This window comes from Antechinus flavipes, chromosome 1 (genome assembly GCF_016432865.1).
Source record: "Antechinus flavipes isolate AdamAnt ecotype Samford, QLD, Australia chromosome 1, AdamAnt_v2, whole genome shotgun sequence".
NCBI classification, from domain to species: Eukaryota; Metazoa; Chordata; class Mammalia; order Dasyuromorphia; family Dasyuridae; genus Antechinus; species Antechinus flavipes.
The window spans coordinates 677,465,983-677,608,265 of record NC_067398.1 but is presented as its reverse complement, the minus strand read 5'-3'; the positions used below and the strand labels follow the sequence as shown (position 1 = coordinate 677,608,265).

The 142,283-nt window shown below is 45.3% G+C and overlaps 4 protein-coding genes across 4 annotated transcripts in view; 2 read left to right on the top strand and 2 right to left on the bottom strand.

Moving 5' to 3' along the window:
• The window catches only part of RNF126 (ring finger protein 126), a 23,364-nt gene extending 3,628 nt beyond the window's left edge, over positions 1–19,736 (top strand). The window contains exons 2-9 of the mRNA XM_051972436.1: positions 12,482–12,540; positions 14,191–14,254; positions 15,829–16,073; positions 16,448–16,516; positions 16,609–16,678; positions 17,565–17,658; positions 18,586–18,701; positions 18,819–19,736. Of these exons, the coding sequence (XP_051828396.1) occupies positions 12,482–12,540; positions 14,191–14,254; positions 15,829–16,073; positions 16,448–16,516; positions 16,609–16,678; positions 17,565–17,658; positions 18,586–18,701; positions 18,819–18,971 (870 nt within the window). The 3' untranslated portion in view covers positions 18,972–19,736. The remainder of the gene's footprint in view (positions 1–12,481; positions 12,541–14,190; positions 14,255–15,828; positions 16,074–16,447; positions 16,517–16,608; positions 16,679–17,564; positions 17,659–18,585; positions 18,702–18,818) is intronic.
• Positions 19,737–33,674: 13,938 nt separating this feature from the next.
• Positions 33,675–42,398, bottom strand: FGF22 (fibroblast growth factor 22). The gene is made up of 3 exons (XM_051969686.1): positions 41,748–42,398; positions 34,618–34,721; positions 33,675–34,325 (listed from the first exon to the last, which is right to left on the bottom strand). The coding sequence occupies exons 1-3, from the start codon at positions 41,995–41,997 to the stop codon at positions 34,131–34,133; spliced, it is 549 nt and encodes a 182-aa protein (XP_051825646.1). The 5' UTR covers positions 41,998–42,398; the 3' UTR covers positions 33,675–34,130.
• Positions 42,399–46,262: 3,864 nt separating this feature from the next.
• Positions 46,263–86,714, top strand: POLRMT (RNA polymerase mitochondrial). Its single transcript, XM_051972435.1, has 21 exons — positions 46,263–46,426; positions 47,408–47,497; positions 54,283–54,941; positions 55,143–55,273; positions 58,287–58,473; positions 58,931–59,074; positions 70,892–71,050; positions 75,478–75,648; positions 76,326–76,565; positions 77,076–77,864; positions 78,024–78,146; positions 79,960–80,082; positions 80,174–80,353; positions 82,571–82,657; positions 83,559–83,672; positions 83,768–83,820; positions 84,150–84,248; positions 84,470–84,542; positions 84,988–85,079; positions 85,656–85,723; positions 86,183–86,714. The coding sequence occupies exons 1-21, from the start codon at positions 46,324–46,326 to the stop codon at positions 86,230–86,232; spliced, it is 3,735 nt and encodes a 1,244-aa protein (XP_051828395.1). The 5' UTR covers positions 46,263–46,323; the 3' UTR covers positions 86,233–86,714.
• Positions 86,715–88,786: 2,072 nt separating this feature from the next.
• Positions 88,787–112,402, bottom strand: HCN2 (hyperpolarization activated cyclic nucleotide gated potassium and sodium channel 2). Its single transcript, XM_051972434.1, has 8 exons — positions 111,636–112,402; positions 102,739–103,162; positions 100,052–100,213; positions 98,581–98,799; positions 96,769–96,915; positions 94,474–94,714; positions 92,270–92,434; positions 88,787–91,538 (listed from the first exon to the last, which is right to left on the bottom strand). The coding sequence occupies exons 1-8, from the start codon at positions 112,400–112,402 to the stop codon at positions 90,724–90,726; spliced, it is 2,940 nt and encodes a 979-aa protein (XP_051828394.1). The 3' UTR covers positions 88,787–90,723.
• Between the last annotated feature and the right edge of the window lie 29,881 nt (positions 112,403–142,283).

The following is a 142,283-nucleotide window of genomic DNA, read 5'->3' as shown; positions in this document are numbered from 1 at the left end:
GATTCTACCCCTGTCCTCTTTCCACTAAACAAAACCGGATGTGTCTGTTATCAGATTGTAAAGATAATTCTTTTTCTAAAGCAAATAGCAGTCCATTGCAGGAGCGGCTAGGTGGCGCCATAGTCACGGAGGGCCTGCCGGCCTGGAGTCCCAGAGACTCCTCTGGAGTTTAGATGTGGCCTCATGCTTCCTAGTTGTCCAACCCTGGGCAAGCCCTGTTTGCTTCAGTTTCCTCATCTGTAAAATGAGCTGGAGAAGGAAGGGGCAAATTATTCCAATATCTTTGCCAAGAAAAATCCAGTTGGGATCATGGAGAGTCAGATAGGACAGAACAATTTCATTAGAATCTAATAATCCCTCTCTTTCTCCTAGGCTTGGAATTGTCTCCCTCTTCATCTGTCTCCTGGTTTCCTTCAGTTCAAGCTAAAATCCCACCTGGTTTTTATAATGCCAATCCCTCTATGGTTATCTCCGGCTTATTTGTTTACATCTTGTTTGTACATAGTTTTTTGCCCATTGCCCGTCCTTTTAGACTAGTGCTTGGCACATGTTAGGCACTTAATAAATATTGAATTGACTGAGTATGCCAAAAAATGTCAAGACCTGGGGAATTTAGAGCTCTTTGTGATAGAATTTGGCTTAGAGCAGTCTTTTTTTCTCTCTTCCTCAATGTCTTCATACCTGGAGCTGTGAAAGTTTGTAAAGGTACATTAAATGGAAATCACGTGAGGAAGTGACTTTCTCAGATGGAAGGTGCAGAATACCTTCATTCCATGAATTAAGGAATACCCAAAAGAGAGCCTCTTTGAATGCAAGTATTTAATCTTAAACACTTCTTTCATGGTCAGTAGAGAAAGGGGTTTAACTCAACTGACATTTTTATGGCTTATGCATTTAGAGATTTCTTGTTCATCAGATGTTACTTGTCCTTCACTTTTCTGACCAATCTCTTGTATTTATATAGCACTTTAAGGTGGTTTTTTGGGAGCCTTCTTCCTCATCCTTTATTCTTCTTCCCTTTATGAACAGAAGAACTCCACCTGTTGTAGAAAGAGCCCTATACATTATCTTCTCAGGGAAGAAGGAGACAGAGACTAACTATCCTCTCCCAGGCTGGGAGTGCCTCAGTTACTCTTTTTTTTTTTTTTTTTTTTTTAAACTGAAGCAGTTGGAATTAAGTGACTTGCCCAGGGTCACAGAGCCAGGACGTGTTAAGTATCTGAGGCTAGATTTATATTTAGGTCCTCCTGACTTTAGGGCTTGTATTCTATCCACTGCACCACCTAGCTGCCTCTCAGTCCCATTCTTTATCAGAACAGGGGAGCTTCCATTGACTCCATTTCTTTCTTTCTTTTTTTTTTTTTTATAACTTTTTATTGACAGATAATTTTTTACAGCATTATCCCTTGCACTCACTTCTGTTCCGATTTTTCCCCTCCCTCCCTCCACCCCTTCCCCCAGATGGCAAGCAGTCCTTTATATGTTGGATATGTTGCAGTATATCCTAGATACAATATATGTGTGCAGAACTGAACAGTTCTCTTGTTGCACAGGGAGAATTGGATTCAGAAGGTATAAATAACCCGGGAAGAAAAACAAAAATGCAAGCAGTTTTATATTCATCTCCCAGGGTTCTTTCTTTGGGTGTAGCTGCTTCTGTCCATCCTTGATCAGTTGAAACTGAGTTAAATCTTCTCTTTGTCAAAGAGATCCACTTCCATCAGAATACATCCTCATACAGTATCGTTGTTGAGGTATATAATGATCTCCTGGTTCTGCTCATTTCACTTAGCATCAGTTCAGGTCCATTTCTTATGAGGACCATTTTTTTTTTTTTTTTAGGCAGTTTGGGTTTGTCGTGAGTCATCAGAGGAGAAATTAGTGAAGTTCTCCTTCTGGAGATCAGGAATGGGTGAACATTGTAATGCTGATAAGGGGACAGGATAGAAAAGAGCAAGCCTGTGATTGAATACCCGGGCTGCTAGTTATTAACTGCCTGACCTGGAACAGTGTCTTCTGACCTCTCTGGTGTTTAGGTCCTCAAATGTAAAATGAGGGGTGGAGACTGTGGTCTATAGGAGTCTTCCCAACTCTGAACTTAGAATGATTACAAGGTATATGTTATGACCATGGCAAATTACTGAAACTTTTTGGGTCTCCATTCTGTCTTCTGTCCAATAGGGATGATAGTGACTTCCAGACTGGATTGGGGGCTATGAGACTCTGGTGAGAGAATGGATTGGAAAGTGCTTTGAGCAAGATTAAAGCTCTGTGTGTAATTTCAGAAAGGTCAGTTTTGGTTCTGTATAAAGAAAAACTCATTTAACTGTTAGAACTGTCCAAATGGACAACTAAAGGTTGCCTTAGGAGAAAATGTTCCCCATTACTAGACATCTTTCATATTGAATCCTGTAATGTCAGTTGCTAAGGGAGACATTATGGTATATCAGAGTACTGAATTTGTGATCAGAGCACCTAAGTTTTAATCATGGCTCTGCTAATCACTGTTACTAATAGGGAGACAAGTCACTTCTCTCTCTTGAGTTTTAGTGTCTTCAACAAAAATGGCTTTGGACTAGATAATCCTGAAGGTCCCTTTCTGCTGTAAGTTATCCACAGGAGCCACCTTCCTTGTTGGTGTATGACACACAATGGCTGTCTCTGAATTTAATGGCAGCTGGATCCCCAAAGTTTGTCATTTAGTAGTGAGGCTCTATGCAAACTTTCCTAAAGAGGGAACTTTTCCCACTTTTCCCTCCTCCCAAAAGCCACTGATAGAAATGTATAGATTTTCTGTGGGATTTGTCAATAGACCAAAGAGAATGCAGTTGGGAGAATAGGCAATGATTTGCACTTCTCTCTTCCTCGTCTAGAGAATTGGGCCTTCTGATGTAATAAAATGAGCCTGAGCCTGGGCCTTGGGTTCCTGGGTCTTAGTTCTAGTCTAGCATTTGTCCTTTCTACTTCCGTGGCTCTAAGCAAATTAGCACCTACTCTGTGTTAAGCACTGGGAATACAAAGTAAGGCAAATCAGTCTCTACTCTCTAGGACCTCGCCCTCGAAATGATTTCACATGTGGACTGTACATAAACAAGAAGTATACAAGATAAATTGGATATAATCAACAAAGGGAAAGTAGTAGTTTTAAGGAGTTTCTGCAGAGGCTTCTTCTAGAACAGGACTTCTCAAACTTTGGCCACTTGCAAACCTTTTTTGCCCAAGAAATTTTTACATGAGCCTGCGTATATAGATATATAAAATAGGCATACAAATCAAAAATTTACTGATGATAAATCATATATTTATTTTAAAACAATTATTTTGTGTGTGTATATGTATAATTTCATCATTAAAAATGAAAGCAAATTTGCAAAACAGTGAAATGGATGTGCTTGTTTATTTTTGCATAAGAATTAAATTTTGGTGGAATATTTGCTTCTCTTTACTGCTGCCAAATTTTTGGGACCTCCACATTCAATTATATGACCCTACATGAGCCCCAAAACCACAGTTTAAGAGGCTTTCTTATTAAAGATGAGATTTGAGCTGGGAATTGAAAGTAGAGAAACCAGGAGACAGATGAGAAAGGAGAGAATTTACAAGCATGGAGGACAGCTGAAAATGCCTAAAATCACGAGATGGAGATTCTTGTATGAGGAACAGTGATAAGGCCAGTGTCCCTGGATCGCAGAATATGGGGCAGTGAGTCTAGTCTAAGAAAACTGGACCAGTAGGAGCAGACCAGGTTAGGAAGGGCTTTAAGGGCTGATGAGGGGTTCTGTAGGGGACAGAACCCACCCAAATTTATTGAATAGAGGGTCATATAGTCAGGTTTGCACTCTAGGAAGATCTGTTTGGCAGCTGAGTGGAGGGTGGGGAGAGGATTGAGGCAGGGAGGCCTCATTGACCAGCAGGAGGTGAAGAAACCCCAGAGCAAGCTGCTGGGCTGGAAGAAGGGGCAAATGGGAGAGTGAAAGGAAAGGAGGAGTTGGGGGGGGGGGTGTCCTCTGAAGACTGTGGGAAGTTTGTTGGCTTTCCTGTCTGTGTAACATGTGGGCTCTGGGCTACCTCTACCTCAGGGTGGATTTGAGGATTAAGTTTCAGAGAATAGTTCCTTTGGATTGTATTTTATCTCCTTTTTCTCCTTTGAGAGAAAAGGCCTTAGAACTAAGTTTCGGAGTACAATAAGGGACTTTTTCAAGGTCATACATAAAATAATTCATGTTTAATAAGTTTTGAGGTATTGGAATTTGGACCCAGGTTTTTTGATTAGGTTGTGTAAGCGGGTGAGAGATAGTTGGCAGAGCATATGAGAATTGTTACCATCTTTGTGTCAAAAGACTATGGAGAAAAGCTTCCAGCAAGCTGGATGGACTCCTTATGGACAAGAGTCTCACAAGATGGGCTACCTCATCACTATCACCTGCATTATGTGTTCAAATGTCCAAATTGATAAGCTCACAGATACTTTTTTTTATCATAACATAAATTTTGGATTTGGTAGAATTGAAAATCTTAACCTCTTCAGATGGTCTTAAGTTCTATGACTTGTTCCTTTTCCTTTCTATTTAATATTTATTAAACACATTCTTCTTGCAGTAGGACACTGTTAGGATCTGAGAATTTAGAGATAGAAACAGTTCAGTCCCCACTCTCCTTTATCCTTCCATAAAGAATGTCTGATTTACTACACAAATCACTTATAACAAGCTTGAGGCTGCCATAAGACTTGGGATGCCCTCCATGTTGTAGGGTAAGGAGTAATGGCAGCAAAGGAAAGGTATAGAACAGCCAGAGGAAAATTTGTTAAATGAGAGGAAATCGTTCATCTAGGAGGGTCGGAGAAAGGGAGTGAATTCTGAGAATGAACATCAGCTTAGGGCCATGAGATGCAGTGTTCAGTGTGGGGAGCCCCAAGTAATTCAGTTTATTTTAGGAGTAACCTAAAATAAAGTGGGAAAAGTGAGTTAGAGCTTTGAAGCCAAACTTAGCTGTTTGTGTTTTATTCTAAAGAAATTAGGGAGTCAGCAAGGTTAAAAAGCACACGCTCTTTGAGGTAGGAAATTAGCACAGTACCTGGCACAGAATAGGTACTTATTGAATGTTTATTGACCGATTGAGCAGGGCAGTGACCTGGTCATTCCTACCTGCCTTAAGAACGTTAGGTGGACAGTGGTGTGAAGAATGGGTTGGAGAAAGATCATCTAGTTCTCGTGAATCATGTGGCCGGCAAGGACCAGCACCTTTTAAGAACTCTGGTGAAAATTGGGTTACCTTGTGTGCTGTGCTCCCTTGTCATTGGCACAGGCTCAGGAGTGTTCCCTGTGGAGACAGACTGGCAAATCTTGTTCTCCCAGACTTTCCATAAAGGATCTTGTCTGAAGCCAAAGGAAAGTACTTCCATACAATGATAGGATTCATATTTTTATGGAATAATAGAAATTAGGACTGAATGCAGGTATTTAGAACTCATTTAGCCCAATCTCTTCATTTTAGGGAGAAAAATACCAAGGGAAAGGGGTTTGCCCAAGGTCTTGCATACGTATAGAACCCAGGTCTTCCGACACCAATGGGTCTATCTGTCATTGCACTGTGACACTGGTTGGTATGGGCACCAGATCCATGGGGTCACTGATGTAGGAAACTTGTGGAGACTATCACTGCAGGTCAGCACCATTGCTGCAATCAGTCTGAAAGGTCACGTGCCTTGTCCAGAGTCCCACAGACTGTTTATGTTAGAGGTGAAACGTTCTCAAGGTGGACTCTTGGGATTTAGGAAGGTCTGCTTTCAGCTAGAAAGATCTGAGCATTGCTGTCAAGTCCACAAGCATGAAGTGCCTCCCCTGTTCCAGGCACTGTATTAAGTGCTGGGAATATAAAGAAAGAAGCAGAACAGTCCTGCTCTCAAAGGAGCGCGTGGTCTTAATGGGAAAGACCTTAATGCCAGCTACATAAACAAGCTACGTACCAGATAAATCATAATCGACAGAAAAGGCACTGACATTAAGGCCCATTGGAAAGGCTTCTTATAGAAAGTAGATTTTTAGCTGGAAGCGAGCCAGGAAAGAAATGAGGAGGGAGGAAAGCTAGTGCAAATGTCCAGAGTACCAAGATGAAGATCTCACGCAAGAAATAAAAAGAAGGGCGCTGTCACTGGATTGTGTAGGATGGAAGGAGCCTGCAAAGGGGGAAGGAACTAGGTTGTGAAGGATGCCAGACATCTTACAGTGGAGGCCAGCCTTGGCCGTGAGTTTATTGAGTATGTTGAATAGAGGAAAAGGTAACATGTTCTGATCTACTCTAGGAAGGTGACTTTATTAGTTGAGTGGAGGGTGGATTGTAGAGGGGAGAGACTGGAGGTCATAATAGTCCAGACTGAGGCCCTGTACCAGAGTCATTGCAGTGTCAGATGAGAGAAGGGGCCATCCACAACAGCTATCGAGGGAGGGGTCTCTTCCACAGGACTTGGTTGGATATGGGTGGGAGTAGGAGGGGAGTGAGGAATGAAAAATAGTCCCAAGATCTGAGAGAATCTTCACCTGATCTCACCCCACCCTGCTTCTTTTTCTCCCTTTCTTAGGCTGAATGAACCCAAACCTGGTTTCTTTTCTTATATCTTGACTATGTTAGGAATTTATCATCCAAGGTCAAAGGAAATGACATTTGTTATCCACTCTTCCAGAGATTCAGCAGGATCTTATCTCTAAAAAGAAACTATTGGGCAGTTATGGGACCTGTACTCGAAAATTGGAACACTCTAATAATAATTTAATTTATTCTGAATTTAAACACCAAAAAGTGTTTCCATAATGTACAGTAGAATACCAAGATTCCATATAAAATGCGAATCTACATTTTTTTCTGCTTGCTTTTTAAAAGGTCATAATAAATATCACATATTACTTTCAAAACTGTCCTGTTTCTGCTTTCTTCTCAGCTTCTTTCTTTTCTCTTTGCATTAAAAAACATTTCAATGGCCCTTTCTTTGGCTGGGGGGGGGGGGGGAGTGGGATAAGGGAGGAGAGTCCACATCCCAATTAAATTGAGAGGAGAGGAAAAAATCCTTGTTACAGAAAAGTATACTCCATCAACAAAACAGACATTAGCCTAGTCAAGAACTGTATGTCTCTGTGCCTTAAGGCCATCACCCTTTTGTCAGAAGGTGAATAATGTGCTTCATCTTATGTTTCCTGAAACATTGGTTCATCATTGCATTCGAAAGTTATTTTCACTCGTTCAGTTTTTCTTTATGGCATTTTTGTCCTTGTACAAGTTGTTCTTTTGGTTCATCTCACTTTACTCTGTTGAGTTTGATGCATTTCTGTACAAAATTTACAGTTCTATGTATTTAACCTTTCATGGTTTGTTTCAGCTTAAGAATGAAGTTCCTCTGAAACCTACTCCTCCCACTTCTTCCTCCATGTTTGTCTCCTCTTTTGGGAACTTGGGCAAGTCCCACCAGCTTCCTTCTTTTCACACAACAGAGAACTCTTTCTTAGTGTGAATAATGAATTCCAGGGAGTGGTCACATGTGTGTCATATATTCCTTTTACCTTCCTTCTCTTTAGCCTATTAAAATGATCAGAACAGAACCAACCCACCCGCTATTTCTCTTATTTAACTCCCTCAATTCCCCTTAAAAATATTAAGATACAAAAGGTACCTCTTACTGATTCTCTCCTTACTAGGATGTTAACAATGTACCATATAGTTCATATTGCACGTTCCTTTCCAGTTGCTCACGTAAATTTACCTTTCTGGGTTTCTCTTGATTTGTGTTTTGTATTACGAAGTTCCCACATAGCTCTGCTTTTTTCACCAGAAATACTTTCTTCTATTAAAGGTCATTAGAACTATTTAGCTTTACATGGTAAGTTATTCTTGTTTGTAAACCTTTCTCTTGCCTTTTGGGTATTTTATTACAAGAGTTCCTCTTCTTTGACAGTAGAGGCTGCTAAGTCTTATTTGATCGTGGCTGGTTCCTTTGGTATGGTTCTTGAACTGGCTTCTTTCTGAGTGTTTGCAGTATCTTTATTTATTTTGGGATATGGGGATTCTGAATTTTGGCTTTAAACATTCCTTAGGACTTGATCTTCACTTTGTTCTCTTAAGTCTCATAATTCTGGGCATTTTTTTCATTTATAATTTTTTTTCCCTGAGACAATTGGGTTTAAGTGACTTGACCAGAGTCACACAGCTAGTAAGTCTTAAATAAGTCAGAGAATGGATTTGAATTCAGGTCTCCAGGATTTTTTTTCATCATGATTTTTTAGGGAATACGATACAGTATAAGGTTTACCTTCTAGGTTTTCATGTTGCTTTTGTAGAAAATGTATTTTTTCCTCATAGTTACTTGCTCCTTTTTGAGGGGGAATGTCCCAATGACAGTAATTTTTTTATGCTTCTTTAATTTACTATCTCTAACTTTAGTTGCAGAATTAGGCTTTGGGCCAGTATTAGGCCTCATTCCATCCCCTGTTGTATTTTTGATGTGATCCTGCTTGGTCCTGATTTCAGTCTCCCAGGGTTCAGGCCTTCTAGGGCTCTCTCTTCAGGATCTAGTTAAGAAAGGGTGTTAAAGACCTCAGAGCCCCTGAGTCTGGGCTGTTTTAGCCTGATCCCTGCTGTTCCTTGTGGGATCTTACACTGGGACTTTTTTGACCTTCCTGGGGATTTTGGGGGGGGGGGGAGTTCTCGACTTTTACTATAGCCAACAGAAGCCAGTGGGCTACATGTGCTACTTTGGTCTTAGTGGCTTATTTGCCTTTGCTGATAACCTCCTTTCCTGTTGGTTCTTTTTCATTTTTTTTATTCATTCTGGGATGCAAGACATCATTTCTTGAAGTTTTTAGTTTTTTTAAATTTTCAATAATACTTTGTTTTTCCAAATACATGTAAAGACAGTTTTCAACATTCATTTTTGTAAGACTGTGTTCTAAATTTTTTTCCTCCCTTGTTTCATCTTCCCAAGACAGCAAATAATCTGATATAGGTTAAATATGTGCAATTCTTTTAAACATAATTTGTCATGCTGTGAAAGAAAAGTCTAAAAAAGGGAAAAAACCATGAGAAAGGAAAAAACAAACAAAAAGGTGAAAATACTATGCTTTGATCTACATTTAGTCTCCATGGTTCTCTCTCTGGATGTGGATGCATTTTCCATCATAAGTCTGTTGGAATTGCCTTGAATCACCATATTGTTGTGAAGAGCCAAGTCCATCACAGTTGATCATCACACAATTTTTTTTACCATATACAATGTTCTGGTTCTCTGCTCACTTCATGTAGGTCTTTCCAAGCTTTTTTGAAATCAGCCTGCTCATTATTATAGAACAATATTTCATTGCCTTCATAAGCAATAACTTATCTAACCATTCCCCAGTTGATGGGTATCCACTTGATTTCCAGTTCCTCACCACTGCTACAAACATTTTTGCATGAGTGGGTCCTTTGCCCTCTTTGGTCTCTTTGGGATACAGACTCAGTAGTGAGGCTGCTGAATCAAAAGTATGCAATTTGATAGCCCTTTGGACATAGTTCCAAATTGCTTTCCAGACAGCTCTATCAACAATGCATTTAGTGTTCCAGTTTTCCCACATTCCCTACAACATCTGTCATTATCTTTTTTTGTCATCTTAGTTTAATAGGTGTGAAGTGGTACATCAGAGTTGTCTTAATTTGTATTCCTCTAAACAATAGTGATTTAGAACATTATTTCATATGACTAGAAATGGCTTTAATTTCTTAATCTGAAAATTGTTTATATCCTTTGACCATTTATCAATTGGGGAATGATTTGTATTCTAAAAAATTTGAGTCAGTTCTCTGTATTTTAGAAATGATGCTTTTGTCAGAAACATTGGGTGCAAAAATTTTTCAGCTTTTTGCTTCCCTTCTAATTTTGGCTTTTGTTTTTGGTTTTGTTTATATAATCTTGTAATTTCTATTGGTTTTCTCAATCAGTATTCAGTCTGGTGCATATGCGCACACACACACACACACACAAGCAAAAACTATAAAAATATATATATATACATACATACACATACACATGTCTTAAAAGTAATTCCAAGGAAGGTATAGGGTAGACTGACTGACTCAAAATTGAAAGCCTCATCTGGTCTGTCTACCATCAGATTTCTATTGTGCAAACCCCTTGACTTTGAAGACTAAGCATTAGAATTGCCAAAATAGCATCTTAAGGGAACCAACTTGTACATGTGTATTTTGGAAGCATTTCAAGCCTATATAATTGGTCCTATATATGTTCATTCAAGTCTGTCCTCAATCTGAATTTGAAGAACTAGATCTGAAGAACATTTCTGTTGTTATAATGAACCTATATGGACTATAAGGGCCATTGCATAGGAGTCCCATAGGAATTGACATTGAATGCTTGAGATCCAAGCCTAAAACTTGTTTGAAATTGTATGATTTTTTTGTATCAATTTTTTCTCAGGCTCCTAAGAATAATGGCTTATGTTAATAGAGTTCTTTGTGGTCACAAAATGCTCTGCATCCATTTTTTTCACTTGTTCCTTTGGACAATCTTCTGGGCAGGCCCAATTTTTATAGTTGAGGAAGGTAAATGATTTACCCAAGGTCACACAGCTAGTAAACAGGGGAGCTTGTTTTTCTGGTTTCAGGTCCATTGTTCTCTCCATTGAGAAACTCCCCTTGGTACTTGATACATTGGAAGGAAGAAGTAGCATTAAGGTCTGTCTAATAGCATTTTTCCTGGGCTACACCTGACCCCTGGGTTTATAAGACTCCTTATAGAGACAGTTCCTGTGTCTAGTTATTTTGTTTGACTTGCTTTTCTTGTCAAAAAACTGAGCTTCCTTAAGGGATGGCAGTTGGTGAATATGTCAAAACCTGATGTCATTGGCGTGGAAATTTATTGCTGTAGGTTGGCATTTTATCTGTAGTGTTATAGTCTTCTTGGAGACACTGGTTTTAAGGTCATACTCCTCTGGTATCTCAGATACAATCCCTAAACCTGGGGGAGATGGGGGGGGGTGGATTTGATTAGGTTCTTAATGGTTATATTTTACAGTTTTTAAGAAAGTGTTTACTTAGTACTTTATTTAGTAACCATTTAGCGACTCTTATACACCTTTAGAGTTTACAACACACTTCATATAATTTGACAATCAGGAACCCTGATTTGGCCTGCAACTTTCTTAGCTGCTGGAATTTTTAAGAGGTTCCTTTATCCTTCCTAAGCCTGAGTTTGCTTTTTTTAATGTTATCTTTTGTTTGTACATGATCTTTGCTACTGTATCTCTCCCCTTCTCCCTCCCAGGGCCATCCCATAAAACAAAAACACAGATTTTTTTTTTTTTTTAATAAAAAGAATAGGGGCAGCTAGGTGACGCAGTGGATAGCCCTGATGTCAGGAGGACCTGAGTTCAAATATGGCCTCAGACACTTAATATTTCCTAGCTGTGTGACCCTGGGCAAGTCACTTAACCCCAATTGCCTCAGCCCTGTACGCCTCCCCCTCCCCCCCAAAACAAACAACAACCAAAAAAAACAAAGATGGGGAGGGGGGCAAGACATTGTACTCTGTGTTCTCTATCTGGCTTCTCACTTACTAAACTCATGAGGTTTTGATTTGAGTGAGATTTTATAGGCTCTCCAAGAAAAGAAAAAAAGGAAAATACCTTACATTTCTATAATGTTTTCACAACTATCATTTTATTTAATCTTTTCAACACACACATGGAACCAGGAGGATAGCAGTTTGTTTTCACTGCTTTGGGGATAGGGAAACTGAGGCACAGAGAAGTTTAAATTACTTGTCCAAGGTCACACAGTAACCAGAAGTTGAACCCAAATGTTTTGACTCATAGTCCAAGAAGGGGAAGGTTAGTAATTTCACGTACCTTCCTGGAAGAAGTCGCTTCAGTAAATTGTCACCCAAGGGTCCAAAAGGACCTTAATAAGGTGCAGGGAGCATGTCCGGAGGAGGCCAGTCATATGAGAATCAGCTGAAGAGGCTGGGCACATTAGCCTGGACAGGATGCTCATTGAGAGTGTTTGAAGGACTGTTGTATGGGGGAAAGATCAGATTAGTTTTTTTTGGCCCCTGAGAAAGAACTGGGAATAAGATGAGGCATTTGGGGAAAACTTGGTAGCAGAACTGTCCAAAAATGACACGGGCTGCTGTGCTATCTCCCATCTTGAGGATCTTCAGGAAGAGGATAGGTGACAATTTGCTGGACACATTCTATGGGAATTCCCTTCACACATGGGTGGTTCTGAATGGATGCTCAGGTCGATGACTTTGATCTCTAGCTTTGCTGAGTGCCAGTCATACTGGGCATCTCCATCTGTTTGCCATAACTGATTGCCATGGCCTCCATCAACACTGAGCAGAGGAAGAAAATGGGCAGCTCGGGTTGACTGAAACAATTGATTCCATTGAAAGTCCACTAATTATCTTTGCCATTCACTTTTTTGTGTCTCTCTTCTCCAGGATTATATCTGCCCAAGGTGTGAGTCTGGTTTTATTGAAGAGCTTCCGGAAGAGACCAGGTCATTATCTCCCCTTTGTCAAAATTCCCAACTTTGTGGTTCTCATCCCTGATGATGTTTAATAGACTCTTTTCTCTGTCACTAGACGCCAAAACTGACCATTTAGTCTCATCACAATCTGAAGAGGGCCCAAAACCCACAACTTCTTTAATTCCAGAGGACCTTTATGTAATGAGCCCTGTAAACCTTGTTAAACCGCATGGTGTATGGGAAGCAGAATTTCCTTTCCCTGACTGAGAAAAGAAGTGGATTAAGATACAGGAAGGCAGATTTTTACAATAAGTTATAGCTATCCAACAAGGAAAAGGGATCCTGGGGGCCAAAATGGACTTGGCTGTTTTCAGACAGAGACTAAACCACTTTTTAGGTGCTATTGGATTAGATAATTGTTCAGCTCTTTTTTAGCCTTTGAGACCAATGTGTAGGATTCCAAGATAATAAGGATTTACCATCAGTGTCCATGACAGGAACACTAAGGGGACAGTGGTTTAAAACTGATTGCTTCTCTTCCCTACCACCCCACTTCCCCAGAAAATCTTGTACAAGATGAATAGATTGAGATAAACTTGGTCAGCTTTCCCTTTTGAGTTTTCTCTTAATGAAGCAACTTCTGCTAATGCACCAAAAACTAACACGAGTTACCCCTAAAGTGTCCATTTGAGACCAAGTGTAGCTGTCACCTAAAGAGATGGTTGCCCTCTGTGCTGTGTGTGGGAAAGTGTATAAAAAGCTGACTTCGGCTCCCTTTCCCTTGGAAGTGGTGCTATGGTCTGGCCTCAGGGCCCTCTGCCCCTGTTGGGTGCCCAGGGGAGTGTTGTTGATGGGGCAGCGGGGTCCTGCAGCCAGGCTGCGCTCCCTACCGATGGGTGGCCAGTGGGGAGAGTTGGGCCTGGACCGAAGTCAGCTCTGCTGTCACCCTGGATTTCCTCACTTGGCCCACAGGAGGGGAGAGTTAAGGGTGATAAGGCGCCCTGCAGAAGTCAGCCAGGAAGAGTTAGCAGACAGAAGGGAGGTAGGCACAGACATTGCTGCAGATCGATCTCAACTTGGTCTGGTTTTTTGTTCCCTTTGAGAAGAGCAGCAAGGATTGTCACACTTCTGAGGGACAGGCGGGAAAGAACCCAAGAGAACCAGGGTCATTGAGGGAAATACTTAGGAGGCAACTTCAGTCCTGTATAATAACTCCATCAATCAGAGCTGACTTTTCAACTAGACTTTTTTTGTGAGGGAGTGATTTCTCCATCACTGGATAGATTCAGGCAGTCTGGACCTCTTTTTTTTTCAGGGACATTAGAGATTTGTGCTGAAGGATGAAGCTGAGATCGATTGCTATTCTAATTCTCTAAAATTTAGTTAAGTAAATACAGGCAACAAAGAATTGAACAAAAATAAGAGAAAAGAGCATGGAAAAATAATACATTGCACTCTTATTGGATAAGATTCCCAAAAAAGACCAGAATAGTTGTGCAGACCAAAGAAGGGAAAATAGCTGTAGTGTTCAAAGTGGTAGGAGATGCATACGATTCCTTCCCATTATCCTATTAGCTTCTGCTACAAATGCAGGAAGGGCAGGAAAGGAAGAAGGAGAGTTTGTCTGCCCTGACTTGTATTTTCATAATCCCCTCTAACATGTGATATCATTCTCCTCAGAAATACTGAAAATAGTTCCAACTCTGCTACAGCTCCCACGGATCAGAACAGACAACCATTTGAGGTAAAGAGGCACCTGGCACCACTCCTCCTCTCCCCTACCTCCCAGCTTCCTTCTGGCAAGTTGGCCAGCAAGTTCACGCATGGACAAATGCATGTACCTGTACATGATTCACGCGCAGCCCTTCCTCCTCTGAGGGAAGGGAAGTGTCCAGTCATGCAGAATCACCTACTCAGAGCCAGGACCTATATTTGCTCTAGGTATCATCCTCTGAGAATAGCTCTATATGTCATATATTGTAGTTTGGCTAAGTGACATTTAAATTTAGGCATGTTTCAAAATATATTTACTGGGTGGGAAGGACCAGGCTTCTCCCACAAGAAGAATCTCTTGCTATATTTAACCTTTTAAGCCATTATCAAGACGTTCCAGACCAGGTGATTCTTGAAGTTCACTGGTCTGAATAACTTGGCCTTCAGACCTCAGGCTGATTTTCCTGTGCCCTTGTATCCACTCCTCTCTGCCTTGGGAAGAGATAGAGCAGTGTAGTGGAAAGAACCAGGAGACCTGGTGCTTAGTCCCAGCCAAGTGCGAGACCTTGAGCAAGATACTTCCTTTCTCTGACCATCACTGGATTATAAAGTGCTTTATAACCATGAAGTGTTGTAGAAATGTGAGCTGCTATTGTCATCTCGTTGATATGATGAGTCAAGGCCATCGAACCTTTTCAGTGTGGCCATCTCCATATTACCACCACCAAGAGATGAGCTGCGTACATGCTGGGGAAAAAAAAGGATAATTCAGTCTCTTTTCTCTTTATGCTTTACTTACGGGACTAGAACTCAGTCACAAAGGCAAATAATATATATAATATAGGCATAAGGCCCAAGGAGCCACAGAGATGAAGGAGGCGATGATGGTCAAACTGGGCCCGAGAGAAAGAGATGGGCTTTGATAAGCAGAGTGAAGTAGAAGACCATAGGGGAGAGAGCTGGGTGAGGAAAGCATTCATGGGAGCAGAGAGGCCCTGTGGGCCTAGAGTGAGGGGCTCAGCCCAAGATCAGGGAGAGAGGGTGGCAGACAGATGGGAATGGAGCAGACGCCTCAGAGCTTCCATCAGGCCTTTGTGTTCCTGCCACAGAATTGCCTTAGGGTAGCCTGGTGGTCTATTCCTACCTATGGATGGGTCATCCTCTCTGTCAGGCATTCAGAGAGCTCTTTGGACTGGCCCTAGGTTAGGGTTAATTGAAGATTTAGGGGGGCCTGATTACTGTCTGCAAAAGTCTAAAAGGAGGACCCTGAAGAGGAAGAGGAATTAGGTTTGTTCTGCGCAGTTCCAGGTGAGTCCCAGATGTAGAGCTTGGCAGAATCAGCAGGAGTTCCAAAGCTGAGCACTCTCTGTCAGGGGGCGGCCTGGGTGGGGCCTTTCCAGGCACCGGTGGTGATCACGCACCTCCAAGATCGTTCTAGGGGAGCTTCCAAGTCTTTTCTACCTGTGAAGATTCCCTTATCTTCCCTTGTCAAACACAGTGCTGTGTATGTTACAGGCATCTAAAGCCTGTGTGTTGGGTCTAATTGATTGTTACAATGATGCCCCACCAGGCTCCTCTCACCTTACCTTCTCTCCCCCTCTGTAGAATGTGGACCAGCATTTATTCACCTTGCCACAGGGCTATGGCCAGTTTGCCTTTGGGATTTTTGATGACAGCTTTGAATTTCCCACATTCGGCTCTGGGGTGCAGTCTGAGGACGCCAGGGACTCGGAAAACAGGCGGGAGCGAGAACACCAGTCCCGCCACCGCTATGGCGCACGGCAGCCACGGGCCCGCCTCACTGCACGGCGCGCTGCAGGCAGGCACGAAGGCGTCCCAACGTTAGAAGGGTGAGAATCGGGGTCAGGCAGAGGTCTGCAGCCAGGGTCCCGCCTCTGGGTACACAGGAATGATCGTTGATACTTCTATAGCACTTTGCAGTTTGTGATCACCTTGGACATTATTAGGGCAAGTGTGAGTGTTCCCATTTCGCCAGGGAAGGAGCTGAGGCCCAGAGAGAGGAAGTGATCTGGCCAGGATCATATGGCTGGGAGAGTTCAGACTCAGAACGTGACTCCAGGTGGTGATTCCTAAACCATCATTCTTTCCATCAGGCCACATTGCCTTTCCTTCTGGTTTTGCATTGGCCTTTCAGAAAGGCTCTTTTAGCTGCCTTCTCTTTTTAATCTGACTTATCCTTTCTTGTTTTTTTGGGGTTTTTTAGGATTATTCAACAATTGGTCAATGGAATTATTGCACCTGCAACAATACCAAACTTGGGATTGGGCCCTTGGTGAGTCAGAAAGCATCGGGTGGTAGTGACACTTCTCTTTTGTCCCTCAATTCCATTTTAACCTTTAGTCTTTTCTTCTCTCTCTTCTCAAGGGGTGTTTTGCATTCAAATCCAATGGACTACGCATGGGGTGCTAATGGCCTGGATGCGATCATTACACAGGTAAAAAAGCAGAGTCATACCCTGGGGCTTGCCTGCTCTCCCTCCCAGAGGTGATGGGGGCATATTGGATTGTCCAGGCTTCTCAGTGGGGGTACTACACACTGCTGGCTTAAGGCTCTAGGCCTTCTGTGAGGCATGGAGTCTGAATGCCCAGGATCCTTCTGCAGCTGTGGGATCCTAGGACAGGAAGGGATCCCTGCACTGGACTTCTTCCCCTTCCCCCAAAATGAAATCCTTGTTCTTCCTATGGAGAGAAAGGGACTGCTCAGATACATGCTGTTTGCTCATGGTTCTTGAATAACTTTTTCTTTAGGAAAAGTTCTATTGTTTGAAAGCAAATGGCCTGAACTCTTTGTAATTCTCCCCACAAAACTATTCTGGTTCCTGAGAAATAGCCCCAGGATCTCTTACAACTTTATTTCATTAGGAAAGGCAGATGGTGGCCCTCCTCTTCTTTATGACACCTTGGGTAACTAGAGGCTGAGCAGGGCCAATTTCAGTGGGTGAGATTAGCAGCAGATGCATCCAAATTGGAAAAGTCAGCCCAGCCCAGGCCAGCTGATCCCAGACACTTATTCCCCTGATCACGAACAGAATAGTGTTTTGTTTTGCTAGGCAGGCTTTCCTAAAGACTTGGGCAAAGAATATGTAGCAGATTGTAGGGCTTTGGCAGGCAATCTGTCCTTGCTTTTCAGAGCCTAAACTGACTCCAGAAGGGCCCAGGAAGAGGCCTTCCCTGGGATTCAGGTGGCAGGATTGCCTCAGTTACTACCCATGGCCAAAAGCAAGACCCCAGACACATTGAGCTCAGTGAACTGATTTCTTCTGGCAAAAGAAGCTATGCCCCAGACCAGGGATCTCGGCACTCTCGCCTCTTGTCTTTCAGCTCCTTAATCAGTTTGAAAACACCGGTCCCCCACCAGCAGACAAAGAGAAAATACAAGCCCTTCCCACCATACAAGTCACAGAGGAACACGTAGGTAGGTACCCCAGCCCCAGCCTGGAGGGGCACTTTGGAGACAGAAAGCTGGGCCTGAGACTGTTGCCAAATGAGCCCTGGCCTGGGAGTAGGGAGAACCAGGCTCCAGTCCTGACTCGAGCTCACAGGTGTGTGGCTCTGAGCAAGGTCTGCTCCCCTTTGTGCACCTGTGTTTTCTGACCTGTAAAATTCAGTTGGACAGATGATCTCTGGAGTCTCCAGTAATGTGTGGTTCTTTGGCCTGGAGCCCACTTTTTCATAGTGACTGTTGGGGTAGTTTAGTGGGACCAGAAGCCTGAGGATGCTATTCTTAATCAGTTGTATTGATTTTCTATCTTCCTTGACTTGGAGTGTGTTGCCTTCTTCCCTTTACTCTCTGGTAAAGCAAAATTAACACCTCATTGATTGAAATGCCCTATCCAGTTGTATTTTGAGACCTTCCAGTTTAATAGCAGACCTTTCTACCAAGACATTCCCATAAAATCCCTTTTATTTGTTCCCAAGATTTTCTGAGGTAGATCAAGACAGATGTCTGTGGGAGAAGCAGCCTACTGTATTGGAAGAACATTGGGCTAAGAATTGGGAAACTTGTCTTAGTCCTCCACTGCATTTCTCCTTCTGAGCCTGCTTCTCCTGAAAAGGTTGGACCTTTTTCAAAAAGGTTGGCTCTCTCAGGTTACTTCTGTCATTGGCAAGTTCCTGGGGCTCCTCACATGTTGAAGGAGCTTTTATTTCAAAATCAGTAGCTGTGCTGATTCTCTGGGAGTTTAAAATGGCGCTTCTGAATCACGCAGGAGGACAGAAGAGAACTGGGAGGCCAGGGGGGAGTGAGCCTTTTAGTCTTGTTTGGTTTTTCACCATAGGAACCCGAGGTGGAGATCTGGGGTTGGGAGGTCTCCGTGCTATGTTTTCTCCTTCCCGCTTTCAGGTTCAGGGTTAGAATGTCCTGTATGCAAAGATGACTATACGCTGGGTGAGAATGTCCGGCAGTTACCTTGCAATCACTTATTCCACGATGGCTGCATAGTCCCCTGGCTGGAACAGGTGAGTTGGCTTCTGGGAACCCACACCCAGCCCCCCAAGGTGAAGAACCATCAGCTTCTTTCTCATAGGAGCTCTAATCTTTCTCTCTCTCTCTTTTTCACTCTTTGTTTCTCAAAGCATGATACCTGCCCAGTGTGTCGGAAAAGCTTAAGTGGACAGAACACTGCCACAAATCCCCCGGGACTGACAGGAATGAATTTTTCTTCTTCCTCCTCCTCCTCCTCCTCCTCCAGTTCGCCATGTAACGAAAACTCAACAAACAACTCGTGAATCTTACCACCAGCCAGTCCAACCAACCACCCCCGACCTTCTTCCCTTTTTCCCTTTTGCCCCCAGCCCTATCCTGCCCATTGCCCATCTGCTTCCTGGCCAGAGGGAGCAGCTAATCTTCCCCCACCCCACACTGAACCCAGGAGACAGAGTGGGAGGAATGGGGGAGGTTGCGGGAGAGACCCCCAAGACCCCAGCACCTTTTTTTTTCCTTTCTGTCCTTTTTTTTTTTTTTTAAACCAACTTTGGAAGCACCAAAGGCCTTTAGACCTCTTCCCCCTCTCTACCCGCCAGTCCCCAACTCATCTGACGGTTCCAGGGAAGTTCTGTCTCTCCTGCCAATTGATGGTGACCAGTGCGCTGGCTTAGCAAGCCCCGGGTCACATTGACTGCGTTTCATCAGGCTGGATCCTAGCAGGTACCAGGCTGTGTGAAATAAAGGATGGATGTGGCCAGGCCATCTCTATGGTTGTGGATTTGAGATACTTTTCATTTTCCCCTTTCTCCCCAACAGCCCTCCCTCCCCCCAACCTTTATAATCCTCTCAGAGGGAACATAGACAATGCTCCCAGGTGGGAAGGCCGGTGGAGTGTGGCTGTTTGATTGCCATCCAACATGCGAACTGTCCACTCCCCTTCAGCTGTCCTCTCCCCCATCATCCTGTCTGTCTTTATAACCTCGCCCTCTAATGCTCAACAACGGAAAGGGTTTTTATAATTTTAAATTATTACTGCTATTAAATAAATGGACGTTTTAGCTCAACAAGAGGTGATGCATGATTTGTGGAAAACAGGGTAAGACTCTCCTAGGGCAGGTGCAGCCCCGTTGTCCGGCTGCCAGCCCGAGAGGCTGTCACTCCCCAGCCTCCACCATGCCCGGCTCCCAGAAACAACCTCCTCACACCCTCTTCTCCCTGGCATCTCTCCCGTTTCCCAGTCACCCCCTCCCCTTTGCCCCTAATTCTCCTGCCTCACTGCTCGGATGAGCTCAGAATTACGTCGAGCACTGGGACTGGGACCACAACAAGGACCAGCAAAAAGAAACTGCCCTAGTGGTCAGTTGCTCTTACAGATTTTTTTGTTTTGTTTTTTTAAAGAAAGAAAGAAATGTGTATCTTGAAAGCTATTTAAAAATACAGCTACTTCAAAACGAGAAGCAGATGCTTTGGAGTTTTCCTTAGACGCCAGCTCCTTGTCAAGCCAGGTCGTGTTGTGTGTGTTTGTCTGGGCCCCTCAGGCCCCTTCGCTCCGATGGGTCCCTCTGCCTTTCCTGAGCATCACCCATCCCCACCCCCTCCCCAGGAGCTCAAGGAGCCTGTTTGCATGCAGACAGCCCCTCCCCGGTCCAGTTCCACTTAAACTCTTAAGCTGAACAAGGTGGACTTGGTAGACTAATTGTCCCTGTCTTCAAACTACACCATAGACCTGTCTCTCCTGCAGCACAATGTGTCCGCTCATCTTGTCAAGTGTGTGGATGGCAGAAACCTTGGAGCCGAGTTGCCATCCAAAGCCCCCGATTGGCGGAGGGTGGAGAGCCACAGGCCGTTGAGAAGACAGAAGAGAAGCTGCGGGGTTGGGGTTCCTTAGAAGATCTGCTGGAGAGTTGTTGTTGGGGAGGCAATTAGTGGGGAAAGGGATAAAGCTTAGATAGGTGGCCTTTCCTGAACCTCTGAAGACCCACCACTCACCTGCCCTTTCCTCTTTTCGGAAACTGAGGGAGGAGTGGCAACTCACATCAGAGGAGGTGCTCTACTGTAGTGGAAGTCACTACAGTGACTGTACAATGGGGAGGCTTGAGGTTCCACTCTCATCTCTGCCCTAGCTTTAGGCAAGTTAATTCTCTCAGCCTCGGTAAAATGAGAGTTGAACTTGGACAAATCACTGAGGTTGGACCTTCCAGTACCAGTGTTCTTAGATGCTAACCTGTTAGACATTTGTCCCTCCTTCCCTCTTTTAGGAAGTAGTCGGGCTACTTGGTTCTATGCCCTCCTCCTCCAGGGACAACCAGGCAGGTTTCATGATGTTTTTTTTACAGAACAGCAAGATTTGACTCATGCTTCCCACTGAAGCCTGCACCCCTCTTGTCCTGAAAGAGATGTAGCTGCTTTCAGCATGTCTAGTGTTTAGGAGGAAGGAAGTGATCCTCCTATGCTGTGGATGGTCAGACCTCTTCTGAAATACTCTGTTCAGGTTGGGGCCCTGGTTTTAGAAGGGATGTTGGACAAACTGGAGCATGTCTGGGGCGGCTGACCAGAGCGATGAGACCAAAGATCATGCCTTAGTTCAGACAGTACAAGGAATTGGTCATCTTTTCCCTAGAGAAGGAAACATAAGGGGGACATCTTCAAATATTTCATGAAAAAAGGAGGTTGTGTCTTAATCTAAAGGTAGAACTTTAAAATTCAGTAGCCATATTTCAGGTCATAGATGAAATACTGAACTTCTAAAACATTAGTGTGTGCTAAGCTCTCTATAAATATGACCTCTGTTTTTTTTCCAGTCCAAGAAATATTTATTTACTCAAATATTTTAGCTTAAAAAGTAAAGAACAAACACTAGATGATTTACAACTAGAGGATCACAGTAATGAGCAGTAATGAATTTGTCCCAAGCCCACTATTCTGTCTTGTTATTTCAGGAGATATTAACTCAAACATCTGTACATGTATCCTTCCCATTTAGGGAGAGCCATGCTAACTCATTTCAGATTCAGAAATTTGACTAGGAGGAAAAAAGAAGACATGTAAAATCAGAGTTCATACCACAAGATATGCTTAAATCCCAACTAGGGAGATCCAAGCAAAAAAGCATGGCTCAGATCAGAATGGCAGCTTAGTATTCGGGGTCTCTTAGTCCATGCTACACTCTTTTAACGTTTCCAATCGCCAGTCTGAGAATTATCTTTCTTGGCCTTCTGTCATCCAGTTAAATTGTTGATTCTGCCCCTGAGCTGAATTACTCTGTAGTAATTGATAGCCTGAGATGATTCAGCTATCTAGCTGCTCAAACTGTACAAACTTAGATGATTCCAACTTTGTTTCTGAAGATATTTTAGTTGAGAGAACATTAAGAAGACTGGTCCTAGGAAAACTTAGGAGAACGTTCTTATAGGTTTTTATTTTAACTGAAGGAATGAACCCATACTCCCTCTCCCCTTGTCAAAATACTTGTAATAGTTTATTTGTTAAAGGCTGGCTGTGAGATCATCACTTCACTGGTGGTTAAGGGCTGCCTGTTTTTCTAGGAGATGAGGTCTTTTCTCCTTTCATCTTCATCTTCACTTTCAATGCCTATAACTCCATCTGCTTTGTAGCTGTCTAGATAAAAAGCTTCAGTTCATCTTTCAGACTTTCAAGAACAACACATTCTCTGACACAGTTTCTTGCAGTATTGGTTCCTGTAACTGGGTCAGAATTGTCCCTCTAAAATTGCCAAATAACTATCCTGTAATTTTTCCAGCAGCTCCACCTTCAGCTCTCCCTGGCTTTCAGTCAGCTTCAAGTTCAGCTGCCTGTTAACTTCCCCTAACAAATGGGTTTTTTTCTTTGAGCTTTTCTCAGCTTTCTATCAATTTAATTGTCTGTAACTCTTTTTAATGTTCTTAACAGCGGGATTCATAGCCTTCATCTGCCTTAGCTTGGTGCTTTGTACAATTCGTTCTCTGGGTCTGTTGAGTTGAGATTATTGTGGAGTGTTCCTTGTGCCTCTGGAGTACCTGATTCTTAGTAGCAGCCCAAGAATGTGCTTTAAGGTGCTCAGTGACTAAGATGGAACACTTCATCACCACTCAGACTCTGTCACCAAAATCCAATGTGATCTCATTTGATCCTCACAATTACTCTGAGAGGTAGGGTAATTTACAGTTGAGGAAATAGAGGTAAATAAATAACTTAACCAGGGTCACACAGCTGGTGAGTTATCTGAGGCCAGATTTGTACAGTACTCACCATGTTGTAGGCACTGTGCTAATAAGTGCTTTACAATTATTTTATCCTTACAACAACTCTGGGAGGTAGGCATTGTTACCCTCCTTCTACAGATGAAGAAACTGAGGTTGTTGCCTTGGCCAGAATCATCCAGTTAGAACATGTCTGAAGCCAAATTTGAACTCAGGTTCTTTTAAAGATCTTTTAGAATTTTTAGCATATTTTTTACAATTACAGATAAAGATGATTTTCAGTATTCATTTTTGTAAGATTTACTTCAAGAATTTTACTCCAAAATTTTTTTTCTCTCTCCCTTAATTCCTCCTCCTCCCCATCCTAGCAAGCAATCTCATATAGATTATACGTATACATTCATTTTTAGTATTTCCATATGAGTCCTGTTGGGAAAGAAAAATCAGAACACCGGGGAAAAGCCATGAGGGGAAAAAAAGATGAAAATAGTATGTTTCAATCTGCATTCAGTCTTAATAGTTCTTTTTCTGAATGGCATTTTCTATCCAAAATATGTTGGAATTGCTTTGGAACATTGAAATACCGAGAAAAGCTAAGTCTATCCTAGTTGATTATTATACAATCTTTTCCTGTGTACAATATTTTCCAAACTCAGATCTTGACCTTAGGCCTTGTGCTTTATCCTTTGGGCCATGAGCTGCTGCATATCACAACTGCCCAAGAGATGGTACATGCTCTTTTATTGCAAGCATTCAAGCAAAAGCCTGGAAACATTGTCAGGGATATTAGAGAAAATTACTATGTCAAACAAGAAACAACAGGACTAAACTCAAGTACCTCTGAAATTCTGTGTTGGAGGGAGAATTCTGGCATTGGGAATGATACTGGACTAAATGTCTTTAAGTCCCTTTCTAGCTTAGAGAAGCAGTTTTCTGATTGTTACCCATTGAGTACCTCACAAGGGTGATTCATGGTTGGCTCTGATCCTGGACCAGCTGCAGCATTGACTGACTCCCAGATCTGAACACTCATCACAAGCCTGCCTTGGCTCACCAACATGAGTCCTGAAAGTCTAGAAGAATTCACTGGCCACTGCTGCTTAGGCCTTGGCATTCTAGTAATATCCAGAAATCAGAAGCAGCACAAAGAAGTATTCTTTTCTTCCAAGATCTTACTAAAAGCCAGAAATTTGGGGAACGGAGGTGGTCTCTGATGAGCTGCCTCATGATCCTTGGGGGAATTACTTTCCCAAATAGAGCTTTAGGAATACAAGATTTTGGTCCTTGCCCAATGGTACAGTAGCCCAGGAGAGCCCAGTCTAAGGACTATGGCTCTGTCACTTCAAGTATAAGGTGTGATGCTTTTCAAAATCTTTTCACAACATTTTTTACAACACTAGTCTGGGTAGGTTGTTAAAGCCCATTTTTTAGATGTGGAACCAGACCGATAAAAGAAAAGTAACTTACTTATTGGTACACAGGGAGATAGTGACAGAATCTAGGAATAGACCCTGGATTTTCTCAATTCTAAGTGTGTAATGATCTTGAGCTCTTGAAATAGTCATACAGTTCAGCACCTCAACCTACATATTACTTTAATAAGTAATAAGTTTTTACTGGTCCCTTCTAGCTTTTCCAACACTGGGGGTTGGCCGGAGGGGGACTCCAGATGTTAGCAATTTAAGAAGTTGCAGGTAGAATTTATCCTGGAGGTATACAACTTCCACTTAGTAACCAGGCCCTTGAGGGCCCATGGCCATGTCTCTGAATACTTGGGAAGAAATCCCTACCACTCCCCACCCTCCTTGATGTCCAGGGTCTGGTTCTGCTTTCTCCCTCTGCTGCCCAGGCCTGCCACTCTGCTACATACTGGCAGCTCTGTGGGAGGGGGTGGTGCATGTGCATGCAGTGTTAGCAAGTTTCTGTGCTCTTTAGCACTTTTTGGTGGTAAAGGGAGTTGATATGTTTTTCTCTTGAGCCTCTCAACAGTGTAAATTATGCAACCCTGTTCTACACATAACTTGTTTGAGATTCATTTTAAGTGATCTAAATTTGCAGAACCAAGATAGAAACTGTCCTCTCCCCAAGCCCATTTTTTCTCATATTCTATCCCTATCATTTCAGAATTGGAAAGGCCCTAATTCATCCCCATCCTACCACTGCTGACATGTGGCAAGGATCCACCCCAAGATTCCTAAGCTAGGGGAACCTACCCTCTCTGGCAGCCCTGTCCATTATGGGTCAGCTCTGGTACTTAGGAAGGCTTTCTGACATCCATCTATCCCTAGCTGATCTCTTTGTAGCTTCTACCCATTATTCTGGACTTGGCCTTCTGGAGCTAAATAGATTTAACATGGGTTCTGGTAAGGCCCTCAGAGAAGGGTCCTTAGGATTCCATGATCTATTCCAGAGTGCTAGGATTATTGACAGAAAGGTTCTGGCTCCAAGCAAATATTGGCTAGCAAAGGGGGCCCAACCGGTCAGAGATGCTTGAATATTAGGAAAATCCCCATCAAGAGTTTCTTGCTGAAGACCAGGTTACACATCTGGTAAATGGTAGGCTTTCAGAGCCCCAAGTCTTATCTGACGGTCTTCATGGAGCTCTGTCTAGATGTCAGCTGGGGCTGGAGGCAGGGAAGCCCAGCAGTCGGCTCCACGCCAGCCCTCCTGAGCCAGCTGTGCCAGGCGGCAGCCACTTTGACATGAGTGCTGTTTGAGATGACAGATGTTGAGCCTAGAGAAGATTGGGAATTGCAGGAATAGGGAAATCTGTTAACTTAGGCTCAGTGTCGCAAAGGCCAGCAAGGAGCACTGGGCAGAACAGTTTGGCGGTTAATTGGGGATTGGTTAGGATTAGGCAATCAGCAGAATGAGATAAGTTTTGGGGGTTTAATTAAATTTTTTAATTTTGCAGAGCAGATTTAAGACTAAAGGAATGGGGTAGAGAAGCAGATTAAGTCCCTTTGTCCCACATTAAATTAAACACTGGGATACTGAAAAGAAAAAAAAACTCAGTTCCTGCTTTCAAAGAGCTATGTTACGATGGAGACAACAGGGCAATGTCTTGTAATACAAGATTGTATACAGTGTGATGGGACATAATCCAGAAGGGAAAGGCGTTCTGCCGAAGACAGCCGTACACGAGGAGAGCTAGATCACACGCAGAGGGGACGGACAATGGCAAAGCGGGAAAGATGGAACTTTTAAGTACCAAACAAAAGTCCTATAAATTAGTGTGTTTACTTATGGGCAATATGAGTTGTACATAGTTTACACAATTCTATGCTGAGAATGGAGAGGTAGAAGATGATCAGACTCGGGCTTAGAAACCCGGCTAGTTGTGGCTGTGCTCCCGACCTGAGATACCTGCTACTACCCAAGAGGCTGGAGCTAGGGGCTCGCTGCGGCTTGGGAATTCCGGGCCGCCCGGGGCGAAGCCTCTTAATTGGCTGCTGACACTAAGTCCAGCACTGACTTAATGAGCCCCCCGGGAGCGGGGCAGCCGGCTGCTCAGAGACCAGAACCGCTCCGGCTCTGAGCGGGCTCAGCCGGAGCTCCCGGGGCCGGCGGCGGTGGGATCGCGCCCGCAGAGAGCCAGTTTACTTCCAGACTCGGGGAGGGAGGGAGGGAGGGAGGGAGAGAGGGAGGGAGACCCGGTCTCAGAGAAGAAAGTCACCGGGACAGCTGAGCGGGGAGCAGTGGAGTCAGGGAGAAGGCTACCGCCGGAGTCCGGCCGAGGGGCCAAAGTGGGCTTACAGAGGACCTTCCACCGGGGGCGGATTGCTTCAGCCGCGAGCCTTTCCCGGGAGAATCTTTCCGTGGCAGTGCCTCTAGGTGGCACCCGGCGGCCGATGGTGGTGCTGGGCCCTGGGAGGAGAGCCGCGCGGGGCGAGGGACCTACTCACCCTACCTGGCTCGGAATTTCCCTACGCCACATCCAGCGGGCTTCCCGCCTGCTTTTGAATACTTCGTTTTTGTTTTTTTTTTTTTGTTTTTACTAGTAAGTTTTTTTTTTTTCCCCAAATACGTGCAAAGATAATTTTCAACATTGAATAATAGTTTTAGTGAAGAGAAACGGAGGCATTTCTGGAGGCATCCCATTCCGCTTGCAAAAACAGAATTGGGAAGTTTTTCCTTTTTAAAAACAGAAGCCCGCCTCTGCAATCGCCACCTGCAGCTCCTACTTGTTCCCAGAGCCAAGCCGGACAAGTAGAATCTCTTGCAAAGTTAGTCTTTTAGATAATTGAAGATGGTTATCACGTGTCTCTTCCCCTCTCCTCACCGCCCCACCCCAGGTCTGCCCTTCAGACCCAAACTTCCCAGATCTTTCTGTCAATGCTTAACTGATGTAATTTTAAAGTTCCTCGCCGTCCTTGACAATAATAAAGTGTGCCATCCATCCATTGCGCTCTCTCGCTCGCTCTCTCTCTCTCTCTCTCTCTCTCTCTCTCTCTCTACATATATATATACATATATAATGTTATGTATATAATTTTTTTTTCCTAAGGCAATTGGGGTTAAGTGACTTGCCCAGGGTCACACAGCTAGGAAGTATTGTCTGAGGTTAGATTTGAACTCTGGTCCTTCTGACTCCAGGGTCAGTACTCTATCCCCTATCCACATGTATTCTGATTGGGGCAAGACTACTGTGCTCTCTCCCACTTTCTGATGCTAGGTTTTTCTCACTTGAGATTGTCACTTTTTGGGATGCTATGTGTCACTCTTAATTCCTGTTGTACTTTCAGCCCTCTGAAGCCCCCAGATCCTTTTTAACCCAAACTCATTTAATCAAACCTATTCCTCCCCCCTTATACTTGTGATTTTGATTCACCTAAAGTCCATATTAAATTTGGTTCATATTTTTAGCCCTTTGAGATCTTTGTAATCCACTATATTAACTGAGTCATCTGCAGTACTGACTTCTGCCCTCTGCTTTCATCCAAGTGGTTGATAAAAGTGTTAAAATGCTAAAAATGTTAAAAAATCACAAAGACAGCCTGGAAAAGTCCACTGAAGAGTCTCCCAGGTAACTCCTTAAATGACTACCAGAGATGTTCATTGGTTTTGAATCGACCTAATCATACCACCTGGTCCCCATATCTCTTCATCTCATCCACAAGTTTGTGTGGGATGCTTTGCTGAAATCTAGATAACAATATCTACAATATTTCATGATCTATAGCCTAAGGGTCCCAATTGAAAGAAGAAGGGACTTGGGAAGGAGGTTTAAAGAACGATGGCTTATAGAGATCACTGCTTCTCTTTCTAGAAGGCTGATTAGTCTTCCTGATACATTCAGAAGCCAAAATCATAACCATTGTTCTATAAACTACAATAGCCTCTCTTTTTTTAGAAAATGTTGACGTTCATTTTCTGTCCCTCCTGTTTCTTATCCATCATGTGGCCAGAATCATGGGCAGTGGGTGGCTCAGCATAGCCCATCTAGGCTAAGTAATCTGAATACATTGCAGTCAGCTGGGTACCTTCCTGGGCTCTAAGAAGGATGAGGATGAATTAATTTATTTTGGGGCTGTTCTTGAAAGGTTATTTTTGCCAGAGGAAAAGAGAAACAAAAGTGTCCATCACCCAGTGGTACTATCCAGTCCACCCTGAGGAGCTGTTCTTTGATTTATGACCACTAAAAAGGCATTTTTCCCTTAGCATTACTTATCTGCTTTAGCTAATTCCAAGCTTTCGCATTCCTGCTGCTATTCTTTTGAAAATTGTACCACAACCTGTCCTTGTTTCCTCCTTTTACATAGGTCTTTAAACAGTCTATTTTAGTCATTAGTGACCTATTTCCTCATTGGATTCCTCTGTTGGCATCTTCCTTAAGCAACCTTATAGCCACCCTCCTCCCTCTTACCATATAAACGCCAAACTTATTTCGGATACTTCAGAAGTCCTCAGTTCTAGGGATTTGCCAGCCTTAGCATCTTTATCTTAGTGGTAGCTCGGATCACGCCTGATTTATTGGAATTTTGTTCTCTGAGAGCTCATATCTCCCGGTCTCCACTAGAATTTCATACTTGGGATCCTCTCTCGACTTTCTCCAAGTCTTTTAAAATCTAAAAATTAGGGTACGTGTCAGATAATACCCAGCATACCTATCCTTGATCATGAATTCTTAGATAGGACCATCATTCCCTGCCCTTCTAAGATTCCCAGTCTCAAACTTTTGTTAGCTCAAAGGATATGGATGGAGAATTTACTACTTTGGGGTGAGGATCCAGGTTCCCTTTTCTGGAAAACTTGGAAATCCAGAAGGTGCTGATCTGGTCACACACAATGGATAAAGTACTGGACATAGAGTCAGGACAACTGGGTCTCAGACACTTGTTTAAAAAAAAAAAGCAAGTCAATTATTGCAGCTTCAGCTTCCTCATCTATAAAATGGGGATAATAATAGCACCTAAATAAGATGATATATGTAAACCTTTTAAAGGACTATGTGTATTAGATGCTATTATCCCAAACGCTAATGGATTGAAGGAAGGCAGGGGACAAGCAATCCTGGGAGGATTTTTTTCCTCTCTTTTTCTGAAGAGACTAAATTTGTTAGATTTTAATTAAATTTGTTAAGTTTTAAATTAAATTTGTTCTGTTTGATCTCAAAGGGCAGAGGGTGACAATTGCAAAGACAATTAGGAAAGTGACTCTGAAGTTGTTTTTAGGTGAATGCTATTCCCTTAACAAGATAGTTCTTCCTTACTTAGGATAGATGACCAACATTTTTTAATGACCTGATTTAGTACTTTGATCTAGAAGGAGTTTCATGATCTATAATCTATCATCTATGTTATATATCCAGGCTAGTGAAAGTTCCAGTCCAGGAAAAAAGAGCAAGAAATGAGAATCCAAAGTCTGATTTTATGGCTCTTTCTCTCTGAATCTTAGTTTCCCTCTATCTACAAGGAGGGAGTTGTATTTAATAGTCTTTGAGATCCTTCCCAGTTCTGCCATTGTCCTCATATCCAGTTCTATATCCTCTTGTTTAAAAAAGCAATTTGTAGTGCATTTATATAGCATCTATATAGCCCAGACCTGGGCTAACCTTTTCATTAGCTCTAGATATATAATACAGTTGCTCCCAGCAAACCTTTAAGTTTTCCAAGGTAGGAACTTTTTCCCCTCAATTTTTCTGGGCTGACTGAATGATCTCATTTATTTTTTTTCATATCAGGACCTGTTTTACCCACTCAAGATAATTTTGGTTAGTTCCCTACATTTTTTTATTTTTCACAGATCTTTCATTTTGTACTGTGAAAGGTAAAGCCATCTATTTTAAAAGGCTAGGACAGATTGATATAGCAGAATACTAGGACTTTATATAGCACTTTATATAAGCCTCACATACCTTATGTCATTGAGTCTTATGACAACTCTGTTGACTGACAATGCTGTTATTATTTCCCATTATACAGATGAGGAAACTGAGGCAGGGAGATGAGGAGGGACTTGTTCAAAGTGATGCAGCTCATTCATGACAGCTCTGATAGGAACCCTGTACCTCTGACAGATACCTTGCCACTGTCTCCCCCTTGCCTCACATAATAATAGTCCAGGACTATATTTTTATTATTTGAAGTAGAAATAATAAAAGCAGCAAAGGGATGTTCTATAATGGGGATGAGCCTCATGAAAGATTGACTTGAGGATGTCAGCCTTCTTCTGTGTCCAAGGGATCCTTCCACCTGAGATCAATTTCCTCCCCTCTGCCTCAATTCACAATGGAACCTTTGGGCCTAGAGAATTGAGGTCCATCAAGTCAAGTTGCCCCCATGCTTGGTATTTTTTTAACTAACTTAATGAGACCTTTTATGTCTTCATTCTCTACAGCAAAGTGTAAGCGCCCCTAGGAGTTCAGCCTTTAAAAGGCCTATGACTGAGGGAGGATGAGAACCTTTCAGTAGTCAGTATCAGAGGAAGTTTTCTGATTTTTGAGATCACTTGTACATGATTCTGGGTGCTCAGATTCATTCCATTTCCCAATCTGGTCTCCATAGCTAATACCCCATCTGCATCGGGCTGCCTAGAATTAGAAATTAATCAATTAATCAATAAACATTTATTAAGCATCTACTATGTGCTAGCCACCTTGCTGAGTGCTGAAGATGCCAAAAAAAAAAGGCAAAAGACAGTTCCTGCTCTCAAGGAGCTTACAGTCGAATAGAAATGAGTTTTTGTGCGCTTGAGTAGCAAATGCCAGATCTGCTGCTTCAGAATGGTTCTTCCTGGGCTCTTGCCACATTCTGCCATTCTCTCACTGGGAAGGGCCTTGGCTTCTTGGTGATTCAGGCCCCAGGTACCCAAGTATGTGCCCTAGTCTTAATATAGGGTGTTTCCTTTTGGACATAGGAGAAAAAAAATTCCCTTGGCCTCTCCCTTGAACAGAGGAGGACAGAGTTTGAATTCAGAATTGAGGTAATATGTGATCCTCCCTTCCTACTAGGAGACTGATATAATAGGATTGTGAGTCTGGGTAGAGGTAGCTGAAAGGAGGTAAAAGGAGGGAGAGATGATGGAGTGGGGACGCCCCTCAAATCATATTATCATTCCTGTTAAAAAAAAAACTGAAAAACATAGGGTTAAATGGACCTTTCCTTAATATAAGTTATCTATCTGAAAGCAAGAGGCAATATTTCATGTAAAGGGGATAAACTGGAAGCCTTTCCAATAAGTTTAGGGATAAAGCAAGGATGTCCATTATCTTTTACGTTTTGATATAGTGCTAGAAATGCTTACTATAATAATAAATTAAGGGACTAAAAAAGAAATTAAAGAGGAAGGAAGGTAAAGAAGAAACAAAATTATCTCTTCGGTCTTCTGCTCTCCAGCTCCCTTCATTTTGGACAAGCAAGAACTTGCAAAGGAGTGTAAGTTCTTTGAGAAAAGGTTGTATTTTGGCTTTTGCTTTGTATCCCCTGTACTGAACCTCTGTTTCATATTATCAGTGCTTAATGAATATTTGTTGAAATTTAATTGAATAAAACTCCTGTTCTGACATTCTTTTTCCTATCTGTCCCTTCCAAGTTTCAGTAGCAACATGGTGTAGAATATTAGAAAAAAATATGAATTTATAGTAACCACTTATGTTTCTTTCATGAACACTTTAGAATGTGTTCTCACTCTCAATGTGAGGCTCATTCTGCCAGCATTATTTTACATACTCAGAGAAATTCAGGCATGGAAAAGAGAAATTGACATGCTGAAGGTAATTAAAAGTGATGGGACCTAATTCTATCTCTTGAATTGTCTTAAGTAATAAGACTCTTTAGTTACTATCTTGTCATATAATTCCTTGGATAAGTCCCTTTCCTGCTCTGAGTCCTCAGCTTACTTATCTGTAAAACAACAGTAATAATTCATGTCTGGTGTTCTGCATCAGGGTGATGCAAGCATATGAGAATGGAAGAGAAGCCACTTTGTTAAGCTCACAAATAGAAGGTCATTCTTACTCATCCAAGGACCTGACAGTGACAAACTCCCTTTGAGAAGATGCTTTTCAGGGAGGAGTACTTCTTGTGTTTGGAAGGTACCAGCCTACAAGGTGAAGAAGAACCTTTCTTGCTCTGACATTCTTTTTCCTATCTGTCCCTTCCAAGTTTCAGTAACATCATGATAGGGAAATGGAGGAAATTCAGAGGAAAAATCCATAAGCATTTACCCTAGGGATAGATATACAGTCATTATGTTTCTAGCCTTAAGATCAACCTAACTCTTCATCTGGACCCAGCCTTCTCTTGCAGTCTTTCATGGTGGAGAGGAAGCCAGGAGACATCCAGTTCTCAAAGGCACTTTGAGTCATGTCCAGCCAGAGATATGTTAAAGCTAATTCTAATCAGCTCTCAAGACCTAATTGTTAAATTTTTATTGTATTTACACCATAGAAATTGACAACTGCTACTGATAGGCACTTGACTTATTGTTTTGTTGAGTGTCCAGACTTAAGAAAATGATGGAAACCATGTTAATAATGAAGACTAAACTTAAAAGTATGTCTTGCATACTTTTTTCCCCCTCCAGAAATCTGGTTGTTAAACATTTATCAGTATACCATTGCCCTATTCCAGGTCTAACCTGGGCCCTAGCCATCTAAGAAAGAGCTTGGGTTTATTTTTTGGCAAATCCCTAGTAAAGCAGAGAGAAAAATGAAATTCTGTAAATTAAGTAGTATTTGAAAGTCCCTAAGGGACTGTCCTCTTCCAAAAATCTTTTTTATAAAGCTTTATACTCTGATTTTCTTATGAATCTGGATTTTCATGTAATGGGTTTGCCCTTATTGCCTTATTTTCCTTAGAACATATGAAGCATCAGAGCTGGAGCAGGCTTAGAACCTGGGTCAGAGATAGAGCTTACACATACCTGAGACATTCATAGAAGGCCCGAATCAGAAGGGGTCAGAGAATAAAAGATACAGAATATCTGAAGTAGAAGGCTAGTAGATATAAAAGGTCAGAGTTGGAAGATCTTTTAGAACAGAGAATATAGAGTTTTAAGCACTAGAATGGCCCATCAAACAAAGAATGCTAAAAACTGAGTCCAACATCTTTCGCCATACAGATGGGAAGACGGGCCAACAATGGGGAAGGTCACGGTTCTATTTGTGAGTTAAAGAGCTGGGCCCCCTGCCCAGAGATGCCTACCACTCTGCCTACTTTGAAGCCCAGAGCCTCAAAGAATAGCAGATAGGATTCTTATCCCCACTTCTCCTAAGGAAAATGGAGACCCAATGCCACTGGGTTACAACATAGTGCATAGAGGAAAACTATCAGTTTGAAGTCAAGAGATTGGGGTTTGCTTAAGTACTGATTCAGCCCATTTATTACCTGTGTGAACCTAGGCAATTCACTTCCTTTTTCTGGCCTCAGTTTTATCCTCTGTAAAATAGGAACAATTTTATTTGCGCTCTCTCTTTCATAGGTCTGTTGTGAGGAAAACATTTTGTAATCCTTAAGGCACTCAGAAATGCCAGTTAATACAGCTGCACTGATCCTTGATTTTTGTGTTCCAAGTATTTGTATAATAAATACACAGTCTAGCAGAGGCTACCCCTTCTCTGGGGGGCCAAGAATCCCAGAATCTTCAGGGCCTCTATATTCTTCAGTTATTGGCTTGGGAATTTCCCAGGCTTTTTTTTTTTTTTTTTTTTTTTTAATGAGGTCTTCAAAAAGAGATATCTTCCTTTCCCCTGTTTGTCTTTTTAAAAATAATAAATAGAGAAAAAATATATATCTATACACAAGGACCTTTTCTTCAGGCTTAGGAGACCAAGATAGGCAGGAAATGAGTGGAGAGGTGCTGCCGGCGGGTCCGGCCACCTTGGCGAGGGGCACCCCGTCCATCCAGGGCCAGAAACATCTGTCGGCCTTCGTGTCTCCAGCGAAGGGAAGCATAGGTATTATAGCCATTCTCCTCAATTCGTTCCATGAACTTGCAGTTGGGGCTGTATTCCCTCTGCAGAAGAGAAGGACAGGATGGGGGCAAAAAGCCAAAAAAGGGCTCCTTGGAATTCCAGAGGGAGGGACCCCATGAGAATAAAGAGCTCAGAGAGGGCCATGATGGGGTCCCACAGGAATCGGGGATGGCACTAGGACTTGTGACAAGTCTCCATCTTCCCAAAGTCCTCCAAGTGGGGGAGGTTTCACAGCCAGGAATGAGGAGAGTGCCCAGTCCAGCAAAATTCCTTCCAGATTTGTTCTGAACCGGGCAGCCCCCCACTCCCTGCTGCCCCCAGGGGAATACTCACCGTTCCATAAAGCTTCCCCCTCCGGTTCATGGCCAAGTAGAAGCCTGTGTAGACTGCTTTTATGGCCACAACGCCTACTCGGACGGAGCGGATCTCCACGATGCCTGAGGAGAAAAGACACTGGGGTGGACAAGGGCAGCCAAGGCAGCAACTGAGAGACGGGGGCTGAGCCTAGGATTCTGCTCTGCCAGTGGTACCTGTCTCGGGTATCCCTGGAAAAGCTTTCCCTCTCTCTGAAAGTGGGTATAATTAATACACGGCCTCCACTCTTCCCAGGGCTGTTGTATAAACTGTGAAGTACCCACCATACAAATGCGCGCTGCTGGTCCTTGTAAACATTAAAATGTTCCATCAGTGTAGCTTAAGAGCCTCAGAGCTGAAGCAAGGAAACTGAATCCCCAGCTCAGTCATCTCTGAAATGGAGATAATTCTCTGCCTCCCTTATGGAGCTATTAGGAGAAAAGCTCTTTGTAAATCTTTAAAAAGTGATTGAAATAGAAATGGCTTTTATTTAGTTATAGAAAAGGGGAATGAGCCATTTCCTGGATGGGATGCACCGGCCAGGAAGCTGTCTCCTCAGTCTAACCGGGAGGCCCTTCACAGTGGGGGGGGGGGGGGGGGGAAGGTGGAGAAGGGTCGTGGGTACCACAGGCTCCTGGCCATCTTCTCTCAGTGACTTTTTCATCTTTCTTGTCCCATAGCCAGGCTCCTAAAGGGAGGAGGCCGGGGCTAGCAGCCCATTGGGCAGGTTCTGGGAGAGCCCAGCTCCCACAGGAATGTGGGCAGGCGAGCAGGGCCGGACAGCCGGACCCAGGGCGTGGGAGCAAGCTGGAATGTGGAGGGAGCACCACAGCCAGCTTGGAGGTGGGGGAACTGGCAGAGTCTCTGACATGGGGAAGGGGCGGCTGGGAAGAAGGAGGGATGGAAGGGGCGAGGGGAGTGACCTCCTACCTGACCTCACTTCCTACTGCTCAGCTCCTCTACTTGGCAGCCTTCCAATCAGATGTGTAGGAACTTGATTGAACCATCCTGAGGTTTTTTATCCTGATAGGAAAGTCATTTAAATTGGGCAGGAACAGCCTGGGCCTGGGGTTTGAGAGACCTAATCCTAATCTGTGATCTGGAGAAAGTTCCTCTCCCTCTATCTATCAGGTAAAGGGATTCTGTTAAATTCCACAGAAGCAGCCTGTGGATTGAGTGCTCTGAGTTCAAATTCAGCCTCAGGCACTTGTATCATCTTGGACAAATCACTCAAAGTCTCTTTGCCTTAGTTTCCCAAACCAAGATGGGGATCATCATAGTAGCCACCTCCCAGGGCTGTGATGAGATCAAAGGAAACAGTTGTAAAACACTTAGTGTAGTGCCTGGTACATGGTAAGTGATACAGAAATGACATTATATGTATTACTTTTACTGCTACTATTATAATTATTATACAATCTCTAAAATCCCTTCTAGATCTAATAGTTCATATTTTAAGATCCTTCCCAGTTCCGCCATTTAGTATCTTAAGAGCCCTCCCAATCCTGACCTCCTGGGTTCTAAGGGCCCTCCCAGCTCTCACCTCCTGGGTTCTAAGGGCCCTCCCAGCTCTCACCTCCTGGGTTCTAAGGCCCTCCCAGCCCTGACATCCTGTGTTCTAAGGGCCCTCCCAGCTCTGACCTCCTGGGTTCTAAGGGCCCTCCCAGCTCTGACCTCCTGGGTTCTAAGGGCCCTCCCAGCTCTGACCTCCTGGGTTCTAAGGGCCCTCTCAGCTCTGACCTCCTGGGTTCTAAGGGCCCTCCCAGCTCTGACCTCCTGGGTTCTAAGGGCCCTCCCAGCTCTGACCTCCTGGGTTCTAAGGGCCCTCCCAGTTCTGACCTCCTGGGTTCGAAGGGCCCTCCCAGTTCTAACATCCTGGGTTCTAAGGGCCCTCCCAGCTCTGACATCCTGGGTTCTAAGGGCCCTCCCAGCTCTGACCTCCTGGGTTCTAAGGGCCCTCCCAGCTCTGACCTCCTGGGTTCTAAGGGCCCTCCCAGCTCTGACCTCCTGTGTTCTAAGGGCCCTCCCAGCTCTGACCTCCTGGGTTCTAAGGGCCCTCTCAGCTCTGACCTCCTGGGTTCTAAGGGCCCTCCCAGCTCTGACCTCCTGGGTTCTAAGGGCCCTCCCAGCTCTGACCTCCTGGGTTCTAAGGGCCCTCCCAGTTCTGACCTCCTGGGTTCTAAGGGCCCTCCCAGTTCTAACATCCTGGGTTCTAAGGGCCCTCCCAGCTCTGACATCCTGGGTTCTAAGGGCCCTCCCAGCTCTGACCTCCTGGGTTTTAAGGGCCCTCTCAGCTCTGACCTCCTGGGCTCTAAGGGCCCTCCTAGTTCTGACCTCCTGGGTTTTAAGGGCCCTCTCAGCTCTGACCTCCTGGGTTCAAAGGGCCCTCCCAGCTCTAACATCCTGGGTTCTAAGGGCCCTCCTAGCCTGACTGCTTGGGTTCTAAGGGCCCTCCCAGCTCTGACATCCTGAGTTCTAGGGGCTCTCCCAGCCCTGACTTCCTGGGTTCTAAGGGCCCTCCCAGCTCTGATATCCTGGGTTCTAAGGGCCCATCTCTATGTTCTAAGGATTCTTCAAGTGATGACATTTTCTAGTCTATCTTTTAAAGTCCTTCTTAGATAATATTTATTGTTTTGTGATTTCCTAGCTCTTTTCCATTCAAACACTGGTTCCTTGTTCCCAGCTTGTCTGACAGGCAGTCAAGGTCTCCCTACTTCTCTAACCTTATCTCCCACCTCCCTGTCTTTCTCCAAGGCTCAACAGTGTAGTCAGGCTGGTAGAATGTGGTCAATCCTAAATTTCCACAAACTGGTGTCTCCCCACCAACAGCTTTAAGGCTGGCTTTTGACCTCCAAAGCCACCAGTGAAGGCCCCTCATTAAGCCAGGCAAAATCTAACAGCATCATCGATTTAGAGCTAAAAGGGATGTGTAAGTACATGTGTGTATGTGTATGTGTGTAGGGGCCTTGAGTCCCACCCCCTCATTTTATGGATGAGGAAACTGATCTCCAAAACTTAAGTAACTTGCCAGGTTCTCCCAGCTATAGTAGGAGTCTTCCCAGGTCTTCCTGACTCCAAATCCTGTTCTCTATTGGCTATATCCCATTACCTCTTCAGCTGCCTATCTCAGGTCCAGAGAATCTGTCTTCCATCTCAGCAGAGAGAGATGGCCCTAAGGGACAAAGGGAGAATGGAGTAGGTACCCTGGGTGGGTAGAGTCAAGGGGGGTTTGGTAGCCCATCCATTCTTACTCAAGAAAGCAGCTGATCTGTAAGGAGTCTTAGAGACTATTATGTCCAACCTCTTCATGTCAGAGATGGGGAAATTGAGGCAGGTAGAACAAGAGCCTTGCATCTTCCAACTCTTTTAGCATGACCCAAATCTGCCCTTTTCCCCTCTGAACCAGAAAATAGTGGCCAAGACCAGCAGTAGGAATGGGCCACTTGGAGCCATCCACACTCAATTATCTGGTTGCCCACAAGGGCAATGGTAGACATTTAGATGAAGAGACAAATCTCTAATTGAAAAGATTTTTTAAAAATCCCTTGAATCCTATTTCAGACCCACATCCCCTTTTGCTTAGATCTTTAGTTTCTCTAACTCCATTCTCTTGTCATTAAATCTTTTTGGTACCATAACCAGAATTATCTTTCTAAAGCTCTTTTTAGATTTTTTTTTTTTTTTGGCAAAGCAGTTGGGGTTAAGTGACTTGCCAAGATCATACAGCTAATAAGAGGCTAGATTTCAACTCGGTCCTCCCGACTCCAGGGTCACTTTCCTCTGAGCCAGCTAGGTGTCCCCTTCTTGGGCATCTTTCAAGAGTCTCCACATCCCACTGGAAAAAATTCAAACTTGGCGTGATGGATCCCTAATCCATCTCTCCCACCTCCTGCTCTGTTCTCCTCCCCTGCAGATTTTTATACAGAGACCCTTTGCTTCAGGCACCTGGATCTCACTTCATGGTCTCCTGAAATACCCTGCATTTTTTTGTGAAGTTAATTTGTCCAAAGTCACCCAATAAGTGGTGGAGTCAGGATTCTGAGTCTGTGAGATGAGAGGCAGGGACTGGGTTCTATGGAAGGACCCTTCCCACTCTGATGTTGGAAGGGAGCATTGTCATGGAAAAAGGCCCTGGTTTTCATGTTAGGAGCCGTGGTTCATCCACTCAGTGGCTAGATGAGTTTGGGAAGGAAATCACTTCCCTTCTTTAGGACTCGGTTTTCCCCATCTGTAAAATGAGATTAGACTAGATCATGTTGCTAAGCTCCTTTCTAGCTTTAAAACCATGATTAGAACATTCCTATTACTTTAAAATCCTGAGTCTTGTGGGGGAAGAGGGCATTCCTGTAGGGACCCTCCCTCTACTCCTGGCCTGTGTCTCTCCATCTCTTGTTTCATAAGAGGAAGAGGGCTTTCCTGTAGGGACCCTCCCTCTACTCCTGGCCTGTGTCTCGCCATCTCTGCCTCATAAGAGGGAAGAGGAATTTCCTGTGAGCATCCTCCCTCCATTGCTGACCAGTGTCTCCATTTCTACCTTATAAGGGGGAAGAGGGCTTTCTCTAGGGACCCTCCCTCCACTCCTGACCTGTGACCTCTCTCCAGCTATGCCTTATAAGGGGAAGAAGGCTTTCCTGTGGGGACCCTCCCTTCACTCCTGGCCAGTGTCTCCATCTCTGCCTCTTAAGGGGGAAGAGGACTTTCCTATAAGGACCTTCCCTCCACTCCTGGCCTGTGATCTCTCTCCATGTTTGCCTCATACACACCCAACCCCACCCTGCCGTATCTCCTCTCAAACACCTTGAGACTCCGTTCTGCTGGAACCAAAGCACCTCCTTGCCCTCTCTCCCTTCCCAAGATGAAGAGATAGAGCCTATTATCAGGAGAAGTTTATAGAACTTCACAGATTATCAGAAATGACAAGGCCCATAGAGAATAGCAGGACTATCTGCTCACCTTAAGCAGGTGAAGTGAAGGGACAAGAGGAAAGGAACGGCACAGTTCTGCCCAGGACAGAACTAGAACAAGATTCGCCAGCCTCTGGCTTGTCCTGCTACCCCGGGCTGGCTTTCCTTACTGGTCTCTTGTGGCCACAGTCCCAGGGCTACCTCGAGACTTGGAGGCAGGACAGAGCTTCGGTTCCTGGGCCTCGATGGAGGGCCCCTGCTGAGGAAGCAGAAGGCACAATCCAGCACCAGCAGCCTGTGGCCACCTTCTCCTGTTTCCCAAAAGGTCCCGAGTACTCTCAAGCCTGAACTACCTCTTCCACCAGAACTTCTCACCCCTCTATACTCATGTTCACAGGCATTTTTGCTGTGTCTTGGGAGAAAGGGAGGGGGGTTAGTAGCTGGGGCTGGACAGAGCAGCCTCTGAGGCTTGAGCTGGGGCTGGAGCTTCCTGACTAGCTTCCACCCCTTTCCACAGCCCAGTCAGGAAGAGTCATAGAACCTCAGGGCCAAGAGGAAGCTCAGAGAGCATCATGTCCATCTGACACCTGCATAGAAATTCCCTCCCTGACCAGTGGCCATTGAGCCTCCAGCTGAAGACCTACTTTATTAGAGAATTCCCCTTTGGGACTACTCTAATTATTAGAGACTTAAACTGAAGTTGGCCCATCAGTGAGTCCCTCCCTAACATCCAATGGCCTCTAGGGGCCAAGCCGGACAAGGCTTAACCCTTTCCTCATGACCTGTGATCCCCAGCTTGAAGAGACCCACCAATGATGACTTCCCCTGTCCCCCCATCTTTTCTTTGGATAGAAATTCTCAGTTCTTTCTATCCTCCTACAGCCCCTTCTGTGGTGCTTTCCTCTGGGTCCCAGAACCAGACAGAGTGCCCTATGAGCAGTGTCCATCCTTGTCTCTCCCTGTGGACCTTTTGCTTCTGTTGATGCTATGTGGGCAGAGATGATTAAAGGGGCAAAGAGCCTGAGGCAAAGGGGTAGACTTTGTGGTCCAGTGAGCTTCCCCTCCAGTCAGGGCTGATCAGTAACTGTGCCAGAGGCTAGTTATGGGGAAATCTAACTACTGTCCAAGTAGAAGTGTCCTGGGGTGCATGGAGCCAGAGGTGGGCCGCCTCGGGTCAGGTTTGAGTTTAAAAGCTTCCCTGCCCAGATGTTCAAGGCACTGATGCTAGATGTATCCCAGGGAAACCCAACAGTGCATGGAAGGGCCCAGGACTCCTGGATCTCTTTGTCTCCATCCAGAATACTGACTGGGAAAGGAACTTTTCTCTCTTCCATCCGAGGGAAGCCAGATGCTTGGGTGCTAGCTACTGAGCCCACCACTGAGTCATCTGCTGAGCAAATTGCCCCTGTCCTCTGTCCTCACCCAGGTAGGCACATGGGCTAATGAGTGCTTTGAGATCCCCAGATGAAAGGGGCCCCGGGAAGGGCAGAGGGTTATTATCCTCCTTAATTACGGTGATTACTCACTGGGTTCTCATTAAACACAGCAGCAGGTGATTAGCCTGGAGTCCAGTGTTGGGGGTACTCAAACCCCCCAATCCAGGACTGCTGGCTCTGGGTGTCACCCCAACCCTCCAGCCATCCCAAAGACAGTTGGGACCCTAAGGGCCTCCTTTCTCTCTCCAGTTCACACTTTAGGCACTGGTCCTTCTGCCGCCTGAGGTCTACATAGAAGTCCAATATGACAGCAAGGTTACCATCCCTGAGAGAACAAGGACCCTTGTCCCCCCGGCCCCTCGGGAGCAGGGAAAGCCTGGGATCCAGGAGAGCTGAGTTCTAGCCCACCGTTGTCGGTTTAACCTTGGACAAAGTCTTTCTCCTCTCAGTTTCAGTTTCCTCCTCCATAAAAAAGGTCTTTTTCTAGATTGGGCAGTCTAAAAATATATGATGGTGGAAGGGTACCTGCTCACTCATGACAGAAAAAAAGTGTCTTGGTCCTTGAACTTGGGCTGCCTCTGTGGTCCATTTCTGCTCCTGGGGGACCCCCACCCTCCCCTCAGGCCAAACACTGATATTTCCTTGGGCTCCCCCTGGGTCCCTATTATTCATCCTGTTCTGTCCGCCGCCCCCTGGAAACCTGGGGCCCCCCTGTAATTTGGGGCTCCCCCATCCGGGTCAGGCGTCCTCCTCAGGCCGCCCTACTCACTGTTGGGGCAGTGGGGCTGCCGCGTGCCTTCGACCCTGCCACTGGGCCCAATGTGCAAGAAGAAGTGGGTGGAGGAGTAGAGCCTTCTCCAGCGGATGTCACCTTCCAGGTGATGGTAGCTGCGAGCGTGGCGCGCACTGCCGGGGTCGCTGGGCCGCCGGGGCTGGGCCCTGCTGGGCCAGGGGTTCCAGGAGCTCTGGGCCCGGGCTGCGAGGAGCAAGGCCAAGCAAAGCCAGGGCCCCGGGGGCATGGTAGAGGGCTGGCTGGCTCACTCCTGCTCGCTGACCAGGCCACGGGACCTGGCTGGCCTTCGCCGATGCTCCATGTTCCAGGCGGCGGAGAGAGCAGGTTGGAGGGGCGGTTCTGGGGACCCTAGTTCAGCCTCTCAGCTTCCTCCCAGATCCCTAAGCTTGTGTTCTACCCACGACTCCCTCCGTGACCAGCTCTGGGTCTCAGTTTTCTCCTCTGTAAAATGGGCGGGTTGGACACTCTGGGAGGGACCTGCTGGCTTAGAAGTCTAGCTTGATGTTTCCTGGAAGGTCCCACCAGAGTTCCCTATCCCGGCAGCCGCAAGGAAAGGAAAGCGAGAGGGGTGTGTCTGGTTCCCCGGCTTTTGCTGTCAGCTCGGACGGGTGGCTCTTGCTTCGGGCTCCCCAGCTTCTACCCGAACCTCGTAATCTCGGAGACTTGATTCAAACTAGTCCCTCCCTCTAGGGCGGGGCTTGGCTCACTAAACCAATGGAGGGCAAGGGGGCGGGCCGTGCCCGGCGGGAGTCGGGGGGTGGGGGCTCATTCACAAAATTCTTTGGGCTTTACTGGCCCGTGTTTCTGCCCTGAGGGTCCTAGTGAAGGTGGGGGGGGGGAGGAGGAGGGAGTGTAGAGGAAGGAAAAGGGGAGCGTGGATGGGAGTGCGTGAGAGTAAGAGAGCCAAAGACAGAGAAAGAAAAAGAAATAGGAGAGGCAGAGAATGAGAGAAAAAGAGAGGAGACAGAATGAGAGAGAGAGAAGGAGAGAAAAAGAGGAGAGACAGAGAATGAGAGAAAAAGAGAGGAGACAGAATGAGAGAGAGAGAGGAGAGAGAGAGACAGAGATGAGAGAAACAGAGATAGAAAGTGAGAAACACAGGAGAGAGAGAAGGAGAGAAAAAGAGAGAGTGAGAGAGAGAGAAGGAGAGAAAAAGAGAGAGTGAGAGAGAGAGAGGAGAGAAAGAGTAAGAAAAAGAGAAAGAGAAAGAGGAGAGAAAAACAGAGACAGACACAGAGAGGAGAGAAAAAGGGGGTGAGTGAGAGAGACAGAGATAGTGGAGAAAAAGAGTGAGAAAGAGAAGGACAGACAGACAGAAAGAAGAGAAAGACAGACAGAGACAGACAGACAGAAAGAAAAGAGAAAGACAGAGCCAGAAAGGAGACAGAGAAAAAGACAGGGGCAGAAAGAGCCACGTATGGGGGTGGGGAGTCAGGAAGCAGGAGGGATGCAGGAGAGTCGGCTTCTATTAGCGTGGGTGTCTCTGACTGGGCTGTTTGTGTGTTTTTGTGTGGGGGTGTGTGTTTGTGTGCGTGTGCCCAGCAGCAGATGTGGCAGCTCAGCGGTTATGGAGGTGTGATGTGATCCTGTGTCGGGGGTGGGGGTGTGTTTGTCTGTCTGTGTCTGCTGGCCCTGTGCGTCAGGACCAAAAGTCAGGAAGTAAGTCACACTGTATCAGGGGAGTGTGTGTGGTACACCGGTGAAGAGGAGGGATTCCCATCTACTTGTCCGCTTGGGCTGGAGTCAGGAAGGTCCTCACACAACCTGAGTGCTGAGACTTCTTTCCTCAGTTTGCAGAGGAGGGAAACTGAGGCCTGAAAGAGGAGGGGTCTTGGCCAGGGTCACCTAAGTGAGGCAATGACAAAAGGAGAGCCAGAGCCAGAGCCCAGCTCTCCAGGGCTTTTCCACTAGAACCCACCGACCTTGTTATCTCGCCAATGAGGCAATGGACTCCTAGCTCAGTGGCTTTCTCTTCTCAGGGCTTCTGTTTCCTCATCTATAAAATTGACCTGATGCTATCTAGAGTGTAGTCTTAGGTCTAGATCCTCTGAAGCCTGGGAGAGTGGCGGTGGGAATCACTCAAGATCACCCAAATGGGGGCTACTTGGGAGTCCATCAGCTGGGGCTATGCTACTTTGGCCCAATTCCTTCTCTCTTTGTCTCATTCTTAAAAATTCTTTAACAAGAATTTTTACATTTTTTAGGTTAAAAGATAAAATTATGGAAAAAGTCCCAGATTTGGAGCAGGCATCAGGTCCAAATACCAATTCTGCATCTTCTTGTATGGCCAGGGACTCTCAGTCTATTTCCCCCTTGTAAAATCTGAGCCTCAGGTCTACTACACACCTCTCAGACTGGTTAAGATGACAAGAAAAGATAATGACAAATGTTTGAGGGGATGTGGGAAAAGTGAGACACTAATATATTGTTGGTGGAATTGGGAACTGTTCCATCCATTCTGGAGAACAGTTTGGAACTATGCCCCAAATTCTATCAAACTGTGCATATCCTTTGACACAGCAGGGTTACTACTGGGCTTATATCCCAAAGAGATCTTAAAGGGGGAAAAGGGACCCATGTGTGCAAAAATGTTTGTGGCAGCCCTTTTTGTAGTGGCAAGAAACTGGAAACTGAATGGATGCCCATCAGTTGGAGAGTGACTGAATAAACTGTGATATATCAATGTTATGGAATATTATTGTTCTATAAGAAATGACCAGCAGGATGATTTCAGAGAGGCCTGGAGAGACTTACATGGACTGATGCTGAGTGAAATGAGCAGGACCAGGAGAATATTGTACATAACAATCACAAAATTATGTGATGATCAACTGTGATGGACTTGCTCTTTTCAGCAATAAGATGATTGATGCCAGTTCCAATGATGTTGTGATAAAGAGAGCCATCTACATCCAGAAAGAGATCTCTGGGAACTGAGAGTGGACCACAACATAGCATTTTCACTTTTTTTGTTGTTTGCTTGCATTTTGTTTTCTTTCTAATTTCCCCCTTTTTGATCTTTTTTTTTTTCTTGTGCAGCATGATAATTGTATAAATATGTGGGCATATATTGGATTTAACATATATATATTAACATGTTTAACAGTTATTGGATTACTTGCCATCTAGGGGAGGAAAGGTGGGGGGGAAGGGAGAAAAAAATTTGGAACAATCCAAACTGACCCAAAGGATCATTGTTGAAAAATTAAACATGCATATGTTTTGAAACTAAAAAGCTCTTATTAAAAAAAAAAAAATCTGAGCCTCAGACTGGACCGTCTCTAAAGCCCCTGATTGCAGGCATCAATTACCCATAAGTAGGTGATTCACGAAGAGACGTGGGGTGGGGCGAGTGACCAGGGAAGGGTGAAAGGTCTTGAGCCGCCCCTCCCCCCTCCGTGGGGGAGGCTCCTTAAATAGCAAAGAGGTGAAGGCATGGGTGACACCCTGGCAGGAGCTTTGGTGACACCCATGAGTGGCCCAACCGGCAGAGTGGGATGGCAGGAGAGCGTCTCAGCGGCTCCCCGAACCTCAGGAAGGCTCCTCTGCTCGGGGGCCCAAGGCTCAGACCCGCAGACGGACTCGGGACGAGAGCAAAGCCCAGGACCAAAAGCCCGCAGGCTTGTGGGCTGCTCCCCACCCTGCCCTGGCGCACTCTGGCGCCTCTCTGGGTCTGTTTCCCTATCTGTAAAGCTGGCTGAGCAGCCTCCGGACTTTCCACGTTCTCCAGGGGCAGGAAAGAAGGGGGAGGGGCATTGACCTAAGTCTACCTGGGACAGACCTCAGGCTACGGCGTAAATTATCTGGATTTCGGAGTCCGGGCCCGAGTGGGAGCCAACTCTCCTACTGTTCCCTCGGGGAGCTCCCCGTCCCCCTTCCTACCAGGGGTTAGCGTGATGGAATCCCTCTTTTCCTCGGGGATACGGCGGCTCGCTCACTCACTAATCCTGCCTAGTAAGCCCCTACTGTGCACCAGGAACTGTGCTCAAGTCTCCCATCAGTTTAAGGAAATTTCAGTCTAAGAAACGCGAACGTCAGCTAGGTGAAAAACAAGATTCGCGTGGGGGGGAGGGGTTAGGACCCTCTTCGCTCGCATTTATGTAAACTTCAAGCCCTTTATTCTGCGGTCTGCAGAACAACTCTGGGAGACCTGAGGAGCGTATCTGACCACTGGGGAGACTGGAACACACCGGGAAGCAGAGCTAGCACAAAAGCCACACGTCCGAAAGCCGGCCTTCCCTAAAAAGACTTCTTCCTCATTCCGTCGTTCTCCTAGAGCGCGACGGGTAAGTGGCAAAGCCAATCAGAAGTCGCATTGTCGGCAAACTCCGCCTCATCCCGCCCTCCGCATGGCTCCATGGGATTTGAAGTATGAGCGATCCACCCTGGCGCGCCCAGGCGCACTTCTCCGAGGGAGCCGAGACCACGACTCCCAGCAGTCAGCGCGGAGGGCGGCGCCTGCGCGTTAGAGGACAGTCCGGTCCGGGGCTCGCTGAAGGGAGGGCGGTCTGGGTGAGCCTCGTGCTGCACCGGGGCCCCCAGGGCCGCCGGTATGTCGGTGCTTCGGCTGAGGGCTTCGCTGCTGAGCCGGGGGGCGTCGGGGCTCGGCCGAGCCCTGCGGCCCGAGGGCTGCTCCTGCCCTGGTCCGGAGAAAGGTAAATGGGAGCCCCTCAAATTCCTGTCCGGACTTTAGGTTCGTGACATTTGACCCTTAGGCAGTCTTTCTGTTCCTTTCACCCAACACCCGTTTGATTTCTTACTTATCCCCGACCGTGCGGGTCAGGGGTCTAGTAATCCCACTTTTTCATCCCTAAAGTTCAAGAACTAACCTTTCATGCCAACTGTAAGTTCAAGGAACCTCGATTTTAGACTCAACTAAAGTGACCCGACCTATGAACCCACACTCACTGACTTTTTTACCCTTTGACCTCTAACTTTCTTTCTCTTCATGTTCGAATGCTCCCCACCTTGTTTCTTCAATATCCCCCAGCCTCTGGAAAGTCCATGACCTTTGACCTTCTTGGCCATGAGGATGGAGTTGACAGGAAGACCCCAGTTCAAATCTTGAGTCATGTCTTAGTTCATTAATAGTTACTCTCCTGCCTCAGTTTCCCCAGCTGCAAAATCGAAATGATGGTAACAGTAGCCGCTACCTCTCAGAGTGGCTGCAGGGATCAGATGAGATCCTGTTTGCAAAGCCCTTAGCTCCGGGCACGTCCCAGTCCTGGAGAAGCTGGCACATAGTAGGTGCTTAATAAGGAAAGGAGACCAGCATCCAAAAAGCTTCCTTGCAAACAACATCTCCTCCAGTCCCCATGAGCCCCCTGGGAGGGGAGCCTCTGAGAACGCCCCAGCTGAGGGAAGGGTTTCCTAAGCTTCCACCTTGGGGACTGCTGCTCCAGGGTCACACAGGCAGAGTCAGGAAGTGGATGCAGCTTTGCCCTTGCCCACTGATGCCCCCGGCCCTGGCATCCTGACCCTGGAGGGAAGGGGAGGGAACAAGCATTTATGCAGTGCCTGTTATGTGCCAAGCAAGTAATACACATGAAGGCGCCTGGAGGCCGAGGGGGACTGGGTCCTGGGAACCATTCCCGCCATCTTCGAGGCTCCAGAGCTAATCGTCTCTTTTCCTACAGGGGTCTCGTGGACATGGGGCAGAAGATACTCCGTCAATGCTCCAGAACGGGACAGGAGGAGGGACGCGGGGCAGGTGGAACTGCTGGAAGGTAAGTGTGGCCCCATGGGGAGAGGCTTGTGAAGAAACATGTCCCCCTTCGTTGAGGGCTGGTCTCAGAGCGCAGGTGTGGGAGCCTTAAAGCCTCCCCTCAATCTTGGGACGGGGTACAGTCTGGCCTCTGCCTGTTTCCAAGCTGACTCCCCATTATTCCCCTCACACATGCTGGATGTCTGCCAGAGTGGTGCTTGCTGACCCCGAGGCAGCGTTTTCTTTCCTGATCTGTGAGTTTTCCCCATGTTTGAAGACTGGCCCTCCTGACTCCTACTCGGAGAATGTTTGCTTCCTTCATGGCAAGAAGGGGCTCCACTTCCTCCAGAAACCTTTTTTCCGTTCCCCTGACTGGGCCGGCACCACCCAACCTCCTCCCCTGAGAACGTAATGATAGCTGGCATTTATGGTGCTTTAAGGTTTTACAAACATCTTATTTGTCCCTCAGCCCTGAGAGGCAGGCGCTATCATCCCCTTTCTTACAAATGACGAGACTGAGGCAAACACGTAACCCAGACTCACCCAACTAGTAGTGTTTGGGGCTGAGTTTGAACTCCAGTCTTCCCGACTCTCTCCTTGCTGTGTTAATTAATGGTCAGATCTCCCAAAGGAAAGGGAAGCTTTTTGAGAGTCATGTCTCAGTTCTCTATTTGTATCCTAGCAAATAATAGACACTTAATAACCATCAGTTTCATTTGTTCTTTCACTTCAGATACTTAAGTGCTTCTGAGTATAGAAAGGTGATGTACAAAGCTTCTCCAGCAGATTTTGGCTTCATTAAGGGAATTAACCCCACCCTCCCCAGCCCCCTGCAAAGAACCACAGAAAAAAGTGAAACAAGAAGGAGGGGAGAGTTCAAGAAGCATGAATATAGGGAGGTCATTGCAGAGGCTTGTGGGGAAGCTGCCTCCTAGCCCAGGCGAAGATTATAGGTTCCTGGCCCCAGGACTGGGAACCATCTAGTGCATCCTGAGCAGATGCTACGTTATAGCTCCAGGCCTCCTTCTTGGACAAAGCTGGGAGAGAGTAGGATTAGTTCTGGGTGGCCTTTTTGCCTCTAGAGATAAGTACAAAACAGATTTCTTTCGTAATGATGGGTCTGGAAAGCGTTCCCATCACTTAGGAAGGGTGTCAATTGACTGTGCCATTCATCTTTTGAAGTCTGTTCATTAGTTGGAGTTTCAAGTTTTTAAGTTGCCTTGGTCATTGCGTATATATTTTTACTGGTTCAGCTTGCTTTACTCTGCATCTGTTCCTGTAAGCGTTTCCAAGTTTTTCTGAATTCTTTGTTTATTTCTTTCAGCACAATAATATTCAAATACCCCAACTTGTCAGCCATTTCTCAGTCTCTGGTTGTTTCCTTCTGGTTTCTTACTTCCAAAAACTGCTGCTATGAATATTTTTATGCATATAGGTCATTTACTTCTCTTTGATCTACTTAGAGTCTATGCCTTTTACTAATATGACTAGTTCAAAGGATATATTTGGGCTAATGACTTTTTTAGTGCCAAAATGTTTTCTAGAACAGTCATATCAATTTAAAACCAATTCATGATTCCACTAGTGATATATTATTGACCTAGATGGCTCTGGAAGAGAAAGTAAAGCTGATGACTTTGCACAGCTCTCCCTCACCTGATCCAATTCATTTGCATGTCATAGCTTCTCATCTATCATATCATGATCTTCTTTGAGAATGAACAATAGTTATTGAGTCTCTCTTTCCCCCTCAACATTTACTGTTTTAGGCTTTTGTTAATTTGACAAATATGAAGTGAAACGTTCAATATTCAGTAAACATTAATTGAGCAACTATGTGCAAGACCCTGTACTATACATACATTTCATAAAAACATCACAATTTAATTTTGCATTTTCTTTTTTATTAATAACTTGGAGCATTTTTTCATATGGTTTATTGACAACTTTTAATATTCCTCTTGAAAACTGCTTATTTGTGTCCTTTAACCTTCCTCCTCAGAACAAGATCATGACATCAGGTAAGTGATTTTATTACATGCAAGTGAATTGGATTGAAATGAGGGAGGCCTGGGCAAAATCACCAGCTTCACTTTCTCCTCCAGAGCCATCAGGGTCCAGTTTCAAGGTATAGATCAGGATGACTAGCGATGCTCTGGATGCCGTGGGAAACCTTGACTTTTTAAAGCTAAGGTCTTTAAAAGGTTTAAAGAAAAATCCCTCTGAGAGGGGAAGACCTTTAGGGTTTCTAACCAGAAGAAACAATTGCTATTTATGTTCACTCTGAAACAATTAGGATCCAAACGTAGACCAAGCAGGGCTTGTTCTGGAATCTTCTGTTGGCCAATCTGTGAGAGTCTTGAGTGATTTGGGTTTAAGACATGATGCACAGGAAAGAAATAATAGGCTAAGAATCCCAAGATTATCAATTGTTTCTGTTCTGACCAGAAAGTGGGAGGGTCTTACCCTCCTCCTAGATTGATTGTTTTTTTTAACTAGGTAAAATAGGCCATTCTTTGTCTCATTTTTTTCTTATCTATTCTTAATCACTGAATGGGTAGTCTCCTCAGTCAAGTTGAGACCTGTTAGAAAGGCTTAAAAAAGGCCCAGGTTTCCCACTGTATCCAGAGCCATCCCCAATCCTTATGTAGCCACTGGCTCTGCAGGAGAAAGTGTGACTGGTGACTTTGCACAGCCCACCTTCACTAAAATCCAATTCACTTGCATCACTTCTTTAATGCCATGGTCCATGGGAAGGCCCAAAACTCCTGGGAATGGCTTTTGTTCTTATATTATTTGTATCGGTTCCAAGGGCATTTTGAATGTCAGATCTTTAACACACAGTCAGTCCTCAGTTTTTGTGGGAGTAATGTTCCTAGAAAACAGCATAAACATAAAAAATGTAGATATTGATACTTCACACTGTGGAAAATAGGAAGTTAGATTCTCATGACGACCAAAAACTGTAGTCTTTCACTAGAGATTGCTGAAAATACACCTTTCTGCATATAGTTCCTGATTATATGCATTTTCCTAAGACAGTAACCATGAAATAACACATAAAATACAGAGGAAAGGCAACACCAAACTGATTAGAAAGGGGCAGGAGCAGCAAAATGCCAGAACCTTGAGGTGTTAAAAAAAAAAAAAAAAAAAAAAGGCAAGGGACAAGGGACAACCTGCCATCTCTATTCTCCCTTTTGGTTCTGTAGTTGACCTGTTCCAGAATGAAAAGCATATTTTAAGGCAAAAAGCTGGCACTTTTGGTGAGAAGCTGCTTCGGGCTTCTCATTTTTTTGTCTGCTGCACATAGCCATGAATGTGCAGACTTGCCAATGTAAAAGTGAAAATGAGGTTACTAATAAAATTATATGACTGCTTGAAGTCGAGAAAGTTAAACGTGTGAATGTTGAGGTTCAACTGCAATATGTTTACTGCAAAGATTTTTATTTCCCATTGAATTACTTCCCTTCTAATTCTAGCTTCATTGATTTTATTTTTATTAAAACTTTTCAGTTTTGTTGAAAGCAATCAAAACTATCTTGTATCTTTTAGGAACGCCTCTATCCTTTGTTAGGAATTCTCCGGGGTATAGTTATATAAAGGTACCTCTTTCTATTTTCTGTGCAGTTGTCTGTATTTTAAATATATATATATATATATATATGGAGCTTATTGGGGTATGTGGTATAAAATGTTATTCTAAGGGGCAGCTAGGTGGCGCAGTGGATAGAGCACCAGCCCTGAAGTCAGGAGGATCTGAGTTCAAATGTGTCCTCAGACACTTAATACTTCCTAGCTGTGTGATCCTGGGCAAGTCACTTAATTCCAATTGCCTCAACAAACAAAAGGAAAGAAAGAAAAAGAAAATTATACTCTTAAATATAAAATTTTGCCTATCTGCTTTCCAGTTTCTAGAATTTTTTGTTAAAATGTCTTTATCCTAATAGTTGGGATCCTTGGGTTAATCAAACACTAGTTCATTATTCTTCATTGTAAATGCTGTACATGGCATTGAAAGGGATTAGAAAATTGTGGAATTTTCTCAGGAGATTTCATTTTGGAGAGATTTCACATGTATGACATACATTAAGGTTACTAAAGAAAAAAAAAAGTACCCCACTGGCCATGCATAATTAATGGCAAATGAAGGTGACTTTTCTGCTCCTGGGCTCTTTCCACTTCATGCATCTTCTGTAATGCTGCCAAATTGATATTCCTAATGCTTAGGTCTGACCCTGCCATTCCAGTGACTCCCAGTCACTACCTTTAGACTAGCCTTTGGGCTGGCACTGGCCAGGCCTTCCTTCACACAGCCTGGTGTTCTGAACTGATCCAGGCCATTCCCTCTTGGTGTCTCAGGAGCTGTGTCCCATGCTCTCGGGGCACTCACTCCTTAATCAGATTTTATGTTCCCTGGCTCCTTCAAGGCTCAGCTTCTTGATTCCCCCCTCAGTTACTAGTGTTTCTCTTGTTCTTTCCTACTTTCTTGAAAATTGTTTTGAGTTTACTTTATAAATGACATGTGTTTCTATTTTTTTTCCCACGAATGTTAATTCCTAATAAGCAGGGATGATTTCCTTTTTTCTTTGAATCACAGAGCCTTGCACATAAGCACTTATTTAACACTTGCCAAATACATGAAAGAAGAAAGGAAGGAATAAGCTGGAGGTGGTCAGGGATGCCTCCTGCCTTCTTTCCAGAGCTTTTTCTTACTGCTCAGAGCAATCTCTCCCTTATTCTGATCTCTGTAGCCCCTGTTATCCTTACCACGCAATCTCATGCTTGCTTCTTCCTCTCTGCTCAGAGACAGAATGTGGGGCCTTACTCTGGCCCTCAGGAACAGGGAATCCCTCAACTTCTTTATCTGTAAAGTGGAGATCATTCCCTGTACTCTCTCCATCTCAATGCTTCTATAAGACAAGTACTTTACAAAATGTTAACTGCTATGTAAAGAGGATAAAAATGTTTCTTGCCCATTTTAACTTTAATAAAGAGCTTGACTAATTGGTCTTTAGGGTGCAAAGCCTCCCCTCTTTCTCCCAGGCAAGCCAGAAGAGCCTTGCAAGTTGAAAAGGTTTCTCTCAGGGCTTAGGACCCAAAGTGATGAACTGTGTGTCTGTTGTTTAAGGACCCGCCCAGCTAAGTTTGGAGAGGTGTTGGCCAGAACCAAAGGACATTCTCAGAGACCTTATCCAAGTGGCTGTAGAAATCAGTGGAGGGAAGAGGACTTCTAACAAGAAAATGATGGCTCCTTGGAGTATTATTGAACTATCTTCTCTCCATTGTGCAGTAGTTAAACAAGCTTATATTGATTGATTGCTTTCTGTGTGCCAGGCCTTGACCTAAGCCCTGTCTTCAAGGAGTTGGCATTTTCTTGGGACATATAACATCAAGAGAAGAGGAAACACAGTTAATTTGAGAGGGAGAGAGGGAACTCTGGAGCTGAGCCTTGAAGGAAGCTGGGAATTCTAAGAGGTGGGATTGAGGAGATGGGACATGCAAAGAGATGGAAGGGCGAGAGGAGACGTTGAATTGAAGGAACAATAAGTGGGACAGTTTGGCTTCTGCATGGAGTGTGTGAAGGGGAAAATGTGAGCTATCTGGAAAGAAAGGCAGGATGGGTCCAGATTGTCAGGGGCCCTTGATGCCAAAGCAAGAATCCACATACTTTTCTCAGTGGCAGTAGGAGCTGATGGAGAGTTTGTAAGAGGGGAGTGACGTGCTTAGTCAGCGATTTTGGAAACCTGTTGTGGCCCAAGATAGAAGATGGTTTGGAAACAGGAGGCCCAGTTAGGGGGTCATTGTCAGAGAAGAGGTGATGGGTCTAGAGTAGTGAGTGATGCTGTGAGTGAAAAGTTTGGGGTTGACAGGCCAGATCCCATGGAAATCAACCTAACAAGACCCTGATTGGAGGGGAAGGATGGAGGATGACTCTTTACAAACCTGAGTCACTGGAAGGAGGGTGAAAAAGAACTGGGGGAAGAGTATGAGTTCTGTTTTGGACATGTTGAAAGATGTAGAGATTTAGGTTCTCAGTGGCCGTTAGCAATATAAGATTAGAAGTCAAGAGGGAGGCTAAGACTGGATAAATAGGTCTGGTGATCATCTATATAAATAGATCACTGGATTCATGGGAGCTGCTGGAATCCCAGAGAGAGAACAAGGCCTAGGACAGAGCTCTGGGCGATATTTATGGTTATAGGGCAGGAAATGGGTGACAGTTTAGCAAAGAAAATGGAGAAGAAATGCTCAGACTGGCAGGAGGAGAACCAGAAGGTAGCAGTGTCATTATAGAAGTTAAGGGAGAAGGGAGAATATGAGCAGGATCCCAAGCTGCAGAGGCCAGGGAGGTGAAGGACAGACTATAATTAGATCAGATGTGCCTTTGAGCATGGGGACTGTGACTTTTCCTCTTTTGTATTCCCCTTGAAGTGTCTTGTACAGTGCTAGGCAAGGGGACAGTCACTAGCTGGTTCGTGAAGGGAGTTGGATGACTAGAATGCAAGGAGGTCAAAGACTTTGAACCTCTTTCGTATTGCCTCCAGGACTGGATTGGATTTAGTTCAGTTTGGGGCAGGAACAGAGGGCTGGTCTGGAGCCCTGGCAGATTCAGCCCAGCTGAGGTGCCTCAGGCTGTCAGATCAGGGCCATCTAGAATAGAATTGAACCTGGACAAAGGTTTCAGCCCGAGGTCTGGGGAACAGCTTAAAAGACATGTCTTGTGGGTGAAGGATTGGCTGTGGGCAAGGCCCCCAGCTTCAGATGCACCCTTGTGACTGCTCTTTCTCTTCTCTCTCTGATTAGTGCTAGAGGCCCGAGTAAGACAACTCCAGACTGAGTATGTATCCGAAGTCACAGTGAATCGAGTGGAAGTGGCCCCAGTGAGGACGGGCAACCAGAAGGACTTGCAGGCCCTTGGATTGGTGGAGGACAGAGCCAAGGGAGACACTGGCAGTGCAGCCCAACCGGTGGGTAAGACCCCCAGCCGGTGGGTGGAGAAGCTCTCTCAAGAAAAGAGTGATTTGCACAAGAGACAGCAGGACCTGGAAGTCAGGCTCAAGAACCAGACCTTTTGTGAATCCATGATAAAGAAGAGAGAGAAAGCGATTCTTGCCAGAAAATCAAAAGTAAAATTTATCAAACAGATACTCAGTATTGAGAAAGAGAAAGCCACAAAAGGGAGGCCACAAAACAATGAAAGCCAGGAGTCTTTTATAATGGCCGAGGAAATTCTGACTCAAAGTAAAACTGATTTTGATGACTTGCCCTCCTTTGTGCCTGATATATCTAAACATTCCAGAAAGCAGGTTTTCCTTCTGGCTTGTCTGGAGTGCTTGCTCTCCCTGAATCGTCTGACGGAGGCCAATCAACTGTTTTTTTCCTACTCTAATCACAAAAGAGGACAAGGAAAGCTGCTGACTCTGCCCATGTACAATTGCCTCTTGAAAGCTTGGGCCAAGCAGGTAAGACTGTATCTGCTAGGGCTGTTTTTTGAGAGTCCGGCATTAGGGGAGGGGATTCTTGGTTAGGGAGGGAGGAGGAAGACAGTACAGGGTTCACTTGGTTGAGGCCCACGGAGGCCTCCAAGTGAGGAGTTGTGGGAAAGGGCCTGGGCAAAGCTCCTAGGAGCAGGAGTTCAGCACTTTTCTCTATTTCCCTTTCAGGGTTTCTTGCATCAAATAAGCAACTTGTTTTACATGATGAACGAGTCAGGGCTGACACCTGACTTGGTTTCCTATGCTTCAGCCCTGGAGTGTATGGGTCGAGTAAATGCAGACCTGGTGATCATCAAGAGGTAAAGTTGCTCTTGGACCTAGTTAAGCATCGCGAAGTGGACACCTGGGCCAAGCCAAAGACCAGGCCACACTTTAGATGAAAATAAGCATCAGCAAAGGGGAGTGACTTAGCATAGCTCATATAAGGAGAAAGTCAGCATTTGAGCCCCGGTGCTCTGATTCCAAAGCCAGTAGTGTTTCATAATGTCCTTGGAATTGGACTGAGGGCCTGCTCCTCCAGAGCCTCTCTGCTCATGCTGATGGTATAGGAGATAGAGCACCAGCCCTAGTGGCAGGAGGACCTAGATTAAATCTGCTTCAGATACATGACACTTAAGAGCTGAGTGACCCTTGGCAAGTCACTTAACCCAGATTGCCTTGCCCAAAAAAAGCTCTTGCTATTCAGGAGCACATCCAAGATAGAGCAGGTAGTAGGAAGTCTTCTGGGTGACTTGACTTAGGTGCTTTCTCACCTGCTTGCCCTTGTGTTCTTTCTGTCAGTGGAGGTATTTGCCAGATTCCTTCTCTATCCTGTCCTACTCTTCCCCTTCTCAGAAGCAGTAGGTCTTCCTCACTTCCCTATCCCAGCATTTGATACTTTTGCAAAGTGCTGTGGGAGCCTTAAAATAAATATTCTTGTGAGGTAGGTACTGCAAATATTACCCCTATTTTTCAGGGAAGGATGCTGAGATCTAGAAAGGTAAAATAACTTGTTGATGACCATTTAGCTAATTGTCATTAGAGGGAGTTGAAACTAGGGTTTTTAATTTGTTGTCTAGTATTTGTCTACCAGGTTACCCTGGAAAGTGCCTTTAAAAAAATATCTTTTTTTCTTTTCTTTAAAAAAAAAAATTAAATTTGGGGGTTCAAATTCTTTCCTTCCCCCATCTATTGAGAAAATAAAATTCATTATAAATATGCATAGTTGTGCAAAACCTGGTTCTGTATTAGCCATGTTCCCCTACCTCTTGCTCCCTCCTCCCCCACCCCCCCCCAAAAAAAAAAGCAAAAAAAAAAAATGCTTCTGTCTGCTCTATGAATTCATCAGCTCTCTTTCTGGAGGTGTGTAGTTCAGCATGAGTTCTTTGAAATTATGATGGATTATTGTGTTGATCAGTTACTAAGTTGCCCAAAGTTTATTTTTATATTTTTATTACTTACAACAGTAACATTTTACAAGATTACTGTTATGGTATAAATAATTCCCCTGGTTCTGTTCACTTCACTTTGCATCAATTCCTACAAGTCTTCTCAGGTTTTTCTTGGGAATAAAGAGCGGGGGCGGTCAGTTGGTGGGTGGGGAGGGGTGGTAGCTAGTAGGTAATCTTACCAAATTCTTTTTGTGATGAATATAATTTTCATTCCTAAACCAGGGAGAATCAAAAAAAGAGACAGTAAACTATAAACTAATGAATCCCTTATGAATATTGATGCAAAAATGTTAACTACAACATTTTAAGACTACAGCAACAAATCACAAATATCATGTACTATGTAGATAGATTGCAGGACTGGTTTACATATTAGGAAAACTACAAACAAAATCAACCATGTCAATAACAAGATAACAAGAACAACAAAGTCCAGACAGTTAAGTAAATACAAGCAGAAAAAAACTCTTGACAAGCTACATTTATCTTAAAGACACTAGAAAGTACAGAAATAAGGGAATCTTTCCTTTCCCTTAATAAGTTAAATGCTATCCATCTAAAATCAAGAGTCAACATTATCTGTAATCTGAATAAACAGCAGATTTTCCAGTGAGATCTTGGGTAAAGCAAGGATGTCTTCTATAGCCATTACTATTCATTAGAATGTTAAGAATAGTAGCTATAGCAGTAAGACCAGAAAAAGAAATTGAGGGAAGAAGTAGGGACAAAAAAGGAAAGAAATTATTGTTTTTTGTAAACAATATGATGGTTTACTTAGAAAACTCTAGTGAGAAACTAATCAAAACAAATTAATCTTTTCAGCAAAGTTTCCCAGTATAAAAGATAGAAGCTAGCAATTGTTCTGGGTATTATCAACAAAATCCAGCAGGAAAGAGAAATTCCATTTAAAATAATTATTTTATAAAAGAAAGTTCTTATAAAATTCTTGGGAGTCTATCTGCCAAGACACATGGGAACTATATGAATACAATTATGAAACACTTTATAAAAATAAAGACATATTTCAATAATTGGGAAAATTTTTTTGCTTATGGATAGGCCAATGAGGCAATATAATAAAAATGTCATTATCACCTTAATTTACTTACCTAGGACCATATTAGTCAAATTACCAGTGCCACATTAATCAAATCACTAACAAAGTACCAGTAACCAAAATTTAAAAGCTAGAAAAGAATAATACAATTCATTTAGATGAATACAAAGTAAAGAAATTCATGGAAAGTAATGAAAATAAATAGAAAAAGAAGTGGTTTAGCAGTACCAGATCTCAAAATGGTAATCACATCCAATTTGGTACTAGTGAGGAAATAGACTTATAGATTAGAGAAATGGAAAACAAACAAGCACAATGGCCTAGTGTTTGATAAACCCCAAAATCCTAGCTGTTGGGACAAGAGCTCACTTTTTGACAAAAACTATTGGAAAAACTGGAAAACTAGTGTAGACTAGTGGCTCACACTATAGCAAGAAAAATTTCAGATGTGCCCATCACTGACATGAAAATTGACTTCATAAGTGTCCTGTCAGATCTGTGATTGGAGGAGCTCATTCTAAATGAGGGCTCACATGGGACAAAGTCCGAAATTTTCATAACAGGCTCCGCCTCTCCCTCCCCACCTTTCCCCTGCTGGCCTCCCCAGGGGCTCAGCCACTTGCCGCCTTGCCTCATCTCTCTGGCCATGGTGCTCGTTCTCTTTGGTGCAGGGGGTGCCCAGGACTCTTCCAGGCCTCTGTGGACCTGTGAGGGCGATTTCAGGTTGGGCTCTTCCTTTGCAGCAGGCCTTTCCTCACTGTCTGCTGAGCTGAATTCTCCGAAGGAGCCCCTGCCCGGCTCACGTGTGTCTGCCTTTCCTCCCAGCTGTCTGAATCAGATGGCGCAGCAGGGCCTGAGCCCAGAGAGGCTTTTCCAGGAGCTGATGCTCCCCAAACAGGAGCGGATGATGGTGTTGAGAGCCGTCCAGAAAGCGGAGCCTGACTTCTCGCCCTCCCTGGACTGCTCCTCCAGTAACACCATTTCTCCCCTGCTTAAAGACTTCTACTCCAAGGTGAGCTTGTGTCTGCTCATGATTCCCTTCACTCGGCTCATTTGATAGTGAATTCCTTCACAGAAGCTTGCAGGGTTCTGGCCTCAGGCTGGAAGTTAGAGAGCAGGCCTCGAGTCCTGCCTCTGCCAGTTGAGCAGGACATCGTGAATCAGGTCATTTCTCTCTCTGAGCTCCAGTTTCCTCCCTTTAAGACCAAGGGGCTGGATCTTATCTCTGCTTGTGGATAAAGAGTGGAAGCTCTAGAGAGGTCATTTCAGTACGAGAGGATCAGAGAGGGTTAGGATAAAAGGTACAGGGCTAGAACTGCAAACAGTCAGCAGAAGAGAAGTCTGGCCTGTTGGAGGGGTACCCCGAAGCCCTCAAGTACCCCAGCCATTGTGTCCCTGGATGCTTGTTGTCAGGTGGGGCTCCTTCCTTGGGGAGAGGTATAACTGGCATTCCTGTCTTGGGTTTTTAGAAGGCTGTGTCCTACCCGAAGCTGCCGCTGCCACTGTCGGAGCTACAGGAGTGCTTCCAGCAGCAGCTCCAGGTGGAGTCTGCCATGACAATCACCATTGACTCAGTGGAGAACAGACCATTGACGAGCCAGAATCACCTCGCGGTGAGTGCTAGGTCCTGCCCCCACTTCTGAGTGCAGAGCCCGGGGCTCCTCTGGGGTCCTTGCCCACACTCTGGTCCCTTGAACTCTCAGGGAAGGGGAATGGCCTGGGTATAATTGAGCCACAGGCTTGGTGAGTGACCAAGAGGGGAAGGAGCCCAGAGGCAAGAGCAGAAGATGCAGGCATCTTTGGCTCCAGAGAAAAGAAAGGGAAGATAGGGTTCTTGTGAATAGAATAGGAAGTCTTCTGCTCAGGATTCCTTGGAAGCCTGTCTTGTGGCTAACAAATGGCTGTCCAGTCTCTACTTGAACGGGGAACCTACTGCCTCCCAGGGCAGTCTGTTCTCTTTGGAGGACTTTCAGTGATAGGAAATTTTTCCTACATTAAATTGAAATCTGCTTCTCTGGACCTTCTACCCTTTGCTCCTACTTCTTCCTTTTGCAAACAAGCAGAAAATATTAATTTACCAAGATGACCCCTAAAATATTCTAAGGGTGCTATCTAGTCTTCCATCAAGTTTTCCCTTTATCTAGCTACACAACTTAATTTTCTTCAGTCAGTCATCATAGCATAGTTTGCATGCTACTCACCATTCTAGTCTCCCTTCTTTGGATTTACTTCTATTAATCAGGATTCTTTCTAAAATGAGCTACCCAGAATTGAGCTCAGTTAATCAGGGCACAGTATTGGAACTTAACATCTAATTCTAGATGCTAAGCCTTAATATTGCAATACTTTGGTGGGGGGAGCTGACGTGTCCCATTGATGATTGATAGTGCTTATTGCTGTTGTTAGTCAATTTTTTCACATCCAACTCTTTGTGACTCTTTTGGGATTTTCTTGGCAAAGATACCAGAGTGATTTGCCATTTCCTTTCCCCCTCATTTTATTTTGTTTTTAAATTTTTGGTTCTTTTTTTTTTTAATTATATAATAAATACTACACTTAGTTTTCAAAGCCACTTAGCTTTTCTCTTTTTCCTCCTAAGTTTTTTTTTGTTCTGCTCTGTACTTTTTATTTTTTTTCTCCTTCCTCCCTCCCTACTTCACCCTAGAGAAAACTACAGTTAAATGTGTCTTTACATATATATAGACCCATATACATATATATAAAACCATATTACACATACTTCTATTAGTTTTTTCTCTGGAGAAGACTAGCATCTTTCTTCATAATCTTGTTGTTGGCTTAAGTATATATGATATTCAAGATGAATTAGTCACCCAAATAGGACAGTGTTTCTATTATTATGTACATTGTCCTCTTGGTCCTGCTCCTTTCACTTTTCATTTTTTCATGTAAGTCTTTCCATGTTTTTCTAAACTCAATCAGCTCATCATTTTCTATAATATAATACTGAAAAGTAGAGTAATTACTTAACCCTGGGCAGTCACTTCATTTGCAAATGCCCTAGTGTTACCCTGTATTCTTCATTGCCAATCTCTCCTAATTCTCAGGGTGTCAGAGAATCTTCTGGCCACTGACCTTTGCAGTGTCAACTAACCCAATTCACCTCCTCTGAGGCTTTCAGAGGTCTCTGGCCACGATTTCTTGAATCATAGTTTAATAACTGATAGCATGCTCAAGAACAGCCATGTGCAAACTGGAAGTCTTTATTATACTTGCTCACATAGTGCCCTGACCTGTTAACTCCCAAGTGAATACCAGGTCTACAAGAGACCCACGTGTTCACTATCAAGCTCCTTACCTCTCTTGGCTATCTATCCACTTGGTTCAGCTACCCCATGATAAAGAGAGTGATCTCCAGCTGCAGTGGGCTTAAAAAGGGTCAGAGAGGGAGCTGTCTCCCATTTTGAAGCTATCTCAATATGACCAGGATCCCCACCATGGGGCAGTCCCTAGCCACAGAGATTATTTCCAGGCCGCTCAAGCCTCCTATTTGCAGTGGGCTTGACTCATTTGTAAAAAGATCCTAACATAATACTATTACATAACAATCATATACCCAATGGAAAGGCATCTTTTAGTCAATCTGATTGGTGTAAGATGATCTAAGTTGTTTTAATTTGCAGTTTTCTAATCAGTAATGATTTAGAGCATTTTTTTTCATATAACTATAATTTTAGTTTCCTCATCAAAAACTGTCTGTTCAAATCCTGACAATTTATCAGTTATGGAAGTGACTTGTATACTTGTACTTTAGCTCCAGAGCAAAGAGAGAGAAGGGACCTAGAAGGTTTCAGGAAAGCTTTTCAAGGTATTATCCCATTTACAGGATGCAGCTTATTCAGGCAGAGGAGAGACCTGGCTGTAGCCCAGAAGAAACGGAAGAGAAGATACGGTTCTTGTGAACCAGATAGGAAGAGTTCTTTATATATTTGAGAACTGAGACCTTTATTTGAAAGATTTGTCTTGAAAGTTTCCCTCCAATTTTCTGCTTTCCTTCTAATTTTGGCTACATTAGTTTTATTTGTACAAAATCTTTTTAAATTTAATATAATAGAAATTATCTATTTTACACCTCATAATGTTCTCTATCTCTTATTTATAAATTGTTCTTTTATCCATGAGTCTGAGTAGTAATGTGTCCCATGTTCTTCTCGTTTTCATATGCTATCTCTCTTTTATCCAAGTCATGAATCTGTTTTGATCTTACTTGTTACATTGTTTAAGATATTGGTCTGTGCTAAATTTCTGATTACTAGTTATTGACTAGTGTGTCATGTGAACCTAACATGTTTCATTGAACAACTGTTTCTTAGCCAGTAAAAATGGTTTTGATGACTGCTGCTTTATAACATACCTGGTATACTTACTCCATCTTCATTTGCATTTTTTCCATTAATTTCCTTGAAATTCTTGACCTCTTGTTCTTCCAGATGAATTTTGTTGTTATTTTTTCTAGCTCTGTAAAATACTTTCTTGGCAGTTTGATCGATATGGCACTGAATAAGTTAGTTAATTTAGGTAGAATTATCATTTTTATTATATTAACTCGGCCTACACACGAGCATTTGATATTCTTCCAGTTGATTAGATCTGACTTTATTTGTGTGGAAAGTGTTTTGTAATTGTGTTCATATAGTTCCTGACTTTGTCTTGGCAGGTAGACTTCCAAATATTTTATATTATCTACAGTTATTTTAAATGGAATTTCTCTTTGTATATCTTGCTGCTGGATTTTGTTGTTAACATTCTATATAAATTTAGAAGATATTTATACCCTTCTAGATATATATGTTGTTCCCTCTTTTACCAAGTTCCAGTGAGAGTAAGGTTCCAGTATTACTGGCCTTCTACCCTAGCTTGGTTCTTCCTGATCAGTCTTTCTATTTATGCCTTATTTGTATGAGATAATTGCTTCTTTTTACCTGGCTCTATCCAATTTTATTTATTTATTTTTTAAATAACTTTTTATTGATAGAACCCATGCCAGGGTAATTTTTTACAACATTATCCCTTGCACTCACTTCTGTTCCGATTTTTCCCCTCCCTTCCTCCACCCCTTCCCCCAGATGGCAAGCAGTCCTTTACATGTTGAATAGGTTACAGTATATCCTAGATACAATATATGTGTGCAGAACCGAACAGTTCTCTTGTTGCATAGGGAGAATTGGATTCAGAAGGTATAAATAACCCAGGAAGAAAAACAAAAATGCAAGCAGTTTACATTCATTTCCCAGTGTTCTTTCTTTGGGTGTAGCTGCTTCTGTCCAGATCAATTGAAACTGAATTAGCTCTCTTTGTCGAAGAAATCCACTTCCATCAGAATACATCCTCAAACAGTATCATTGTTGAGGTATATAATGATCTCCTGGTTTTGCTCGTTTCACTCAGCATCAGTTCATGTAAGTCTCGCCAGTCCTCTCTGTATTCATCCTGCTGGTCATTTCTTACAGAACAATAATATTCCATAACATTCATATACCACAATTTACCCAGCCATTCTCCAATTGATGGGCATCCATTCATTTTCCAGTTTCTAGCCACTACAAACAGGGCCGCCACAAACATTTTGGCACATACAGGTCCCTTTCCCTTCTTTAGTATTTCTTTGGGGTATAAGCCCAGTAGAAACACTGCTGGATCAAAGGGTATGCACAGTTTGATAACTTTTTGAGCATAGTTCCAAATTGCTCTCCAGAATGGCTGGATGTGTTCACAATTCCACCAACAACGTATCAGTGTCCCTGTTTTCTCACATCCCCTCCAGCATTCCACATTATCTTTCCCTGTCACTCTAGCCATCCAATTTTATTTTTTAGAAATAACCCATCATACTTGGTTTAGCTCATATTTTTCTTTCAAACTAACTAACGATGAAAATCTTAAGAGTACTGATAATATTTTCCCAAAGAAGTAAATTGTTTGACCATATTGAGTCCTTTATAATTGAGCTTTCATGTTTGTCTTTGTTTCTCCTGAATCTTATATGTTGAATTTTTTATTCAGTTCTGGTCTTTTCATGACAGATATCTAAAAGTCTTTCACTTCCTTGAACTTTTTTTTGTTGTTTTTTAATCATTCAAGATTACACTCAAATTTGCTGGTTAAGTTATTTTTGTTCACAAGTTCACCTCTTTTGCTCTTAAAAGATTATGTTCACGGACAGAAGCAGCTACATCCAAAGAAAGAACACTGGGAAATGAATATAAACTGCTTGCATTTTTGTTTTTCTTTCCGGATTATTTATACCTTCTGAATCCAATTCTCCCTGTGCAACAAGAAAACTGTTTGGTTCTGCATACATATATTGTATCTAGGATATACTGTGACCTATTCAACATGTAAAGGACTGTTTGCCATCTGAGAGAGGGGGTGGAGAGAGGGAGGGGAAAAATCGGAACAGAAGTGAGTGCAAGGGATAATGCTGTAAAAAATTACCCTGGCATGGGTTCTGTCAATAAAAAGTTATTAAAAAAAAAAAAAAAAAGAGGGAGAGGTCATGGGGATGAAAGAAGAAAAGGATATAGGTATTAAGTAATATTACCTTGTCACAGGTGCATGGATTATAAGGCACAGTTCTAACTGGTGAGAGAATTCCTAGAGTTTATAGAATTAGACACAAAAATGGTAGTAAGAGGCAAAAATAACTTTTGGTAGTATGAGACAAAAATGAAGAAAAGAAATCATAATTATCCAACACAGTTAGATGGATTTGGGGATTAAGCATACTTTGAAATAAGGACTGATTAAAAAAAAATTATCACAAAAAAAAAAAAAAGATTATATTCCATGAACTATGGTTTTTTTTAAATGTAGAAGCTGCTAGGTCTGTAGGTATATAAGTTGTTTTTTCCTTGTTGTTTACAGTCTTTTCTCCGTAACCTGGGAACTTTGAATTTTGGCTGTGATATTCCTATACATTTTTTACTGTAGGACCTTTTTCAGGTTGTGATCAATGAATTTTTTTTTTCTATTTTTACCTTACCTTCTCATTCTAAAGCGTCAGGGCAATTTTCCTTAATAATTTCTTTTAAAATTATATCAAGATTCTTTGTTGTTGTTGTTGTTGTAGTAACTTCAGTCAGTCCAACAATTCTTAAATTGTCTCTCCTCAATCTTTTTTTTTTTTCAGATCAGTTCTTTTTATAATAAGTTATTTCATATTCTCTTCTATTTTTTCAATCTTTTGACTTTGATTTATTATTTCTTGGTATCTTATAATGCCATTAACTTCCCCTTTTCTAATTCTAGTTTTCAAAGAGCCGTTTTCTTCCCTTTTAAATTTTTGGATTTCTTTCCAATTGGATGGATTTTTTTTTTCATAATTTTCTTGATTTCCTTGGGTTGCTTTTATTTTTTTCCCTTATTTTTTCCCTCAGACTCTTTCTTTTACTTGATTTTTGAAATTCTTTTTCAGTTCTTCCAAGAACTCTTTTTTGGGCTTTCAATTTTTGAATTAGGAGTGTCTTTTTAAACTTTACTATTTGAATATGAATTATTCCCATAGTAGTTATTTATGATTGGGGTCTTTCTTCTTTGCCTACTCATTTTTGTTTTTGTTTCATTTTATACTTAGTATAATAATAGTATTATTGTAATTGACTTTACATCTGAGGTGTGGGGAAAGGTGCCCTAGACCTCAAATCTTTGTTATTTTTTGAGCTCTCTCTGGGGCCCAACCTCTAAGCCATGGTTCTCAAAATATGGTCTAGAGAGTCCTGGGGATCTCTGAAACCCTTTTAGAGGGTCTACAAATTCAAAAATAGTTTTTATTTCCAATATGGTAAATGTCTATAAATATAACCCAGATAAACAAAACCGCTTTGGAGAGATCCTCAATAATTTTTAATAGGATAAAGATACTGAAAACAAAAGTTTGAGAACCACTGCTCTAAGCCATAGCTAGGGCCCAGTCACCCTGTGCTAGAAAAATTCTCTTGCTCCCCACAGCTCCTCCAGCTGCTATAAACTTTGGCTCTTTCCTCTGTTCTTGTGCAGGTGTCTACCACCAGCAAGGTCCCCACTAAGCAAATCATGTCTAGTCAGCACACTTGTGCCTGGCATCCCATGGCAACTGAGAGTCCTTTGCCCTCCCCACTCAGCTATCTGAACCCTCCCAAGTCCATCTGTCCCCAGGGCTTCTTGTTTGCAGATTCAGTTGGAGTTCCTCTGGAGGTGGTTCTACAGGCTAAACATGTGCCCCTGGAGGTCGTGTCTTTCCTGAAGTCCACTCAGGTTGTCTTAGAAAGACAGCTGTTTTACCCTGATTTGTATTTATTTCTTATGCTCTACATTCACTTTGAAATGTTTTCTCTTGTTCATGGAGGAAATGTGGATAGTCTGGAATTTTCTAACTTTTTCTGCCACTTTCCCAGAATCTTTCGCTTCCAGCTCATTTTATAGCTGAGGAAACTGAGGCAAGCAAGATGAAGAGACTTGCCCATGGACACACAGCTAGTAAGTATCTGAAGCTGGATTTGAACCCAGGAAGATGAATCTTCTTGATCCACATCCAGTGCTCTAACCATTGTGCCACCTATCTGCCCACTAAAAGTCCCAAATCTTTTTCATATGAATTCTTTGCTTAATTATTATCTACAACACATTTTTCTTTGAGTTATTTTTTAAACTTAATTTTATAACTTTACATTTCTTTTGGGAGCAGCTAGGTGGCGCAGTGGATAGAGCTCCAGCCTTAAAGTCAAGAGGACCGGAGTTCAAATCTGCCTTTGGATACTTAACACTTCCTGGCTGTGTGACCCTGGGCAAGTCACTTAACTTTCAGCAGAAAAAGAAATAAATATATAAACATGTTCCCATTCACAATACAGTTGAAAACTTTGCTAAGAATTAGGCTCATATGCACACTTGGGCACGTGCACACAAACACACACACACACACACACACACACACACACACACACAGAGTCAGTTATGTAACTTTGCTAAGAATTGAAGTTAGGCTTATAGACCTAGAGTTTTAAGGCTAAACCCACTTTCACTTTTTGAAAATTGAAAATTCAGGACTACTAAAGACCATCGAAGGTGGCCGAGCTGTACCAGATCTAAAACTCTTATTATAAAACAGTGATCATCAAAACCATCTGGTACTGGCTAAGAAATAGAGTAATTGGATCAGTGGAATAAGTTAGGTTCACAAGACACAATAGTCATTGACTACAGTAATCTAGTGTTTGACAAACCCAAAGACCCCAGCTTCTGGGATAAAACTCATTATATGACAAAAACTGCTGGGAAAATTGGAAATCATTATGATAGAAATTAGGGATTGACCTATACCTAATACCATATACCAAGATAAGGTTGTAATGGGTTCATGATTTACACATAAAGAATGATATCATAAACAAATTAGAAGAACAGGATAGTTTACCTCTCAGATCTGTGGAGAAGGAAAGAATTTGTTTTTTTTTTTTCTTTTTATTAAAGCTTTTTATTTTCAAAACATGCATAGATAATTTTTCAACATTGACCCTTGCAAAACCTTGTGTTCCAGATTTTCCCCCCATTCCCTCCCCTAGAAGGCAAGTAATCCAATACATGTTATACATGTTAAAAATATATGTTAAATCCAATACATATATATACAATTATCTTGCTGCACAAGAAAAATCAAATCAAAAAGGGAAAAAAATGAGAAAACAAAATGCAAACAAACAACAAAAAGAATGAAAATGCTATATTGTGATCCACACTCAGTTCCCATAGTCCTTTCTCTGGATGTAACGGTTCTCTTCATCACAAGATCATTGGGACTGGCCTCAAGAGCTATGTCTATCAGAACTGATCGTATAATCTTATTGCCATATACAATGGTCTCCTGGTTCTGCTCATTTCACTTAGTTCATGTAAGTCTCTCCAGGCCTCTCTGTAATCATCCTGCTGGTCATTTCTTACAGAACAATAATATTACATCACATTCAGATACCATAACTTATTCAGCCATTCTCCAACTGATGGGCATCCATTGTTTCCAGTTTCTGGCCACTACGAAAAGGGCTGCCACAAACATTTTTGCACACATGGGTCCCTTTTTCCTTTATGATCTCTTTGGGATACTAGCCCAGTGGAAGCATTGCTGGGTCAAATATACACTGCTGTATATCAAATATACAATTTGATAGCCCTTTGGGGATAGTTCCAAATTGTTCTCCAGAATGATTGGATCACTTCACAGCTCCACCAACAATGTATTAGAAGGAAGGAATTTGTGACCAAAGAAGAACTGGAGTACATTTTGGAATGCAAGATGTATGGTTTTTTTTTTTTTTTTTTTTCCGTTTTTAATCTAGGCCAACTGGCTGCTGCTGCTGCTTCTTTTTTTTTTTTTTAATAACTTTTTATTGATAGAACCCATGCCAGGGGAATTTTTTACAGCATTATCCCTTGCATTCACTTCTGTTCCGATTTTTCCCCTCCCTCCCTCCACCCCCTCCCCCAGATGGCAAGCAGTCCTTTACATGTTGAATAGGTTACAGTATATCCTAGATACAATATATGTGTGCAGAACTGAACAGTTCTCTTGTTGTACAGGGAGAATTGGATTCAGAAGGTATAAATAACCCGGGAAGAAAAACAAAAATGCAAGCAGTTTATATTCATTTCCCAGTGTTCTTTCTTTGGGTGTAGCTGCTTCTGTCCAAGATGTATGATTTTGATTATATTAAGTTAAAAAGTTTTTGGACAAACAAAACTAATGCACATAAGATTGGAAAGGAAGCAATAAATTGTGGAAAATATGAAAAAATGCTTTAAATTACTATTGGTCAGAGAAATGCAAATTAAGACAACTGAGGTACTATTGCACATCTCTCAGATTGGCTAAAATGACTGGAAAGATAATGATGAATATTGGAGGGTATATGGGAAAACTGGCACACTAATACATTGTTGATGGAGTTGTGACTGAGCCAACCATTCTGGAGAGCAATTTGGAACTATGCCCAAAAGGCTATAACATTGTGCATACCCTTTGACTCAGTAGTATTTCTACTGGGTCTGTACTCCTAAAAGATCATTAAAAAAGCAAAGGAGACCCACATGTGCAAAAATATTTGTAGCAGCCCTTTTTGTAGTGGCAAGGAACTGGAAACTAAACAGATGCTCATCAATTGGAGAATGGCAGAATAAGTTATGGTATATGGATGTTACGGAATATTATTGTTCTATAAGAAAGTATCATCAAGATGATTTCAGAGAGGCCTGAGAGACTTACCTGAATTGATGCTCTTGAGGTAAAATAAGCAGAACCAGGACATCATTGTACACAGCAACAACAACTTGCAATGATCAACTGTGATGGCCATGGGTCTTTTCAATGATGAAGTTAGAAGACTAACAGACTTGTGATGGAGAGCGCCATCTACACCCAGAGAGAGGACTGTAGAGACTGAATGTGGATTACAACCTATTATTTTCACTTTTTTTGTTGTTGTGGCTTGCATTTTGTCGTCTTTCTCATTTTTTCCTCTTTTTGATCTGATTTTCCTTGTGCATCCTGATAAATGTGGAAATATATATAGAAGAATTGCCATGTTTAACACATATTGGATTACTTGCCTTTTTTGAGTAGGAGATAGGAGGAAGGGAGGGAGAAAATTTGAAATACAAAAGTTTTGCAGAGGTGAATGTTGGAAAATATGCACGTGTTTTGAAAATAAAAAGCTTTAAAGTTTTAAAAAATGATTTAAAAAAAAGACAATCAAGGATCCCTCAGTAACCATATAGAAGCATAAATATGTAGCTGGAAGGGAACTGAAAAGGTCTTTGAGTGTAGTTTCCTCTTAAGGTAAGTGAGATTCAAAGAAATACAATTATTTGACAGGCAGGGAAAAGCCCAAACTTTGGATTCCAAGTCCAGGATTCTTTACCCTGGACAATTCTGCCCTGTCTCTTACATGATTTATACAATTCATTTGTCTCCCATTGTACGCTTTCACTTACAAGACAGTCACATATTTTATCTTATTTCTGTTGGTCTGGCTCCTCAGATGCCCTTCTTGCATTCTCTGCAGGATTCATACGTTTCACATCATCCTTCAGATCATCCCCAGTGTGATTTTTCTTTATAATTGCACAGTACAGTCTTATCCTTCCTAGATTTTTCCATCTTATTTCCTTGGACTATGACTTGGATGGTTTTTTCCTTTTTTTTTTCCAAGTCAAATCAGCAAATCTTTAATTATTTATTTATTTTGATTATAGCTTTTTATTTACAAGATATATGCATAGGTAATTTTTCAGCATTGACAGTTGTAAATCCTTTTGTTCCAACTTTTTCCCTTCTTCCCCCCACCCCTTCCCCCAGATGGCAGGTTGACCAATACATGTTAAATATGTTAAAGTATAAGTTAAATACAATATATGTATACATTTGGACGGTTTTTTCTTACACTTTTGTAAGACTCCTTAGATTTAAATGTTGAGAGACCCTTAGTGATTAGTTGGGCTATCCTAGTGATTTTACAAGTAGGTTCCTTTACTCTAGTGAAATAATGGTGTGAATTTTATCAAGGTCCAGTTTATATTCTCTTGCCATCTCTTTGCCTGGATTTCATTTATGTATTAAATTAACCCTTTTTGTTTTATCCTTCATAGTCTTTTTGATAGAGGAAAAGAAGCAAAGCAAGATCTATATTGAGTTGCTTTTCTTCATCATCACTCCTCTATACTCATTGATGATATTCTTTCTCGCCTTTGACCTACACTGCACCCATCATTCAGTGGTCATCCCTCTCGCCCATCCCTGCCAAGGAGAAAGTCCAAACTCCTCAATCTGGCATTCCAGGTCCTTACCAATCTGTCTCAAGTCTGTCTTTCCTGCCTTATCTCATACCATGTCACCACATATACCCTTCACATCTAGCCCAGGCTACTGGCCTGTGCCTTGTAGTTGCCATGGGTATTCCTTTATGTGTCCAGTACAAAGCCTTGGACTTTATGACTATTCAATAAATACTTGTGGGATAGTTCTTGCCTTTATTCTTCCTCTTCACACTGTATGGAGTACCTCCCTTTTGGCCCAAGTCCCCTTAGACTGCCTGACTTCTTGAAGACTCAGCTTGAGCCCCGTTTCTTTGATGGCACCTTCTTTCACTGTTCTGTGTTGATGGATCATCCCCTCTGGTCTGTGACTGGGTGACTCACCTGAATGGACCAGCTTCAGGAAACTGAGTCAGAGCAGCAAAAGGTTCCTCTAGTTGGATGCTGAGGAAGACGCCAGCTTAGAGAGGTGTTATCTCCATTCTAAACAAGTCTGTTTTTTCTTCTCAGCTTAGTAAAATTGGAAACCTTTTAAGGACAAGACTTGTGTTCCCAGCTGGCAGAGAAGCCTGCTCATCAGACCCTTAAGCAGTGTGAATCACAATGATGGACTAATTCTTTCTTTACAGAGAAATCTTCTCAAGGACCTTAAATCCCAGTGGGAGGAGGCCTTGATGAAAACATTCAAGAAGACCAAAGCCCACATGAGTAAACAGAAACAGCAGGTCAGCCTCTACCCCTTCCTGTGCCTGCTAAAGAACAAGGATTATGTGGACCTCATGTTGCAGGTAAGCCAGGTGACTCCCCTTCTTGCCCAGGACTGTGCTTCAGTGAGAGTGGGCAGTGTTGATGCCTGTAGGATGGCTTGTGCCTGGGGGATCCCTGAGGGCCCCTTCCCGGACTAGACTATCCAGGAACAGTCAAGGACAAGGCTCTTCTGTTTTGAGCAATTTGGCTTGGCCAGGCCTGAAGCCTTTGCTGAAAGGAACAGGGTGTGTGTCAGCAGAAGCTGCTCATCTAAATCTGTTTATGATGGGGGCAGGGGGAGGAACTGGAGCATTTGGAACAATCATCATGTCCAGGCCAGAAGGATTTTCCCTAAAAGACTTCCTCAGCCTCACACTCTGTAAGTCCCCCTCAAACAGCCAGCCCCTGGCAGAATTCCCCATTCATTCCCCATGGTTTTCTGGGTGCTGAGGGCCTTAAACTCTGTTACAGGCCCTCTGGGAGCCCAGTACTCCTGGTCCAGAAGACAAAGGAAAAACCTTCTTTCCCTTTATCTCAGAGAGAAATAGAGGAATGACAAAGAGAGCAAAAGACTTAAAAGCAAAACTTTCTTTTCTTTTTTTTTTTTTAAAGAGTGATTGACTTTATTTATTTTTTTATTATAGCTTTTTATTTACAAGATATATGCATGGGTAATTTTTCAGCATTGATAATTGCAAAATCTCTTGTTCCAGTTTTTCCCCCTCCCTCAGATTGCAGGTTGACCAATACATGTTAAATATGTTAAATACAACACATATATATATATGTCCATACAGTTATTTTGCTGCACAAAAAGAATTGGACTTTGAAATAGTGTACAATTAGCCTGTGAAGGAAATAAAAAATGCAGGCAGACAAAAATAGAGGGATTGGGAATTCTATATAGTGGTTCACACTCATTTCCCAGAGTTCTTTCACTGGGTGTAGCTGGTTCAATTCATTACAAAGCAAAACTTTCTTAAAGAAATTGAAGGAGAACAGTCATTCAATTGAGCCAACATTTATTTAGTCCCTGCTGTATGTCAAGCTGTGGATTACATGTTGGGGATGCAGAGCCAGAAATGAAACAGATCCTGCCCTCCAGGGGCTTACTTTCTCACCCAGGGGAAGGAAGGTGATGACCACATTTACACAGATTAGTAATTATGTGCTGCAAAGAAAGCTTTGCTCATATTTGTCATGACCCAAAGTTGTTTTTTCCTTGGGCCCATGGTACAGAGCTAACCAGGACCCTTCCCCCACACCCTTCCCTTTTAACCCCCCAAGCCTCAGAGGCCTGGAATAGCCCTGTATTTTCCCATCAGACCCTGGGAGCTGCAGATCATTAGGATGCTGTTAGGCTAAGAAAGCCTCTTAAAACCTCCCTGTGGACACATTACATGTCCGATGGTTCAGCAAGAAGTGATGGGAAAGAAGTCAGGAAGGAAAACAGCACCCTGAGAGCAAAGCCTGGTCTCTAGAGAAGGCTGAACACAGTTAGGGCCTGAGGGCCCTTCAGTAACTGCTTTGTTTGGGTGGATTACAATAAATTCAAATAAATACAAATCCATTATTTGATCCCTACCTGTGAATAGTCATTTTTTTGGAAGAATTTGTGGTATTTTTTTATTTTAAATGGAAGGGAAGAACAGCTATAATTGAAATCTGTTACACAATAATTCAAAAACATTTTCAATTACCAAAGTCTTTAATTCCTGTCTCTTTTCTCAACTCAAAATGCCAATCTACAGAAACAACTATTACAGTATATTGGAGGAGAAAAGAAGGTAGAAGGTGTTGTATGACATGGGCAGGCTACTTGCCCTTCTTGGTCCCAGCTTTCCTCATCTGCAGCTTTTTCAAAGGGGAATCAAAAGAAGGGGTGGAGCTAGCTGGTCTGTGCGCCCAACTCTAACATCCTGGGCTAGAACGCCAGAGGCATCGCCTGACAACCAAAGCTGAAGTCAGAGCATGAGCCAGAAAGCCAAGAGGTGGAGAGAGCTTTAGAAAAGCCTGGGAAGATTTGCATGAATTGACACAGAGTGAAATGATCAGAAGCTGGAGAAATGTTTATACAAGGGCAATATTATAAAGATAATCAACTTTGAAAAACTTAACTCTGATCAAAACAATGACTCACTGTAATGATGAGGACTTGTGCTGAAATATAGTGCTCACTGCCACATGGAGAGCTGATGAACTCAGAGAGCAGATGACTGCATCTTTCTGTCTTCTCTCTCTCCCTCTCTCCCTTTTCCTTTCTTTCTTCCTTTCTTCTTCCTTTTTGAAATGGCTAATGCTGGAATTTATTTTGCAAAACTATACACATTTGTAATGTGGTTTGTTTTTCTTGCTTTCTTAGTGATTATGGAACATGAGAGAAGGGAAAGAATTCGGAACTGAAAATAGAATAGAATTTTTTTTTTTGAAGCCAAAGGATGAGATTGCTCTGAGGTGACAGCTGATGAGAGTTCTGTCAGGCTGGCCAGTGACAGCTCTAGGAGGAGCCCATGTAGACAGCCTTGTTTCTGCAGGCTGTCACCAGAGTGCACTGTTGGCTCCTTAACCAAGCCCATCAGATAAGGAAAATAAAAAGGGGGTGGAAAGCATGATCTCGGGACCCTCATTGGGAACTTCTCATGGGAGAAATTGATTACTCCATGGTTTAGAGATATAAGTTTCTTATGAGAGAGGGCTAAATGGACAGCCCCTGAGTTCCAGGTGCTAGTGCACCAAGATCATTATACCATAAATATTATATATCACATACTACTAGGTGTCTAGTATATATTGTATACTACTGGATGTTAGAAGAGGCCTTAGATCATTGGAGAAAGATTGGAAGATTGGCAGTTATTATATTGGAAGGGTCTAGAAAATGTAGAATAATAAAGCAAGAAGGAACCCCAGAATCTCGAATGGAAGAATTAGAAAAGTCCTGAGAAGACGAATTAGCTGAATTGGTAGGGAGGAGGGAATTGGGATCTCTGGGGACACAGGAATCATTTCTGACAGGAACTCTGAAGACCCTTGGCCACTTATTCTGATTTTTTTCCTTTTTAACAAAATAGTAAGAGCAGGAAACAGATAAAAAAGACCCCAGGATGGCTAAGTAGGGTTTAAAATAGAGAGGCACAGAGCAGCTCAGGGAAGAGCCTGAAGATACTTGAGAAAGGGAAAGACTAGGGTTGTGGATAGAAGGAGAAATAATGAAAGGTGTTGAGTGGGCCAAGCCAGGGCCAGAGCCTAGTGTCTGCTGTGCCTTTGATTTCCCAGGTACTAGAAGGTCCCAGCTGACACCGAATTCCAGGTTCTTGAGAAGAGGAGCAAAGATGTTTTGTGGGATCCAGAAAAGACACAAGGTCTTTGGTACAGCATCTCTTGCGCCTAAACTTGGTTCTGGCACATAGTAGGTGCTTGGCATTCTAATTATTTGGTGACTGAAATTGGTTTGCTCCAAAATCTTGACCTGTAGTCCATAGGACAGTGAAGGTGGCATTCCTTAGTCATTAAAAAGGATTCCTCTCAGATTCGTCCATTGTGTTGATTACTTCCACTTGGAACTGATAGGCTGTATCTGCTAATACATGGAGAGCCGGTGCCCTTGTTGGTTTACTCTTCAATTACAGTTTTCCCCAGCTAACTCAAATTTGTCTTCTCTCCTTCCCATGCCTTACAGCCTTCTTTCTCCATCTTCAAGTTCCACTTAAAATCTCACCTTCTACAGGAAACTTTTCCTGGTCCCCTTAATTTCTCAGCTTTCTTTCTCTTGATTATTGCCAAATTATCTTGTTTGTTTTAATTCCAGTGCCTTTCCTCTGAGATCAACTCCAGTTTATCTAATCTGTAGCTCATTTAAAAATAGTTGTTTGCATGTTCTCTCCATCAGACTATGAGCTCCTCGAGAACAGGGACTGGGTTTTGTTTGTTATTTGTTTGCTTTGCCAATTTTTGTATTCCTTATGCTTATTATAGTGCCTGGCATATAGTAGGTTTTTAATAAGTTCGTGTTGAGTGGCCTTATGTCAGTTCATACAAGTTTTCCCAAGTTTCTTTGAAACCCACCCCTTCACCATTTCTTATATCACAGTAGTATTCTTAACTATATCATAACTTGTTCAGCTTCTCTCATTTGATGGGCCCCCTCTGAATATTCAGTTCTTTGCCAACACAGAGCTATTTGCTATAAAGACTTTTATACACCAGCTGTGTCCTTGTCGCAGCACCTGTGTACTAGGAAGCCATTCCCTGCTGACTTGTCTACCGAACTGTTAGTTTACATATCTGTGCATTGGATTCCCATCCCCCTTAGCTTAAGGATCAGCGTACTCACTTCTTTAGGCCTTTTTGCCCTCATGGGAACAGGCTATGGAAATTCTGGCTTCTAACCCTCTGATGGTCTGTTCCTCAAAGCCTGAGTCATTCCTGTCTTTGTTCCCCCCCCCCCATCTCCCCCATTTTTGTCCAGGCTCTCTTCAACTTGCCTCCACATGGAGATTCCTTAATCCACTTAGTTATGGATCTTGGGATGAAGGTTTACAATAAGAATTTAATCCAGATGAAGATGAATCCCTTTGTATTAGATGAATTAAAGAGAAAGTATATGAATTATTTACATCTTTTGGCCAAGGACACTCAGGTAAGAAGGATTTGCGTGACCCTCTTTCCTCCCCTCCAGCTTGAACTCAGGACAGAGAGGAACTAGCAAGGGCCCTTATTTCAAACCCAGTCTTATATTGGATATGCTTAACAAGTTCTCAGTAATTCTGTGAAGAAGTTTTCTGTAGTCCTATGCGGTAAAGTGGGTACAGGTGGGTACAGGGATCCACTATGCAGGGACTTGTGCTTTCATTATGGAATATAAAATCTTGGAACATACAGAGTGGCAAATGTGGAAACGGTCTTAAAATAAAGAAAATATAAAACTAGAAGGGACCCTAGAACAGAGAACATCAGTGCTAGGAGGATTCTTAGAATCTGGAATGTCAGAGCTGGGAGGGCCCTTAGAAAACAGAGTATTGGAGATGGGAGAACATGATTTAAAACACATCAGAGCTGGGAAGGTCCTCAGAACAAAGACTGTCAGAACTGGGAGGACCTTTAGGACACAAAATGTCAGGGGTGGGAGGAACCTTAGAACAAACCGTTAGAGAACTCTTGAGCTAGAAGGTATCTAAGAAATTTGTTCAGTCTGCAGTTTACAAAAAAAGAAATGGAATCCTAGAATGGAGGAGGAGGGGAAGAGATTGCCTGATGAGCATAGGAGTGGCTGTTTGGAACTACTTTCTCTCTAGTAATTCGCTCTGGACCTTGCAGCTGGACTCCTGCCTGCCCCGGGAGCACTGGGAAGCCTTGGAGTCCGAAACCACCATCTCCTCCGATTTCTTCATCCAAGAGAAAGTCTGGCCAGATGTGGTGTTGGTGCAGCTGGGAACACAACTTGTTGAGATCTTGGTGCAGTCTATCCGCATGCCCACCAACTTGTTCTCCTCCCAGGCGGAGAAGAAACTTATCCCTGTGCTGTATCACGTTTACTCTTTCCTCTCCGTAAAGCAGGTAAGGCCGTGGGCCTACTGGCCTTCACGGTGGCAGGATGCTCTTGCATTCTTCCACCCCCCAGATCTAATCACTCCAGATCCCACTGATTTCGTGCTGTCATGAAGCAGACCCTTTACCTCTGTGGCTAGAATTCCCGAGTTTGAGTCTGGACTTGTGACCAAGGGAGCCGCTAACCTCTGCACTTTTCTGGCTCATTTGACAAGACTTCTCGTCAGCCCTTCAGCTTTGTTTCACTTCTCTCAAGTGCCCAAGCAGCGGTTTATTAAGTGCCTCCTACGTGCCAGGCACAGGCCCCCACAGGTGTCTGCTGAATGTCACGTCCAGGCTTCTGCCAAGAGAGCAAAAAGGAGGATCCCTGGGTTTGGCCATGTGTCTGGTCCCTTGTAGCTTTGATTTTATCCTTTTCTGTGTTCTTTATTAAATAAATGAGTTGAGTGGGCCTGGGATTTGGAATTCTGTATGGGAGCCTTTTTTCCCCCCTGGTGAATTTGATTCTTGATTTTTCAGATTGGTTTCATTAAGCCCCACCCATCCTTCAGTCAGCTGGTGGCCGACGCTGCTTACACCAAGCTGACCTTTGACTCTTCTGTCATGCCCATGCTGTGCCCTCCCATGCCCTGGACCTCACCTCACTTTGGGGCCTACATCCTCCACCCCACCAAGCTGATGCGCTGCCTGGACGGGACCGTGCAGCACCAGCAGCTCCTGGAGAGCTGCCCTAAACAGCACTTGCACGCGGTGCTCGATGCCCTCAATCAGCTGGGTAACTGTGCCTGGAAGGTGAACCAGCCCGTGCTGGACCTCATCATCTCCATTTTCAATTCTAAAGGCAGCAAGAAGCTGGATGTGCCCCCGCCCCTCTCGGAGGCCCCCGCCCCCCCTTCCTACCAGCTCTCCAAAGACGCCAGCTCTTCCGAAAGGGCGAGGCTGCGGCGGGAGATTGCCCAGTGCCACAAGACCACCCGGGAGATGTACAGCCTGCGCACAGACGCCCTGTACAAGCTGTCCATCGCCCACCACCTGCGGGACCAGATCTTCTGGTTCCCCCACAACATGGACTTCCGGGGCCGCACCTATCCTTGTCCACCACATTTCAACCACCTGGGCAGTGACATGACCCGGGCTATTTTGCTGTTTGCGGAGGGCAAGCCCTTGGGGCCCAATGGCTTGGATTGGTTAAAGATTCACCTCATCAACTTGACGGGGCTTAAGAAGAAAGAGTCTCTGCGCGCCCGGCTGGCCTACGCCAATGAGATCTTGGAGGACATCCTGGACTCGGCAGACAATCCCCTGACCGTAGGTGAAAGTGGCCACAGGGAGTTGTAGTGGGAGCGGCGAGGCAGGCTTGGGCAAGGGGAGCGGGCAGGGCCTCCCCCCCAGGGAATCAGTGAATGAGGAAGTCACCCTGTGGGCCTGTGTCCACCAGAGCTAATCAGCTGCCTTTCCTCTCCCCAGGGAAGGCAGTGGTGGATGGATGTTGATGAGCCCTGGCAGGCCCTGGCCTGCTGCATGGAAATCGCCAGGGCCGTTCGGTCACCAGATCCTGAAGCTTACATCTCCCATTTCCCCATCCACCAGGTAACCAACAGTGGAGGTGAATGAATGGCTCTGTCCGCAGTGGAGGTGGAAGAATAGGGGGAAATTGCTGGGAAACTCACAGATTGTGCCCAGATTAGAACTGTTCCTTAGAACAGCAGGCTGCCTCAGAAAGAAGGGCATTTCCTGTCCCTGGATGATCACCCATGGAGACTGCATTTAAAGAATCTTAGATTGCGTGGGACCTTTGAGGTCAATTAGCTTTGATATATAGGAGACGTTTCTGTTCAAGTTGAAGTAGGATTCAGAGGTTCCTTCTGGCTCTAAAGTGCTGTGGGCAGTTACTGAAACCAGAAAGATTCCCCCCTGAGCTTCATATAGAAGAGGAAGGAAGAAAACAAGCATTAATAAGTGCCTACTTTGTCCCAGACACTAAGCTCTTTTATAGATACTAGCAACAACCCCAGAGCTAGGTGCTATTATAATTCTTGGTTTATAGTGGAGGAAACTGAGGCATTCAGGTTAAGGAATTTGCCCAGGATCAGCTAGGAAATGTTTGAATTTGGATTCAGGTCTTTGTGACTTTCAGGTCCAGGGCTCTAGCCACTAGCCACTTAGTTTTTATGGCCTTGCATACTCCCTTCTGTGACAAGAAGATTGAGCAGAACGGTGGGGATGAGCAGAAGGCTTGGAACTGACTGTTCAACCAGTAGTTTTAAGGGCCTCTTGTGTGCCAGGCCCTGGGGATAAGGACAGAATGAAATGGTCCTCACCCTAATTCCTAGGGAGAAATAACACAGATAAGTAAACATAAGACATTGGTAAACATTAAGACAAAATAATTTTGAGGGCAGCAGAGAGGGCACTAACGACGGGAGCCTGGGCCCAGGCCTTTTCTCCATGAGGATGCCCAAACTGAGGCTTAAAGGGAGCTGGAGATTTCAAGGGCTGTGTGAACTAAGGCCTGAGGGATAGAGGCAAGGATGGCATGTGGGCAGGGTTTGCCAGCCAGGCTGGTTTTGTGGAAGCGCAGAGCCCACCCATCTAGGAAGAGAGATTGGAGCCAGGTTTCAAAGGTCTGGAAGTGTCTGCAGTTTGTACTTTCTCCCAGAAGTAATAAGGAACCCCTGAACCTTTTTGAGCAGGGGAGGGAGCTTCAGGATTATCAGCTTTGTAGCTGTGTAGATTGGAGAAGGGCGCATCTTCCAGAAAGCTCCTTCAGAAGTCTAGGTGAGAGGTGAGAAGGGACTTAGCCAGAATACTCACAAGGTAGGTAGAGGGAGGCCTTTGAGCCAAAGGAGGAAAGCTCTTCGCCAGGCAAGAATTAAGACTGAACCTATGGAAGAACATTGGGCAAAAGCTGAACCCCTTTGGCCTGGCTCATCCTCCCCTCTAGGCAAGGGGCCAGGTCTTCATATCCATTACAAGAGATTTGCCTGATCCCATAATGGGATCAAAAAGGCTCAGACAGGCTTGCTGCCCACAGAGATGGAAGATCTTCCACCCTCCTCCTCATAGCTGTGATACTCTGGCACAGGCGGACCAAATGGACTTGTCTTTCTGCTTCCCTCCCCCCACTCTACCCCAAGCTTTCCCCTTTTGTATTCAACATTAGTTTTTGTGGTTAGCTGCTCTCGCCTTCTTTTCCATGGAGTCTTCATGATCCTCCATGCACCCACTGTCATTTTCTTCTGGATTTAAAACTAGTACCCCTTCCTGTTCTACTCCATCCATGTGGCATGGCCAGACCAACCCCAGGTAGTCCACGTATTCCTTTCATATTCGTCCTGGCCTGCCCTCTAGGTCTGTCCCTTGAGAGCTGGGTAAGATCCCCCCATGCGGCTTCTCTCTGTAGGACGGTTCCTGTAATGGGCTTCAGCATTATGCAGCTTTGGGCCGAGATGTCATCGGAGCCACCTCTGTCAACCTGATGCCCTGTGACGTTCCCCAGGATGTCTACAGTGTGGTGGCCCAGATGGTAAGGGGCCTGCTCCTCGTACTGCTGGGGCAGAGGCTGGAGGGGAGGAGAGGTCCTCATCCCAGGCCCTTGCCCCTTTCCCCCTGTGTAGGTGGAAGAGCTGCGCAAAAGAGATGCTGCTGCAGGGAGATCGATAGCCCAAGTCCTGGAGGGCTTCATTAGCCGCAAGCTGGTCAAGCAGACGGTGATGACGGTGGTCTACGGGGTGACGCACTATGGTGGCAGGCTGCAGATTGAGAAGCGCTTGAAGGAGCTGGACACGTTCCCTAAGGTTGGTCCTCCCAGGCCAAGGGGAATGTACCCTCCCCTTCGGGTGAGGACCACAGGCTGTGTCCCAGACAAGCCCCCTTCCCTTAGGAGCGTTCTGGGATGGGCTGCTCAGGTCATTGGTTCTTGGCTCTCCCTGCTCAAGATCTTAGAGTGACCCAGGATCACTTGGCTGGCTCCTCAGAGCCTTGCTAGGGCTTGTTTGTGAATAGGGAGGTAATCATAGCCGCGCAGTCCATGCAGACATGCTAAATCCCTGCCCCAGCCACGGGGTAAGACTTTATGGCTGGACAGAACTGGCCATGGGACGTACTTCTTAGTGTCTCCTGACAGATGTCTGGGTGCATCAACTCCCTTTTTCCTTCTCAGCCACTTGCCAAGTTCTGTATTCATCAGTTCCCTCTCTGTCCCTGTGGCCTGCATTTTCACCTGGTTCTTCTTACCACTCACCTGGCCTTTTGTAACAGGCTTTTTCCTAGCTGATCTTTCTCCTTCAGGGTGTCCTTGTGTGCCTATCTTCCAGACCACAGCCAGTGTAAACTGGCCAGCTTTCAAGCCCTTGGGAGGCTCTCCCACAGAAGACCCTATAGAAGACGGGCCAATTCGGCTTCTTATGCTCAGTGCTGACAGTAGCATACTGGACTTGGTACACGCCCTCAGACGTAGACTGCAGGCCACAGCTTTCAGAGCTGGAAAGGACCTTGGAGAGCACCAAATCATTCTCCTCCATGCTTTATTTTAAACATTTTTTATACATTTTAAACTTAAATACAAAATGTAGAAAAAAGGAACATCTCCATGTACACAGCAGAACATAAGAGAGAATTCAGAATAGAACAATATATTTCCAATTCACAAAAATCTAGATAATAAATCCTGAAATTATTTTCAAAACAAACCATCTTTCTTGTGCTTCCTCCTAGTGTTTCTTTTTTTCTTTGGTGTGCACTTTTTATTTTATTTTCTCTCTCCTTCCCTCCTCTCCTTTTTTCCTTCTCCCCATCCTAGAGAATGCTACAATTAAGCATGAATATATGTAATACTTATACATAAGTATACATATATATCCATAAAACATATATATGTAAGACCTTACTATATATGCATATTTCTTTTTTGTCAGTTCTTTCTCTGGAGGTGCGTGTCTCTGTTCAAGAATGTTTTTTCTTTATTTTTTTTTTTAAATAACTTTTTATTGACAGAACCCATGCCAGGGTAATTTTTTACAACATTATCCCTTGAACTCACTTCTGTTCTGATTTTTCCCCTCCCTCCCTCCACCCCCTCCCCCAGATGGCAAGCAGTCCTATACATGTTAAATAAGTTACAGTATATCCTAGATACAATATATGTGTGCAGAACCAAACAGAAGAATGTTTTTTCTTAGATAATTTGATTTATTCTTTGAAAAATTCTGTTCGTATCCTTTGACTCTTCATCAATTGGGTATGACTTGTATTATAATTTGGCAATGTTTTCTATATATTTGAGAAATAAGATCCCTATCTGAGAGATTGTCTCTGATAGTTTTTTTCTCATATTTTAAATAAGCACACTTGCCTGTCATTTTGCAGTTGCCCTCTTGTGGTCAGACTGGGTCCAGAATTGGGATAATAAGGTTTGTAGAGAAAGGGGAAAGATCCCAAGCATGTTTAATTGCAGTCTGGTACTGTAGCAAGAGCCTTGGGCTGGCATTGACTTGAGTGCCTAACTATCCCACGTGATCTTGGGCAAGTTGACCACAAGTCACAGTCATTCTCTTTGTTATCCAGCAAGGCCGTTCCCTCATCCTTGATTTTTCTCTGAACCCCCTTGAGCCTTATTCCTGTTTTCCTTCTGCTTCATTTCTGAAGCATGAGAGTTGACAGCTTCCCTGGCTGTTGGACTCTGGAGAGCTTTCCTGATGGGTTTAGATTTCTTCCAGGCTTCCTGGCGCCCCTTGGCTCCTAGAATTTGATGGGTCCCTCCAGGTCACTTTCTTTAGGCCCAGTGTTTTATAGACTGTAGTCCCATTCCTATGCCGGCCTTTCCGGTCAGCAAAGCTTTGTTGTTTAGGTCCTTCTCCATACCTTCACTTGGGTCATTCTTGCTGTGCGCAGAAAAAGCTCTCAGGCTGATACTGCTGTGGACACGCACTGGATGAGCACTCTCATGTCCTGCTAGCCGCCCTGGGCTGGGCGGCCAGCAGCACCCACTGACTGCCTCTCTTTCTCCTTACCAGGAGTCTGTGTGGGAAGCCTCCTTTTACGTCTCCCAGCTGGTCTTCAGTAGCCTCAGTGAGATGTTCTCGGGAACCAGAGAAATCCAGGTACCTCCTTCCCTCCCCTTCCCCAAGACTTCACACAGGGGCTCACAAAGGACCCTCGGATGGTGGGAGGATTCAAGCTGCCTGGCAGGGACAGCATTAGTTTGGGCAGGAACCCAGGAACAGGGATTAGAAGACCTGGGTTCTCTCCAGCACTGGCTCTGTGACCATGAAGAAACAAGCACTCATTCCTCTGGGTCTGTTTCCCCATCTGTGAGAGGGCAGTGAGAACCCCTGGGTCTGCCTCCAGAAAGTGGTGAGCCAACCTCTGGAAACCTTTCAGGGTTGTAAAGTGGGTGCACAGGCCGACCCCCGCCTCACTCTGCAGGCATATTCAGCGGCTTCAGTGCCCCCCCCCCCCCTTTTCCAGTGGTCTTTGGAGTCAAGATTCAAACTGGATTGATTTGCAAGGTTTCCCTCAACATACAGGGCTGGGTCCATTCCCAGCAGGGGAGGAGTATTTCTTTCCAGAAGGAAACGAGGGTCAGCTGGTTAGTTAAGCAGGAGATCCCAGGACCGTCTCTTCCCCTTCCCTGGCAGGACGCCTCCCGTTTGTGTCTGTAAGGTTCTTCTGATCTTGGCTAATCACTGTGACAACCCCGGGGGAGGGGGTGCTAATTTTGAGAGCCCAAGGGAGGCCAGGGAGGTGAACATCACAGTGCCCTGGGAAGCCCGAGTTCAAATCTTGGTGCTCATGAAGAGCTCGTTACCAGACAGTTGAGCCCAGGGTCAGTGGATGCTCATGTACCTAAGGGGACTGAGGCCGAGGAAGGCAGCGCTTGGCCAGAGACCTGTCGTGGGGCTGAGATTCAGGCCTGGGGCCTCCAGTCGAGGCTGCTCGGAGTCTCCTCTCCCAGCCTCGGCTGCACACTCACCCTCTGTCCCCGGTGCCGGCTCTCTCTAGGACTGGCTCACAAAAAGCGCGCACTTCATCTCCAAGTCAGGCTCCACCGTGCAGTGGGTCACGCCTCTGGGCCTCCCCATCATTCAGCCGTATCACAAGACCCAGAAAATCGTTGTAAGTTGTCTGTACCCGCTGCCCAAAGGGGGGTGTGTCTGAGAGAGTGTGTCCGTCTGTCCCTCCCCAGAGTGACCTCCTGCTTCTCTCCTCAGATCCCCGGGAGCCTGCAGTCCCTCTGCCTCATGAGTTGCTCTGATGTCAATCAGTGAGTGACTCCTCATACAGTCTCTGGGTCACAGGGAACAAGGGCCTGCCTTCATTTAAGACCCTGGCAGCCGGCTGTCCCTCCTCAGAGCACTTCTTCCTCACCAGCCGGTGCCGGGGGCTGAGGGCGCTGGTTTCTCCCTAGGGCCCTCTCAGGGCCCAGGGTCTGTCCCTGCTTCAGAGTTGGGACTGAGGCTTTGCATTCTGGGAGTTGCTGGGGAAAAAGAGGAGGAGGAGGAGGAGGAGGAAGAAAAGCGGGGGGAGGAACAGAAGGGGGAGGAGGAGGTCTTTGTTGGGCGGACAGGCAGCCCCCACCCCTTGTCCTCACAGGAAACCCAACACCTTGAAGCAGAAGAATGCTTTCCCCCCCAACTTCATCCACTCGCTGGACTCCACCCACATGATGCTGACGGCCTTGCACTGTCACGAGTGAGTGGGCTCCGCTCCTCTCCCTGCCCGCAGAAAGGCTCCAGGGGTGCGGGTGGGGGGGGGGGGGGGGAGATGTGGCTGGCCCATCCCCCGGGCCCTGCAGAGCAGGCCTGGGCAGCAGCCGCGCTCTCGGGGCCTCGTGGAAGTCAGAGTCCCTGGGGGCAAATTGTTCTGTCCCCCTCAGCCCCGCTCCCTGCCTCTAACCTCTCCCTGCCTCCCAGAAAGGGACTGACCTTCGTCTCTGTGCACGACTGCTTCTGGACACACGCGTGCACCGTGGACCTCATGAACAAGGTGAGCGAGCTGAGCGAGCCAGGCTCCTGAGTGGAGGCCTGTGGGGCCCTCACGGAGGGCGGTGGTCAGCCTCGCCATGGGAGGCCCAAAGGGAGCTCTCATGAAGGGGAAGGGGCTGGAGAAATCCCCAGTCTCCTTTTGAGAATCTGGGAACTTTCTCTTCCCCACCCCTCACCTCTGAGCTCCCTGCGGGCGTCAGTAACCAGGGCAGAGTCTCCGGGGCCGGAGCCAGCTCCAAGGCAGCGGGTGCCCCGGGAGTCCAGGGCCCGGACTAGGGCTGTGATGGGGCCCCTTGGCACCATGGCTCTGAGACTGAGCAAAGCCGGGCCACAGTCGGGGTGATCTCTGCTGGGGGTGAGGGGGCTCAACTGGAAGCTCCATTTCTCCCCCCAACCAAAAGGGGCAGGAGGGGCGGTGGGGGCCTCAGTTTTCTCCTGCTTTCCAGATCTGCCGGGAACAGTTTGTGAATCTGCACAGTCAGCCCATCCTGAAGGAATTATCCAAGTACCTGGTACAGAAATACTGCTCTGGGTTCCTGTGAGTAACCTCTCCTCCTCCCCTATCCTTCCTGGGGGCCAATGGCCTCCATTCCCAGCACAGGGAGAAGGCTGGTTCAGCATTCTCCAGGGGGCTCGAGGAACAGCTAGATCAGAAGGCTTGACCTTGGGACTCACTTCTGAAATCACCAAACTCCCCCAGGGTGCGAGAGCCTCTGACTGAGGGGCTGAGCCCCTGAGTCCCTGAGGAGGCTGAGCTGCTCGATGGACAGATGGCGGAACTTCAGGGCACAGCGGGGAAGGGATTTGCCAAGTTGAGGCAGAGCCTGGCATAGAACCCGGCTCTCCACGGGGCTTTCCAGTTCAACCCAGCTGCTGTTCAGCAGCATTTTCCTGGAAAAGCAAAGGCAGCCCATGGTGATTTAACTCCCAAACCACTCTGGGCTCTCTCCCTGTGCAGGGACTGTTTCCTCATCTGCCCTCCCTGCCCTCTCTCTGGCCCCTTGAGGGCTCCTGCCAGCGTCCCCTGCCCACCCTGCCCTGGGAGGCCGAGCCTCCGCTGCCAGTCGGTCTTGGTCTGGCTGCTGACTTTTTCCCCTTTGGACATTGATCTTAGGTCTCGTAATTCCTTGTCCAGCAACGAGAAGTTGATGCTAAAGACGCTGTCTCATGTGCCTGAAAGAGGTGAGGGAGCAAGGCCAGAAGGCCCCTGGCATGGGCTGGGAGCAGGGGGCCTCCCGGACATCTGGGCCCTCGCCCTGGCAGCTGCAGGGACCAGCTGAGCCCCTCGGGCCACCCCCATTCTCTGAGCCCCGGGGATGAGGAACAGGCTTTGTGTGGGCTACATCTGGGGGCCTCCACCCCAGTCCCAGGGCCGTCCTCTGCCATTTAAAATCTCTTATTGATTCATCTCCCTCCAGCTCTCTCCTGTTCCCAGGCCCTCCTTCTGCAGGGAGCCTTGGGCTGCAGCCTGGTAGTCTCTGCCCCAGTCCCACACTGGGCCTTTGTGGGTGCCAGGAGGAGGCTTTGGGACAGGGAGCCGGGGCTCAGGGCCGGCAGCCTCCCTCGCTGTCCCCCGGCTCTCCCAGCTCCTCTCTGATGAGTGGCTCCACTGACTCATTCTTTTCTCCATCCCTCCCTTAGGAGACTTTGATCTACAGAATGTGAAGGAATCCACCTACTTCTTCAGCTAAAGATGGCTCTGAGCATGTCAGACACCCCCGAGCCTGGGAGGGCCCATTCTGGAGGCTGGGGTTCAGAGGACCCTTGGCAGGAGTGTAGCTGGATCAGGAGGATCGGGGCTGTGAGCCCTCCAGGAGTCCATCCTGGCTCCGGCCAGGGGCCGGCTGAGCTGGCCGGGAGCAGCCACATCCCCTCCCATGGTTCAGAGAGGAGGGGGCTTGTTCCTCCAGCGCTCAGGCTGGCGGGGGCTGAGCAAGGGGCTTGCCAGCTCTGGTCGACCTCCCCGGCCCCATCCCTTACTCACCAACTTCCTGGCCCTGCAGTTGCCCCTGGGCTCCAGGCCTGCTGAGGAGTTAGGACTAGACAGGAAGCCCCTTCTTTCAGGAGGACTGTAGGATTTTCCATACTTTTCCATGGACCCGTTTGTCCATCCTGAGCATCCAGAATTCTCTGGCCCGTGTACAGTAGTGTAAATAAAAATCTGTTCACCTCAGCGAGTGCATGCTGTCCATCCTTGCTGTCTTGGGGACACACAGAGGGGCAGGGGAGGAAGCCCCCAGCCCCAGACGCCTCAGCTGTGTGGGGAGATGGGAGGAAGCACCGCTGAGGAGCCCAGTCTGCCCAGCTGCTGTCAGAATGGAGATTTCCCAATGGGATTAGGGCAAGAGTGGGACAGAAGCAAGCGCCAGAGCCCAGCTTTTCTAGGCCTCCTTGTGTATGCTCACCAGCTCAGAGACAGTTACAGTGTCCTCTGCCTGCATCTGCCTTCAGTTAAAAACCCATGGGGGCCCCCCTCCATTTAACACTAAGCCGTGTGTGATGGTTGGGGGTTTTCAGAGGAGACGCTGAGGGCGGCGGGGGCTTCCGGGGCAGGGAGATTGCCTCTGCAATTGGGGCTGGCTGGGATGGAGGCCCACGGGCTGCCCTGCTGCCCCCCAGAGGGACAGGGCTAATGGGGGAGAATGCCGGGCTGGTCTGCGCTGTAATCTGAGCCTCAGATCATGGGGGATGGGACAGGGCAAGCCGCAGCTCCCCCTTCCCCTCCCACTGTCATGTGGTTAAGGAGACTGCCGGACAGCAGAAAAGGTGACCCGTCTCCTCTTGGATCGGAGACCCATCCTGCTTTTGAACAGTCCCGGCTTTGAAGCCTTCCCTGCCCTGGAAGAAGCAGAAATGGCCCGGCCTCTTGTTCCCATGCCCTTCTGGGAATGGGGGCGCAGTCTGGGACTGAGAGCAAGCCCTGGCTTCCACTGCAGCCAAATGGGTCTGTCCCTGCCCCCGATGGGGGGGAGAAGTTAGAAACAGAAATAGCCTCCGAGGACTGGGCCAGATTTGGCCGAGATCCCCAGTGGGCTCTGGGGGACACGGCTGGAGCCAGCTTGCAGGGACAGATCCTGCAGGGCAGCCTTGTCTGCCCTCATCCCACAGGCCCGCAGCCCGGCACCAGGGGCACAGTCCTGCTTCCAGGACTCGGTGCCGCTGACCGCAGAGGCTGGCGGTGGAGTGGAAAAAGACCCCAAGTGAGCAGAAATGAGCTGCCCCCGCTCCCCAGGAGAAAGTTCCCTGCCCTTACACACCCAGGAAGCGGCATCCAGCCGTCCAGCCCGCAGCCAAGCAGGAGGAGCCCAAGGCTGGGCCCGGAGAAAAGCGTGGGGCTTGTTGTAACCCAGAGGGCTCCAACTCTAGTGCGGAGGCATCCTTCCGCCCGAGGCAATTGGGGTTAAGTGACTTGCCAGGGTCACAGCCAGGAGGTGTGAAGTGTCTGAGGCTGGATTTGAACTCGGGTCCCCCTGACTTCAGGGCTGTTGCTCTAGCCACGTGCAATCCAGCTGCCCCTAAGAGGTCATTTTTCATAGCAATTAAGATAGAATTGGTTTCCTTCTCTAATCCTACCTATTCTATGTCTTTGGAAACCTCCTGAGGGCCACGGGCCTCCTCAGGCTGCGGGGAACGTCCGGGATTTAGGCAAAGGTAAGAACCTTTCTATTCAACCCCCATATTTTACAGAGAAAGTAAACCAAGACGCGGGAGGAAGTCTGCCCCAGATACTAGCAGCAATAACGGTGGAGATAGGAGGCCCTCGGGCCAAATCCTCCTGGACACGCCAGTTGTGGGGGGCGGCTTCCGCGAGCCTTGCCCCGGGGGAAGTCATTGGTCCCAGCCCAGAGCAAGGAAGGCTCTTGGGTCTGGAGCCGGAAGGGTCTTCGCAGGTCACCCGCTCCCAGAGCTAGTTATCACGCGGCCCCGCAGCCCTCCCGGCCACGGCTTGAACCAGATCCAACGCAGCTGGGGAATACTGGAGAAAGCAAATGGCAGTGAGCGCCCACACAGGCTTTCCCAGTCCCCGCGGGCCCCCTGGAGCGCCCCCACTTCTGCTCGGGTTTGATACCCCCGAGCCAGTTTAAGCCCCTTTATTTGACCCACGAGAAAAACTGGCGGACCGGAGCTTTCGGCCCCAGGGAAGCTTTGGGTCCCGCCGTATGTCAGAGGAGAAGGTTGGGGGCGCTTGGCCCTAGGGGGAGGAGGGCGGGCCGGGGTGGCAGGAACCAGACGGAGGCACAGGAGGCCAATGCACTCATGTTTATTGCACAGGATGGGGGGTGGAGTCGGGGTCTCCCGCAGGGGCCCCGCCATGTTAGTTGGAGACAAGACTCGAGAGTTGCCACCTTTTTGTCCCGTTATCAGTTATACATTCAACAGAATGGCAGCAGCCGGATGGTTGAGGGAGTGGGAGGTGATACCCATCTGGGGAGGGAAAGCCTCGGGGAGGGAGACAGGCTGCCCGGTCAGGGGCACGGCTGAGTGATCTGATAAAAACTCAGTGTGGGGCGAGGACCCCGAGCCGAAGACCCCCCTCCCCCCAGTCCAAGGGTCATTCTCCCCGCTTCGGGGAACGGGCGCAGAGGTGTGGACTCGGCGTGGGCAGGTCCTGGCTCCTCCCCTCGTCTCCCCTTCGCCGCGGGCCCCGAGGGGAGGTCTCTTTGGCTGGGAGCCCCCCGGGCGCTGCCGCTTTCTCACGCCCCACCGCTGAGTCTAATGGGAGCCGGGGAAGCCCGTATTGTCGTAGAGAACCATGAGGGGGACGGGCTCGGCCGGTCCTCCCCGAGCCCGAGCCCGAGCCCTCGGCCGCCTACCCCAGCCCCTGAGCCGTCCTATCTCCCCACGGCCCCGGAGCTCCGCGGTGGCCGAGCTGTGGATTCTGAATTCGAGACATGCAGACACACAGGCACGCGCCCACACGCACACACGCCGGGACGGACGGCACGCACCACACGCTGCCCGGAGGGCCATGGTGCCCTAGGCAGGACGACCTCCGCAACCTCAGTCCGAGGGTCACCAGGCAAAGGCAGGGGCAGTGGGAAGGCAGGGCAGCAGCTCGGTTGGGCTGGACACTACGCTTAACAAAAAAACCCAAACAAACGGGGGACGGGGACCGGGGAACACAACACCAGGGCAAGGGGGCCTCTGCAAAGCTGCCTGACCTTGAAGTCCCTGCAAGGGGGGACAACCCTGGTCTTGTTTGGGGTTTCTGGGAAGAGATCCAAGGGACCAGTAGCCAGTGGACCACCACCCCTTTGAGGATCCCCAAGAACCTACCCTAGGAGAGGCAGGGTAGCATTCTCCCCCCATTTTACAGATGGGGAAACTGAGGCACAGAGGTGACATATAAGCCCCCCTAACCTTGATGCTGAGGGTGGCTCAGAGGAGAAAGGAAGGGAAGCGAGGGGCCGGAGTCCCCAGCCTCCTGGGAAGCAGGGATGTGGAGAGTAGGAGGCCCCCTTTCCATTTTTAAAAAATTACTTCTTGTTTTTTTAATCTTTAGGGGATTCTCAGCCTCGGTCTGGTAGGCAACATAGCACAATGGAAAGTATCCTAGCCTCGGACTCAGTAAGCGAGGGCTCCGCCACGACTTCCCTTCCTTTCTGTGAACCTCAGTTTCCCTACGTAGAAACCCGGGGGCTGGCCCTTCCCTAGGCCCTTCTCAGCCCGACAGCCTGCGGTTCTAGGTCCCTTCCGGCTCTACAGCCTAGGTTCTACTTCCTACAGGTTTTCTACATCCTCTAGTTCTCTAGGAGAGGCGAAGCGAGGCCTCGGGACCAGCCTGGGGAGGGGCGGGGCCGGAGGCAGGAAGAGCGGGCCGTAAGGGAGGGCTGGGGGAGGGTCGCATGAAGAAGTCAGCCATCGTCTTCCTCGCCCGCGCTCAGGCCCCCTCACTCACGCAGACACACACGGACGGACACACACGGATGTCTATGCTAAAGGTCTATGGCTTCTATGATGCAGAGAAGAGCAAAGGCTCCCTTGAAATGTCAGCAGGAATGAGACAGGGCTTTGGTCTTGGATGACAGGACTGAGCCGGGCTGAGCGGGGTGGGCCCAGGTCCTGGTCCCCTTGGAAGCTCCCCTCCGGGGCACCTCAGTCCTGGGGCGGCGAGGGAGAGAGGAGGCAGTGAGTACCTCTGCCCGCCCCGGCCACGAGCCCCGTCCTAGGCCCAACGAGGGTCACAAGTTGGAAGACAGCCGCGATCTGGCCGAGTCCACTTCGTGAGCGCTGGCGGCAGAATCCTTGCGGCCGGCCCCCGAGTCCTGGGCTGGGGCCGGGCCCGGGCCTGCGTACACGGAGCCGCTGGACAGCTGGTGTGGCAGGGCAAGGCGGGGTGGGCCGGGTCCCAGGCGGGGGGTGGAGCTGCTCGCCTCCCGGGAGGTGCTGGGCGGGGGGCCGGGGGCGGGGCCCGAGGGCTGCGGCAGCGAGGGCTGGGAGGCCGACAGAGGCCGGGACTCGTGGCTCAGGCAGGGCGTGTGCAGGGCTTGTGTGCTCTTGTGGGCGGCGGGCCGCTGGGGCGAGCCCGGGGCTCGGGACGGGCCTAGCGACAGCTGGGAGCCCGACTCCCCCTTGGCCCCGTACGGGAAGGTCCGGCTAGCCCGCGGGCTCTGCGACGGGGGACTCGCTGCGGCCGGGGGAGGGGGGGGCTGAGGCGGGGGAGGGGCCTGGAAGAGAATGGGCGAGACCGAGAAGGGGCTGGGGACGGCCTGGGCGTACATCATCCGCGGGGAGCTCAGGGCCAGGGGACCCACCAGCGGGCTGGCCATCTGCGGGCAGAAGCTCATGGCCACCGCCTGCTGCAGGGTGGCGATGGCCGAGGTGACCTGGGGCTGCGCCGCCGGGTAGAGCCCCGGGTGCTGGCCCAGCTCCGCCTGCTGCACCATCTCCCGGTCGTACTTCACAATCTCCTGGATGATCTCGTTCTCCTGGTTGTTGAAGACGCCCGAGTGCAGGTCGTGCTGGACCTTGTGCAGCAGGATAGAGTTCTTCTTGCCTGGGAGGGGAGCACAGAGGTGGGCGCGAGGACAGGAGGCCCCGGGGACCGGCCCCCACTCTGCTGGGGAGGGGAATCTCACTCCTCCCTCTCCCCTTCCCCCTTCCTCCCCCCCCTCCCCGTGGCGCCCCGGAGGCAGGACTGGGGGAGGGGCAGGAGACTCAGGGCCAATGTGACACATTCGGGTTTGGGGGATCCCTTTGCCTCCTAGGAACTAATCTCCTCCCTAAAAGGATGACATTGAAGTGTGTGATCTCTAAGGCCCCTCCCAGCTCTGACCTCCTGGGTTCTAAGGGCCCTCCCAGCTCTGACATTCCCTGTTCTAAGGGCCCTCCCAGCCCTGACCTCCCGGGTTCTAAGGGCCCTCCCAGCTCTGACATCCCGGGTTCTAAGGGCCCTCCCGGCCCTGACCTCCTGGGTTCTAAGGGCCCTCCCGGCCCTGACCTCCTGGGTTCTAAGGGCCCTCCCGGCCCTGACCTCCTGGGTTCTAAGGGCCCTTCCAGCCCTGACCTCTGAGTTCTAAGGGCCCTCCCATCTCTAACATTCTATGTTCTAAGGGCCTTCCCAGCTCTGATACCCTGGGTTCTAAGAATCCTTCAACTAGAGACGTTCTTTAGTGGTTCTCCTGGCTCTGACATCCATGACACTTCTGTACCCCTCTTGAGGCTCCTTATCCTCTGACCCCCTTATTATTCCCAACCCTCCCTCCCTTGTCTGTCTACTCTACTAACCAATGCGGTCAAGTCGGTCAATGGCCACAGTCTCGAAGGCCCGCCTCATCATGGGATACTCCTCCAGCACTTCATTAAAGTTGTCCACACTCAAGGAGTAGAGGCGGCAGTAGGTGTCAGCTCGGACGCTGGCTGTCCGTCGGCCCCGGGTCAGCAGGCAGATTTCTGCAGGAGCCCCAGGAGACCGTCAGGGTGGGCCTCCCCATCCCTCCCATCCTGCCTTGAGCCCAGGTCACTCCCAGTTGGGTCTCAGCCTTAATGATGTAGGAGACTGGGGGATGATGATGATGATACCCCCTGGAGTATCCCAGAAGGAACCTCCCCAAAGGTCCCCAGGAAGCACAAAGCCACTCTCACTTCTGACTGTCCCAGGAGATGGGCTTTTGGAGCCCCGGTGGACGGGAAAACTAGGAGAAGGAGCAGGGATGTGAGGGAGGGGCAGGGACTGAGAGGAAGGCCCCAACCCCCAAGTCCAAGCTGACCCCCGCTGGATGATCTCATGCTTCTGGCCCGGGAGAAGTAGGGAACACTGTGGTAACAGGAGGGGGCCAAGTGCCCCTCAGACCCAGTGCTCCATACCACTTGTCAGTCACTAGGGTCGGGATGTCAGTCTTGGTGGGACATAAGGGCCCTGCCTTCTCTGCAGTGTCTCTAGATACCAGTTCCCTCAAGTTTTGTGGGCAATTCTGGGACTATAATTTTTTTAGGGGGGACAAGGTACATTGGCCCAAACAGGGAAACATGGGTGAATTTTTCAGATGTTCCAGATCCCTTTTTAACATGAGTCCTCTCTACCCCTATTCCCCCATTAGAAGGGGAGATCCTTAGTAGTATTTACACTTGAGTGCAGTGACCTGTACACAGTAAGTACTTAATAAAGTTGGCTGAATAATAATAACTCACATTTACAGAGAATGCTTTGAAGTGCTGTCCTCGCAACAACCCTGTGGGGTATGGAATGAAATTATGACTCTTCCCAATTTAGAGATGATTAAACAGGCCAAATCACACAGCTAGCTACTAAGAGGAGGCCGGATTCAAATCCACATCTCTTGTCTACAAACCCATTGTGCTGACTTCTACACTATGCTACTGAATAACAATAATTATTATTATGTCACTTTGACTACAAACCCAGGGGGGCTGATTTCTATACTATGCTACCAAATAATAATAATTATATAATATCACTTTTATATTTACATAGCACTTAAAGTTCGGCAGAGTATTTTACAAATATTACTTCAAAATTACCCGGAAGGTAGGTGTTTTAATCCCCATTTTTCAGGTGAGGAAATTGAGGAGCTCCTGAGTATCTGAGACAAGATTTGAACTCAGGTCCTCCTGCCTCTATCCACTGTCCACCTAGCTGTCTCTGAACTGAAGTTGTGCAAACACATGGACTCTTAAATAACTAGTGATTTGGGGAGATTCAGAGCTCCCCCTTTTCTTTCTGTTTTTAAGACCTCAGTCTCTGAAGATTGAGTCCAACTTCTCCCTTATCTGAACTAACCCAGTCCTACAAGGGACCCCTAATCTTAGGTGAATTCCATCCAATCAAGCTTGGGTGAGACAGATCCTTTTGTCCGGATCAGTTCCCTCGGCCCTGCAGTTTAATATAACTCATCTTCCACTGCGTTGGACAATCAGAGTTGACTGCCACCCCTCAAGAATACCTTGAAGGCCATTTGATTGGTGAGTCGGCCTCCATGATTGTCTTTGGCCTAAGAGACGTGACCAAATGACCATCTTTCTATTAATAACATGCTGACCTTATTAATAAAATGATTAAATCACTTAGAACCTTTTTAATCATCACAGAGATTTGGGCTTGAGGTCAAAGAAATCCATCCCCAAGAGGCGCATAATGGAACAGGAGTGAGAGGTCCCTATCAATGGCCACGTCTAAACACCCCATTATTGGGGGTATTGGGAAAAGGGGAGCCCCGCTCCCGTCAGAGCTCTTTTATCTCTCAGATTCTTGTTTCTCAACAGCAGAAAGCCCTTTCTAAGGATCAGGGCGCTTCCAGCCTGGGGTGGGCAGCCTCAGGAGAGTAAATCTCCCATCCCCGAAGCCCCCAAGCAGACAGACCCCTGCGAGAGGAAGGACTCAGGTCCTAGCTGCACCCCTCTCCTCCTGGAGACAGCCATCCCATGGGGTAAAGAGTGGGGGGCCGCCACGGACTCCCTCCGGGGATACTCACCCCCAAAGTAGGAGCCATCCGAGAGCTTCATCTCCTTGTTGCCCTTGGTGAGGACGCTGACCACGCCGTGCTGAATGAAGTACATTTTCTTGCCAATGGTGCCCTCGCGGATGATGTAGTCCCCGGGCTGAAAGACCTCGAATTTGAGCTTGGTCAGCATGGCGGTGACAAAGTTGGGGTCCGCGTTGGCAAAGAGAGGCATGGAGGCCACCAGCTTCCGGCAATTAAAGTTCACGATTTCCTATGAGCGCAAAGACAGGGGCCACGGCCATCAGAGAGGGGAGGGGGCCTTGGGTGTTTCCAAGTCTGGAGGGAGTCACGGCTGGCCAGGCAGCCTGAGAGGGAGCAGGGAGAGAGTCGGGGGCTGGAACGTTCGGTTAATCTAACGAGAACGGACTCAGAGCCTACAAGGACAGGGAAAGCCTGCCCTCAAGATGCTTCCAGGTTAGGAGGAAGAAAGGGGGCCTGACAATATCTACACAGGCAAGTTAGTCCAAAATGTGGAAGGAGAGTTCGGAGGCAAATTGCTGGAAATGCCACTGGATGAGGAAAGACCCGTCACCAGCCAGGTCAGTCCCTTCGGCGTACCCGACGGTCTGAGTCCGCTCTTCTCAGGTGTGCTCTGGGGACACGGGACTCGGTCTGCGAGCTCCTGAGATACCAGAGCAGTTTAATTTCCAATATGGCAAACACCGGCAGACATGACCCTTGTAAACAAGAGTTCTTGGGGAAGGAACTTTTTGGGAGTGCAAATGGGTTCTGGGACCAAACTCGAGAACCGCTGTCAGAGAGAGCGACCTGCGTGTCTTATCCAAGAGGCTGAACACCCAGCTCAAATCCGGACTCTGAGACACTTGCTGGTTGTGTGTCCTGGACGAGTCACTTAATCCTGTTTGCCTCGGTTTCCTCAACTGTAAAATGGGTAATAGAACAGCCCCTACCTCCAGGGTTGTTGTGAGACTAAATGGGATTATAATAACCATAAAGCGCTCAGCACTTAGCCCGGCACACAGTAGGTGCTATCTAAATGTCAGCTATTACAGTTCTGTTTTATTATGAGCTCAGAGGTATGACCTCATTCAAGTCTTTTACTTCTCAGCCTCAGTTTCCTAATTTTTAAAATGGGAAAGAATATCCCTTGCCCGGCTTCTCTCTCAAGGGGGTCTCCCTTCTCTGGCCGCCTGTGTTTCCTAGGATCCCTCACATCACTCCCCCCACCCCCCAGGCTTCAGTTTGCTCATCTGTAAAGTGAGGAAGTTGGGCTCAATGGCCTTTAAGTGTCCTCCACCTCTAGAGTGAGGAGGCTCCTGGAAGTCACAGGAACGCAGATCTTTGGTGATTTGGAAAGCGGGGGTAGAGACAACTGCTCTCATGATGAGGGGACCAAGGGAGGCTGGCAGCTGATGGAGGGGGCCAGACATCTCCTCTCTCAGCACCTGGCCTCCCACCCCCCCGGGTCTCCCCTCTCTCAGCTCCCAGCCTCCCACCCCCCGGGTCTCACCTCTCTCAGGACCCAGCCTCCCACCCCCCGGTCTCACCTCTCTCAGGACCCGGCCTCCCGCCCCCCGGGTCTCACCTCTCTCAGCTCCCGGCCTCCCACCCCCAGAGCCTCACCTCTCTCAGGACCCAGCCTCCCACCCCCCGGGTCTCCCCTCTCTCAGCTCCCAGCCTCCCACCCCCCGGGTCTCCCCTCTCTCAGGACCCGGCCTCCCACCCCCCGGGTCTCCCCTCTCTCAGCTCCCGGCCTCCCACCCCCAGAGCCTCACCTCTCTCAGCTCCCGGCCTCCCACCCCCAGAGCCTCACCTCTCTCAGCTCCCGCCTCCCACCCCCCGGGTCTCACCTCTCTCAGCTCCCAGCCTCCCACCCCCAGAGCCTCACCTCTCTCAGCTCCCGGCCTCCCACCCCCAGAGCCTCACCTCTCTCAGCTCCCAGCCTCCCACCCCCCGGGTCTCCCCTCTCTCAGCTCCCGGCCTCCCACCCCCCGGGTCTCACCTCTCTCAGGACCCAGCCTCCCACCCCCCGGTCTCACCTCTCTCAGCTCCCGGCCTCCCACCCCCAGAGCCTCACCTTTCTCAGCTCCCGGCCTCCCACCCCCAGAGCCTCACCTCTCTCAGCTCCCAGCCTCCCACCCCCCGGTCTCACCTCTCTCAGCTCCCGGCCTCCCACCCCCAGAGCCTCACCTCTCTCAGCTCCCGGCCTCCCACCCCCAGAGCCTCACCTCTCTCAGGACCCAGCCTCCCACCCCCCGGGTCTCCCCTCTCTCAGGACCCGGCCTCCCGCCCCCCGGGTCTCACCTCTCTCAGGGGCCCGTTCAGCTCGCCCAGGATACTGTCCTCGTCGAACATCTTGCCTTGGTAGCGATGCTCGTAGTAGTCATGGATCTTCTGCCGGAAGTCAGCGGGCAGCTTGTGGAAAGACATGTACTGCTCCACCTGTTTATACTGTGGGTCGAGGGCAGAGGGAGAGTGGTCAGGACCAGCCATTCCCTGGCCAGCCCCAGCCCACCCGATGCCAGGGGTCGCCCCCCGTCGCAAAGGTGACAACTCCGAGGCCCTCGGGCTTTTGTCTCTCGATTCTCCCAGTGACCTGCGAGGCGGCTGCTTTCACTGCTGCCATTAACCCTCAGACCGCTCGCCCAGAGGGCCGCAGGGTCCCACCCCGTGAGCCGTGGGTGAGTCGGGGAGACTCCGACTGCTCCTGTCACCTTCTCCTGAATCCTCAACTCCTCCCCTCAGGCCCAAGGAACGGCAGGAAGAGCAAGAGGGCCACAAAGGCCTTCCGGTTGGGAGCCATCGTCATGGGAGCAGGTACCTGCGCTCCCCCGGACTTGTGTCCCTAATGGTGAGTGTGTGTGTGAGTGTGAATGTGTGAGAGAGTGTGTGTGTGTGTGTTTGTGTGTGTGTGTGTGTGTGTGTGTGTGACCGGAGGATCCTGAACTCCTGTCCAGCTCTGACTCGCCGGCCGCTCTCTCAGGGCATGGGATGATCTCCTTGGGAAGGACGTCTCCCCGTGGGAGATTTCCAGGAATTTCCTCCTTGAGAAATGGCAGTAAAACCCAGGACTCTCCGTCAGGGTCAGGCCCACGAGGGCCCAGATGCCACTTAAGGCGTTTCCAAATAAGAGTTCCATTCCGGACATACCGGAAAGGGCCAAGATGGGCATCTCTGTTGGCCGCCTGGAGGTGCCAGGCTGTGCCAGGAGTCGGGGGGATGCCCAAGCAAACTTCCTGCTCCCTGCCCCCCATGCCCAGCGCCGGCCCCAGCTGCAGCCTCCCTGAGGTCACCCAGAACCCGTGATGGCTGCCCGGGCAGTGCCACCCCCTCATTGTTTGGGTGCGAGGGACCGTCAGCTTCTGTATGGGAGGTACCAGTGTGGGCACGGTGCCCAAACATGAGCTGGGGAGGTATGACTAGAGAAGGCAAGAAGGCAGAGGTTCAGGCCGGCGCTCACCCCGGCTGGCACCCCTGGGCACCACGAGGAGGGTGGTTCCGGCGTGAGGACCAGCTGAGACACTCCTCATCCCTGGTCTCCACCCCCTTTCCTGGAATATCGGTCCCAAGTGGGCATCCTACCCTGGCAGGCCTGGGGCTGTTCCCGTAGCCCAGCCTGGCCCCTGACTGGGAGCGTGGGTGACTCCCTGCAGTCCCTCGCTGGGGACACGGCAGTGTGGCGGGGGGCGGGAGAGGCTGGGGCAGCCTGGGACACCAGGCCATTCTCGGGACCCCATTTGGTGCTTTCCTAACAGAGGACGGCACGTGGGGTCAGTTCCCAGCTCGTCCCTGCCACTCACAGGCTTCAGGACCCCAGCAAAGGCCTTTCTGGGCCCCTTCCCTCATTGCCAAGAAGGGGCAGCAGCTACGGCCCCAGTTTCCCAGAGCTGTCATGAAGCCCAATGGAGAGACCCTAGTTCTGTAAACCCCTTCACTGCCCTCAGGTTCGGGGCCCAGAGCAGGAATGGGGGTGGGCGCTGTCCATGGTCCCCCACCCCGGGGTTACACCTGCTCCCCGTTATTTCTGGCTCACCCCTCAGAAGGGGCTTGTGTCAGGGTGGGACTGTCTGTGGGAGGGGCCTCTCACTGCCCCTTCCCCCATTTACCCCGACCCACCTTCTCCTGATACTGGCGCCTTGAGGAGTCCAGGGACTGGATGAGAGCCGTGGCGTGGCCAATGAACATGGCGTAGCAGGTGGCCCCCACGATCATGCTCAGCATCGTCAGCCAGATGTCGGTCATGCTCTCGGGGGCCTGGCGCCCGTACCCGATGCACAGCATGTGGCTCATGGCCTTGAACAGGGCGAAGGAGTAGAGCTCACTCCAGGAGTGGTTCTGAAGCAGGAGCAGGGGAGAACTCATCACAGGGAGCCCCACGGCCGCCCGCCCCCTGCCCTTCTGCGTCCCCTGTCTCACTGTCCACAGTCACCAGCGACTCTGCCTCTCAAGACTGACTCTGAGCAAGTTCTCTTAAGGCCTCAGTTTCCCCATCTGTCAAAAGAGGGGGTTACTCAATTCTCTCTAAGGACCCTCCCAGCCCTGACATCCTGGGTTTTAAGGGCCCTCCCAGCCCTGACCTCCCGGGTTCTAAGGGCCCTCCCAGCTCTGACATCCTGTGTTCTAAGGGCCCTCCCAGCCCTGACCTCCCGGGTTCTAAGGGCCCTCCCAGCCCTGACCTCCCGGGTTCTAAGGGCCCTCCCAGCTCTGACATCCTGTGTTCTAAGGGCCCTCCCAGCCCTGACATCCCGGGTTCTAAGGGCCCTCCCTAAGACATTCTGTGTTCTAAAGCTGGTCCTCCCTGCTTTTAGGCCCTTTATAGCTCTGACATTTTGAGTTCTAAGGTCCTCCCAGCTCTGACATTTTATGTTCTGAGGTTCCCCTTGATCCTGATATTCTCTATTCTAAGGGCCTCTCCAGCTTAGAAGTCTACATCCTAAGGTTCTTTTCAGCTCTGACATTCTCTGTTCTATAAGACAGAAAGGGAGAGAAAAAACACAAAGCTGGAGAAACAGATGGAGGCAGGCACAGAGGCTGGGAGCTGAAGGAGGGCCAGTCAGAGAAATGAAGGGAGCCGGAAAAGAGAGGACATGGTCAGTGGCTGGAGGAAGCGAGGCTGGGAGGGCTCAGGGACAATGCGGCCCCTCCCCAGCCTCTGCAGCTGTGTTCCTGAGGAGCTTCCCCCTTCTGTCCTCATTTGCCCTTCTCCAAGGATGGGGGCGGGGGGAGGCCATTCAGGAAAACGGTCCCCTGTGTGCAGGGCCTGAGAACAATGGCTGCAGCTGGCGCCTGGTTCCCAGATCTCTCCCGGACATTCCTTCCTTTGCTCCCTTCCTCTGTATCCCCGGCCAGGCCGTCCACCCCCACTCCTCCCAGCTTGGAGCCCTAATGTGGGCCCCACGCCAGGCCCCAGGCCCCGCCCCCGTAACCCTGGGCTCAGCTGGGGGTAGGGACTGTAGGCTGGGATTGAAGGCCTAGGAGCTGGGAGAAGTTTGGGGAGAGCAGGGCAGAGGAGCTCTGAGAACCGGGACGTTTTTGTGTCTTGTTTTGTTTTATTTTGGGGGGGTGGGAGGTTTGGCAGAGGACTCACCACCATGCCATTGATGGAGACCCAGCAGTTCTTAGGGAAGTCCTGTAACATGGGCACCAGGAACTGAAGGCAGCCATCCCAGTGGCACAGAAGCAGCATCATGCTGATGAGGTTGAAAATACGCATGACGGCACTGGCCAGGTCGTAGGTCATGTGGAAGATCTGGGGATGGAGATTCAAGGGAACAGTGAAGGAGAGGGAAAGGGCGCCCCGCCCCGCCCACATTCCCGCCCCAGCGCCAGGTTGGCCTCCAGGGGTGGTCCAGACAGCAGCAGGTGTCCAAACGGGAAAACTGAGGGCGCTTCCCCAAGCCACACCGGAAAACCCTCCCGGGTCACACTCAAGTGCCGGGCCAGGAAGGGGGGACATCCTCCCCCACCAGCCAGGCTCACCCCCTGCGTGTGCGTGAGATAAAGGCAGGCGCCCAGAGATAGAAACACCAGAGATGGGAACGGCACCCGGAGAAAGAGGCAGTGTCAGAATTCAGAGGGAACACCCACAGGGACAGAGATCCCCACAGAGAGACACAGAAACCGATAAAGACACCGAGAGGTGGACCAGGGAGACATAGCGGGCCAGACAGCGGCAGCAGCCCCCTCCTATTCATTCTCCCTTCCCGCCCAGCCCCCCTGTGTCTCTCCAAACACACACACAGACTATTTACAGCCTGGTCACACCCCCTGGCTAGACACCCAACACCTACACACTCAGAGGAGCAGCCCCACCTCAGACACACCAGGCTATTTAGAGCCATGACATACCCCCCCTGGCTAGACACCCCCCTCCCCTTCTATTCATCCAGATACACACACACACAGAGCGTTCTGCAAGGCCTGGGGAGGAGAGGGCCAGTCAGGCTGCAGGGGACAGACCCTCAGCTAGGCTCAGTCTCCCAACAGAAAGCTCTCCGTCTCCCCCAGCTCCACTGCCACATTCCCCCCGAGATCCCCGAGTCTCCCCCATAGCCCTGCTCACAACCCGACACGACTGGTTTGGTGGGAAGAATTAAGTCAGGAGATCTAAGTCTGAATCCTGGCTTTAATTTCACCAAATGATTCCTCATTTGTAAAATGTTTGTTACCTGCCTCAGAGGGTGGTTGTGGGGCAAGCGCTTTAGGAATGTTAAAGGGTTTAGAGGCAAGGTCTGGCCTGGAGACACAGGTTATTTTTAATATCCATTAAACCATCAAATGGCATTAAAATGGGAGAAATGACTTGTGACCACTATTATAGTTATCTGTGGGATGTAAATTATGTCCTCTGCTAGATTGTGAAGGAAAAGGAGCTTATCCGTCTTTGTGAATGGCTCAGCTCAGTTCAGCCCAGCATGTAGTGATGTTTTAACAAATGTCTGGGACAGAGGTAGTGGAGGGCAAGAGAGAAACAAAAAAAAATGGGAGAGGGAGGGAGGAAAGGAGATAATAAGAAAGAAGGGGAGGAAGGGAAGGAAGGAAGCAAGGGAGAAAAGGAAGTATGGAGGAAAGGAAAGAAAAATGAAGGGAGGGTAATAGGAGAAAGGAAAGAAGGACAAGAATGGAAGAAAGCCATGAAATAAGGGAGAGATGGAGAAAAGGAAAGAAAAATGAACAGAGAGGGAATTGGAAAAAGAAAAGAAGGAAGAAGGATAGGGATGGAGAAAAGGAAAGAAAAATGAACAGAGAGGGAATTGGAAAAAGAAAAGAAGGAAGAAGGATAGGGATGGAGAAAAGGAAAGAAAAATGAACAGAGAGGGAATTGGAAAAAGAAAAGAAGGAAGAAGGATAGGGATGGAGAAAAGGAAAGAAAAATGATGAGGGAGAGGAATAGGAGAAAGAAAAGAAGGAAGAGGGGGAGGGAGGGAAGAAAGCCCTGGAAGAAAAGAGGAAGGAAAAAAAGGAAAGAAAAATTAAGAAGGAGGGTAACTGGAAAAAGAAAAGGAGGGAGAAGGAAAGGGATGAAGAAAATGAAAGAAAAATTAAGTGGGAGGGGAATAGGAGAAAGAAAAGAAGGAAGAGGGGGAGGGAGGGAAGAAAGCCCTGGAAGAAAGGAGGAATGGACAAAAGAAAAGAGAAATGAAGAGGGAGGAGAATAGGAAGAAGGGTGGGAATGGAGAAAAGGAAAGAGAAATGAATAGGGTGGGGAATAAAGAAAGAAAATAAGAAGAGGAGGGAAGGAAGAATGCCATGGAAGAAGAGAGGGGTAAAGAAAAAGAAAGAAAAATGAAGAGGGAGGGTAACAAGAGAAAGAAAAGAAGAAAGAAGGGTAAAGAGAAAAGAAAGCCATGGGAGAAGAGAGAGATGGAGAAAAGGAAAAAGAAATGAAGAGAGAGGGAAATAGAGAAAAGAAAGGGAAGAAAGAAAATAGGGAAGAATGAAGAGGTAGAGAAAAAAAGAAGGAAAGAAGATAAGGAAGGAAGCTAAGAAAAGAGGGAAGAGGTAACTAAAGTAAGAAAGGATATATGAAAGAGAAGAACAAAGGAAGGGAAGATCAAAAGGAAAGAAAAAGGAAGAAAGACTATTAAAGAGAACAGGAAGAAAAACAGGAAGGAAACAAGAAGAAGGAAAGGAAAGGAAAGAAGGAGAGGGAAGGCAGTAGAAAGGAGAATTTTCTTTCTGTTTTCTTCCTCTCTCCCTCAGGGACCAAGGAGCAGCTCCAATTCCCCAGCGGGCTGAGGTGCCAACCCCCTCTAACCTAGCCATGAACCTCACCTCCTCCCACTGGTGGATGTAGCGGATGAGGCGGGAGAGACGCAGCAGGCGCAGGAGACTGAGGATTTTGGTAAATCGGACAATGCGCAGTGCGCGGGCAGTCTTGTAGACCTCTGAGTCGATGCCCTTTTCCACAATGAGGAAGATGTAATCCACAGGGATGGAGGACACAAAGTCCACCACGAACCACGTGCGCAGATACTTCTTCTTGATTTTCTCAGGGTCCAGAATAATCTCAGTGTTGTCCTCTATGACAATACCGGTGCGGAAGTTCAGAACCAGGTCCATGAGGAAAAAGGTATCTGAGACCACGTTGAACACTATCCACGGTGCCGTGGTCTCATCCTTGAAGAAGGTGATACCCACGGGAATGATGATAAGGTTCCCCACCATGAAGAGCAGCATTGTGAAGTCCCAATAGAACCTGTGGCCAGGGAAAGGGGCAATTGGTCATAGCATTCAAGGCTTCAACTCCGGCTCCAGCCATGTCTACCCTTATCCCTGAAAATAAACTCCCACCCAAACTCACAAAACATGACAGCTAGAAGAGCAATGAGAGACAATCTGTGTACAGATGAGGTTCAGAGGATGAAAGATTACCCAAAGTCCCAAAATGATTAAGTGGAAGAACTAGGAACTAATTCAGGCATCCTGACAGGGCTCTAGACCCTTCAGATTTCCCTTCAAATAGAGCTGGTCAAAAGAGAAAAGGAGATGAAGAGACACAGAGACAGAGACAGAGAGAGAGAGATGAGAAAGTGCTGCTCATTATTGGAGGTATCCAAGTGCAGACCAGGTGAACCTTCACAGGAAAGCCATAAAGGCAATTCCTGTACCCAGAACAGAAGTCCCTTCCAGCTTTTAGTCCAAACAGGTTGACCTCTTTTGTATAATGGACCCCGTCGTGGACTAATATTTTTAAATATTTAAATAAAATACATGCGATTATTTTTTGTTTTCCCACACTTAATATTATTTTATTTTTTCCAATTATATGTAAAGATAGTTTTCAACATTTACTATTATAAGATTTTGAGTTCCATATTTTCCCTCCCTTCCTTCCCTTCACCAAGACAGTAAGCAATCTGATATAGTCTATACATGTATAGACATGCCATATTTCTCATGTTGTGAAAGAAAAAATCAGAACAAAAGGAAAAGGAAAGAAAGAACAAAAGTGAAAAGAGTATGACTCTGCATTCAGACTCTATCTGCATTCAGACTGCATCATAAGTCTTTTGGAATTGTCTTAGATCATTGTATTGCAGAGAAAAGCCAGGTTTACCATAGCTGATCATTGCACAATGTTGCTGTTATTGTATACAATGTTCTTCTGCTTCTGTTCACTTTAAAACATAGGGTTACAAAGGAAACCAATTATATTGAAATAATAATTTTTTTAAAATTAAGTTTGTAGGGCAGCTGGTGGTGCAGTGTGAAGTCAGGAGAACCTGAGTTCAAATCTGGCCTCAGGCACTTAACACTTCCTATCTGTGTGACCCTGGGCAAGTCACTTAACCCCAATTGCCTCAGCAAAAAAAAAAAAAAAAATTAGGTTTATAGACCCTAAGTTAATAAGCTCTCAATAAGCTGGGTTTGGGGGGAAGGGGAGAAGATCCATGTTTTCTTTTGCAACATGACTTTTATGGAAATGTTTTGCATAATTTCACATATGCTTTCTCAGCAGGGAGGAAGGGAGAGAATCTGGAACTTAAAAATTTTAAAAACAAATGTAAAAAATTGTTTTACATGTAACTGGGGAAAATAAAAATATTAAATTAAAAACGAACCCCTCAATAATATCCATCAGGGAATAAATTTCACAGGTGGGAAAGATCTAGGTGATCAACAGGTCCTACCACCTCATTCTACAAATGGGAAAACTGAGGCTCAGAGAAAGGGAAGGGGCCACTTTCTTATGGAGTCCTGACTCATCTCCAATAGCTTTTCTCAAAATGGGAAAGCTCAAATCTAGGATTGATGGATGTCTTTCCAGTGGACTTCCAGTAAATTATAAGATAATGGGGTGAGATGTGGAAAAGTAGTAAGAAATACCTAACTGAGGCTTAGAAGGGCCAAATAAAAGAGGGAGAGAATTTTGGTGGCTTTTTTCCTAGAAAGGCAATCTTGGCTTCAAATACTCCACCAATCAGACTTCAGTATTTCAGTTGAGGTGAAAACTGGGGAGGAAGGGGATAAGCCCCCAATAATCCTGAGTCCTAGATCCCCACCCTCAAGGACCTATTCTAGTCTCCATCTCTCCTAGTCTCACCCACCTGTGACCTTTCCCAGGATATTGCAAGGTCACAGCCACCAGTAAGAAGCAAAGAGGACTAGGGAAGTCTCATACCTTCCCTTTAGCAAAAGTAAAACCCAGGAGGGAGACTGGGGAGGTTTTTCTGTCCTGCTCCATTCCGAATTAATGCCCCAATGTTCCCACCGTATGGATTCTTTAAAGGCAAGCTTCCGGGCTGGGTCAGGAGTCGGGATTCCCCTTTTTTCTGCCCAAGGCCCTGAGGTCAGCTCCCAGCCACAGAGGGAACCTGGAATGCACCAGGTCTCCTCATCACCCTCATTGATCCCTATCCCCTTATTAAGCCCTCCCCTTCCTCAGTCCCCATTCACTTCCTTCAATACCAGCTCTCATTGATTTTCCCATCTTTCCTGCCTTTAGACCCAAATAACGCCACCCCCATCCGCACATGGAGCTAAGCATGAATTAGATTTCCCAAGACAGAGAACTCACTCTCCCAAGGCAGATTTTTCCACTTTGGGACAACTCAGATTGTTAGAAAGTTTTTCCTTACATCGAGCCAAGATCTGATTCAGCGGATCCTGCCTGGTTCTTAGTCTCTAAGGTCAAGCACAAGTCTGTAAGTCCCTCTTATAGGAGGGAAACTTTCTAATACCTAAAGGCAACATTCATATTCCTTTATCAAAATCCTTCTGGGGCAGGCAGACCTCTGGTAGCTCCAATTCCTAAATATGACCCAGAACTGGAAAGAATATATGTCACAGAGCAAGGAAAGTCCTGCCCCTAGACTCAAAAGTTCTGCCCATCTTGCTCCCCTCCATGACTCTGTTACTACGGGAGTTCCTGATGCTGCTGTGTACTGGAGAGGGCTCTTCCACTGTAATCCCAGTGTATTCCCTGCCTCGACTGGGCAGCCACTCCATCTTCTCAAGTGTCCTCAGCTGGCCCGTGGCGGCCCTGGACCTGAGCCATGGCCAAGCAAACACCCGTGTCACTGGCAGCCCAACCAGCCCCAAGCTGGAGATCCTGGCCCCAACTCTGAGATCTCACCCTACTGCTAAGGTTAGAGGCACGTTGGTGGGATAGAAAGAGCCCTGGAGAGGCAGTCAGAAAACCTGGGCTTAAGTGGTGGTTTTGCCAGACTTGTGTGACCATTGGCAAGGTCCTTCCAGTCTCTGAGGTTCAACTTTCCCATTTGTAGGGCTGGACTCTAAGGCCCCTTCAAGATCTGAGATCCTACAAGCTCGGAGGAATGGAGGAGGGTAAGGATGTGCCCTGAGCAGTTGGCCCTGCCCTCCTATTTGTACACACACACACACACACACACACACAGAGAGCTTCCTGGAAATCCTCCCATGGCATGGAATACAGTTCAGAGCCACTTCTTAGCTCTGAGATCTAAAAGAGATCTTAGCTCAGGGCCAAAGATGAGATGTCAGATGGGGACAATGAAAGAAAGGGGACAAGTTTCTGAACTCCAACCAAGCATTAGGAAAACCACAGCCTGAGTAAGGAATCATTTGTGGTTAGGGATCTGGGATCAGAATTTAAAGGTCAGAAGTCAAGAATTAAGAGTCATAATTTGGAGTTTTCCCCTCCATCTCCTATCTTTTTCATAGTACCAGCAAATTTCAAGGAATAAATTTGGTAAGATACCCTTGAGTCTGGGCAGAAAGTGAATTCCCCAGGAGGTCTAATCTGCTCCATACATCTGGACTTTCTCTCTTATTTCCTACAACTGTGAATCAGTTCAAATCAGATCAGGGAGGGACTTGAACACACAGAATGTCAGAACTTTACTGGCTTTCTTAGAATGAGAAGTACCAGAACTCACTGAAACGAGCTCTACTCTTTCACATGTGGTGTCTTGGGAGAGCTTGGAACAAGCAGGAGACACATCATTGGCCTACAGAGGCTTGTTCTGACCTAGTGAGATGGACATCTTGCTGGCAGGTACCACTTGGCCAGCCTCTCAGGGTATGAGCATCGAGGGATGGGAGAGGCTGCACTTTATCCAGAGGCTCTTTTAAGCCATATCAAGGAGGAGGGGAAAATCTACCTCCCTAGACCCAGCAAGGATTCTCCTCTTCAATTCCCCAAGCTTGAGAATTATGGTTCTCTGTAGCTTAAATCAGAATCCTATACCTCCTGATGCCCAGGAAGACACAGAGTGGAAATGTGGAAAAAGGCAGATTAGATATCATTTCTATTTGGTATGGTTCACCCATTGATATCGTGACCTTAAAAGATTCCCTTAATCAATCTAGACCTTGGTCTCCCTCATCTGAAAAACAGTTCTGTTATTCTGGGCACGGGTAGGTCATAGATATAAAATACAATTGTCTACAAGAAAGGAGTTTGGGGCTTTCAGTAGATAAGGCTCTCTGAAAATCCATGGGGTTTTTATCTCTAAAGTCCCCACCTCTTCCTCCCTTGAACTGAAGCATAAGGGGTGAGGGGGAGAAGCATTAACTCCGTGATTCATGTCAGCTCTGTGGTTTATCCCAGAGATGCTAATGCAGGAATTAATTTCCCAGGGATTTGTAAATAAGGTTTCTGGTTTGACCTCCAACCTTGTGATCGGCTGATCTTTACAGCCATCTGGGGAGAATTTACCCCACCCAAGATCAACTCAACTTTTGCCAACCAGCTGATCACAGACTCTGAAAATGGACTTCAAACCCCAAAAGGACTCGATCTGTCTAATATAGCCCTTTTCAAGCTAAGTCCTCTTCATCTAAAGTTTTTGGGCAGGGACTAAGTGACTGTTTATGGGGAATGTTATAGTGAAGCTTCTTCCTCCTAGAACTACATCCGTGGCTCAAAACTTTATTTTCAAGTGCATAAAACAAAATACATAAAATTATCAAAAAGCAAATCAGATTGAAACACAATTATCTAAATATTTTTTTTAAAAATCCAAATTTATAGACCTTAGGTTAAGAACTATTGGATGAAATGGCTTGAGTACTTTATGATTTTGATATTTTTACATTCTACATTCTAAGGTCTTTCTATATTCTATAGTCTAAGGTATTTCTAATCTTAACATTCTTTCCTCTGGGTTCAGATACCTTTCTACTTTGACAGTTTTTCTACTCTTGACATTCTGTAGTCTAAGGGCCCTCTCAGTCTTCTGTGTTTTATGGATACTACTTTTGGGGAAGACATAAGCCTGTGAACACTGGCAAACTACATACGATTTCTCCACCAACCTCAGAGCCATCAAATGTCCTACCGAGTCATCCTTATTCCCAATGCAGAGCTCTATCCCTCACATCCCAGTACCCAGGATATCACAACCATTGGTTGGGCTGGTCTCAATCTCCAGAATACCAGTCTCTTGTTCAGGATTCATCTGGGCTCTTTCCCTCTCATCCCATTCACTCATCCCTAAATATTAGGCAAGTGTGTGTGTGTGTGTGTGTGTGTGTGTGTGTGTGTGTGTGTGTGGTTACATATACAATGCAATACCTAGATACAAAACAGAAGTCATGGATAAGTGGACTAATGAGAGGAAGGAATGGAGAAAAGGATGCCAGGAGGCAGAATGCCTGAGTTTGGGGCCTGGCTCCATGGAGCTGGGGAACCTGGCAGAGTTCCTCATGAATATTGTGAATAGTTAGATAGTAGCTTCTTTCTCTTGGCCCTACTCACTAGCTCCAAGAAGGAGCAGACGTATTTAGGGGTCCTTCCTTATTTATAATCAGAAGTCTTCCTGGCTTAGGAGTCAGCATATGTAAGTCTCTTTGTGAAGGATTCAGGGTCTCCCTAAACCATGATACCTCCAGTGCTTATCCCAGGAGGTCTAATCTGCTCCATACATCTGGACTCCCCCTCTCTTATTTCCTACAACTGTGAATCAGTTCAAATCAGATCAGAATGTCAGAACTGGGAAGGATTTTAGAATATAGAGCACAGGATGTTAGAATTGGATGGAATCTCATTCCAATTCCTTCCTTTTAAAAGAAGAACTGCCAGGAGACTGAGGCACTTAGGAGTAAGGGACTTGTACAAGTCATATGAAAAACTAGCAGGATAGCCAGCACAATGAAGTCCAGGTTTCCTGACACCAGGCTCAATTTTTTCTATTACATGAAACCTAGAGCTCCAGTCTCTTCACTTTCACCTCTGCTTCCTTTCCAAGATATTAATTGTATCCTGTAGTAATTTCAGAGTTTGAAGCATCAAGGAGTGGGCAAGGAGGAGGGATTGTTCTTTGTGGACCATCTCCCTAGCTCAAAAGCACAGGGTTCTTTAGTCTTCCAATCTCCTGGATTAAGGCAGCCCATTGGTTGGGAGGAGCTAGTTCGAAGATTCTCCCATCTTCAAGAACACTTCTCCCCTAGGGACCTTCCTAGGTCCCCTGGGGCAAATAGCTCTGCCGATAAGTAGTTATCCTAGGTTTAGACATCACCCTAAGGAGCCATCCAAGGCTAGATGTGAGTCTGGGATCGTCTGGTCAGCCTACACATTGGATAGTTGGAGACAGACCCACTTTGGTAGGGGGAGGGGGACATTCTGCAAGGAGAAATAATTCCTTATCCCTCCCTGCTGGTGTCTCCAAGGAGTGCCAGGCATCTGTCACTCATCCTCTTGACACCCCCAAAGGAAATTATTACATCCATATTTTTCCCCTTATCTATCCTGTAGAAAAGCAAACAGACCCTGATAAAAATGATGTAAGTGGAACTCTACAGTGAAAAGAAAGGATGATTTAGCTCAGGACAAAATGTGAATATCCCCTAAGTCTGTGTTTCCCTTATTACTCTCAAGATGGTTTGTCTAGAGAGAACACACTGAGCAGCTGGGACATCCTCCTCCCCCAAGGGAAGATCAGGCACATGCCCTGAGACTCAGAATATAACTAAAAAGATTAGGGGAGGGACCCTAACACACCTTCCTGAAAAAAGGGAGAACATAAAGAACTTACTTTCCCCAGAGCAACTGAAGGAATCCTCCATATATTGTTCTTCTCCCCCTCTGAACAACAACCCTTCCTACACCTTTGGATCACAGGATTCAGAATTGTAGAGATAACCCAGGTTAACTCCCTCACTTTACAGTTCTAGAAAGAAGGGACCTTCCCAAGGTCATACAGGGAGTAAATAGCAGATCTAGACTTGAATCCTCTGCTCTTTTCACAACAACACAATGCATCCCTTCTTCCCTCAGCTCACTAGGCTCAGGAGGATTGGGACAAAACAGGGGTGAAGTTCTGCCCCCGGAACAGAGTAAGGATGGAGGCCTAGATGGACTGACAATAGAATGGGGCCCAAGCATTACTGTCTCCCCTGTTGTGGACCCCTTATTTTCAGTTCCTCTCAGAACAGCCTGTTTAGGTTCCTAGAGAGAGGAGGAAGCACCGAGAGGAAGGAGACAAGATTTAGAAGGGATCTGAGTCCGGCTGTAAGCAAAGAGCCCAAGGCAGAGGGAGGGGACAGCAAGCAGAGAGGACAACAGGAGGGGGGAGCTGCCCGAGGCCCAGCCCTGCGGTAGCTGGAAGGTGGTTACTCGAGCGGGAGCAGGCTGGGACTGCTAAGGACCCGTTAGTGAAGTGGCCTCCGCGGCTGTCCTTGGTGCTGAAAGTCTTAGCGTCCAGAAACCCGGAGGAGACATCGGGAGACTTTTATTGCCTCTGTCTCACAGAGCCAGAACCTGAGTGTGTCACACACGCACTGCACCGACACGAGAGCCAATGTTGACACAAACACTGCCAGGGAGGACCCGTGCACACACAGGGATGCAAACTCCCAGCAAAACCAGCCGTTCACATACACATCCACCTCACCAAGACACACCACAATGACACATGGTCACACACACAAAACAGGGGCCTCCCCCCTCAGAACCAGACTAACATGGTGGAGGGGAAGGGCAGCTCTTAGACCCGTGTCCTTGAGCCTCCACCCCTAACATTGCTCCTGAGGCCGGCGCACCCCTCCTAAACCCCGACCTGGGAGCCCTGGCGTCCAATCCCTCCCAGGGAATCGCGGAAGGCTGCCCCCGCCCCTTCCCCGTCCTTCCTCAGTGCCCGCTTTGCCCTCGCTGTTCCTGCCCAGGTCTGGGCTGGGCGGGTTCCTCCAGAAAGCCCCGGGCCTTCCCAATTCCCTGACCTTCCCCTCTATTCGTCCTTTTCCCCGACCTCTCCACTCCCTCCTCCTTTTCACAGAGAGGCATTAAGCCGGGTCTCTTGGGATCTCTCCTAGATCCCTGTATCTTGACGTGTTCGCATCCCTGCTATGCGGCTACCTCAACCCCCAACCCTTAGACCCCTCCCCCTCCATAAACAATATGCCACTGACCTCCAGTCCCTAGACCCTACACAATACACAACTCTCCAGCCTTCAATCCCCAGACCTCCCCCTGCCCCAAACAATATGCCCCTCTCGGACTTCAGAGGTCAACGCTCCCTCGGGCAGCCCCCCTTCCCCCTCAGACCACCCTCCTTCACTTCGGGCGCCCCTGAAGGTTTCTCCCTCCCAACTCCAGACTCCCCCCACCCACTTCACCTCCAGCACTTCCTTGCAGGGTCCCCCCCCCTTCCATCCACAGAAGCCCCTTTCCTCCTCACCCCCGACGCCCCCTGCAGGCCTGCCCCCGCTACTCAGCTTTCTGCCCCGGAACCCTAGGCAGCGGGCACCTGAAGTCGCTGTATGGGTGGATGATCCAGGCCCCCGCCGACTTGACCCGCTCCTGCTCCCGCTCCACGGCCTTCTGGCTGCCGAACATGCGCAGCGAGAACTTGTTGACCCCGGGCTGGAGCATAGCCCCGAACTGGCGCTGCAGGAAGCTGGCCTGGCTGCCCCGAGCCTCCCCTCCGGGGCCGGCCTCGTCGCAGTCCCCGGGCCCCGCCTCGTCGCCCGCCTTGAGCGCCGGCCCCGGGGAACCGGGGCCCGAAGCAGGGCCGGAACCGGGCGCGCAAGAGAAGGAGACCTTGGGGCCCCGCGCGGCTGCTGCTGCGGCGGCGGCCGCATCCTCCGGGGGTCCCGGGCCGGGGCCAGGGCCGGGGCCCGGGCTGCACTGCGGAGGCTCCCCTCCGCGCCGGCACTCGCCATTTGGGCTGCCTTTGGCCGCGGCCGGGCCGGGGGGCGGCTTCCCGGGCCGCGCGCCCAGGCTGCCCCGGGCCCGGCCGCCCGGCTCCGGCTCCGCGGCAGGCTCTGGACCCCCGGGACTGCCGGGAACCCCGGGGCCGCCCGGGCCCGGGCCCGGCTCCCTTTCTCGCTCGGGCGGCTGCTGCTGCTGCTGTGGCGGCGGCGGCGGCGGCGGTTGCGGTTCCGGCTGCGGTGGCTCGGGCTTAGGAGGACACTGAGGCTGCTGCGGCGAAGGCTGCGGCGGAGGCGGCGGCGGCTGAGCTGCGGGCGGCCCCTGGCCGTCCCCGGGCCGCGCGCTGCCCGCCCGCCCGTCCATGGCCGCGCCGAGCTGGGCAGTGCGGAGTCCGCCCGGCCGCCCGGAGCCCGAGGCGGGGAGCAGACCGACAAGACCCCGGGAGGGAGGGGCAGGCACACGCGCCGCCGCGCCGGGAGGAGCCGGGGGAGGAGCCAAGGGCGCGGAGGGGCGGAGGGGGAGTCGAGTCGGAGCCGGGCGAGGGGTAGGGGGGAGGAGGTATCTCGGAATGTCAGAACTGGGAGGGACTTCAGGAGTCAAGCTGTCCGAGGCGAGAAGGACTTAGAACATAGGATATCACAACTGGAAGGGACTCCTGGATCCACTGTCCCAGGCGAGAGGGACATAGGAAGTCACAGCTAGGGTCTGTAAGGAGTACCTGGCAGCATAAAGCTGGGAAACCTTAGAACTTAAGAACCCAGACCATCAGAGGCAGAGGAACCTAGGATGTACAATGTCAGAGCTGGAAGGAACGTTGGATATAGAATGTCAGAGCTTGGAAAGGTGTGGGTTTAGAATGTTGAATTGGAAAACACCTCAGAAGCTCTCCAGTCTCATTCTTTTAATAGATGAGGAAACCGAGACCCATCTAAAGGCCTTCAGATACTTGGGATTTGAACCCAGGACCTTTAATTCTCAAGCCAGTGCTTTTTTCACTGTATTAGGCTGCTTAGAAGATTGAATACCAGAGCTCTAAGGGATCTTAGAACACAGAATGTTCTTCTTCGGAGACTGACCCTACAAAGGTCTGTTGGCTCTCTCTTGGTTACCTCTTGGCTACCTTCCTCAAGCAGGCTGCTTCAGGGGGGCAGCAGGCCCTAGACTGAACCCTACCCACCCACCCGAAGGCTCAGCTGCTGCATCTCTTCATCCTTCAGATGTCAGGAGAAGAATAGACAGTCCATCTGGTCTCCCCAATCCCAGTAGCTGATGGCAGCTGAGGTCTCCTGGCCTGTCTTCCAATTGGCATCTCCCAAAGGAGCTGAGAAACTGGGACATTCAAGCTAGGTTCCTTCTGTTTTCCCCATCCTTTTCCAGCATCAGGTGGACATAAGGGGAGGGACAACTGAGTTGGCTGCTCTTCCTCCAAATTGAGTGTTGAGCTAGGGATCCCCTAGTCTGTGATTATTTGTAGGATGAAAACAGAAGCAGTATTGAGCAAAAAAAAGAACATTAGATAGATGCAGGAGACCAAATCACCAAATATGGGAGCAGGAGAGGATCTCAGAGGCTTTTTGGTATAACCAATTACTGAATTTTTTCCACAATTACTGAATCCTTTTCCTCAGCAACTGATTATTCAGCCTCTGCTGAAGACCTCCCCTGAGGGGGAACATGCTACATCCCAAGGCAGCCCACACTGCTTTGTGATATTCCTATTGGGAAGACTTTCCAGTCATCAAACCTAAATCTGCTTCTCTGAAACTTCTGTCCATTGATCCTGTTGTTTACTTTTTTAGCCCTCTGGGGATAAGCAGAACAAAGCTAAACTCTCTTCCTCATTCAAATTATGGATGAAATCAGCAGCACTGCCACCATCCCAATCCCACAAATCTTCTCTAGGCCAGCAATTCTCAAACTTTGTTGAGACTCCCCAAAGAGTTCTGTTTATGTAGGTTATATTTACCATATGAAAAATTAAAACTAATAAAATTTTAAAATACTTGATAATTCATTAAAATAACAATAATAAACTCATTGCATGTTAACACAAATGACTTTTTTTTTGGTGGAAAAACAACTTTTCCAAAATAAATTAGTTAGAAGAGTGGAATTATTTTACATATTTTTGGCAAATCTCTTTAATACTGGGCTTAACAGAAGACAGTTGGATTCTCCTTTATATTTTTGCATTTGACCTATTGTGATGTAGTCTTTTGGTTAGAGCATTTGAAGAAAATTTAGCTTCCTCTATATAATATGTGTCAGGAAAAGGGAGAAGTATTTCAATAGACAAATAACATCTTAATAATTTTATTAAAATTTGTTCTCATAGACTCACTGAAAAGATCGTGGGAACCCCCAGAGAGCTAACAAACCACACTCTGAGAACCACTGCTCTAGGTTAAATATTTCCATATCCTTCAACCAATTTTATACGACATTTTCTCTTAGCTCTTTTGCCATCCTGACCATACTTTTCTGGATATCTGCTCCATTTTGTCTCTGTCGTCTCCAAAACTGAACATGATCCTTCAAATGTGGTCTGATCAAGGCAAATTATTCAGAAACCTCCTTCTGAAAGCCAACCTTCTCTCTCTCTCTCTTTTTTTATTACAGCTTGTTATTTTCAAAACATATGCATGGATAATTTTTCAACATTGACCCTCAAAAAACCTTGTGTTCCAAATTTTTCTCTCCCTTCTCCCTACCCCTCCCCTAGATGGCAAGTAATCCAATATATATTAAACATGTTAAAAAATATATGTTAAATCCAATATGTGTATACATATTTATACAATTATCATGCCATACAAGAAAAAAATCAGATCAAAAAGGACAAAAACGAGAAAGAAAACAAAATGCAAATACCAAAAAAAAAAAAAAAGAGTGAAAATTCTATGTTGTGCTCCGCCCTCAGTTCCCACAGTCCTCTCTGGGTGTGGATGGCTCTCTCCATCACAAAATCATTGGAACTGGCCTCAATCATCTCATTGTTGAAAAGAGCCATGTCCATCAGAATTGATCTTCATATAACCTTCTTGTTGCCACTCCATCCATCCTTCTCTTAATGCTACCTAGGATACTTCTACTTTGATGGATCTAAGATCTGGTTTCTGTGGATATTCCAACAAAGATGAAGATCTCATAATTCAACCATGCTTGTCCATCTTGTGCAAGGCCTCCTGGGAACCCATTATGGTCCTGTGGACTACCTTTTTTGGCTACCATGTGACACTTGACACAAACTAAACTTGAAGTCCTTTAAAATCCCCAGATCTTTTTCAGAAGGACCACCGATTAACTGTCTCTCCTTTGTCCTATTCTTGGGAAATTTACCTACAGAATCTAAGTATAAAACCTTATTACACATGTCTTTTTAAGTTTTGTCTTATTAATTTCTGCTTGTTGGTCTAGTCTATTGAGCTCTTTCTGGATTGTGACATTAACCATTTTTCTCAGTCTTATGTCATCGACAAATCTCACAGGTGGACCTTCTAGGACTTCATCTAAATTGTTCATATAAATGTCAATTTATATGGGAACATAGGAACATAGGAACAAGGATAGATTCTTGGGGAACTGCATTAGAAACTGGCCTCTGAATTCACATGTAATCATTAATGACAGTTCTCTGTAAGGTCAATTCAAGAAGTTCCTACTATATCTTACTCTACTATTGTTAGGTCATGGTTCTTTATCATGTCAAAAAAGGATAGCAGGAATGAATGAAAGAATGAATGAATGAATGAAAAATTAATGAAGAGGACATCATTCACAAAGACAGCATAAGAGATTTTGCCAAAGACCTTGCTGAAATCCAAATGTTCTATGTCAACAGAATTATTCATTCTAGTAATAACACCATCAAAAAAGGAAATGAGATTAACCTAGTCTAATCTATATTCTACTCCTGGGTTGGCCAGTGAGTCTGAGTGTGACTTTGGGCAAGTCCCAGAATCAGAGAATTTGAACTGGAAGGAGCAGAAGAAAAATCCCTTCTATGACTTCTCTACCAAGTGGTCTTCTTGCCATAACTTGACAATATCTAAGGAGAGGTTTCCCAAACTATGAAGAAATCTGGTTTGGTCATTTTCAGTTAAGTTTGATTCTGTGTGATCTCTTCTGGGGTTTTCTTTGCAAAGATATTGGAATGTTTGACATTTTCTTTTCTACCTTATTTTGCAGAAGAGGAAACTGAGGCAAACAGAGTTAAGACCTGCCCAGGGTCACACAGCTAGTAGGTGTCTGAGACTGGATTTGAACTCAAAAAGATAAGGTTTCCTGACTTCAGGTCTGGCACTCTATCCATTGAACGACCTAGCTGCCCCCTCTTTCACATTATGGTCTTTTAAATAGTTGAAGGCAGCTATTGTGTCTGCCCTCCTGCAGACTAAGCAAACACATTCCTTTCAAGTCATCCTTGCCCAGCGTGATCTTATTCTTTTACCAACCTAATTGCCACTTTTAGAAGGCTGTCGAAAGTCCCTTCTCCTGTTTCCTCAACTTCCTGATCTTTTAAATGAGGGAACTGAACCAGATAATCATCAAAGCCCCTCCCAGTTTACGTTTTAATATGCCTTGAAATTCCATGTTCTACGTTCCAAGATTTTTTCCAGCTCTGACATTTTGTGTTTTGTTTTCTTCCAGCTTTGACCTAATATCCCTTCTACCTGTGCCAGCCAGACAGAGAGACAGATGGGCTTTTGGACAGGCAGAGCCAGGCTGTCTGTACTGAAGCTGCCCCTGCTTGTAGTCTTATCACAGGGATTAGTTCTTAGACTAGGGGAAGTCCTACCTGTGCTGGACCTGCTTGGACCTGCCAAGCTGAAGAGGATGCTGAACAGAAGTGGGAGCTGGCCCTGCCTTAGAATGGACTCTGCCAAATTGCAACCCCTTAGGGGATGGCTTAGTGTTCAGGCTGAGGGGGATCTATTTGAAAGGGCTTTGATCTGGGCCTTTGGAATATATCACCCTGGGCAAGAAGCCAGGACCCTGGTGTCTGCAGCTGAGAAATCGTGATTGTGAGAAAGGTAGGATATAAGATGTTCCAGTCTTTCCTCATAGGGGCTCACTGCATGCACATGGATAACCTGCAGGGGCTTGAGTTCCTCTCTCTTTGATGTTTGGACCTAGGCTATGATCCTGAATACTTGGCTATGAATGAATGACCCAAAGCTCAGGTTTTGGAGGTTTCCTTTGTAACTCCACAGCTGGCCTGCATGACCCCTATTCCCTACCCCTGGGCTCCACAGCTCCTCTACTCTCAACCACTGGGCACAAGCTCCATTGCCCCTCAGAGACCACCCATGAATAGGAGGAGACTTAAAAATCCGGGGTCCAAGATACTGTACTCTGAGGGAACAAATGGGTTTGATTTATGACCTCCACTATCATCGATGGATACCACCTCTTATCTAACTAAGTGTATATACTTGTGAGAAGATTCATTGGTTGGTCTGGGATCTTAGCATCACCCACAAATGCACCACTACCTGTTCAAGAATTCTAAAGCTCCCTTCCCTGATTATAATCCATCGGCTTCCCCTTCTCCCTCTACTCTACCTTACAAAATATATTCTTTGTCTGTACCTTGATCCCTGAATTCTCTCTTGAACCATCTCACTTGCATTAGTAACTCTCTCACTTTTTCCCTTTTTTGACCCCTTTGTGAAAAAAAAAATCCAGAGTCTTCTAATGCATTGTTGGTGGAATTGTGAAAAGATCCAGCCATTCTGGAGTGCAATATGTAACTATGCCCAAAGGGCTTTAAAACTATGCACACCCTTTGATCCAGCAGTGTCACTACTAGGTTCTTTATCCCAAAAAGCTATTAAAGGAGGGAAAGGGACCCATGTGTGCAAAAATGTTTGTAATAATCCTTTTTGTAGTGGAAAGGAACTGGAAACTGAGTTTAATACCATTAATTGGGGTACGGCTGAATAAGTGAGGGTATGTGAATGTAATGGAATATTGTTCTGTAAGAAATGATGAGCAGGCTGATTCTGGAAAATCCTGGAAAGAATTAAATGAACTGATGCTGAGTGAATTGAGCAGAATCAAGAGATCATTGTAAACAGTAAGAACATGATTGTGTAATGATCAATTGTGGTGGACTTGGAATGATGTGATTCAAGGCAATTTCAATATTCTTGAGATAGAAAATGCCATCCACATCCAGTGAGAGAACTTTGAATATTGAATATGGATTGAAGCATAGTTTTACATTTTTGTTTGTTAGGTTTGTTTTCTTTCTCATAGTTTTTCCCTTTTTGGTCTGATTTTCCTTTCACAATTGACAAATATAGAAATATCTTTAAAAGGATTGCACATTTTTAACCTATATCAGATTACTTGCTGTCTTGGGGAGGAGTGAGGTAAGGGATGGAGGGAGAAAAATTTGGAACACAAAGTCTTACAAAAATAAATGTTGAAAATTATATTTACATGTATTTGGAAAATAAAGTATTATTGAAAGTTAAAAAACAAAATGAAACAAAATTCAGTGTCTTCTTCCCTTGATTCCTAGCCCCATTTTCATTTTGCTGGTTGTGCCCTGACAAGCCCCAGTCTTGGGTCAATCCCACCATGTGCAGTTTTCATTCTTTTTTTATATGCTTCTGAAAGAAATATAAGAAAATCACAAAACCATGCCCGAGGCTACTAAAAATTTGGTCCCTCACTGCTGCGAGGCAATCTATCTAGTCCTTTCTTATCAAGTCACTATCCCACTTTCTATAGTAGCTTTTCCAAATCTTTTTATCCTTCCTCAAACCTTACTTATCTTTAATCTCTCCCTGTTTACTCGCTCCTTCTCTACTGCCTACAAATGTGGCCTTTTTCTTTCATCTTAAAAAACACCTTTACTTGATCCTTTTATTCTCTCCCTAACTATCCTATTGTATCTCTTCTGTCCTTTGGATTAAATTCCATGAGAAGGCTGTCTATAATAGACGCTTCCACTTTCCTTCTCCGTAGTCTCTTCTTAACCCCTTACAATCTGGCTTCATTCCACTGAAATTGCTCTCCCCAAAGTTACCAATGGTTTCTCAATGGCCAAATCGAACGGCCTTCTCTCTGTCTCTTTGTCTATCTGCTGCCTCTGTCTGTATGGCTCTGCCTCTCTCTCTGTCTCTCAGTCTCTGTTTCTGTCTCTTTCTATTTTAAAAAATTAGTTTTTATTTTTAGTTCTAAATACTCTCCCTCCACCTTTGCCCCACCCAGTTGAAAAAGCAAAAAATAAGACATCTGTTATACATAAGAAGTCATGTAAAACATTTCTACATTAGCAATATTGAAAAAAAAACAAAAAAATGAAGAAAAAATGCTTAAAACTCACATATTTTCTATCTGTAGATGGATAGCATCTTTCATCATGAGTCTTTTGGAATTGTCATGGATCATTGTTATTGATCAAAGTTACTAAGTTTTTCACAGTTGATTATCATTAAGATTTTGCTTTTACTGTGCATAATGTTCTCCTGGTTCTGCTTACTCCCTAGGTTTTTCTGAAATCGTGTTTTCGTCATTTATTACAGCATAATAATATTCCATCACAAACCTATGCCATAACTTGGCAACTATCAATTGATGGACATCCACTCAGTTTGTAATGGCTTGCCACCACAAAAAGAGCTGCTATAAATATTTTTATATGGATGGGTCATTTTCCTTTTCTTTGCTCTCTTTGGGTGTATTGATAAAAGGATAAGCATAGTTTTATAGTCCTTTTGGTTTTACTGGTTCAAAGCTTCTTAAACAATAGGTCCATATGAAGCTACATAATTGAATGCAAAAAAATTTGTCAATAGGAAGAGGTTTCTGAAGACAGAGACCAAAAATTAATTCAAAATTAAATATGTAATGAATCCAAAGTATCTCTAGCAGCACGTGCTCATGTCACATTGGACAATTTCACTGAAGTCTTGGGTTATGAACACACAACATGAGCACTTTGCACTGTACATGGGTGAATGCTGCCAGAAATACCTTGGCTTAGATTCTAGATGGAATCACATAAAAATTTTTTGGGCAGAAAGAGATTGCAAATGGAAAAAGTTTAAGAAATTCTGGTCTAGTTCACAACTCTACCAACAGTGAATTAGTATATCTATTTTCTTACATTCCCCCCAGCATTAGTCATTTCCTTTTTCTGTCATCTTAGTTAATCTAGTGATGAATGAACCATCAGTTGGTTTTAATGCATTTTCTAGTTATTAATTATTTAGAACATGTTTATATGATATCGGCAGCCTTGATTTTTTCTGAAAGCTGCCTGCTCATATCCTTTGACCACTTATCAACTGGTCATGGCTTGTTTATTTGTTTGTTTTTGCTGAGGCGATTGGGGTTAAGTGACTTGCCCAGGGTCACACAGCTAGGAAGTATTAAGTATCTGAGATCATATTTGAACTCAGGTCCTCCTGACTTCAGGACTGATGCTCTATCCACTGCACCACCTCGCTGCCCCTGACTCTTATTTTTATAAATTTGACTTAGTTCCACATCGCATTGAGAAATGAGCCTTTTATCAAAGAAAACAACTGGTAAAATGCAGTGGCCTTTTCTCAGTTTTCATTCTCCTTGACCTCTCTGCATTCTCTGACAGTCCTTTAACCCTCTAACCAGGCTCTGTCCTGGGCCCTCTTCTCTTCTCCCTCAACATTACTTCATTTAGTGATTTCATCAGCTCCTGGGGATGAAGGGCAAGCTGTGTTCAGAAAAGACTGGTACCTCTAGTGTAAGAGCTGTTCAACCCTTTTCAGGGTAGCTCCTCTACTTTTGGTGTTTGTTTGATCCACCTAATTCTCCCCTGTGTCTCCAAAAAGCTATAGCACACACAGCAGCCACACTCTGGTAAACCATTTGGCAGACTGAATCAGACTGAGAGAAACCTATGCTTTTCAAACCTGTCGGTGACTTAGGGGAGTGTTCTTTCTAAGACCTGAAGATTTCACCTGGGCAGATGAGAACAAGGTGTTCCAACACTATGAAGGAAGCTTAGACAGGTGCTGTAGAGCTTAGTCAGACTCTGGGGATTCCAAGGTCATCCACTGCATTTCCAGTCATCTTGACTCTGTCCTGTCACTGGACAGTGATGACTCCAGAAACAAGAGTGAGGTTGACTACTTCGTGCACTTAAATCCAATTTATGCATGAATCAAAGACCTTATTTCTACCTATCCTAAAGTCTTGTGGTAACAGACACGTGACAAAGTAGCAGGTGTGGACACAGTGAGAGCCCTGCCCACAGGTGGCCCAAACTATAAAGCTGTCTTCTCACTGGCAGCAACAGTGGGATTTGGCAACCCCCTGGATGTTTGAGGAACCTTTTTTATGATAAAAAGCATATTATTTTGTGTTTTAATATCAAACAGATTCAAAATCATTACAAAATATACCATTGTAAGATTAAGCATCTTTTCCAGAAACTACTTTATTAATGTCGAATATAAGCTTTTGTATTAACAGTTTTCAGTATAAATAGTAAATCTGTAGTAAATCTTCCTGCTCACTTAACAATTTTCAAGAGTAATAAATGAAACTTTCATTGATTCAATCTTTGAGAATGTATATAATTCACTGTTTTCTTAACAAATTTCAAGACATATTCCACTTTCACTACCTTTGAGCACAAAACTTTTTGGTATATAATTCATTGAATATAATGGAGCAATGGAGGAATCTTTTAAGTATTGCACTCCTCACTTCCTTTTGTGAGGAAGGGACTAGAAAAGATACTCTAAAAATTGTCTGCTTATCCAGCCCAAGTCTGATTACCACAACAAGAGAGGAGATCCTACCCCACTGTCAAAATACAAACAACTTTTGCAAAGATGATTCCACTCGCTTTCAATATATGAAATGTGTGCATACTAACAGACAACGCAAAATCCAGTAGACCTGAAAGATGAATCATTCTTGTAAGAAAACTCAGTAGGTATTACATCCAAATAGCAACCCTTTCCAAGGTGGCCACAGTGGAAAGGAATGCTATGAAGCTGGTGCAGATTTTGTAATCAAAACTAATCTGATCAACAAGCTTGTATCCTACCAAAAGGCGTGAATGACATGTTCAAGACACTATGATTGCCATTAGAATAAAAATGCCATGCCATCATCATCGCTTTCTATGATCCCACCATGATGAAACCTGATGAACTCAGAGAAAAGTGTTATAAAGTCAAAAAAAGGAGGAGCTTATAATTCAGGGTCACATTAATGCTAGAGAAGGCTCAGATTACCAAACATGGCAGGGAGTTCTTGGAGGAATGGAGCCAGAAACAGTAATAATCATGGTCATTTACCACTGAAGACTTGTGTATCTCATGATCTTCTCATCACTAACACTGTCTTCCCTTTACCCTTCAATAAAATTTCATGGAAGTTTGCAGCAAAGATTAGCATTTAGTAAACTTTGTAAGATTGTAAGAGACAGACAGGATATGAGAGTGATGAAGGCAATATGTGGTGCAGAATGCTGGACTGATCTTAGACTTATCCTCTACAAGCTAAATATTCTCAATCAACAAAACAATGGCCCCAAAGCAAAATGACAACCCGAAAAATGAATGTCAACAGATTAGAGGTCTTCTCTGGAGTTTGTTGCTAAAGTGGAGGAAAAATTAAGTCAACACATAGTTGGCAACGGTGGAGCAGAAGACGTATGGGCAACTTTGGTGTACAGTGCTGCATTTGCTTATGTGGGTCAGAACACCCACAGATATCAAGACTGGTTTGACCAAAATAATGGGGAAATTCAGACTTATGCTAAATAAAAGGTGAGAACTCCACAGGGTGTGCCAGTAGGATGGTTCATCCATCTCTAAGAAGACAGTATTTAATTTCATCAAAAGTAAAGTACAAGTGAAGCTTTAAAAAAATGCAGGATTCTTGGCTCATTAGGAAAGTAGATGAATTTCAGTTTTATGCTAATAGCAACAATCCAAAGTGCTTTTATTTATGGACCAAAGACCAATGGTGTGTCTCAACTACTCAGTGCTGATAGAGTCACATTGGTTAATGATAAGGCATGATCTTTTAGAGTAACAGGCTAAACACTTCGATAGTGTTCTCAACAGAGCATCATCAAACAATACTGAAGCCATTAGCTATTTATTTGCCTCAGATTCAAATCAGTCCCTCTCTAGTTAAAGTTCCATCTGAAGAAGAAGTTTTGAAGACCATTGGATTCCTTTTATGTGACAAAGCACCTGGTGCTGATACTTTTTGAGCTGAAATTTACAAGTTGGGGGGTCCATTGTTTATACAAAATTTTCTAGGTTATATGGCAAAAGGAAATTATCCCCCAGGAGTTCAAGGATACCTCCATTGTTCATCTCTATAAAGATAAAGGGAATAAATTGTCCTGTGACAATCATAGGTGTGTGATGGCAGTTATGGAAAATTATGCCAAAAGTTGATTGCCTGGAGTTCATCAGAACTGCCCATCAGTTTCATGATGGCATGCTTGTCTGGGTTCTGGATAAAGGATGACGCTCTTGCACTTTCCCAGTCACCAGTGGAGTGGAACAGGGCTGTGGGCTTGCTCCTGTGGTTTTTAGCATGATGTTTTCAGCCATGTTGTCAAATGCCTTCAAGGAGGCAAACACAGCATCAAACTCAACTACCACACTGCTGATATCAACTTAAAAAGGCTATGAGTCAAGAGCAAAGTAGAGGGAGTCATTCTTGTTTGCAGATGATTATACTTTCAATGCAGCCTCTAAAGCAGAGAGTCAACAAAGTATGGATTGATTCTCTGCTGTTTGTGCTATTTTGACCCGCCACAGCACCAAGAAAACACAAATACTCCATCAGCCAGCACCATGCTATTCATATATGGAACCATTGGTTTCAGCAAATGGAGAAGTTTTGAATTCTGTGGATCACTTCACTCACCTTGGCAGTATGCTTCCCAGGAATGTACACAACTGATTCATCCACGCATTGCCAGAGCTAGCTCAGAGCTTGGGAAGCTCCAAAGGAAAGTGTGGGAGAGGAGAGGGACTGATTGGACTGACCACCCAACTGAAGGTCTACTGTTGGCTGTCCTCATTGTTATATGGCTGTGAAATCTGGACATTGTTCAAATGCCAAACATTCACTTGCCAAAAAGAATATTTTATGGAGAACTCAGGACAATTATTCATATGGTGGTCAGAAAAAGCGATACAAGGATACTCTCATGTTCTTTCTCAAGAATTTTGGAGCTGATTTTGTGACATGGGAGACACTGACGCAGGACTGCCCCACCTTCAGAGAAGGTGCAGTGCTCGGTGAGCAAAGCAGAATTGAATTAGTTCAGAAGAAGTGTGCAAAGTTAGAGAATCCATCCTAAATGTTCACATGAACTATTTGCGTCCAACCTGTGGCAAGAGGATACTGAACTCATATTGGTCTGATCAGCCTCACTCAGACACACGTAACTTGACTCCAACATAGTTTTATCATTTTGTTCCTCTTTAAGAACAAAGGACAACAACCAACTGATCAACCAATTATGCTGATGATTCTCAAATCTACCTATCCTTCCCCAAACGTTCTGTTGGCTTCCAATCTCAAATCTCCAACTGCCTTTCAGTCCTCTCAAACTAGATGTCCCTAAGGCATCTTAAATTCAACATGTCCAAAATGAAACCCATTATCTTTCCCCCAAACCCTGCTCCATTATGGTAAAGGGAACACCATCCTCCCATTGTCCCTCAGGCTTACACCCTAAAAGTTATACTGGACTCCTCATTGTTGCTCACTTCCATATTCAAACTGTTGCAAGATTTGTTGATTTCAGAATTTGTTGAGTTCTGTAACATCTTCCCAATATTCCCCCTCCTATCCTCTGACACTGTCCCAAATCTGCTGTGGCCCCTCATCTTCTCCTGTTGCAATTACTTGTTAGTGTGTCTGTCTACTTCATATCTCCCCCAATCCAATCCATCCTTCATTAAGCTCCTGAAATCACCAAAGTGATTTCCCTAAAGTGCAGGTCAGATCATGTTACCTCCTTAGTCAGTAACCTCCTGGGGCTCCCATCACCTCCAGGATCAAATATTGTATATTCTGTTTTGGCATTTAAAGTTCTTCATAACATAGATTTTTCCTGCCTTTCCACTCTTCTTATATCTTACTTTCCAGTTGAGTCAGTACCACTGGTCTTCTGGCTGCTCCAGGAACAAGGCACTGCATCTCTTAGCTCCAGGCATTTTCTCTGGCTGCCCCCCATAATGCTCTTGTTCCTTCACTCCCTCTACTGACTTCTCTTGTTTTTCTTATGTCCCATGATGGGTGCACTGGAAATTCATGGGGAAGTTTTGAAGGAGGAGGGTTTGGGGAGAAAGCTAAAAAGTTCAGTTGTGGGCAGGCTGAGTTTTAGAAATCTATGGGACAGTGGCAAGAAACTGGAAACTGAGTGGATGCCCATCAGTTGGAGACTGGCTGAATAAGTTATGGTATATGAGTGTTATGGAATATTATTGTTTTATAAGAAATGATCAGGAAGATGATTTCAGAAAGACCTGGAGAGACTTCCATCAACTGATGCTGAGTGAAATGAGCAGGACCAGGAGATCATTATATACTTCAACAACAATACTATATGATGATCAGTTTTGATGGACATAATTCTTTCCAATAATGAGATGATTGATGCCAATTCCAATGATCTTGTGATGAAGAGAGCCATTTACACCCAGAGAGAGGACTGTGGGAACTGTGGATCAGAACATAATATTCTCACTCTTTTTGATGGTGTTCATTTGCATTTTGTTTTCTTATTCATTTTCTTTCCTTTTTGATCTAATTTTTCTTGTGCAACAAGAGAATTGTATAAATATGTTTACACATATTGAATTTAACATATATTTTAGCATGTATAACATATATTGGATTTCTTACCATTTAGGGGAGGGAATGGGGGGAAGGAAGGGAAAATCTGAAACACAAGGCTATGCAAGGGTCAATGTTGAAAAATTATCCATGCTTATGTTTTGAAAACAAAAAGCTTTTTAAAAACCCAAAGAAATTCATGGGGCATCCACTTGGAGATGTCTAATAGTTGGAGACTAAAGATTGGAGATCAGGAGACAGTTTAGAACTGGACAATAGATCTAACACGGAATCCCATAAAAATCTTCCTTCTACATGAAGCCTTCTGCAACTCCTCTTAATTTTGGTGTTTAATAAATGTTTATTAATTAATAAGTATATTGAATAGAAATGGGTCCAGAAAGAGTTAGAATAGGGACTCTAGTAACTGATGGGAGAGAAAAAATTTTGATTGGTATGATAGCCAAGGAGGGCACTCACTGAATGGGATTTGGAAGAAGGATGCCAGAGGCCAATGAACTTGAACAAGAATCTATAATAGAGTGTGCCCATTTATAACTGTGGGAGCCTGTGAACTGACTGTTTGCCAGCAATAAGCTCATCTGTAGTCCCTTAATGAACCTGGCTTTGGACCTCTGCTTGTGGTCATTCATTCATTCATTCTTTCTATCACAGATTATTATTTCCTTTTTTTTTTTTTCTGATGGTGTTCCTAAATGAAGAGATCAGGGGAATGTTGTACATGAAGATTTTGAGAATCACTTGATAAAGTATCTGACACTGCTCTTGTGGAAAAGCTAGAGAGACATAATCTGGAATACATACTAGAAACATTAGATGGATATGGAACTGAATGAATGGCCACACTCAAAGATCAGGCATTAATAGATAGATCAATGTCAATTTGGCAGGAGGTCTTCAGTGAAGTGTCTCAGAAATCTGTGCTTAGCCCTGCACTTGCTAACATTTTTATCAATGACTTAGATTTCAAAGTAAAACAGAGGATTTTATATCTGGAAGTAATAGGGAGCCATAGATCAATCAAGAAATCATTGCTAGTCTAGACATGAGGTGATGAGAACCTGTGTCAGTGGTGGCAGTGTGGGGAAAGAAGGAAACATATGGAAGAGCTGTTACAAGGCAGAAGTGACAAGACAGTGGGACAAGAGGGAGTAAGTCATGAATCTGGGTGCCTAAGAGCATGGGGGTGCCCTGGAAATTCATGGGGAAGTTTTGAAGGAGGAGGGTTTAGGGAGAGAGCTAAGGAGTTCAGTTTTGGACATGTTGAGTGTTAGAAGTCTTTGGGACATCCACTTGGAGATGTCTATTAGTTGGAGATTCATGACTGGAGGTCAGAAGAGAGTTTAGAAGTGGACATTAGATCTAAGGACCATCTACAAAGAGATAATTGAATCTATGGGAATCATGAGTTCAGCAACTGCAATACTATAGAGGGAAAAGAGGGAGTGACAGAGCCCAGGAGTGATGAATAGTTTGGGACAGGGACTTCAGGGCATTCAGGAAGATGGAGGGAGGAAGAAAGAAAAAGGTTTCAGATCAAAGCTACTTTGTTATCTATGGAACTTGACTTTACCCAGAATCGATGACTAGTTTTAGTGAGACTTTATCCAAAAGTGATTAATAGTTTTAGAGAAATTAAGGGGCATATAAGAGTGTTGGCAGTCCGGGATGGAGGGAGAGGGGGTTTGAATAATGTCTGCTGGGAGTTCAGAGTCACTGGGATGAAAGGGAATGGTAGAGTTGGAGATTGTTAGTCATTGAGGAATGAGTTTGGGTAGGGAATCAGCCTAAAGTGGAGTCATGGTATCAGGGACTGAGCAGCTGGAGACTGGAGGGGGAACTGGAAGAGAAGGAAGGGATGAGGGGGATATTTGCAGGTAACAGGTCTGACCTAGATGAAGATCCAACAAGGGAGGCTGAGAAGGAAAGGTCAGTCAGGTAGAAAGAGAACCAAGAGAAAGCAGTATCATGGAAACCTGGAGAGGGAAACTCAAGGAAAAGACAGTAAGATAGTGTCAAAGACTACAGTGAGAGCAAGTAAGAGAGGCAGTGGATTAGGGGTTAATACAAGGCTGAAGCTTGTCAGAGCAATACTGGCAATAAGGTATAAGGTTAAGGGACTCGAGAAGAGCAGAGTGAAGAGTTAAACTGGTTAGCAAAGGGGTCAGGGGAAGGGGAGAAGGTATATCTAAGGTAGGAGTGAGACCCTGGAAAAGATCTGAGGGGTGGAGGAGATGGGAACTCATGGTGAGGATGAAGAAAAGGATTTGGGGTAGATGGCAATCGCAGAAAGTTTTTTCAGAGTTCATGAACATGGACACTGATGTGTGATGGCAAGATCAAGGGTATATGTGATGACTTCAATGATGAGGTGATTCAGGCCATCCAACAGACTTGTGGCAGAGAAGGCCATATGCATCCAGAGACAGAAGAACTGTGGGGACTGAATGTGGATCAAAACATAATATTTTCACCCTTTTGTTGTTGTTGTTTGTTTGCTTGGTTTTTTCTTTCTCATTTTTTCCCTTTTGATGTGATTTTTCTCGTGCAGCATAAATGTGGAAATATGTTTAGCAGAATTACACATATTTAACCTATATTAAACTACTTGCTGTCTAAAGGGGGAGAGAGGGAGGGAAGGAGAAAAATTTGGAACACAAGGTTTTGCAAGGATGAAAGGTGAAACTATTTTTGCATGTATTTTGAAAATAAAAAGTTATTATTAAAAAAAAGATCAAAGATATGATTGTTCTGTGTGTAACTGAGGTTTGCTTAAAAAGTAGGTTATGAGAAGCAAGTAGGTTGAGGAACTGACAGGCTGGGGTCTTTGAGGGAATGTCACTTATACTGAAGTCCCCTAATTGGAGTGCAAGAGTTAGGGAAGAGAGAGAGAGACTGTGAACCAGGTACTGAACTCATTGACAAAAGGAGTGTGTTCTGGAGGTCAATAGACAATGGCCACCAGAAACTTGATCAAAGGATGAATATGGATTGAATAAATAAATCTCAAAGGAGAGATTACTGAGTGGTAGAGGGAAAGTTTGGAAATGGTAATAGAGCACAAAAAGTATTCCAGCTCCTCCACCAGGATCAGTGAGTCAGTGAGTGCAACCAGAAACTGTGTCATCCAGAAAAAGACAGGTTTCAGGGCATTCAAGAAGATGGAGGGAGGAAGAAAGAAAAAGGTTGCAGATCAAAGCTACTTTGTTACCTATGGAGCTGATATTCTTGACTTTACCCAGAAGAGATGAATAGTTTTAGAAAGGGACTTGAGGGGTGGAGTTAAGGGGCATATAAGGGAATAGGCAATCAGGAATGGAGGGAGAGGGGGTTTGAATAATGTCTGCTAGGGGTTCAATTCACTGGGATGGAAAGGAATGGTAGAGTTAGAGTTTGTTAGTTATTGAGAATGAATTTGGATAGGTTGTTATTCTGAGGGGGAGATGTCCCTGGGAGATGATGCCCAAGGCATCAGGGACTGGGCAACTGGAAATTGGAGGGAGGAAGGGAAGGGGAATGTACCTGAGTACAGGTGAAGAGGCTGCTGTGGAGTTATTCTTGTTCAGTTGAATCTTGACTCTATCTGGGATTTCTTGGCAGAGATAATGGAGTAGGTTGCCATTTCCTTCTTCAACCCATTTTACAGATGAGGAAATTTGGGAAAATGGGTAGGTGACCTGGGCAGGGTCACCCAACTAGTAAGTGTCTGAGGCTGGATTTGAAGTCATGACTCCTGAGCCTGGAACGCTATCCCTTGCACCACTTTGCTGTTTTGGAGTCGTAGGTGGAGCATCATGGAATGGAGCTCCGGGAGACCAGCAAACTCGACAAATGATACTTCTGCTTGAAGGACTGCAAGGAGGGGAAACTTCTACCTCCGGAGGTGAATCATTCCATTATGTGTAGCTCCTGACTTGGAGCCTAATTTTGCCTCTTTTGCCACTTCTACTCATTGTTGTTTCAATCCTAAATAGGTTAGCCCTTGGAATATTTGAATATTCCCCCTTTCACATCCCTCCTTGAACCTTCATCTTTTTTTTTGGCTAAACATGCCCACTTTCTTCAACTGCTCCTACTGTAACATGAACTCAATTATCACCAGTTATTTTTTAGTCATAGTCATGATAGAAAAATCCAACTGTTATTCTCATGAATATTCTCAGGATACCCTTAGGAGAATATTATATTTCTCATTTTCATTATATTATATTCATTCCCTCTAACTTTACTATGTTTCCTTTTTTGTAACTTAAAGAGAAGATGGCATTCTACTTTGTCATAGTCGTTGATTTCTGATATTCAAGGAAATTAAAATTATTAAACAAAAAATAAAATATAAGAGGCAGCTAGATGACTTGGTGAATAGAGCATTAAACTTAGAGCTAGAAGAACCTGGATTCAAATCTAGCCTTAGATTCTTATTAGCTGTGTGACCCTGGGCAATGTTTCCTCAACTGTACAACTGAGATTAAGAGTAGCACCTAACTGGGGAGGTTGCTGTCAGATTTAAATGAGATAACATTTGTGTACTTAGCACAGTCCCTGGGACATGGCAGGTGTTTAACAAATGCTTGTTTTAAAAAAAAAAAAAACCCACCATTGTCCTTGTGTTTGTTATTTGTGAGACTTGCTTCAGCAGATAGATATACCCATATGCAACTCTGGGACATCTAGGAAGAGAGCCATCCAGAAGATCATCTCTAGAATATTTCAATCAAAACCAGCCCTCTAGGGATTCAGCCAGAGTTGATCGAGTGAGAGAAGGGCCATTACATGTGGGAGCTCATCTTCTGACCGTTGGGTCGCAAGCCCCTATCAGAATTTTAAAAATCGTTCTGGGGAGGTACACGTGCAGAGGATCCCTGAAAGCCAAGGCCACTAAAAACTCTGGAGCTGATGGGCTTTATCTCTTTGGAGTGTGCTTATAGTATTTTATGTGTATTTTGATTGCTCTGATGTTTAGTTATATTTGTTCCTTCTAGGGTGCAGCCTGTGGCTCAGCTGGGTTGAGGAGGTCATAGTGCAAAGTCTCTGACTTTGTCTCTGTGTGTGTGTGTCTCTTCTCTCTCTGTCTCTGTTTTTGTCTCTCTGTCTCCCTCTGTTTCTCTGTGTCTATGTCTCCCTCCAGCTCTCCCTCCTTCCCTCCCTCTCTCTCTGTCTTTGTCTCTCTCTTTCTTTCTATCTCTCTATTTCTCCCTCTTTTTCAGTTTCTCTTTGTGTCTATCTGTCTGTCTGTCTGTCTCTCTCTCTGTGTGTCTGTCTCTCTCTGTCTCTGTCTCTCTCTCTCTGTCTCTGTCTGTCTGTCTGTCTATCTCTCTCTCTCTCTCTCTGTTTCTGTCTCTCTGTCTCTGTCTTTCTTTCTATCTCTCTATTTCTCCCTGTTTTTCAGTTTCTCTTTGTGTCTCTCTGTCTGTCTGTCTGTCTGTCTCTCTCTCTGTCTCTGTCTTTGTTTCTGTCTCTCTCTGTCTCTCTGTCTCTGTCCCTCTCCCCCCTGTTTGCCCACCCCCCTACCCTCCTCCTCTCTTTCTCTCTCTGTTAGGAGGAGATGGAGAATGTCCTACGTTCTCTTCAGCTGGAATGGTACAAAATTCTGCAAAGTACAAGGCCTCTTAGTTTAGGGTTAATAAGTGTCTTCTACTTTGCTCCCTTAGAGCCCCAGCTCTGAAATTGTTTGTCACCTCCAGGTAAGAGGAGGTTTGTCTCTTCTCTTGACAGAATCTTCCTGAATCAAAAACCATTTCTCTCCAAAAGATACTCCATATTGCCTTAAGTGATTAGTTTCAGTTAGTCATTTTTACTTCCTAATACTTCTTAGCCTGGGACCGAGGTGTAAATTCAGTGTGTGCCCTGAAGGCAATTCAGTGCCTTGCATAATCAGTTAAGGTATTCATGCCTCCCACCCTTTTTAGGTGGGGGAATAACTTATCTTGCTTTTAGAGACTTTCCCCCTCTTTCCTTTCAAATTTTCTTTCGGTCTTTTAACTCATACAGACCTTCAGCTTTTGTTGATCTCTAACTGGAGCCTCAGTTTCCTCATATGTAAAATGAAGCCCTCCAGTATCTTTATCAAGAAAACCCAAATGAGGTCAACAAGAGTCGGACACGACTGAAGCGAATTAGCAACAGTGGGGTATCTGTCTAACATTCATTTTTGCTAGCCTCTGTTCTGTTCCATCTGTGCTTGACCGGGAGCTTCTCCTCACTATATTTTAAAAAGCTGTGATCCCGAAATCCAAAACCCTTTCTCAGGTTCTGTATCTTTAACCGTGCTACTGGTTTCCTAAATCCTTTTCTCAACTGACAGCAATGATAACAAGTACCATCTTTGTTTCTAAGGTCTTTGGTTTCTTGTCTTTGAAACCTTTCAGATCTGCCCAAGAACCCTCCAAATCCTCCACCCATCTCCATAGCCCACATTTGGCTAGAAATGACAACCTCAATTCTTTTCCCTCCCACCTCACCTCCCAAATATTGAAGTATCTAAGCTACAGGCTGAGGGGAGGGGAGGACCACAAAGAAGAAATCCTCACTATGAGGAATTATCTGAAAATGTTGCTCTGGATTCGAGTGACTAATTTTCAGAGTCTGGAGAGGTGATCAGTCTGTCCTGTTCGTTCTTCACCATTTAGCAGCAAATACTCTCAAAATGGATGATTATATTGCAAGCATATCAGTGTGACAGAGAAATGACACTCATAAACTTATTATATATTCTAGAGAGATTTAGCTAAGGCTACAGGTATAATCAGTTGGCTCCTCAGTGGAGAGCCAGAGCTAAGTACATGGTTATTGCAGCCCTCCCTGCTTCTTCCTGATGACAGGTATATTCTTATCTGGCACTCTCAGCTCTTTCCCATGCTAATGATTGGCAGCCACATGTGTACCAGTATTCAGGGAATCATTTATAGGGTGGCGAGAGCATGAGAGGGAACGACAATGCTTGTTTAGGCACAAGAAGATATTCTTAGGGTTAGAAACTTTTTAAAAAAATCTTACTGAAGATCTTAGGCTTGGAGTTTGTGAAAAAGATCCCTTTATATTCTTTTCAATTTATAGAGAGACCCTCCCCCTTTTCATGCTGATGCTTCAGGAATAGGAGCCTGGGACAGGGGGCAAGGATAGCAAGTACAGAAAATGTTAATAAAAAGGGTTATTGGTCGCTATTACTTCCTCCGAATCTTCATGATTTTTTTGGGGGGGGTTGTTACTTTTTTGGCAAAGATATTGGGGTGGTTTGCCATTTCCTTTTCCAGCTCATTTTACAAATGAGGAGGCTGAGGCAAACAGAGATAAATAATGTGCCATGGGGCACATAGTGTCTGAGGCTCTATTTGAACTTAGGTACTATTGACTGCAGATCCAGTATCAATGCATCGAGCCACTTAGCCACCCAATAAAAAGTGTATTAATTCTATTTGTTTAAATAAGCCCAGTGATAGGTTCACAGATATAAATACATATGTATTTGTGATGCTTATGTGATGCTTATGGCAACTGTGGTTCCTTCCCTGATGTGCCTGGGTCTGAGTTCTACCTTCCTTAAGCATTTTGGAAAATTGCTTATCATTGTAATACATAACCAGTGAGAGAGGGCAACATCTGAACTGACCAGCGGAATGAGTCACAAACTCAGTGACTAATTTATCCTGTTGCCAATGAGGAATTGCCTTTTTTTTTTTTTTTTTCAAAAAGTTGCAGAACCCCTAATGACCACCAGTAGGCGTCCCCAAATGGTTTATATCAACTATCTACTGGCTAGGACCATAATTAATCCAGAGCAGGGCTTAAACTTTTTCACTAGTGACCCCTTTTTGCAAAGAAATTTTTATGCGACCCTAAATCAAACATTTACTGATAATAAATCATAAAGAAATTTATTTTAAAACAGTTCTTTGATATACATAGAATTTTATAATTTATTAAAAATAAAAGCAGATGTGCAAACCAATGAGATGGAGATACTTGTTTATTGTTAAACATAAAGAATTAAATTTTGGTGCATTATTTGATACCTTTTATTGCTGCCAATTTTTTTGCAACTTTAACATTTAGTTATGTGGTCCATATGGGGTCATGACCCACAGTTTAAGAAACTTTGATTTAAAGGATGAAATAGAATGTTACTCAAAACATTAAAAATACAAAATCTATGTACTCTTCATAGCTTATGAGCCAGTATCCTGTGTTTTTTCCCTCACTTTCCTAATCCCCTGTATTCATATATTCAAAGTTAACATACTGTGATTATATTAATATTTTACATTATATTACTTTATTGTTGAAAACCAAAAAATGAAAGAAAATAGGTTAAGTGTAAAATGGGGGACTGACCAATGAGTTCAGTCCTGATTTATGAGTATACACAGAATTCTCAATTAATGCAATCATCTTGTGGTCTTTGGATCGTGCACTTTGTAACTGGTTCTGGTTGACTAGCCAGCCTTTCAATGAAGAGATTCCTACCTTTCAGCATTCACAAAATAGTGGAGGACCAGAATCTTGGCTTTCTCTTTGACTCTCTTTTTCCTCCTGCCTTGAAGTGTTCAGGGTAAGAAAAGAATGCAATGATGTAAAGGTAGAATCCTTTGGCCCTTTCCATTGGAAGCTGATATATGACCCTTGAATTCAGGTCTTGTTCTTTACCTTAGTATTTATTCTTTCATTTTAGATGAAGGATATTAAGAGATCTAGTTTCAAAAAGTTGGAAGAATGAACTACCAGTGTGGTCTATGAATGGGGTCCATGGTAGGGTTTTAATTTCCTGCTACAGCTTTGGGGTCCTAAGGAGCAAAGGCCAACCTTTGGGACTCAGCCCAGAGTTAATTGAGACAAGGACAACATGCAATGATGTTGTATTTGGTCATGAACTTGGTGGGACCAAGGCTACATAGAAATTGTATTAAGAGCCCACTACCTCCAGGGACTTTGATGGAATAAGGAAAGTACTGGAGGAAATGTTTGTATGTCTGTTCTTGCTATATTTGGAAAGAAAATATCATTGTAAAATCTAATTGATGGTAAATGATTAAACAGAACTGGCAACTAATGGTGGGAAGGAATATATGAGAACAGGGTCTCAAGTTAATAGTATTAGAGAAGAGAAACTCCAACTCACCAGAGCTATCTGCCTCCAGACATCTCCTAAAACTTATTGGTCTCCTAGACCTTCAGATGTGGTCAGAGGACTTCTCAAACTATATTCATCTGTAGCTTGTGGAAAAGGGATAAGAAAGGGTATCTATCCAGCAATCCATCTCAGTATCACTGACTAAAATCAAAGGAAATGAGGAAGGGCAGAGAGAAAAACCAAAGGAAATGAGGAAGAGCAGCTCAATAGCCCAATGGGATTTACCACGCTTTTCAGTCTTGGCATTCAGTATCCCTCCTCCTCACGGCTCTAGTTTTTATTTCTGCTTTAGGAACTGGCTCCTGTCTGCCATACTGGTCTCAGAAATCTCAGTCACTGGCCACTCAGGTACTAGACTGCAGGAGCAGCAGCCAATATAATTGTTATTTTATTTGTTCCAGTCTACCTTATGGACACCTACAAATCTTAATCTAGTAACAGTGACATACCGATCACTCACATTAAAATCAGGAAGTTGGATTCTCAAGGGCAGGGAGACAAATCTGGATATATACCACACAGATGTGCTTCAGAGCACATTCTAGGCAGTGATCCTTTCCTGTCTTCTCTGTCCTAGAGGAGTCTAGAGCACATAATAGTTGCTTAGTGTTTACTGACTAACTGACATTGCCCTATACGTCAATGTTGGGTATGAACTGTCTCTATGTATACTTTTAGTTTTTTGTTTATGTTCTAAGAGGATGCATACAAAGGGTAAATGTGGAGAGCAATTTCATTTCCAGGAAAAGATGATTCAAAAGTATTGGTTATATTTCTCCCCTCAGCAAAATATTTTGCAGTACTTGCAGAAATTATTCAAGATATACTTGAACACCAGCAGATGCACATCATAAGCATCCTAATAATTATCAACATTACATACATTTAGGATGGGCAGCTACGTGGTACAGTGGATGGAATGCTGGATCTGGAGTCAGGAAGACTCATCTTCCTGAATTCAAATATAACCTCATACACTTCCTATCTTTGTGACCCTGGGCGAGTCACTTAGCCCTGTTTGCCTCAGCTTTCTCATTTGTAAAATGAGCTGAAGAAGGAAATTGCAACCCATTCCAATTCTTTTGCCAAGAAAACTCCAAATGGGATCACAAAGAGTCTGATATGATTGAAAATAACTAAATAACAAAAACATAATGGGATAATACAGGTAAAATAAAAAGTTGAGATAAAATAATAAATAATAAATATACTTTGTTCTGTTACTAACAGCACAAAAATCTTTGTTCTTTATTTAGTATGAGCAGGATGATTGAATATACTGGATTATTTTTCCAAATTTTCACTTGATCTCCAGTGATATAGAGGATTCTAAAATGGTTCTAAGTTCATCTCTTTATGACAGTCGATTTTAATGGCTGTCACAGCTGAAAAAGATCTGTTATAAAGGCTGCATGAATTCAAGCATAATCGTTTTTAAATTTGTTCACCAATTATGCAAAGTCTTTGGTTGAAATTTGGCTAATCCATTTTCAGTGTCTTTGATGTCACTCAGCTGTTCTTGTCCACAAATCAAAAGATGTCACCTTTAATATTTTAACAAACAAATGGATCCCAATTCCACTGAAATTCTTTATTTGAAAAATTTTCAGCTTATTATTTCTTTAGCACACAGCTATGAATTTTCATAGGTGACAAACTTATTTGGGGTTTTGGGGGGACACAAAAAAACTTAGTTTTTCAAAAGTCCTGCTAATTGTAATGGCTTTTTTCATTAGTGAATATCTCAAAGTGTCTGTTGTACACTTAGTGATATTCATTTCAAATCATTTTGAATTGTTTTGTCTTCTTACCACATATGATTAAATTATCTTATAATGTGACTGAGGTCGATAAACATTCATTAAGTGCTTAGCATTGGAAAGAGTTCACGGTAGGAGTGTCAGCTGTACCATTCTCTTGTGATTATCTTGCATGCAAACCTTCTTCTATCCATAATTTTTTGGGGAAGGAATCTGTTAAGTCACCTCTATTTTGTGAGGGTCAGTGTAACCAGAAAATGCATGTCATCAGCAAGTCCACTTAACTGGGCACACTTCAGCAGTGAGTTGAAGGTGAGGGCTCTGTTGCCAACCTGAATGCCTTATGGAATTCCCATTTTTCCCTCAGAATGACTCACATACCATATGTCATGTGAGCCTTTGACGTATGGATAGAGAGGGCGCCAGGTCGATCTACATGTTAAATGTGATGAAAATTGAATTTCTTTCTTATTTTTTATGTGTCCTTGAGTAGCTTGCTCTTAGAGGCTATATCTGGAGCTGTAGATCCTGGCAGGGGATCCATGAACAGAGAGACACTTTCTTCACAATTTTTTAGCAACTGTAGAAGTTTTCTGGTTCCCAGATGGGTATGCCTGTGCATGCATGCCCAGTGTAATGATTAGTTACAAGAATAGTGTCGCATGTTTTTGTTATCTCTTTTTAGAGATCTAGGGTCCTAATGAATAAGATTCTTAGTGGAGTGTTCACCCTCCAAACCGCACTCATTTTCTGGGGCACGGGAGAAGGATTAAGGGGAAAGAGCTTTACCTTTGGAACTACTCAGTAAGCAGATAGGAAAAATAAGAGAAGCACCAGGATTTGGGAATAGCCTCCTGCTTGTTCCTACTGCAGCTGGGGTCTCATGGCACCTGCCAGTCCCATTCAAACTTACTCCAATTTCTTCATCTCAGCCTGTTCATCTCTTCACAGCCTCAATGCTTTGACCCTGCTTGTCCTCTGGGTCTTTGCCATAACCACTAAGGCTCAATAATATGTTCCAGCTCATCTGTTCTGGCACCCAAATCAGGTTGGAGCTGTAGCAGCTCCCCCACCAAGTAATCCCAATCTCAGAATACTCTATTCTTTATACATGGAAGGAATGCCTTTAAAAGGTAGAGCAGAAGCTCTTCAAGTCTAAAAACAAGAATAAACTTGAGTGATGGGAAGTGAATGTTAATATACATTCTTCCATGGCTTTCCTATTGCTCCTAGTCAACTTTCAGGAGGAACTGGAAGCACCTGCTCTGTTGTCACCATGGGTTCCAGTTTAAAATCTTTTCTTCATATTGGACCAAGATATCAAGACATTGGAGATCCCCTTGGGAAAAGAAATTTGGCTTCCCAGTCCTGCCTCTGGTCTCATTGAGGTGGCTCCATTCTCAAAAACAGATCTTCCATAAGGTGATATAGGATGCTTAGAGCTGAGAGCTTGAGAGTGGAATAGGAAGAGGTCACTCAGTTTCTTTTTTGACCCTGAGCCAACATTGATCAATTCTCTTTTCTACAAAATGGGGAAGGGTCCATATATCCCCATCCCAGAGGAATGGAAGAAATTGATGACCAATAAGAGAAGATTCTTAGACCTAATGCTTGGAGAATCTCCAGGAAAGGTCCATGTTAACCATCTGGGTATGGATAATTCTCTTTGATGGACCACATGCTTCTCTTCCTGATCTCTGCTAGGAAATAGTGCCCTCTGCTGACCACCAAGGAAGTGACAGAACCCAGGAAAGAGACGGAGAGACCATTTATACCAGGTGAACAAGGAAAGAGGAACTCAAGAATGCTCCAACTCATTTTGGATAGCTCCAATATTTAGCTAGGTTTTTCCTCATCTTAAACATAAATTTGTTTTTTTGTTGTTTTTTCATAATTTTTTATGCTTACTCATGTATATTAAAGTTTTAAAATTCACATTTCTTCACGAATCATGTTGAGAGAGAAAAATCAGAACAAAAGGGGAAAACCATGAGAGGAAAAAAAAAAAAAACAGAAAAAAAGTATACAAAAAAGTGAACAATAGATTTATTTTTTCAAAACTGTCTACCCATTATTCCTGGTTCTACCAACTGGGGACAAGCAGAAAAAATGGGATCATAAAACTGGAAGGGTCTTCAGATTTAGTCCAGTCCTCAACCTAGCATCATAAAGTTGCCGAGCACTTTACAGAGCTGATTTCCATTTTTGGTATTCACCTTCTACCTAACTCTCACCTGTGGCTCCAAGAAACTATAGCATGCACAGGAACCACACCTGATAAACCATTTCTATGGGCTAACCCAGGTTGAGGGTGACCTAGGGATCTCAAAGCTGTCAGTGAGTTAGAGGGTGTCTACCCCAAGCAGGTAATGACTTCCTTGGTGGAATGGACAGATGAGAACAATTTGTTCCAATGTCCTTGAAGATAGGGGGAGCAAGTGTTGTGGAGTGGTTAGAGATTGGTTAGTCATTGAAGATACCAAAGTCATCCTCTATATCTCAAGCCATCACTTGTCATCTTGACCCTATCCTGTCCCTGAACATTGATGACTCTGGAGGAGAGAGTGAGATCAATAACTTCATGCAACTCTGTATCACCTAAATCTCATTTATGCATGAATAAAAAGATATTCGTTTCTACCTATCCCATAATCCTATGGTGATGGAGGAGTGACAAAACAGTAGATGCAGATACACTTGGAACTAGTCAGAGCCTTGCCCACAGGTGACTCAGGCAATAGGGTCATCTCAGTGGAAGCAGCATCAGGATTTGGCATCCCCTTGGGTGTCTGAGAAGTCTTTTAAGGACCTCACTGCTCACCTCTTGGTGTGAGGACTAGGAAAAGTGCCCTAAAATTTGTCTGCTTACCTAACCTGGTCTGATTATTGCAGTCAAAACACCAAAAAATGTACAAAAACTTCTGCAAAGATGATTCCACTCACCATCAAAACATGGAATACATTCATGCTTGTGGACTCCAAGAAATCCAACAGACATGAAAGACAAAATGTTCCGGTTGTAAGGGAACTCACATTGCATCCAAATAATAGCCATGAGTGAAACAAGGTTGGCAAATGAAGACCAGTTTACTGAAGTCAGAGCAGAATACATGTTCTTCTGTAGTGCCCACAGTGAAGGGGAACACGATGAAGCTGATGTAGGTTTTGCAATCAAATCTAATTTAGTCCACTTGAATGTCAGGCTCATGATTTCCACTTGCACAAAAATATCACAGCACCATTATCCATGCTTAAGATCCCACTATGACAAACTCTGATGAAGTCAAAGAAAAATTTTGTGAAGACCTGGAGACCCTTATCATCAATGTGTCAAGAGACAAAAATCTTATAATTTGGGGTGACTTTAATACTAGAGTAGGTTCAGGACTACCAGATCCTTGGAAGAAATGGCATTGGAAACAGCAACAGCAATGGTCATTTACTACTGAAGCTTTGTGCATTTCATGTCTTCTCATCAGCAATACTGTTTTCCATTTACCTAAACTCAATAAAAGGTCAAGGAAATTTGCAGCAGACATTGGCATTTAATAGACTATGTAATTGTAAGGAGAAGAGACAGGATGTAAGGGTGATAAAGGCGATTGTGTGGTGCAGAGTGCTGGACTGATCATAGACTTAACTTCTCCAAGCTAAATGTTAAACAAAAGCAGCATCCTCAAGGCAAAATGACTACCAGAAGAATTAATGTCAATAGATCACAGGGCTTCTCTGATCAGGAACAATTTGTTGCTAACTTGGAGGAAAAGGCAAGCTAATACATGGTTGGCAAAAGTGGAGCAGAAAAGGGATAGGCAGCTTTCAGACTTTTGGGAGTATAGTGCTGCATTTGCTCATTTGGCTCCGAATATTCACAAACAAAAAGACTGGTTTGACAAAAATGATGGAGAAATTCAGAAGTCGCTAAAGATGAGAACTCCATAGAGTTCACCAGCAGGATAGTTCATCTATCTCTAAGAAGGCAGCATCTAATTCCATCAAAAGTAAAATACAAATAAAGCTTAGAGAGATGCAGGATTCTTGGCTCAACAGGAGGGAGCGTGAATTTCAGTTTTATATTGATAATAACAATTCAAACAGCTTTTTTGATGGCCTGAAGGCTATTTATGGGACAAAAACTTATGGTGCATCAAGTACTAAGTGCTGATGGAGCCACATTGATTAGTGATTAAAGTTATGATCTTTTAGAGATGGGCTGAACACTTCCATAGTATTTTCAACAAATCATCATAAATCAATTCTAAAACCATTGATATTTACCTCAGGTTGAAGTCAATCCCTCCCTAGCTGATGAAGACATTCTGAAGACCATTGGATTCCTTTTACATGGCAAAGCACTGATGCTGATTCTATTCCAGCAAAGATTTACAAGGGGAAGTAAAGCTGACTGAAAATTTCTGGGTTAACATGGCAAGAGGAGGTTAACCCCTAGTAGTTCAACAATGCTTCTATTGCCCATCTCTATAAAGGTAAGGGGAATAGCTTGTCCTGTGACAATCACAGGGGGAGTTTCTCATTTAATCATTCCTGACAAATTTTTTTTTGCCAGAGTCCTCTTCAATAGGCTGGTCCTTCACCTGGAAGAGGGTCATCCACCTGAGAGTCAGAAAGGGCTGAGGAACAATCAATATGATGTTTGCTGTTCCACAGTTCCAGGAAAAATGCCAGGAGCAGAGCAGAGGCCTGTATGCAATATTTGTAGATCTAACGGAGACCCTTGATACTTCAGTCATGAGCTCTTATGGAAAATTATGGCAACATTTGGTTGCCTGGAGAAGTTCATCAATATTGTACATCGATTTCATGATGCATGCTTGCCCAGGTTCTAGATGATGGAAGTTGCTTTTGCCCTTTCCTGGTCACCCACAGAGTGGGACAAGGCTGTGTGCTCGCTCCCATGCTTTTTAGCATGATATTTTTAGTCATGCTGTCAAACACCTTCAATGAGAACAAACATAACGTCAGTCAGCTACTGCTCTGATGGTAAATTCAACTTAAAAAAGGCTACAAGTCAAGACTAAAGTGGAGTAATTTGGTGCATGATTTTTTTGTTTGCAAATGTTTGCTGCATTCAACACAGGCTCTGAAGCTGAGAAGTAACAAGTAGGGATCAATTCTCAACTGCTTGTGTTAACTCTGGCCTGCCAATTAACACTCTCCCCCAAACCCCCCAAAAAACAGTGAGTCAGGATTTGAATTCAGGACCCTATCACTCCATCTAGCTAGCATCTCCCTTATAATCACAAAGAGCCATAAAATTCAAAACATGAATAGTTTTTAATATGTTAATGGAAAGGTAGGACTCATATCTAAATCCACAAAAAATAATAATTCCTTGACCACTATCCTACCCACAGTGAACGAAGTCCCATACAGATTCTGTGACTTATAGTATTATCCTGGTTGGAGTTTGAAGTTAACAAGCACTTGTCAAGGACCTACTATGTACTAGATGCTGCTAAATACTGGAGATAAGAAGACAGAAAGCCTGCAG

Excerpts from the sequence above, each read along its gene's own strand:
- FGF22 (XM_051969686.1), bottom strand. The coding sequence starts at position 41,997 with ATGCCCCCGGGGCCCTGGCTTTGCTTGGCCTTGCTCCTCGCAGCCCGG. Across the intron at positions 34,722-41,747 it reads GCAGCCCCACTGCCCCAACA|GCATCGTGGAGATCCGCTCC; the intron begins GTGAGTAGGGCG and ends TTTTCTCCTCAG. Across the intron at positions 34,326-34,617 it reads GGGGGAAGCTTTATGGAACG|AGGGAATACAGCCCCAACTG; the intron begins GTGAGTATTCCC and ends TCTCTTCTGCAG.
- POLRMT (XM_051972435.1), top strand. The coding sequence starts at position 46,324 with ATGTCGGTGCTTCGGCTGAGGGCTTCGCTGCTGAGCCGGGGGGCGTCG. Across the intron at positions 55,274-58,286 it reads GACCTGGTGATCATCAAGAG|CTGTCTGAATCAGATGGCGC; the intron begins GTAAAGTTGCTC and ends CTTTCCTCCCAG. Across the intron at positions 59,075-70,891 it reads CGAGCCAGAATCACCTCGCG|AGAAATCTTCTCAAGGACCT; the intron begins GTGAGTGCTAGG and ends CTTTCTTTACAG.
- HCN2 (XM_051972434.1), bottom strand. The coding sequence starts at position 112,402 with ATGGACGGGCGGGCGGGCAGCGCGCGGCCCGGGGACGGCCAGGGGCCG. Across the intron at positions 94,715-96,768 it reads TGAACGGGCCCCTGAGAGAG|GAAATCGTGAACTTTAATTG; the intron begins GTGAGACCCGGG and ends TTGCGCTCATAG. Across the intron at positions 91,539-92,269 it reads TGACCGACTTGACCGCATTG|GCAAGAAGAACTCTATCCTG; the intron begins GTTAGTAGAGTA and ends CTCCCCTCCCAG.